Source organism: Pteropus medius, unplaced genomic scaffold, assembly GCF_902729225.1.
Source record: "Pteropus medius unplaced genomic scaffold, Ma_sr-lr_union100, whole genome shotgun sequence".
Taxonomy (NCBI): domain Eukaryota; kingdom Metazoa; phylum Chordata; class Mammalia; order Chiroptera; family Pteropodidae; genus Pteropus; species Pteropus medius.
This window is the reverse complement of record NW_024344378.1, coordinates 28,556,892-28,701,070: the sequence shown is the minus strand read 5'-3', so window position 1 is coordinate 28,701,070 and position 144,179 is coordinate 28,556,892. Positions and strand designations below refer to the sequence as shown.

The window sequence follows — 144,179 nt, the reverse complement described above, 5'->3', positions numbered from 1 at the left end:
GTATTTTTAAATTTATGTGCATGTGTATATTACTGTTTCATCATGAAAAATTGCTCATAATTCAATTTAGTCTGACACCCCGGGGATTTGGTCTTGATGAGGTACATATCTTATAAGTTTTTCCATGTCCCACAAACCACTCATGCTTTGTTACAGAGCCGAGCCAATGTATATGTCGCTCATAGTCTTTCTGGAACATCTGTGCAAAATATCTTACACTGGAGCCAGGTAAGAATGTTGAATTTTTTGTTTTCCTCAAGTAAGGGTCTTTGTTGTCTGGAATAGTCAAAGGATGCCCTTTTGACAGTCCATGGGTTACTTCACATTTATTTCAAGATAAATATGATCCAGAACATTGAAACTTTTCAGGAGATGGGCAGAAATTGTTGGCCCATGGACATCTTTAGTGGACCTTAAAAGTGTGAATTCAGATGGTCCCAGCGAGACCTTTCTGTCTCTAGCCACCTCAAAATGAGGTTGCAGAAGATCATTTTTTGGCTCCTCCAAGAGCATGGTCAAGTAATAACAAACATGCTAAGGCAGAACCTAATTACCCAAAGGTTTCACAGGGGTCCTTCTTGCAGCAGACTACACCTGCAATGCAGGAGGGAAAGTCCTGATTACCAGTCACATGAACTAAGGGCAAGTCTAGGTAAGACATTCAGAACTGATTCAAGGACAATATGAATGCTAATTATTCTTTTACATATGAAGAAGCACTGAACCTAATAATATTGCTCATTATAGATGATAACACAGTGTGACAATGATTGGCTGTGGAGATAAGGATGGATTTAGGGCCAGAGCTAGAGCATAACTAACCTTAGATTCTATTAAAAATACCATTTTGTTTTAAAAAAATAAATAGGGCTCGTACCTCAAAGAGTTTTAAAAATAGTAATGACATCTATAAATCATAAATCCTATCTGTTTTTCTAACCATTTAAAGTCTAGTAAAATTGTTTTTCCAAGGTCAGTGTTATATGTTTGTGTGTGTGTGTGTGTGTGTGTGTGAGAGAGAAGAGGCGAAGCAGCAGAGAGAGAAAGAGAGAGAGAGAGAACCAAAGAATCGGAATTGGACTGAATGTTGGTCCACACTGTACGACTCCAGGGGGAACTTCCTTATTGTAACATACAGTTATGCAGAATCCCCATCTACACAGACTACTATGGGGAGGCACTTCCTGGAGTTGTATAATGATGGTGAAGTATTTCTGTAGTACATGCGTTTTTCTCCCTGCAAGGGCCTTGTTCTTGCCTTTATGCTTTCCTGAAGATTATCCTAATGCTAAATGGAGGAGTAGACTCAGCTTTTGCTCTCTTCTTCCCTCACAATTGCAGACGTGATGGCACATTTGCACCTTCCCTCTCACCCTTATCCAATGATACATTTGAATATCAAGTCAATTTTTGTTTCCTTTTAGGCAATGAATTCTGGGGAACTCCGGGCATTTGACTGGGGGAGCGAGACCAAAAATCTGGAGAAAGGCAATCATGTAAGAAAATCAATATCTACGCTGAAAATGCATCCTTTAGAAGTGCATAAGAGGGAAGTTATAACAGCAGTTTATTGCAGAGATGGGAATAAAATATGAGAATGCAAGTAGAAAATACTAGTTTGGTTTTGACTCCATTTGAAAATGGGGAAGTTCACAGCTTAGCCAAGAGGCCTCTTGCTTTTATGATGGCATAGGAGAACTTTCTTGGTGAGGCTGCTTTCATGAAGAAGGCACTGGGCTTATTTGGAGGAATATGGGGTAGATTTAATGAAGAGAATAGTGTAGTCTGTGGTAGTTACTACTAGAAGGATCCTTTTAGTATCAAAAACAACAACAACAACAACAAAATCCCAAAAACACCAATGAGGATGGCAGGGGTGAAGTTGTTTCATGGTACAGTAAAAAGAGTATTAACTAGAAAGTGAAGATTATGCTTCTACACTATAAATTTACGTGATCACGGATAGGCTGCTTTGATTCTTCAGGCCTTCATTTCTTTATTTTTAAAAAATCTTGGTCTACATAATTCTTAGCAGTTTTCCCTGGTCACACTTATAATGAATCTGTAACTTACAATTGAAAAACATGAAAAAAAAATGTTTTCACTTCACCTAAGAAAATATGTGGTCAATGCTATAGAATAAAATTAAAAATAGATGTTGTGGAGAATCAGAAGTGGATATTATACTGTTCTGAGCATAAAAACCGAAGATTATCAGCTTGTGCACGAATACGAACAAACATCAACCATACAAATTTAAAGCTGAATAGACAGGCAAATCTTTGAGAATTTTATATTATACTTAACTTCCATTTCTGTACATCATCTAGATAGAAAAGACTGGGAAATTGGACAGACCGTGTAGTGCCCTGAATAGCAAGCTCTCCATCACAGTTATCAGCTACTTTTTTTTTTAGATATATTTTCAGTTTCTTAAAATATGTTTTTAGAAAGCATTCCAATTCCAAAGTAGTTTTAATCTATCACCATTTAATGTCTTGAGTGCTAGAGAAAGTGGTTGTGGAAAGGAAGAGAAAACACACATAAAAAAGGTGTCATAGAATCACAGGACCTGAGCGCTAGACCTGAATTCAGTTCAGTCTTCTCACCTGTAAAGTGAGAAGAAAATATTACTGGCTCCACAGAATAGTCCAACTTTTCATCTCTAAGTTAAGTTATAAAAGGGGGTTCAAATCACCAAATTCTGATGTGTGTGTATCAGGAGGTAAGAGTTTTCCCACATCAACAAGCAAATCTCTGAACACCAGCTGAGTGCCCTACGATTTAACTCAATTATGACACTATCTACCCAGAGATAACATTAGATCTCACAGATTAAAATCTCAGTCTCATAAGACTGCTCGCCCCTCACCCTCACTTCAGATGCCAATCTCCAAGTCCAGGTTGTTACCTGTACTTCTGACCAACTGGCTATAAATCAGAGGTTCCTATGACCTCCTCCTCTAGTTCCATTAGTTGGCTAAATTGGCTCACAGAACTAAGAGAAATATTTTACTTAGTAGATTACCAGTTTATGATAAAAGGCCAGATGGATGATATGCATAGGGCAAGGTATATGGCAAGGGGCGCAGAGCTTTCATGCCCTTCCCAGGTGCACAGTTCTCCCCACATTTCCACTTATTCACCAACCTGGCAGCTCTCTCTGAACGTTGTCCTTTTTAGGTTTTTATGGAGACATCTTTCCATAGACATGACTGCTTAAAACATTAGCCATTGGGGTTTGAACCCAATCTCCAGTCCTCTGCCCTCCACGGAGGTTTGGGGGGTGGAAAGGAAAGTTCCAACCCTCTGATCGCATGCTTGACTCCAGCAGCGACTAGCCTTGTCCAGTGCCAAGTCGCCTCATTAACATAAAAAAAGACACCTGTAAGGTTCTCATCACTTAGGAAATTCCAAGGGTTTTTCTGTGCCAGAAATGAAGACCAAACATATATATTTCTTATTATAAATTACAATATCACAGTCTAGAACTCCAAACTCTTAGAAAGTCACAAAGTAGAACAAGGACTGCCTGGATTGGAACCTTGGCTCCAAGGTGGATTTTCTGAGTAAGAATTGGGCTTTAACATTTCTGTTGAAAGTTCTGGGTGCTAATTAACCTCAAGGGCTCAGCCAGGCAGTGTGATCTAGTAGCATCACTTGAATAGACTAGCTCTCAAGAATTAAGAATCCTAGACGCCCATCTTTGGGTGATGGGGGACTAGAGCAAGATCTAGTTAATTTTTACATCTCCTTGGTTCAAACTACCTGAGTTCTAGAGCCATTGACTTCCCCATGTATTCAGAGACACGGTCAAGCTGTGCCTGCTTCGTGGGCTTTCTGTAATCATAGATAGTCCTCGTGAAGACACGGAGACCTTCTCAGCAGGCTCCACTCTCTTGCATTTCTCCGTAGAATATCTCTAACTCTGGTCTCATGAACCATTTGTGAAATGATCTTTTAAAGGTAATTTGTGTGTAAAATATTTATTAATAGGAAGAAAAATAATTGTAGATTAATGCTTGAAGTGCTAGGCAATTCATATGTTTTCTTGTTTAACCTAATAAGCGATTACAGATATCATCCCCATTTCACAAATGAAGAGACAGAAGTTCAGTGAGGATAAGTAGTTTTGCCTTCAAGCAGGGGCTTAGAACAAACTTAATGCAGACCTGTTTGGTTCCAATGCCCATGCACTTTTTGTCACCACACAAAGAATTATTTAGTAAGTTTATTTGAAACAAAATATGAGCTTTGAAGTCCAAGTGCTATCTATAGTTTAAAACTATCTTTTTTTTTTTTTTCTAGCCAACTCCTGTAAGGTACAGAGTTAGAGACATGACAGTCCCGACAGCAATGTGGACTGGAGGTCAGGACTGGCTTTCAAATCCAGAGGACGTGAAAACGCTGCTCTATGAAATGGACAATCTCATCTACCATAAGAACATTCCCGAATGGGCACACGTTGATTTCATCTGGGGTTTGGATGCTCCTCGCCGTGTGTACAATGAAATCATACATCTGATGAAGCAGGAGGAGACCGGCCTCTCCCAGGAAACATGCTGGGTCAGACTGTGAAGCATATGATACAGACAAGTTTTAGGAAAACTCTCATGGAAGATGGGGCTGGAGTTCATGTACCAAGGGTTTTGAAGGTTTCCAGAATTGGAAAACTAGCATAAGTAGAAGGGAGGTGGAGGAGGGAGGGCAGAGATTTAGTACACATTCTTTCGGAATTCCTGCATTTGGCATTAAAACCAACATGAAATTTTTAAGTTAATTAAACTACTCATTGGATAAACATAAGTTTCATGTGATTTATATATATAATATATCATCTTAAAGGGTGGGTTTATCTGAGAGCTAGAAATTACCTAGATATTCACTATCATTCAGGTAAGCCTCCTTAAAACATTAATTTTTTTTCTATAAGCCATATTTTTGAAGCAATAAAGTAAAATGACAAACTTGGATAGAGGTCCTGAATCTCTGGATTGTTGCTGACTTTCACAAAATAAGCTAGACATTTTCACCTTATTACTATAGAGATATAAGACTATACCTTAGGAGGCCAAGCCTCTTTAATCCACCCTCCCCCCACCAAAAAAAATCAATGTATAATATGAATGAAATATATTTTAAATATTTTCAAAAAGGGCCAAGTTTCATAGTCTCAGAGGAGATCATTTTGTAGGATTTTTGAGTTTTCCAATAAATGCATTATGTATTGTGTAAAGTATATATGTGTATTTCAGAACCTAAATTTAAATCAAACTTGTTTGAGAGTTGCTAGGAGACCTACTGGCTAGAAATGTCTGACCCAGCTTTCTGCCTCCAAAAATTAAAAGCTAGGAAGAAAATTTTATGATGTCATGAGTATAATAAAACAAACTTTTTATCTTTTGATCTCACAAATCTGGATTTATTTCTTCTAAAAATTGTTCAATTTTCACAGAGTTTCAAACATGGTGTAAATTACATGAGTAATCATACAAGTTTACAAAACTCTGGAACTAATAGTTCAATTTTGAAAACCTCTGAATTGAAAGTATACTGGTGTGTGTCAGAGGTATATCAATGTGTGTTCACTTTTTTTCTCTCCCAGAGTCACTTAGTCACTCAATTCAGTGTGAATGGATCTTAAATAATTTACTAAAAGACATTTAAGGTCTTCAGAAGCTATATCTACACATTAATACTTACCTCACACGATATGTGCCTTAATGCCCTATATATAGTTCAGTAACTATTTCTGGATTTGATTTTTATTAGAACTTTGTTCTGTTTAAGAATGGTAAATCTTTCATTCTTAGACATCTGTTACCACATATAGTGTGGTTTGTCTATGTCTAAAGATATTGATGGTTCAATATTGCTTTGTAAAATTCAACCATTTAAAAAACATGTTTCTTTTTACTCACAGCACATAGCTCTATTTCTTGAATAGAAATACTTGATCCAAATAAATTATAATATTTTAAATTTTATTAATAAAAATAAACAGAACTAACAAGTTTAGTAGCTGCCTTGCATCCAGAAGAGAATCAAAGGTATTTTTGAACAAACATCTTGATAGTTACATAGTCTTGTTCAAAATCAAGACAGGTTGTATTTGTAAACGGATACCAAAATGTCTAGCAGTGTGCTAGTAAACAGGCTCTCCAGAAAGAAAAGAAAAAAAAAAAAAACCTTCGATTTTAGCATTTGCCAATTTCTATGGTGTAAAACTACCACCATTGATATGTTTTGTTAAAGTTGTTTTGCCAAAGGAACATTTATATGCGAATCTCTAAACCCACACACATATACACACCACTCTATAAAAATGTACACACTTCCATTCTTCCTTTTACTACTTAAAGGGGCCTGAGAGGAACAGTTTGTGTCCTGGGGCATGATACAGACAGGGCAGCCTCTTTAAAAGAAAAACACAGCTGAGAAGGGAGAATCCTCTCTGAGATAATTCTGATCCTCTTCTTCAGGACACACTGAAGTTGAAACATCCCTCTCTTTGGACTGAAGTGGAGAATCCAACAGTTTGAGTGCTTCTCCTAGAAGGCCATGGTGAAGTCCATAGAGCAAAAACATAAATACAAAGCTCTTCCAAAACCTCATCTGTGGCAACCATCATCATCCCCATAAAACCGTGGCATGTAGGCTGAGTGGCCCGCAGACCAATCAATAGTCCAAGGTGGAGACAGAGTCCAGTCCTTTAACTTTTTCCACTTCTCCATATGAGGCCACTAGGATTATGATGCCTTCCTTAGCATTAATTCAATCTGGGAAAATTTTAATCTCCGTGCAATGTCCAGGGAACTCTCACCATGCTGAGGAGAAAAAAGAATTATAGTTCCCTCTCTCCAACAGGGTCAAACGCCAATGCAAAGGGTCCAGTAAACAGTTCTGACTGATTGACTCACAGGCTTGACAAGCGCATGACATGTCATTCAATTCTAACAGTAATAAGATAACTTAATTCTTCCAAGAGATGATTAATTTTGCCATTAACAACATCAGAGGCAATTAATTTACTTCAACACAAGGCTGAAGTTAGAAGATTATGCTGCCATAGGAACCTCAGACCATAGCCCACAGATTCTTATCTTATTTCTTACTCCCCCACACCACCCCATGGCTTATGCCAGCATTGGAGGGTTTAAGATAAAAATAAACTTGTATTATTTTTATCTCAGCTACTCCTTTGCCGGCAATTTCTGTTTGGGAGGCCCAAGTGGGCCTCTCTCCTCCAATCAGTGATATAGGAACACAGGCTTTTTCCTTATTATGGCTTCACTATCTTAAAAGTGATTCCCATTGTCATTCTGTGGGTAAGTCTCCATGCCAGGAACACACAGAGAGGAAACCTAACCATCTGGCTTTAGCTAGGGACGGAGGGGAGGCACCCCCCATCCCCGAACCTCCATCCCCCAGACAGAAGCGCGGGCACAAGCCTCATCTAAGCCCTCCCCTCGGTGCTGCACGCAGGTTCAGACAGCCGTCACAGACGCCACAGACGCCACAGCCGCGTCTCCCCTTACCTTATTTCTTATCGTGGGGTCTGCATGGGCCTCAAGGAGCAGGGGGATGAGCGTCTGGTTTTTCATTTCGCAGGCGTAGTGTAGCGCAGTGCAGCCATACTGAAACGCAAAGGACGGACACTGCAGCTCATCAATGGGCTCCACAGATGGAGCCTGCGGCTTCTTTAACGAGCGCTGTTTGCATTTTGTAGTGTACAGCTAAACAAAGTCTACAAACCATCTGTGTGCAACTATATTTCTTGTACCAAAAAAAGTCTTTTATGACTCAATGAGTATGTTATTAATGTCCTCTAAGCCACTGATACCTTCCTTTCTCATTTTCTGTTCCAAACTAAGAAAAAATGCTACTTCGAAAGCTGATGCTGAATTATCCCAAGGTCTCTTTGTAGAATTCTATATGCCTGGGCAATCACCGCCTTGATCGTGTTACCTGTTTTTCCTTAAAGGGTCTCCACGTGGACCTTTGGTTCTTGTTCAAAACCCCCACAGTCTGAAGTACGTGGCTGGTGTGCACACTGCTGCAGCACACCTCCAAGATCAGTGCCGTTTGACATAGAACTCTCCCATAATTGGATTGTTGTAGTTTATAATATATATTATAAAACAGTGGGTCTAATCTGTTGGTACTAATTTAAAACGCTAACTACAGATCAAAAGAAATTTATAGCTGGGACATTTGTGCTCAAAATTTTGACTTTCAAAAAGCTGCCAAACAACTATGGTTTGGGTAAGTGAAGAAATAATACCCTCGACTATCAAGACTAATAGAATTAATTCTGGATCTTTTTCCCCAGAAACTCTTCTAAAATCATAGGAAATAATGCTACAATCACTTATTTTTATTAAGTGATGGTATGATAAAGGGAAGATCTATCTGAATTTTTCCATGTGAAATAAAGACAGTCTAATCACCTAAAAATATAATACACAGCATTACATAGAGTTGGAAAATGGATCTTAATACACAGATAGTATTTGAAAAATGGTGAGAATAATGTGTCTGTGTGTACATATATGTGCACATATCTGAGCATACACAAGAATGACATTCTCTACCTAGAGATAGAGATAAACATAGATAACGAGAAAAATACTCTAAAGAACTTTCGTTCACAAGCAAAGTTTTAAACTTTTTGAATTACTTTTTACTTTTAATTTTTAATGACATCTTAATACATTTCGAAGCTATCTAAGAAAATAATAATTCACAGTAGTAGTCTATCCAAATTAATCCAAAAATCTTACTTGAAATAAGAGGGAAAACATACATTTCATAAACTTGTTCTCTTGTGTGAGCTCGCTCTCCCTCTCACACTCACACACACAAACACACACACATACACAGAGCTATTTAAACAAAGGATTTAAACAAAGGATACCAATACAACAAAAACTAAAATGATGTAAATAATTAATAGAAAATGGGAACATTTTCTCACAGAACATAGGATGGTAATACACATGCAGATCTATACAACATAAATTAGGGATCACAAACGGAATACTGGTTTTTTGCAAACAAATTTCGACTGGCCTACTTTTTTTAGTAAAACCCGGCAATCCAAAATTTCATTCAATTAATGTAAGCAAATAAAATTCCTTACAAGTAAACTTTTGAACCATTTATGATCATGTAAGGGAAGAAGACGAGTTCAAGGATGCAGTTGTAAAAGGAGGGAAAAAATGTATACTTATGAAGAGGAAGAAATTAGCTGATGCTTCTCCTGCTGTAATCACTGCTTTTAACATCATTTGGATTTCTCTTTGACCTTTGTCCTTATCTTTCTTTAGTTTATGGATGGGGACTCTCTTAGCAGTGAGTTGGGATCTTGGCTACAGCTAATGTCCACTGAGCACTTATTATGTGCCAGGAGCTCTGCTAAGTGCTTTACATCAGGAGTCTCCAATCCCCGGGCCATGGACTGGTAGCAGTCTGTGGCCTCTTAGGAACGAGGCCGGATAGCAGGAGGTGAGCGGCAGGCTGGCCAGTGAAGCCTCATCTGTATTTGCAGCCGCTCCTCAGCGCTGGCGTCACTGCCTCAGCTCCACCTCAGATCATCAGGCATTAGATTCTCATAGGAACACCAGTCCCTGGTGCCAAAAAGGTTGGGGAATGCTGCTTTACATGAATCAGCTCTGTAAGTTGTCGATATCCTCATTTTACAGATTAGGAAACTGAAAGTTGAATAAGTTTATAACTTACCAAACACCACATTGGTAAAAAGTAACAAGCCTTGGTTTATACTTCGGCATTCTGACTCTAGGTTCTTAACTAACAAGGATGAATTTTTTTTTTTATCAGAGCCTCCATTTTCCTTAACTTCTCACCAATAGTAGAGCAGTTTTTTTGAAAAATGTCTGATATTCAAAAAACTTTTATTCCCACAAGTTTAGTGGCAGTATATAAACAAGTTCGCCTGACTGGCAGTGAAATAAAAAAATGCAAAAGTGTCTAGGAAAAAAAAGCAAGTAACTATAGATGACAAGTATACTACCTACAAATACCATTTTGAATGTTATTTCAAAATGACAAAATAAAAACTTACACAGTCTGTAGCATTAACTTCGACGCCAGCATCAAGTAGCATTCGGACAAGAGTCTCATTCTGCTTTGTCTTTGATACCTATTATGAATGACAAGTACAAGAGAGGTTTATTTATATTTTTCTATCTTATGTCTAGACTATTTTAACCAACAGGTTTCATTTTAATTCCAATACCCTTAAGTGTCCATGCACTTTTCTTAAAACTTCTCCCACATCCTCACCCCCTTACAGTGTTGATAAGGTAAAGCCAAGTTTCTTGGAGTGTGGTCCTGGAAGAGCAGCATCAGCACCTGGGAACTTACAAATGCAAATTATGGGGCCCTACCCCAGACCTATCAAATTCTACTGAAGACAGGGTCCAGTGATCTGTCTCCCTTCCGGGCTCAAAACCCTTCAATGATGTCCCATTGCTCTGAGGGAAACTATTCAGCCTGGCCTGCAAGGTCCCATAATTTGGCCTCTACTTATGGCCCTACCTGGCTCACTCAACACCTCCTGGCTCACTTTGCTCTAGTTACACTGGCCTTTAGTTAGTTTTTCATTCTCACCAGGCTCCCTAGTGACATAAAATAGTTACACTGAATATTCCTTCTGCCTAGAAGCCTCCTCCCTCCTCCTTTCTTTACCTAGTAAACTAATATTTAATATCTCAGTCAAGGCCCCTCTTCTTCTAGAAGACTTTCCCTGATCTAGCTGGCCAGGTAAAACTCTCTCCTGGGCTCTCTGTACCACCTACTTCTTGGTAATTTTACATGTGTTTCTGTCATTATTTGATTAATGATTCCGTCTTCACAGCACTCTAACTCTCACGAAGACAAGGATTACACCTGTTGGATTCATCATTGTATGTCTAACACACCCAAGAAAGGGCCTGGCATTTAGTGGGTCCATAATGTTTTTGTTGAATGATTGAAAAAAAGAATGGAATTAAGTAGCTACCTCAGAAATCCACTTTTCCCGCCTAGTGCCCTGAAATTCTGATCACATGACAGGTTGAGCATCCCCCGAACACCCATCCCATCGCTTGTGGGAGTACAGCTCTCCATGGTCGGGTGGCATGTTCTAGAGTTCAGCCCCTTTATCACCTAGGAAGCTCCATCTAATTGTCTTTCCTCTTCGTGCCTCCCTCCTATGTCACCTTCTAAACTGACTTTCTCCTCCTGCCTTTCTCTGAAGTAACACAGTCCTTTCTGGTCCCTTTTAATTTTTTCTCATGTCACTTATCTCTTACGTACCACAAATTAAGCATTTCAGGCCCCATTAATAAATAGGGTACTTGTGCAATCAGATTTGGGCTATTCATTACAATGAGTAATTTTACCCAGGCCTTCAGCTTTTAACATTGGACTATCTTATTAAGCAGGGCTGTATGTCAACAAATTCTAAATGAGCCTTACTAATCGTAATTGTGATGTTTTCTTCATAATTTCTAAAAAGAAATGAATGACAGATTCTTCTAACCCCAAAACTACATATATTCAAATCCTATGTGTTAAATACATGATTAATTTTTCAAGAATCTGTAAATGAATGACAGATTCTTCTAACCCCAAAACTACATATATTCAAATCCTATGTGTTAAATACATGATTAATTTTTCAAGACCTTTTTAAGGTTATATGTTTATCAGCGAATTACAGTTTTTTCTCTCCCATAAATCAAAGCATCAAAATCAATGTTATCATATTTAATTGTAGTTCCTCAAATCCTGTAACATTTAAATACCAAAGGAGGTAATAACATTTCCAACTGGCAGACTTTGTTCTGGAGCTTATGTTAACAGGAATAACTAACATCCATGGTCTATTAGCCACAAAGAGAAAGAAGATCTGTCATTTAACTGGAGTAAATAACACATTTGTTGAGTGATCTCTCAGAGGTGGAACTGGCCACAAGCAAAAGCAGATGGAAAACAGTGAGTCAGTGCAAATCTGTCACTCTATTTGAAAAACAAAAAACCAAACACTCAAGTTTTATTTTCTACTCATAATATGACTGCATTCCTACACAAGAATAATTTTCTTTATTCAAGAAAATTACTGCATGCCAAGAATTCATTCAAGCATGAATAAATTTATCAAAGTGAAAGGTTGGCTTCAAATTCCATATAAAGATCTGTGTTTATCATTTGCTGTCTGCTAATCTCTTGAGATCTGTTTTCTAATTCACAACCAGGGTGGTTCCTTAACAATCAGAAACTCAGAAAAATATGTACAAAAACATAAACTCCTCTTACAAAAAAGAGAGAAATGAAATAGCAGGAGGGAGAATTTATTTTTTAATATTTAGGATGTTTGTGCTTACTTAAGATGATTCTTAAACCAGATTAATTTATTTTTCTAAATAATGATTGCATAGATTATTTTACCATTGATTAATTTATTTGGCTACCTTTCATTCTTGCTTTATCTTAATCTTAACGTCTCATGTATGTTAGAAATGTCATTTATAGAATACAAACCAAGAGCTTGTTTTGTTACTATTTATTTACTTCTCACTGGCCCAGCAAAACTTGAAGAGTCATGCTACTGATCTTCTCCTACTCGCTGATCCTTTGCTCTCACAAATGTACTCACCATAAGGAAATACCCAATAAGCAGGACAGGCATCAACAGGATAATGAGTAGATAATCAAAGAAGGTAAATTTTTTCTTCACAGCATAATGCAAGCAGGTTCTCTCTTTCTAAAAATTAAGAAAAGAACGCTATTAATAAAATATTTCATATCGAATTTCATGTTTTCAGATTACTTTAGCAAAAAAATTAGTTTTATGGTACCCATGCCACATTTTTCTGTCGAGTATGTCTGACTAATAAACCCAGGTTTCCAATGATTAAAATATTGAACACAGTATAGTCTAAAGAAAAAGCTGGGGGGAGGACCACAGAAAGACAAGGGGGTGAAATATACATTTTACAAATCATCAAAAGATAGATTCTCACATTGTGATATAAACTAAAACTAAATTCAGAATGGAAATCTATAGTTATCCCTTAATCACTAATGGTATACAATTATTCATTTTGTACTTCATTCATAGGAAAATCTTAACCATAGAGCAATTTTTCCATGTTTCTACATGCATACAGCAGTGCTAGAAGAATGGAAATAACTCGATTTAATTCTTCAAATATGTGAATGTTTATCAGATGATATACTTAAGTTTCTAGGGATTGTGGGGCATGCTAAGTCTCAGAGCCTCATAATAAACCCAGGGAGACAGAAATATGCACAAATAAGTATAATGCAAAACAGGCTGTCGCAACTAGAATACCAACCAAATCAATGACAAGAAAGGGAAAGCAAGAGAGGAAAGAAAGGTTAACTTCCACTCGGGAAAGCACTGTTCTTAAATAAGACTTTTTGTTTTTCTAATATTAAGGTAGATATGTTCTCTATAAAAGGTTTATAAACTAGACAAGAAGATAATGATAGAATAAATTTAAAATCACCCATTATCAAACAGCCCAGAGTTAATTGTTGACATTTTGCTATGTTTTCTTACAGTCTTTTTTAATGCATATATGTGGAATTTTTAAGTATAGGTGCATACTGCACATGCAAAATCATATCTGCTTTTTAAAAATTAACATTTAGAATATGCACATCTTTCCATGCAATTTAATATTTTTGAATATATGACTCTAATAGCTATATGGCTTTCTATTGAATGGAACTATTTTAATTTATTTAGCTAAACCCTACATGGCAGACATTTGAATTTTTAACTTTTCACTTTTATAAATACTGCTTGAACATCCTCATTCATAAAATTTTGTCAATATTTCTAAATTCGTCTTTAGCATAAGTTTCTAAAAACATAATTCCTGGCATACAAGGTATTAATGCTTTTCGTATCGTGCTGCTAAACTGTGTTCCAAAAAAATGATAATGACTTAAACTCCCTTCCTAGTCAACACTCGATTTTCTCTTTTAATCCTGGGCAATTTGACAGACCAAAATATAACCATCTATCTATCTCTATCTCTATGTTTTCATTTGCTTTCAACATAATTGATGTTCTCTATTAAGTATGTACATCTCGATCGTCAGCAGAGCTTTTTGTTTGTTTTTAAGGCCTTTTGTTTGTTTACTACTTCTGAAAATAATTCATAAACATAGACTTAAGAAATGAGAAAGCACTGGTTCAATTTATAAATGTACAAAGGGAGGCACAGAGAATGTTAGTAAAGATGCTGACATAGAATCTTCAGGTCAAAGAAGAGCAGAACACATAATTGTTGTGGACATCCTTTCAGAACCCCTTTGCCACTTCCAGTGTCTGCATCACAGTAAAGGCAAACTTTAAAGTACACTGAGTAAATATAAAAAGTCACTATTTGTAATAATTATGAATGCCCTATATCCACTCATGTACATTCGATGAGGAACAATAGCCTGTAGTGCCCCACTTGACTCCTCTAAATCAAATTAAAGACCATTTGGAGTAATAAGTTAACCAGAGAAACAGAGCCTCTTGTATTATAAAAATAGTGGAAAGGACTTCAGTGGATACTTGAGATTAATAGAGATATTATTAGACTAAGTGTTTAGTTTACATTTTTTATTTTAAAAATATTTTAATGTTGTTAAATGTTTAATCTTTTTTGTTTTTCCCAAATAGCCTCTGGTTCGTGAGCTTATCTGTCCTTGGCAAATTTCTCCCTGGAATTCTTTTATTCTATAATAAACTACAGGTTCTTTTGAAGATCTGAACACTGACATAGTAGGTAAAAATCTAACTAATGAAATAACACCACCAGGTCAATATTTTTTTTCTGGGAAATCTTTCTCATTACTTCTGTAACAGTGAGGAGGAGGCGCTGGGAAAGAAGAGCGGGAAGGCAAGGAAAAGCATGAGGGAGAGAAAAAAAGAAGAAAAGAAGTGCTATCCAGTCAAACGAGTGCACCATTCTCTTCCTTGTCAGAAGTACAAGGACATAATTAACCACAAAATATGCCTGCTGATTAAACTATGCTTTAGTCTGCTCTCTGCCTAATAAAATATCTTCAGTATGGGTCAGTCTCACTAAAACAAGGTCAAAGAAATTATTGGTATTAGGAGCTACAAGCAACGAGAAAATGACATTCACTGTTTCCATTATCACAGTCGATTACTTTCTCCACTCATGTGTCACGGTCTCACCTTGTTTTTGAGATTCACAGCAGCATTTCTTCTTAAAAGGAAGGAAATGATTCTCAGGTGCCCTCGCCTGCAAGCACAGATCAGAGGAGTGTCTCCGTTAAAGCCATCTTGAACGTTGATACAGTTGCTGTCTTCCTTCACCCACCGCCACACTTGACCTAAGTCATTCTGGTAAGCTGCCTGGCAGATGGGCTGAGACGAGAATAACAAAAGCAGAGTTTGAAATACAGGTACGATTAAACCACGATAAAAAGAAAAAAATCATTACCCGATAACTTAAAATTCAAGTGTTTCCCCGTGGTAGTAGGTTGCTTTATAGATGAGATTTTTGGTCTCAATTATGCCTTAATTTTCCCATTTAAAAAAATAAATTGCAGCTCTCTCAGGAATGCTACGTTTTCTAGGATTTGATGTTTAAAGCGATGAAACTACAAAAACAGAATGCTAGAGATAGAATGATGTCATTTGTTTCCAAAGACTATCGATATACTAGAGCGAAGAGAAAATAATAGTAAAAACAAGATATTTTGTGGCAAACTTTGGGGGTAAGTTTAGGATTGTAGTCCGTGAATCATCTCGAAGCAAACGGGAAAAGGGTTAAGTCTAAAACAAGCGTAAATCCATGAGGAAACTCTTAAGATTTCCTACATTGCTTGGCACACAGAAATGTTTATCAAATGGACAAATGAGTGAATAGGTGGATGTGATATTGCGATTCGACTCAGTAAGGAAATTGTGCGTTGTGTTCAGGGACAGATGATGCCTATAGAACAGGAGGATTTTACTGAACATAACATAGGCATATCAGAAGAGATTAGGGCAGCACTAGGTGATAGGACAAAGACACATGGTTCCCCATACTCGGGAAACTCAACAAAGTGGGAAAAGATCTAATTTAGATTAAAAATATACAAATAGCAAATTATGTAATTAACTGTAATTAGATGCTCTTTATTTTGGAAAACATTAAGGAGCTTTGCAAAGCATAATGCAAGTTTAACAGCAAGACCTAAGCAGACCTCGTCTTGCTCACCTTTCTCCCTCTGCTCTCCTTCTGGACTTCTCTCTTTTTCTTAATACTCCATGTTAAATTAATCCATCTGGGTCTCTGCCCTTACTGCTCTTTCTGCATAAAACACTTTGTCTCCTCTCTCTTAACCTGGCTAACTGCTAATTTATCCTTCACGTCATAACTTAATTTTTATTTTTTCTAAATTTTTCCCGACTCCAGTACTCCTTCACAGCAACTGGCATAACTGTAACTATTTTCTTTACTATTTATAATCGTGTGTTGCAGGCCAGCACGAGTCAGGAGGGATTGAAGCAGCAATGAGTGAGGGAAGGCATTGAAGTTCAAGCTATAAACTCCATGTGGATAGATGCTTTATCATTCAATTCACTACCACATCCCCAGCATATAACACAGCACTGGGCACATGATGGGCAAACACTAAACACTTTAGACTGATTTTAATTAGATAGCATTTAAAAAGACACTTAGAATAATACCTGGCATGTGGATGGCACTCCAATGATGGAAGTTATTATTATGGCTTATTAAGTCACTCTTTAATTTGATAACAAAGTCAAACCTCTAGTGTGTGCCTGCCATAATTGCTAGGGGGAAAAAATATAAACGATATTACTTTTAATCATGTAAAATGTATTTACTGGTTGGATATATAGGGTATACCCACACAGACAGACGAACCAATAACAATTTTAAAGAAGTGCAGACGAGAACATAAGCACCTGCAGCAGCTGGGACAGACGCAGAGAAAGTCAAGTGGTGTATCTGCTGATCGACTCATGTTCTAACATAATCGCATATCATAATTAGTGAACTTTTAAAAGTAAGATACTTTCAAACTGAAAGACCTTCTCAGGAGAGAAACAACCCAAAGGAAAGTCTACTCAATAGCAAATAAGAGGCAAATTTCTGTACCCCAAAATGAAATGAGCGTGGTACAGAGGTTCCAACTTGCAGTAAAAATGCACAATTACACAAATCACCCTTTCTATTATTGCCCTAAAGTATTCCTTTTTTTTACCAGGCTTTATCATCAGCAGTGTCTCAGGGGACCACCTGGCTGGCATGGAAATGACCAGGGCAGTTGAAAGAACATGTATCCGGTGTCAGAAAATGGTTGTAGTTGTGGTTCTGCTACTAACTCCCAGGTGACTAAGGACAATTTTCTTGCCCTCAGTGTGTCTCAGTGTCCTCAGTCATGAAATAAAGGAGTGAAGCAGAAGTTCCTTTGGGTTCTCACACTCATATGACTGTCACACTTCTGGACCTCGAGTCTCTCCCCAACCAACACATCTTCCACATCAATGGCTAGGGTTAAAGGTTAGGGTTAGTGCTATTTTAGCACAAAATCACCCTTGTCTTAGCAGTGATGCCCGGACATTTAGATTTAAATAACAAGTACAGTAAAACTAAACTAAATACAAGACAATGTGAAGTCACCAACTCTTCATTTTGTCGATTAAACACATTAGATGCATGGTTTAATTTATTAGATGCATTATTAGATTTATTATTTCATAAATTAAAAGATATTTTAATATAAATAAAAGTTTAAAACAAGAATATTTTAACAAAATATATAAATATATAATCAACATGAAGAAAAAACAGTCCTTTACATGTGGAAAAACTTATGTCATTGTTCTTTTTAAAAAAATTCACTATAAACGAGCAAAAATTTGCCATTGATCACTAGTAATCATGACTACCATTTGGAAATTGATAGTCTACTATGCAGAACTTTAAAACAGATGGCTATAAAGTTCATTTTTCTTTTCTTAAAATTTTAAATTACAACATTTAAAAAACTGGAATGTTTCCTGTAGTAATTGGCTTACTAGCTTCTCTTTAAAAATTGAAAGATTTGACAACACTAGGTCCACATTCCCACAGCCCCCTCTGCTCCTCAAATACTTCACCAAAACTTAACTAAAACGAGAAAATGAAAATGTGGATAGTTTTCCTGCAAAAATCAATTGATGTCTTTGAGTGTTTTCTCAATCCCACTTGGGCAATGTTACTTAAAATATGAACCTGATTTTACCTTTAAATATTTCCTAGGCTTCTTGTATGCTAGACACAGTTTCTGTTTTTGAAAAGTAAAGTGTATGCCTGGCTCAGTTAGACATAGATTTGTTGCATGAATTGTAAAAATCTCTAAAAAGATTCTATGTCGTTATAAACCCTGTCTCCACTAGGGGGCAGCTAGGAGTCATAAAAGCACTGACAAGAGAAAGAAGGGAAGCCCAATGGAAAAGTGTTGATTTACAAGCTACCAATGAGAAAGAGGAGGGGGCTATCCATTAGGGTTGAGACAAGAGTTATTATGAATTCTGTTAGCCTCTGAAGTTTCTAGAATTTGGAAGAACTCTGGGTGTAGAGGAAACCAGTGGAGAACTTGGGAAACTACCATAATAACTCTGTCTCCTAATAGTCTCAGAACTCTTCCGTACAAACTTACCGCCAAAGTACTAGTTCAGATCTTCATTATTCTTACCAGGACTATCACATTTATAGCCATTAATTGGCCCTATTTTTTCCTGTCTCACCCATTCGGCTCCAACCCATCCTACAAAAACAGCAGCTGAACATCACTTGCTAGTTGAAAATCTTCAGTGGTGACCAATCAGATTAGGTTACTGTCCCCAAACTGACACGTATGTTTCTTCGAATCTCACAAATCCTGTCTTTCCAACTTCATCTCCTACCACTCCCTTATCCGTACCCTTGAGCTAAGTAAATAAAGATGTGAGTGTTATTAACAGCTATCTCCCCACCCAGACTGTAGGCTGCATGAGAGCAGTTATTGTGTCTGTACCTATACGACATTGTATTCCCAACACCCACTATATGTCTGACACAAAGTGAACATTCAATATATATTTGGTGAGTAAGTAAATGTATAAACTATAATTTAACCTTTTATTGAGTACCTCATTACTTCATTAAACCCTCACAACAGCCCTATAGGCTAAGTATTATTATATACCCATTATTTACAGGTGAAAATGAGGGATTTTGTCTTCTTTGCCAAAGTCACACAGCTTATAACTGGCAGTGCCAGCAAGAAAATCAAGGGGAATACTACAGAAGGTATACATTCTGGCTCTAATTACTTCAGGCAATTTGAAAAAGTCTTCAAAATGTCTTCAGGCTATAAGACTGTATTTGAGATTTTTTTAGTTGCATTTGCACCCAAAGTTAAGCTACAGCCTACAGTCTCAGGAGATCGCTCATTCTTCTACCCTGGCCTGCTGATGACCTAGCTTTCTTTGTTATATATCCAGATTCTTTCTCCAGACTGACCTAGAATTAGCAATATCTGCCAAGAGGTAAAGAATTGGTGGTCAGAGAAGTTATGAGTCAGGAGAAATGAGAAAACTATAAAGGCCAAATGCAAACATTTCAAGAAAGAAGACAGAGTAAAGAGAATGAAGTATAAGGAAAGAGTGCTGGATTTGATCATTAATGACCATCCAGAGATCCATTTTCAGAGTTATGGGGCAGAAGGCAGAACACAGGGGCCTGAGTATATGGTCTATGAAGAATTAGAGGATGTGATTGGAGAGGAGTTTGTGGCAGTGTGGCCGTGAAAGCTAAGAAGGAGCTAGCCAAGTCCATGAAGGGGAGTACAGAGTCTGGCCAGCGTTCTGCACATCTATAGGCAAAGTGGTGGTGTCAAGTGGTTATAATAAGTACAGGCTCTGAAAGCAAACTTTCTGAGTTCCAATCTCGATTCCACTATGTAATAGTTGTGTTATTTGGACAACTTATTTAAACTCTCTGGCCTCAATTTCCTTCTCTATTTAATAATCACATCTTCTTTATCAGGTTACAGAAAGTATTAGAGGTGCCTGATGGATGAAGCACTTCATTCAGACCTGACTCATAATAAACCCTTAATTAATGTTAGCTACACTTATAATTATTAAAACATAAGAAGCCAGTGAAGATGGGGAGGGATGTTATGAAAGAGTAGATATTTGCTTAGAGAGAGTGAAGAGGCGGTAGGGTAGAGAACAAAAGTGGAAGCATTTGCCTTTCTAAACAGAATGACAATTCTGGCTTTAAGGCCAAAGCAAAGAAGGAAAGACAGATAATTGGGGTAGAAAGAATTTTACATTGGCTGAAATTTTTGCCAGAAAGTCTGCATTTCACCTGCATGCTTTATGCTACAATGTATTTATCGCAAATAAATAGGCATAGATAACTCAGTAAATAACAATTGTGTTTCAATAAGTGCATGGGTTAATGACATAGGAGACGAGATTGAGACAGGGTAGAAGAGGCTTGTTAGCACATTGGGGAATGTTTGGGACAGCATAATGAAAGTTCGTGACATGAATACAAATATAAAATTGCTTGAAGCCTCAGATTATAGAAACGCATTAAAAATCTGCAATGGGGCTGAACCTGCATTATAGATTTATTACACTCTAGCAAACCCATTGTCAAGGAAGGGTGGATAAAATGAAGGGGGCACAAAGAGCATAGGTTACAAAATGTGTATCAGGCAAGAGATATGACAGGAGAGTAGTAGTTCACCGTGGAATTCAGACTGAATGGTCAACATATGTAAACCAGGTAGAGAATGATGGACTAAAAGAGAGAGAGAGAAAGAGAGAAGCAGAAACAAAGATTTAGAGCAGTCAGTACATTGTGACCAGTTAAGAACTAATGATATGAGGTACAGATACCAAATTTTAAATATTACAGACAGAATTTTGTCCACGAGGAGAAGCCAAGAGTGACCATCTGGTAGGGTTGATCTGGAGTCAAGACAGAGGTCAAGAAAGAAGAATAAAGTCTTGTAGATATTGCAGTCACTGAAGATGACCCCGAGGAATAGAAAGAAAGGGGAAATTGTTCTTCAGCATCAGGTAAGGCGGACGTGGGTCCTGGAGTACAGTGGACAGAGGTGAGAAGGTAGAGAAAGTGGCAAAAGCAAAGACTTAAAGTAAGAACATGAGCCATGGTCATGAAATGATGAAGAAGGACTAAAGCGACTGAAGTAGAGATTACCGTGAGATTTCAGTGAAGACACCGAGGAAAATGGGCTAGATAGGTTGCAGAAGAGACTGAAGAGAAGGAATAAACACGAGTGCCCCCTCACTGTTACTATTCTTCAAAATCCAGCCACCGCCAGAAACTTTCTCCATGTTTTATAAAGGCTAAGTGGGTCTCAGACAACCTTTAAAAACCGTTTTTATTTGTCTGAAAGAAGAAATTCGCTAAGAATTTAAAAAATCACAGTAGCGAAGAAATGAGTCATTAAGAAGAAGGGCTTAGAATTAATCATGCAAATCAAATAAAATCTAATAGGTATTCATTTTCATTCCCTAAGATTTCTTATTTTGAGGGAGAAGAAAAAAATATCTTCTTTCCTTTCCTGGAGTGATACTTCATTAACTCACAGGGCTCTTTATCAGAATCGTTTTGTTTCAAAAACCAACAAATCCTCCTCAGAAATTGTTATGGGATGTTTTAAATGAGATGGTTAATGTGCAAGTTATCAAGTCCTCTGAGCCTCAGGCAGGGCTCTACATGATCCTTTCTTAGACCAGGAATTGGGAAAGACCCATTATACTTTAGGGGAAACAATACTAAAAAGTGGGATGAGGGGCAACTTTGTTTTTGGAGACATCGATAATGATGTCGAGCAGCTCCAATGATTTCTATATTACTAAAATAATGCCGAGTATTTTTCTAGTCGTGATATCTGTTATACTTGGAACAGTACAAAATGTGACTGTTAAATAACACATACCGAATATTTTAGTTAATCATCAACATGATGGATATATCATGTACAACCCAGGGACACTGCTTACATTTTAGGGTCTGGGAAAGTGAGATGGAAAGTGGGACAAGGGTGGGAAGACTACAGTGTGAAAAAGTGGTTCCTAATATTCCAAGTTTCCAGAGTTTCAATTGTTCCTCACCTAGTAGGAGTGTAATTGCTGCAGTGCTTCATTACGGCTTTGTTTTCCTTATGGGGGTTTGTTTCTTTCACCTTTGCAGTGGTTTTCCACTCTCACTGCGCCTCAGAATCACCCAAGGAACTTTGAAATAGCACTAATGCGCCCAAATGCGCCTTGATTTGGTTGGGACCTGAGCCTGTATTTTAAAAGTACCCTAATGCTTAGCCAGGGTTGAGAACCTCTGAACTAAAATACTGACCTGGTTCTCACATGCTGTATTACTTCCTAAACCTCAATCCCTTCCCTAACCTCACCGCCTCAGCCAGGTCACCGGTGCATCAGCGTGTCAGTCAATGAGTGATTTGTATCCATGTTTGCAGGGCTCATCACCACAGAAGTCTGACTTCGGGAAGGCTGCCATGGAGTTAGGGACACTAGACTTAGCCCACTGACAAAAGGCCAATGAGCAGCTTGAGGTACTACATAGGAGACACCAAGGTTTCTTAGACATGAACCATGAGCTGGGCCTTGAAGGATACACAGTATTTGAAAGGCATAAGGATGCCAAGCAGGTAGCTAAAAAGTAGGACTGAGGAGAGTGGCCTGAAAGACAGATGAGAGCATGCGGTTGGCCAGAAAATCAGCGGTTGGCCAAAGAGAGAAACGGGACTTTGAAAACCAGGCAAAAATCACGGATACCTTACTCACCAGGAAATGGAGAACATTAAGTTCAATTTCAGTAATTATAAATGAAATTGAAAAAATAAATAAAATAAATAAAATAGGATGATGTGATAGAGAGCTGGAATGCTGTGAGCAAAGACAAGACTAATAGATGACACTGGAGAAAAAAATTAATCGGCAGGCTCTACTAATCCGGTCTCTATGTTTTCTATACTTTCTCCAAGGTCTGCTTGAGAGATGACGTTGTCTTTCACTTCCCCGAAGCTAAAAAAGCCCCATTGCCACACTTCAGACCTGAGGAGCTCTGAGGTAACAGTGAAGGAGACCAGGGGAGGGCAAGAAAGCCTTTGTCTCCAAAGTTCAGGATAAAGGGCGGAGGAAGAATGGATTCCAGCCGCTAGAATCTAGCAAAATCAAAAGCCCATATCTTTCTACTACCTCTGACCAGATAGGTGAGTGCAGAGCCGAGAGGAAGCAGTGATGTGATCATAAATGGGTAATATCCAATTCTCCAGAGGTGGAGAAAAAGAAGAAAAAAACCTTTGTGGAGTTTGTCAATTTCAAGCTACCAAGGAGAGGTCACTGAACTTGGAGTTGGGAAAATTAGCCTTGAAACAAACCAGTCCAAGTTGGCTCCAGCCAGCTCCAACTGACTGCAGCCAGCATATCCCCGACAGGGAAGAGCTGACATGCACTTCCAAGACTCTTCCGTGCTGTCTTCCGCAATCTGCAAGGGTGGTGAGCTGGGGAAGGCCCAGGCCTTAAACTCTTAGTAGCCAGTGTCTCCAAACATTCAATGGACCAAAAAGGTATTTTTGCACTAAATTTCTAAATGTAAGTCTGTTTTGGCAAGAAATATACCAGCCTAATACAACCAGCATTATCGCCCCCTGGTACGTCAGCTTTGTTCCAGGCTCCTGGCCTCCTGTCCTGCAGCTCTCCACCTTATTCTTCCACAGCTATCAGAACTACCTTTTCAACATTAATTGGGTCATATTACTCCTCTTCTTTAAATCCTTTCATTGTTTTCCATTGTGTTTAGAATAAAGTCGATATTGCTCATCTTGACCAGTAAAACCTGCATGCTCCGAACCCTGGCAAACTTTCTAACTTCGGCTCTGGTCATCCTCACGGACTCCTAGGCACCAGGACTTTCTATCAAACCATGGCTACCAAAGGGTGAGGAGGACCATGTTACACTGACATTATTTAGAATTACTGGAACATGGTGATAATAAAAAGCGAATCAGCTTGCAGTCAGTTTTATTAGTCTCCATGTTCTGTACAGACAATACACTCTTATTAACTACACCTGGATGAACTGTTCTCACCAGAACACGCTTCCCATACCACTCAGTTAATTATTCCAACAGTTCCCCTCCCCCTTTTTTTTCTTATAAATAGCAAACGATTATTTCTCACAGTTCTGGAGGCTGCAAAGTCTAAACTCATGTCACTGGCAGATTCTGTGTTTTGGTGAGGGCTTTCCGGTTCATAGACAGGTGTCTTAATGTTTCCTCACCTGGCTGAGGGTGAGGGACCTCTCTGGAGTCTCTTTTATAAGGGGACTAATCTCACTCTTGAGGGCTCTATCCTTACTGACCTAATCACTGTTCGAAAACCCACTTCCTAATACCATCACCTTTGGTGTTAGGATTTCAACATATGAATTTTTTTTGAGGCGGGGAGCACACATTCAGACCTCAGCAAATTGTTTGAATAGGTGTTACAAGCACTGGTTTGCAAATCTAAAACACTTAATAGGTATGCAATAAAAAATGTCCCTATTAGTATCATCTTACTAATAGGACTTCCTTGATTATTCTTCCAGAATCTCTTCATGCAATAAGGCATATTACAAGCAAATATGAATATATAGTTTTATCTACTACATTCTCATTTTTCTGAAAAGACCACATACTCTAAGCATTTTTTGACACTGCTTTTTTTTTTTTGGTAAAGTGCATCCTAAATATTGTTTTGTAACTATATCACATTGCATTATATGCATGTAACCTAATTTGTTTTAAAAAAAAAATCCTTTTGTCATCTTTTGATAGACATTCAGGGGTTTCCCATATTTGTTATTACAATAAAGTCTGCAAATTTGTTAGTTTTCCTATAGGATAAATTTTCAGAGTTAGAATTGGTGGAACAAAGGGATATGTATTTGTGACCTTGACAGGTGTTGCAAATTGCCCTTCCCAGGGTTTGTACCATTTTATTCTCCCATCAGTGATGTACAAAAAGCCTGTTTCCCCTCACTGCACCAAGAGTATATTCTCAACCTTTTGGATTCTCGCCAGTCAGACAGGTGAAAAATTGTCGCTGTGTCTCTAAGAACCGAGAAATCATTCCCAGGAGCTGCTCCAGCAGACTTATTCCCTGGAACAATAGGCCCAAATTTTCATGCTTCAGATTCTCCACACATACATGTCCTCTTTCTGGGACACGCTTTCCCCAAGCTTACCAAGACTAGATTCGCATTTCTCAGGACTCAGCACAAATGTCCCTACCTAAGATGAGCCTTTCAGATCAAATTCTATTTATATATATATACCCCTCCCAACCTCTCTTACACTCTCTTTTTATCCTGTTGCTTCCTTGATTTTTCTTTTTCACTATTTATAAATTTGTGAAGGTGCTCTCCTTTCCCTCTTCAACAGGAAGGACAAAAGTCACCCTTGTCAGTCTAGAGAAGGCCTCAAAGGAATCTACCTAATAAAATTCACCAACTAGCCCTTATCTTTTATTAGCTCCCCCATATATTTGCCTTCCTGTAATTTGCCACTCTAGAAACTCAAAGTCCATTTCCTTTGCCTTGCCACTTCTCTATAAATGCATTGTTCTTTTGTTAAGACGCTCTGTGAACCCTCGTTCTAACCACTGCTTTGAGTTATTCATTGCTGGGTACTCCCGCGCACACACCTCTGTTTGTCTTTCTCTCATTAATATTCTTGTTGTCGGTCTAATTTTCAGGGCCCTGGTCAATGAATCTAAGATGAGTAGAGCAAAAAATTCTCCTCTCCCCTACAGCTCTTAGGAAAAATGATAAGCCGATGTCCCCAATCTAGAGGGGCTTCTCATACCCCAAATGGGCAGTAGAACTTCATAAAGACCGGCTGGGTTTTGGCCTGTTCTGTATTAGTGGTTCACAATCTTTACACCTAGGAAATGCAGAAAGACTGCTACTGAGACAGGACATCACTTGTAAAATTCTTCATCTTTTAGCAGGAAATGAAATGGTACATCTCTTGCAGAGTTAATCTTTTTAGTAAACCTAGTTAAGTTTTCTTCCCTCCTTTCTTTGGAAAAAAGGCCCTCTCTCTCAAATCCTGATAATTGCCCAAAACTGGTAACGCAGATCCTCTGGCTATTGATAAGGGTCATCAGCCCAATGTTAAATAGAAATGGTGTTAAGCCAGGCAGGGCTCTTAGAGTCTGAGAGGAGAGGGGACTTTAGGCCAAAGGTCTTTTTACTCTTTAAGAAACATATTAACCAAGCCTGTTTCCCTTTACTCACTTAATAGGCAAATCAATAATAGAAATTAATAGATATATGATTTAAATAAGTTCGTATCTTCTTTTCCTTGTCTAGGGACTGAGGCGGCACTTTAGCAGGAAACCCAAGACCCTACTCTGACCGAGGCAGAAAGGGAAAGAGCTCCATGAAACCCCTGTAGTCAGAGACTACGGCCGTTCTCAGCAGGAAACAGATACAGAAGAAGAGACCTCCTGTCCCTCAACATCCATACTAATAACAAAGGGGTTCATGGCTCTTAGAAAAGAGGTAGGCAGGAAAGTTAATTAGGGGGTTTCGGGTCTGCCTGCAAAGACACTGAGGTCATCCTATCCTAGAAAGGGTCTTCCCTAATCTGCCCACAATTAAGCAAACCAGAAGGCATCTTCTAACTCACACAAAGAGACCAGTAGGCAGAGAATTAGGTACCAGTTTAAGTCAGTCACTCGCACCTGTGACCTCCAATGACCTCCAACTCACCTGAGCCTCATTATATCATCATTATAATATGATGCATATGCCCGGGAGTTCATTAATATCGTTATAACAGACTGAATTCTGGGAACAAACGTGCAGAAAGCAAAATGATCAATCACTGAGTCCTGTCAATCTTAGCTGTCAATCAAAGAAGCCCATTCCTCTAAGAAAAGTAACCACCCACAGCAAAAAAGGGGTAAAAACCCTGAAGTCTTTGTTACCAGGCCTTCTAAGCCATGCTTCTCTTGCTCAAGCTTCCACGTCTGGAAGTGTACTTTCCCTTCTAGTAAAACTTTTCTACTGTAGTTCGGTGTCTCGCTCAATTCGTTGTTCGAGACATCAAGAACCTGGACAACGCGCTGTGAGAGGACCCCACTCTCCAGTAACAGTACAGGATAAACAAGATTGGTACGTGACGGATGAGTAAGATATGTTTAAATATCTGAGAATTGGTGACAGAGCTTCTCGACCTCTTTGAAATTACAGCTGAGAGAGTGTCACAGAGGGTTCCAGCCCAGATCTCTGCATCAGGATACCGGAGGGTGAAATTAAGCTTTTTTTTTTTTCTTTTTCTTTCCATTCACATGAAACTCCAAATGCAATCATAGGAAGCAACTTAAGCTTTCTTCCAATCTAAAGGCACCCAATTCTCTTTAGCATTTTTCAAGCTTAGGTGAGATTATTCTAATTCTGGACATTTAACAGCAGGATGTGTTTAGTCCGGGTATCAAAAAGTTGATATCTAGGGAATCAGTATAGCTCCAAAATCCATCACTTTGGGACACCATCAAATCTGTCAACTGAAAATGAGAAATGGCCAAACCCGATAGCCAGACCAGAAAACCTCTGGGAGTTTAGCGAGGGCACCCCTCACTCTAGTGGGTATCTCCTGGGCTGAGAGATGTTGGAGAGTAAAAGAGCAGAATAAACACACCCAAACACATCCACTCCACACGCAGCATTCCTGCCCCAACTGTCACTCTGGAAAATCAAACATTTATTCCTAAAACAAACCTGCTACTCAAATTAGTTTTGCAAGTACCTTTATATATCCTCATTGATGGCTACTTTTACCCAAAAAGAAGAGGAAGAAGAAAAAAATAGCGGGGCGGCGGGGGAGAAGAGGGGCGGGAGTGGAGAGGGTGGAAGTAGTTACTATCAAGGGGAAATACTAAAACTTGAGAAATTACTTGCCAAAAAGGTGGACAGATCTTTTTTCTGGAAATGACTGAGTTTTCAAGTATTCGTGTTTTATATTGCTGATGCAAAAGTAGATGAGTGAGTAAAATTCATGGAAGAGCCTAAAATCTACTTCCCCTTGTGATACTGGGATGCATGGCAACAATATTTATTTCAACACTATCTTAGACTATGCTTGATTCGATATTAATTTTGAGCTTTGAATAATTACCTATGAACTTTTAGGTTAAGTTAAGGGGTGTGTGTGTGTGTGCGTGTGTGTGTGTGTGTGTGTGTTATTTTTTTTCTAATATCATAGTATATTTCAAGTTGCTTTGTCCTCAATACACCTGAAAAGTAAAGCATACACTCCAGTTCTGGGCATATTCTCACTGATATCTGTAAGTAATTCAACAAGTTTTGCCTTGCCTCGCCTCAGTCACTTGTCAGTTCAACACTCAATCAAAAAAGAATTGCACTGCTCTTGCAGACTTTTATGTTTAATTTAATTATCCCCAGGGCCTAGAGTACAAGCTAGTTACCCACTGGCTACTTACTGTGTGGTATGTGGATTGACAGCATAAGCATCAGGAAACTGATATGCGTAATCTTAGGCCCCACCCAGACCTACAGAATAAGAATCTGCATTTGACCAAGATCTTGGGGTGATTTGTGTGCACATTAAAATTTGAAAACCACTATCCTAGAGCAGTGTTTCTCTCCAACAGGTGGTAAACTGATCACCTAACATTAGAATCACCTGGCTGCTCTTCTAAAAATAGGTTTCTGAGAGAAACAGACTCTCTAAGGTGGGGGCACTTGAAACTGCATTTTAAACAACTTTCTCTTGCTGACATTTGGCAATCTAGAGCTTGAGAATTACCAGAGTAGCGTTTTAGAACACTACAGGTATTGTTATTACCATACCAAAGTCACTGGGCAAGACATACCTAGAATTATAAACTGATCAAAAACACATTGACTATATAGAAAGACACACACACACACACACACACACACACACACACACACCCCGGCATTAGAAATAACTGCAAATGGGAGAAACTGCCTTTAGTACTAGAACCAGCCCATGAGGTTCTGTTGAGCATCCAGAATGAAATGCGGACTAACTGGTTAATTGTGACAAAGGAGAGGGAATGAGTTGTGCATACTAACAGCATGACACCACTTGTACTTGTTTAAACGTTGCTCGCTTGTACTGCTTTGAAACATTATTAAAAATCTATTTGATTCTAATTAAGTTACTTTCAAACACAAGAGGAAGCATTTTTTTGTATCCATCAGATTGGAAAAGAAAAAACTCAAAAATACATCAAATATATTGTTTTTACTTCTCTTCTTTACAGGGAAAGTAATTCTTAATAATTGTTAGTGATGAGTTTCCTTTCAAATACCAAGCTAAAAGATGTTACTCTGTATATGTATTTCCATAAAAGAACCAGTCTATCTTTTATATATTTGGGAAATCCAGTTAGGTACGATTTTCACTTTTCCTCTGGATGTTTTACATCAGAAAAACACGACTCAAATTCCATTTTGCGAAGTACAAATTACCCCTGGAAATATCAGGATATTATGAAACGTGTATCATAATTACTCTCTATTTACAAGTAGTTAACATTTTGGAACTGCAAAATAATTTGCCTTAAAATATTAAAAATGTAAAAAAGATTAACATAGAACTTTGTTTTGACTTGATACTCTTGCAGAAAGTTAAACAGAAGAAAAGGAGACAGTAACAGGGATAGGAAATTACGTTTTAAAAACATGAGCAACTTCTAACCCCTTTTTGAAATCTTTCAGAAAGGTTACATACCTCGGAGTATAAGATTCCCATGCTGGTCCTTCACAGATTTACTTCACCTCCGCAGCTTCTAGAATCTTCTAAAGGTATTTCTGATTAATATCAAAATGCTTACTGGCAGAGAGAAAGGTCCCTAGAAGCTCAAGTCGGTGGCAACCCCTTTCTTTCCACACCTGCGAGTGCTTTTCCAGCAACACAGGCAGCGACACCACCTTCTAGAAGGCCCAACCCAATGAAACAAAGGCATTAGTTTACTGTGTAATGACCCACGCTGTGCATCATCTAATATTACAACCCCGAGAAACCAGTTTCTGAGTAATATCTACTCCACCACTTGTAGCAAGTGGAAAGAAGGAAGCAAAGTTGTGAAGGAAAAAAAAATTTCTTATACTGACAGGAAAGATCAAGGACTCAAAATAAGGTAATGTGTTTAGGACATTTCCTAACTGAAATCTGGTTTTCAGCAGCTGTTGAGAAAGGCTAGAGACCAACACTTCTCGCTTGTTAGAACCATGTATGTCTGCCATAGGGCTTGACTTTCATGAAAAAGAACCTTCAAAACTGTTGCTATGGCTTATTTGCTATTTTTAAGTACAGATAAGTTAATTATTCCTTGATGTTTTTGATTAATATAAACTAATAAAAATAATAAATTTCATAAATTAAGGTCAATTTATAAGCTATCATACATGTTATTTACTTTATATACGTAAATTATTTTATTTTTTATAAATATATATATTATTTTATATATATAAATGTGTTCATAATCACTTCCAAGGGCATCTCTGAGTGAAATTTAAGCAGGTAAAATTGGGAAAACTAAACTCTTTGAAGAATCAGTCCTATTTATAACCTCGTTAAATTATCTTAAAAGGTTCAAATTACTTATAGTATTACCATATTTAATTTTCCTTTTTAAGCACATTAATTCTGATCCTAACAAGTAATACTTTCCTAGCTAATTAGTCTTATAAATCTAATAAATTATAGTAATAATAAATATTTTATAATATTCAATTAAAAATCATATGTCTAAAATCAATTACTCTATTACACATTTTAAATGGAATCGCCAGGCTACTCGGTTAAATATGCTAATGTGCCAAATCTCTTAAACATTGTAAACATTTTATACACTGAATATAGTACTAGATATTCACAATTTTCTCTGAACTTAACACAATCAGCAAAGTGTTAAACTTTCCCAGAATTAAAATATCCACACATACCCATGAAAGACACAGTTCAATCCTTCCAAACAAATTGATGTGATTGTTTCAATCAGTTAAGGCTTTTTAGTGGCCAAGACTAGAGGCCAGGATTCAAGTGCTGAGATTATTCAGGGAAGTTCTTTCTACTCTGCTGATGGACATAATTAGTCATTTTTATAATTGTTATAACGAGAATTACATACTTTACCATGGACTTGGACTTGGGCCCAATCTTGCAGGAGTTTAAGAATTTGCTAATTCTGTTGGAGACAGGAAGTCTGCAATACCCTCTAAGATTGCAGCTGACTTCCTCTTTGGCTTGCTTTGATTTTGCATTTCTTTAGTTTCTTAAGAAATTTAAGTGTCCTTCCCATTGACTTAAACATTGTTATTTCCATTGAGTACAGCACCCTCTTATGCAAATCTTTCATAACCTCTTTTGTAACTTCTTTTAACTGACTAGTGTGGACAGAACTTTTCACTCTCATTTACTCTACTAAGGTTGCTGCTAGCCCCCTCGTCCAAATCTTTTCCTCCCTGACTGAATTTGAAGGTTTTTTAAATTTTCCATCAGGACCACAACTCATCTAATTGGATTCTGCATCTCTCTTTTCACTGCATCATGACAGTGTAGCAGAATATTTCGTTCTATAATTTGCCTCTTTGGCATAAAGATGATTTTGAAATGATTATTTTTGAGGACCTACAGACCCACAGGAGAACGTCTGAAAACAGAGCAGAATGTAACCTTTCGTAAGGGATATTTAAATTTATAAAAGAAATCTCCATTTGCAAAAGTGTCTCCCTGTCTGTACAAAGAAGAGAAAGATGACTAAATCTCTGGAAACTTATTGGTGGAGAAGGCACAGACCTTGTATAACAAATCTTACCCTTGTTTGCCATGCTTTTCCTTAACCTCCCATAACTGTCTCCAACATCTTTCTTTCATCTTTAGCTGAAGACAGCATTTAAACTAGTGGTTTGGGCCATTTCAAGGAGTTTTACTCAATTTCGCTGGATATCCCCTAGGTAAACATGAGTTATACATGTTATTAAACTTCTGTTTCTTCCTCTTGTTTACCTGTCTTTAATACAGGGGTGGAGGCTTCTCAGCCAAGAACCTGTAAGGGTAGAGAAAATATTTTTTCTCCCCTACAGTCTGGTGTTAAAGGCACAGTACTCATGATTAGGAAATTTGAACTCTTTCAATGTAGGGCTGACTCTAAAAACATGCCAGTAAAAAAGTAACTGACTCATTGTGATTGGTAAAACACATATTTAACTCTAGGCCAGTAGTCTCTGCCCAGGGATGATTTTGCCTCCAGATAGGATGGCCATATTTAGCAGCTAAAAATATAGGTGTGCAGTTAAATTTGAATGTTAGATACATTTCTGAAATGGTAGATAGGTTATATTTATACTAAAAAATTATGTATTACTTAACCAAAATTGGTATTTAACTGAACATTAAAAACCTTTGGCAATGTGTGGAGAAATTTCTGGTTGCCACAACCAGAAGTGGAGGCATGTTACTACCATCTAGAAGTAGAAGCCAGAGATGCTGCACGACATCCCACAGTGCACAGGACAGCCCCTCACCGCAATGCGTTATTCTGCCCTAAATAGCGCTAAAGTAGAGAAAACTTAGTCTAGGCTAACAATACAACTAAAGGTGAAAGAAGAGAACTTGATAAATTATAGAGTTAGAATGGCATACGGTTGTAGAGGAGGAAAAAAATCTTTTTCCTCCTACCCTTCCAGGTTATTGAATGGGGCTCTATAACAAAAGACATATCAACAAGAGAAAACAGGAGTTTGTTAACATGTATGTCTCGTTTACACATGGGAGAAACTCTGGGATGTGTATCTCAAAAAGATATTTAGAATTTAGGGTTATATATCATCTTAAGCTAAAGGAAAAGAGGTCTGGAGCTTCTGAGGAGGGAGGGAAGGCAAGATATTAAAAGGTGACTAGGAAAAGTACGATAAGAAGAAGAGCAGATTAAAGTCAGTGCCTTCTCAATTAATGAGTTGTTTTGTCCTCCACAAATGAAAATGTCCTTTTTTCCTTCTTCCCTTCTTGGTTCTTTGGCTGGTTTTTAATAATTAAATTGATAAAAGACAGATTAACAGGAAGAAAAAACAAATTTAATTATGTATGTATGAGAGCCCCATAAAGGTAGGAAGACTCAAAAGGCCACCCTGTAATTGAAACTTAAATAACATCCTAAACTAAGAAAAGAATAGGGGTCTGGGGTTACAAAAGTAGAAAGGCCATTCATAGGAAGGCAAGAAAAGAAGTTCAGAAAACAAAGGTCTCTCTGTTATGCAAATGATTTCTTAGGTAAATATCTTTGGTGATAGCTTTCTTTCTCACACAGGTCCCTTTTCCAATGCAAATTTAGGCAGTTGAGGGGGAGATAAAGAGTTTTTCTTGTGTCTGCTGAGTTTTGACTGCCTTGAGCTCAAATTAATCCTCAAGCCAAAGTGACATATTTGGGGATGGTAAACTTTGCTCCCCTTTACCATCACTCAGGCCATTGTATGCAGAGTGGGTTTGAGGCAGGCAAGAGAGAAAACTGCAAGACCAGTTAGGAGGCTACTGCATTAAGTCGTCTGAGCGATGATGGTTCCTAAGGCAGGAGAGCAGCAGTGAAGATGGAGAGAAAGGAGGAACTTTAGAGGAGTTTAGGATGGAAACAACAAAGCTAAGCAGGGTCAGGTCTGGTTAGTACTTGGATGGGAGACCACCTAGGAAGACCACGTGCTGTATGCATAAAAAATAAAAAATTAAGGGATCGTAAACTGACAAGGTCCTTGCAATCTGTGAGATCAACCAAGGGTTGCCTCGCCTAAAGAAAAAAAAGAAAAAGAAACAGCACACTTTATTGAATTCCCATTGTTAGGCTATGTTGAAATAAATTTCTAGGTTCAAGAAAGAGCTTCTCTCTGCCCCAGGTGCCAAGTCAGCAAACTGAAAATTATATAACTTTCATGTCCCTGTAAAAGCTATGCTATTCAGTCAGCCAACCCCTAGATGCCAGATCTGTAATGGTTTCCTTGTTTTAAATAAAGTCAGTAATCCAACCCCAGTCATTCAATTTAAACCAAATACTCTTTTCTAATCCCAGATTGATCTGCTAGCCTTACAAGGAAATTCCAAACCTCTTGGCCAATCAGACTGTTTTGTGCTGGTCTCAGCCTATCGATAACCATTGTCGTGGTTGGACCAGGCCTTGTAGTTCTTATTATAATTTCAAAACACTCTTCGGCAATAACCATCAGGAAACTTTGAAAAAAAATTAAGGTTTGTTACCTAGGAGACCTGGAAATTACACTGCACACCTGGGGCCACGCAGTGTACTGTGTGTGCGGGGGTGGGAGGCGTGGAGTTCATGGACCTGGGTTTCAATATTAATGGGGTTGAGAGTGGGGGACCTAGGGCTTCTCCAGCACACCCTTTATTGGTGAATTTAAAACATAAGAGCAGGAATTTAAAGCATGGGAAGAGAAAAAATACATGGCCCAAATAGACAGTTATTATTAAAATCAATCAAGATCTCTAAAACACAGGAGCCTCAATGGGGAAGGAGGCTTGGCTCTCTATCTAGCTGTGGGGCTGTCAATGTGTTTATTACAGATAGTCATCTTTGAAGTAAATACCTCTTTGAAGTGGTTGCCTCCATAATGAAAGCTTAAGTCAGGTACTTGCATTACAAATAGAAAAACAACTCTCAGGACTTAACACTGCACAGGCCCTGTTTCCTTGTTGCCTCTTCTAACAGCTAACTAGCTTTTGTCCAAATACCCCTTGGGAAGAGCAGGACAATTGCTTGAGAGACATTATACTCCCTCAATCCATGGCTTGTTTTCCCTTGAATAAAGGGCATCAAACTCATTACTAAGTTGTTTTATTTTTGTCATTTGACAGCTATTATCTCCGCTTCGAACACACTTCTTTGTATTTTGTTTGGCGATGCTTGCACCAGCACTCTGTAGATTGCATTGCCGCACCCCCTTCCCACTGGCCTCTTGTTTGTTTCTCCCAGTAGGAAGCACCACAAGGCTAAGGAGGAAGAAAAAGATCTGCTCATTTCTACAGGTTTGCCAATCCTATCAGCATAACACCTAGCAATAGCCCTCCTTCCTAGAAACAACTATTGAGTTTTTTTTCATACTCCTCGACCCAGCCTACATATATCCTTCACAGGCACCATCACCAGCTGTCTCTTTCCCACACACAGCCTAACTTGATACAAGCCCTCTTCTGAGCTCTTGAAGTGGCAGCAACCAGATAATGGTCCCTCCTCCAGGCCTGGTTCCTAAGTAGTTTAGCATTCTTCTTCTAAGCTCCTAAATTCTGATAACCCCAACCTCTGCTGTTTGTTCCCCTAGTCTAAGGGGTGGTAGCTGCTCCTGCAGGTCTCTCTCTGCTACTTCAATGTTTCTTCTTGCCTGTTCAGCGTTCCAATATCCACTTAACCCATTCCTTATATTAAATTATTTCTGTTAAAATAACTAGTATGGTTTTTGTTACTGGACCCTGGCTGATGTAGTACTCTAGAAATATATAAAAGCTAGAAATAGTAGGGATTCTCAATTTGATATAAAATACACGAAAAATGGCAGATTGGGGCTAACACTCATGTTTCTGGCTTAGGAAATCTGGTAGATTTTGATACCCTTGTCAATCAAAATTAATTTTAGATCATAAAAAAATAAAAGTATTTATTTGAGCAATAAGAGCTGCAGCCCAAGAGATGCAGATTCAGGTAGCAACTTAAATCGTGCTCCTGTGAGACAAAGATTTCACTTTTCATGAAGAATTCTCCCACCCTCAGTTCCTACTTGGTCCACATCATGTTAACGATGTTTCCAAACTGTACAATTCTGATTAGCCTAAACAGTGCAGTTCTGATAGGTCTGTGTAGATGCAAATGAGGATATAATTTGCACAGTTCTTATTGCATGGAACAGGTCTCAGTCCATTGATCAGAAGACATAACCAGAGCTTCCCTGCAGCGGTTGACTCAGACAGCATAAACGAGCAGGGAATAGTGCCAGAAGCCGAGAGTTCAGTCTGAGGTTCTTCTCAGTATACAAAGTATATGAGGAGACTCTGTCAGCAAATGGCGACTAGACACTTATTATTTATAAAATTTGGGCCCTTGGTTGATCATGGAGAGTCCCCGTCAGCAGATAAATTTTTTCTTGGGGTCCACATCTTTCACTAAAAGGCAGAACACTGAAAGAGATTAAGGAAGTGTTGGGGAGAGATGATTTGTTCAGGTTTGTTTAAGTTGTGTTTAAGGGACACATCTGTAGCACATCTATGTGGAGATATCCAACAGGAAGTTTCTTATATGGTTCCGGAATTTTTTTAAATTTTTATTATTTTTTTTATTTTTTATGCCTACAGCATCTGGTCTTCCTGGGTGGTCTCCCATCCAAGTACTAACCAGGCCCGACCCTGCTTAGCTTGCGAAATCAGACAGGATCGGGCTTGTTCAAGGTGGCATGGCTGTAGATGGTTCTGGAATTTTGAAGTAAGAGTTCTAGAGATAAAGATTTTGAGAGTTGTTAGCATACAGACTAGTAGTCTTTGATGTAAGAAATGAGAGAATTTAGATACGTTATTAAAGTTTTCTATTTCCTTCTACAACGTATATAAAGTCCTTGATTGCTTACGGTTATTATTTCTTCAAATAACACAAGGACTTTTCTTCCTTTTATAACTTTAATGTTGACAATTGCTATCTAATCGAATAAGTCCTTTTAGTAATCAGAATATTTGTGTTTCTGAGTTTTATGCATTGGGGTCCTGTCATCTCTTTCTTTAACTCTCTTGCACGTTAATTCTTCTTATATTGTTTGTTCATTTAAAATTAAGTCCAGAATTAGGAGGCCAAATTGCAATCATAATTATTGTTTTGTACTAATATAGGGTCTTTATTCTCAAGAGTTAAAATAAGAAATAAGAAACTTATGGTAATGAAGGAGAAAATTGGGCCAGCCAGCCCTTAAAATTATTTATATATATATACACACACACACACATATATATATATGCATATATATAAAATTATTTATATATATATACACACACATATATATATTATTTACACACATATATAATTATTTATATATATACACACACATATTATTTACACATATATATTATTCATATATATACACACACATATACGCATATATATATATATACATATATATATACACATATATACACACATACATAGGCATTGTAAGTTTAAATTTAAAACAGGTCATTTAATTGTTTAGCACTTATGCAATGCTTAATTCCATGATGTGTTCTATTTCGGTGTCATCCTGTACCATATACTCACAGAAATAGTTATTATCACACCACTTTAATAGAAACACAAAGAGTAAATTAAGTATTGCATTCAAGGTCCTATAGTGGTTAGAATGCTGGGATTTATGTTTTCTAATTTTTGAGAAACTTTAACATATCTGAGACAAGGTAGTTTATTTATATTTCTTAGTAAAAAGATAACAAGGAAGTAAGTAACTATATTTACTTACAAATCCTGTTCCAATAGATGACTGTTTCAGAATACAGCCACCTACTTCTGCAAATTGTTCACTATCTCTCCAGTGACTCCGGAATCTGCTGGGTGACTTACATTCTGAGTCTCTTTCGATTTTGCAATAAAACCAGTTTCATAGTATGAGACAAGCTATATCTGTACGGTGTGAGTTTACAACTCTGATCTAGAATAGAGGATGCTGACTACTTTACACTTTGAACTACAATTTTCTCTTACTCCTGGTGCCTTTTAGGTACTAATAAAGAAATGATTTATGTCTACTTCCTTGTGGGGCTTAAACGTTCATTGTATTACTTCAAGCCTGTGAAATAGTCTTAAGTTTTTGTAGGGTTTTGTTTGTTTGTTTTGTTCTATTTTATAATACAAGGTTTTTACATTTTTGTTGTTTATTTTTTAAATTAAGCTGTTAAGTTCAAGGCTGTCAGCATTTGATTGGCCAGATTCTGATCCATCCTCTTTAGAAGTTGATTTACTTCTAAAGTAAATGCAATACTTCTTGGTAATGCCCAGACCTTTTCAGCTAACCATTTATCATAGAATAAGCCAGAGTCTCAAGGCCATAGTGTCATATGCCACTCTATCAAATCAAAACATTCTTTCTTTTTATCTATCAATCACAAATCCACCAAAACAAGTAAACAGAGCTATTCACTGACCTGAAATAAAATATTCCATCATGTTGATGTTTTAAAATTGCTTTGAAAATCTTGAGTGGCAGCATCTAAAAGACTTAAAAACCATAAACCAATATTACATTCATGGCCAATCATTTTAGAAGGCATTTAGCACACTAACTTACAGAAGTTTTTTCCATGTTCTCAGCCTCTCTTCCTCTTCCTTGTTTTACATTTCCTCCTCTCACAATTATGTTATGAGCCAGCCCTGTGATACAGTATTTAAAAAGACTAATGAACCTGTGACAAATGGGGATTCTACAAAACTTTTAGAGTATAAGAAGTATCACACATCTTAATTTTTAAAATAAATTATAACTGGTTTGAGCCTTACTTTCAAAGGTTTAGAAGAAATCCAATATTTATCAAATTCCCTGGGTTTTCCCCTTCCTTGGGATATTCCAGAACTCTTGAGGTCTGGCTCAGAGTAATCTCTTTGCATTTTAGCTATCATTTTTATTAGCATCATCCTTATCCTTATTATTTAAAGTGCCTACTAAAAACTTGGAAGCTTGCTAAAATGTAAATGCCTCACATGTACACCAGAGGTAATGAATCAAAATCTCTAGGTGAAGACCTGAGAACCTGCATTTTATTATTATTTTTTAATTTAAAAAAATTTTTTTAAGAGAAACTGCATTTTAATCAACATCCTGGATGATTCTGAAGCTGGGGTCGGGGTCCACTTTGAGAAATGGTGACTTTTGATGTTCCTGATTCAGAAGCCTAAAGAGAAAGTAGTAGAATGACAAATTTAGCATTCTATTTAGCTTCAAATGCAGTTTTGCCCTTCCATATAAGTGTATTTGAGTTTGAGGTTCTAAAAATTCTTTACATCAAATTAATGATGCTGTGTAGTAAATAATACTCCTTACCTTAATGCCTCTACTCTCTCAAAAGCTACACTCATTTCTCAATTGACATTTTGGGGGAAAGGGAAGATAATAACTGGGAGAGCATTAGAGAGTTCCTGAGGTATTGCAATACTTTATTTCTTGATCTGGGTTACTATTTCACAGGTATATTCACTTTAGGATAATTCATTGAGCTTATGATCTGCATATGTTCCTATATGTATGCTACTCTTAAAAATAAAACACATATTCATATCAAAGCTTCTACAGCATGAAAGGACTTAAACCTATAACAAATACGATTTTCTTTCTCACTCATTGCTTCCTCACTCACATCAACTCACCATACTCAGAAAATCTTCTTATCTTTAGTTTTGTGCTTTTCACTGTTATTCCAGGTGGTGGTTACTGTGTCCTACCTATGGTTATGGCAGGTCTTGGACATACATCTAGCTCATGCCTCAACTCAGCCCTGAATTATCCATGGCCTCATAGGAAACCATCTTACTTGAGAAATATGATTAAAACAACAACAACAAAACTGGAACCTGGAAGAATTCTGGTGTGCCCAAACTTGCCGTTCTATCAACAGGCCATGAAAAACAAAACAAAACAAAACAAAACAAAACAAAACAAAACAAAACAAAACTCATCCAATGCAGGTAGAAGAAAGCAGAAGTATAATACAGAGAAGAATGAGAACAATTCTAGCAGCAAGGTGCAAAAACTGTGAGGGTCTGAGATTTTGTCCTACTTGCAAGCTAACAAGTTTGCCTCCCACAGTTTCATGGATGCTGGTAGAAAACATAAACCCTTGGGTCAAAGACAAAGAATTCTATTATTCATGGCCCATTGAGCTGCATGACATCAGCATATGCACTAGTTCCCCTTGTCCCTGATTCTTATGAGAGCAATGCAAATGGGCCCAGATAGCTACCTGAACATACAGTGGTTGTGTTACAGGAGAGAAACTTTCCATAACCCATTAATTGGAGGGCAAGTCAGGACACATTAGAATTCTTTCAGAAAAAGAAGAAAGATATTCTCAGATTCTAATTTTTCCTATCATATTTGTCTGAATCTTCTATAATGGGCAGTAAGCATATCTACCCTTTGCTCTAGAGAGAAATACTATCTCTACCTTTCAAGGTTTCTACTCTGCAAACGTTCTTGAAAGATAATCTGGAACAAAGTCAATCAGTGCTTCTGCTTAAAAGACTTGCAGAAATGCAAGATGTCAATGGAGAATTGTCTCGTAACATAGTGGTCAATGACCGGTGTTGATAGAATTGGAGGCATTAACTGCAGTGACTCTATAGAACAATGATGCCAGTGATGTCTTCGCCAGCACGGTTCTGCAGCATTATTTCCAGCTTGGCCCTGGCTGCACTGTCTCTAAACCTGATTCTTAGACTCATCTGGAGACTCTGAGCTATGGTCAATATTTTTTGTTTGGTTTCTTTCACTCATACCTACCAATTGTGACTGATACACTAAAAGAAGTGGTGAATCTTTCCTGGAAAATGCCTATACCTACACATTTCTTGTCCTTTACTTTGGTTTGTCTCTTGGATATTGGGTAAATCATCTGCCTTCTCAACCACCAAAGCCAAGTGTAAGATCTCTCCTGAGTTCAGTCTCTTGAAGAAAACAGAAGTGGTATCTGAATCATTCAGAGATCCTGGACATGAGGTAAAATCCCCAGATAATATATTTTCTGAAAATGTTGGATCCCTGGCCTGCAAATTGGCAGTACCCTAGAGATTTTGTCTTAATATAAGATATTAAAAAAAAAAAACCCTCAGCTTCACAAGGACCATAGATGAGTTTAATCGTTTGTCTATCACTCACTCCACAACAATGCTTCCTAGGATAGTATTTCACAGTTCTTGCAAGATAGAATTTTGTTCATTGATTGTTAAATAATGCCCTAAATTTTATATTTCTTGCTTCCATACACTTTCATTGCTGAGAATCATTTAGAAAACGTTATGCTGGAAGGATTGCCTCTTAAACAGTTCACAATTTAATATTGGTTTTCTTAACTAAAATCTTATTCATAGTTTTTGCATTGCCCCGATAGTAAAACTGTTTTCCAAGGTAGATTTTATGTATTTTGCATCATCTCTCTAAAACCAACTGCTTTGATTATATTCCATCTCTACATTTCAAGTTAATTAAATACCATGTCCTACTCCCTCTTAATTTAAAGAATCATAAACGGCTAGAATGGAAGGAGACTTAGAGGTCATCTTCTGGTTTACTGCTCAATTTTAAAAGAAAGAGAGAATCACACCTTATAAATTTCAATATTCTTTCTGTTTCTTTTAAAAACATTCTATTTGTTAGATTTTATTTGAAGCAATCAAGTGATACTTGCTTATTTTTTAAAATATTGGAATATAAGGGAAACTATTTTTAAAAAATCATCCAAAGAGAATTACTATTGAGGAGGAGGAAGAAACTTTCCTCTATCCTCAAGGCTCTTTCTAATAATCAAATAGACATGAGAAAGATTAGCAAGAGAAAATGACCAAGTTTAATTACATATGCATGGGAACCCCACATATATGAGAGTCAGAGACTCCACATAAAGGAGGGGTTGAGAGACAGAAGGGGAAATTGAGATGTATATGACGTTATGAGGTGGGGATGAGGTAAGATTCCTTAAGGCTTCAGAAGGTAATTGTAGGGAGACCACATGTTCAATAATTATTAGTTTCTGCTGGCATGTAAATATGTAAAAAGTCATTTCTGGTGATAACCCTTATCATGGGCCAGATCTCTAATTTAAATTCCTCTAGATAGTTAAAGGGAAAGGCAAAAGTTTCTCTTGAGCTTGCCATGTCTCTGTTGCTTTTAGCTCAAAATAATCCACATACCGCTGAGGCACATCTTGCGGGGAGGGGGCTCATTCTGAACCTCTATGCTATCAATGTCTATATACATTTTCCTCCAAACACTTTATTTCTTGCTTTGTGTGTATTTGCACATGCTTTTGATTAAAATGTATATTTCATTTACATCTTGGTTATTTTTCCACTTAGCTACATATCATTTTTTTCTTTTTTCTTAAAGTGCTAGTGCTTCTAAAGATGTCCTTCCTTCTTCTCAAAATGGTGAAGAAAGTTAATAGTTTTATGAAGCAGTTTTTAGATATTAAGTTCCTTCCAAATTTATCCCTCATTAATGTGTACATAGTCTGTTGTTAAAATAATCTCTTCCTAAAAGTAATTTTGAATTGAAAGGCTTTCTTAGGTTTGGATGGGATGTTAGGGAGTACAGTGTATATGACTATGATGCAATATAAAGTTAGATTTATGTGTCCTAACTGATGTAAGTGAAGGACTAGGCTGGTTCTTCTAGACCAGCATGGTCACTATTGTGCCCTGGAATTGTATGACTCCTGAGAAGAGAAAAGAATATGGCAATTCCTGCCGGGAAATGGAACAGTCATGCAGAATTAGGATGACAGATATTACTGAAAATTGTAGTCAAGACAAGCTTAATTACACTATTTATAATGATCGCAATGCTATTTAATATCAGTGGACTGTTTATGAAATGCCAGGAACTATATCTTAAATGCATTGTCTTATTTAATCATCACACCAACATTAAAGTAGATATTATTTTCATTACTATTAAGAGATCTGGAAATTGAGGCTTAGCGAGGCTCAGAAACTTATCTAAGGGCCAAGAGCTTATAAGTGACAGAACCAGGACTCTTGTAGTATTTACCTCAGTGTTAGGTATTTAGATGTCACCCAGTGACAATCTGTTGAGCTGTCATAGTTGGATATAAATATTATATTGTAGAAATTTATATTAAAAATGCAGGAAAATGTTCACCACACATTAAAAGGAAAAAAAGATTTATTTAAGAGCATGTAGACTCCACTACTAACTTGGTAAAATAAACATATAGAGTGATGTACAGAGAGTGTGTGTGTGTGTATGTGTGTGTATGTGTATAAGTGAATTTAAAAGCAAATACACCAAGGCATTGGTTCTTTCTGGGTATAAGAGCACAGATGATGTTTATATTCCCTTTTAAGATCTCTATTTTAGAAATATTCTAGTTTTATAATAATAAGCAAATAATTGGTGGTTTGCTGCAAAAGCTTGTTTGGGTAATTGGTTAAATGGTGTATTAGGGCTCTCCAGAGAAACAGAACCAATAGTGTAAATATAGATATACATATATAAAGAGATTTATTATGAAGGATTGGCTCACACAAATATGGAGGCTAAGAAGCCCCACGATCCGCCGTCTGCAAGCTGGAGACCCAGGAGAGCCAATGGTGTAGTTCCTATCTAAGTCCAAAGGCCTGAGAATACAAGAGTGCCTGAGTTTGGGGTCAGGACAAGAAGGATATCCCAGCTCAAACAGGGAGAGCAAATTATCTTTCTTCCACCATCTTTGTGTTCTACTCAAGCCCTCAACATATTGGATGTTGCCCACTTGCATTGATGAGAGTGATCTTTACTCAGTCCATTGATTCAAATGCTAATCTCTTCCAGAAACATCTTCACAGACACATCCAGACATAATGTTTTACCAGGTAACTGGGTATCACTTAGCTCAGTCGATCTGACAAATAAAATTATCCATAACAAATGGTATTCTACCAAACCTGGGGTGAGAGAGGAAGGAGGTTTGCATCATCTTAAAGAGGGTGGTGTGTGAAGCAGTTGTGGATACCAACTGTTTTTAAGCCAAGCCTCAGGGTCTCTATTCAGATTTATTCTGCAAAACACTCACTGGGGGTTCTTAGTTTAAGGCAGGGCCTCAGGGGCACATCCTGGATCCCCTCACTGGAGAGCCTTAGCTTTTATAAAACCCTCAGAACAATCAGGTCTCAAAGCTAAGGCTTTAACCCAGCAACCCACTCCACTCTCCCACCCCACCCCACCCCACAGCATCAGATATCCCTATCCTTTAATGACAGATTTTTTTTTTTTTTGCAGTGAGCAAAGACCAGGAGAGAGAGAGAGAGAGAGAGAGAGAGAGAGAGAGAGAGAGAGAGAGAGATCATATTGGTAATAAACCCAAAGTTTTACCATCTTATGCCCAGATGCCTGACTCCAGGACCTCTCTTCTCTAAATCATCTCAAGCACAGTGGCCAGACTTCCCTTTCAAATTGGCTTTTCACACCAGTGTGTTAGTAAGAAAGATATAGTTCTTTTATAAATTTGAATTTTTTTTTAATTATTATACAAATAATAGATGTTCTTTTCAGAAAGATTGGAAAAATAAAAAAATAATAATAATACAATTAGAAAAATCACCAAAAAAGAAACTAAAGTCACACATAAATCTATCTCCCATTACCAAAAGCTTCCAGAATTCAAATCATTCTCTAGGCACTGATATAAGGCTAGAGTAAGTTATTTCTATTGCGACAGCATCCTTAGGCCAAGTCAATATAGATTTTAATCAAGCTAAATCAGATCTTCACGAAATATTTGCTGACAGATGCAGTTTGTCTCCTTAGTCTAGACTGTAGCAAATATATCTTTTTGGCTCTCTTGTCATGGCTGAAAGAGGAACCATATATTTACAAGTGAAGCGCACCATTTTCCAGGAAAGTAAGCTTGGATATTCGCATGCTAAATGGTCTGTAAGTATATAGACAGACCCTGTCTGCTCTTTCCCTGACCCCACCTCACACATAGCTTCTTTTTTTTTGAAAATGGATTTCCTGTATATTTATTTATACATACTTATCACTTCATGCAAAAACTTATTGACCTCATTCTCCAACCAGCAGGGGAGAAACAATATAAAATGTGAACAGCACACAAATGAGCATTGTGCAGTGTGAAACATGAAAGATCCTTTGATCTGTGAAGGAGTAGACATTGCAGGTGTAAACATGGGATCTTTTACCTCCTGAACCAAGCATTTTCTCCCAAAGTGTCCACCAGGAAGATCTACAAGGAGACGCCCTTGTGAAGACACAAAGGGAATTGTGGGAGAAGCAGGCTGCATCTGTCCAGCTTCAGGTGCAGGGAGAAAGTTCGGTCCAGCAGGCAGGACTGGGTGACTGGCATGTGCACAGTATAACAACAGACCAAAACCACATGAGCATCGGCGCTGGGGTCCAGCCAGCCATGCTCTAAGAGGGGCAGAACCCAGAATTCAACCAAGAGGATCCTGAGAGCAGTGAGCCTCACAAATCCGGCAAGAAGGCGGCAGGTAGAAGGGCACCTGGGACAACAGTAAGTTATAGAGCTGTAGCCGCTGGAGTGAAATTTTGGAAGAGGAAAGGACTCCAGTTCTGAGCAGGAACTGAGGGTGACAGGAATTATAAGAGCGGGTTCTAGAGGGACCGAGCCCCTGTCAGGTAAAGATTGGGCACAAAGAGTGAGAGGAAATCCCAGTTATCAGAAACAGCATTCAGGTGAGGCACACTGGCCAGCCCTGAAGCTTAGGCCTGGAGTGTTGAGCCAAATTTCATTAAATATCCTTTCTTAAGGTCAGGGTTCATCTCAGAAATAGAAGGAGTCTTTTAATCAGGAGGCATTTAGCTCCAAGTAACCAGAAACTGAACTGAACATGGTTTAAAAAATAAAGAGATCATTGACTCACAAATTAGGATGGTCAGCAGAGCAGGCTATGGCTGACCTGGTCCAATGGCTCCTACTCCATTTTCTGGTGACTTTCTTGACTCTGCTTTATTTGGTGGCTTCATTTGCAAGCTGGTGGAAAAAATGGTTCCTGCCATGTTAGCCTTGTGTGTGGACAGAACAATACTGCAGGGTCAGCACCCTTTGGGGCACATAAACCATGTGGACAGAGCAGGCACCTGGACAAAATCATTCTGGTAGGAAAAGGGAAGGGGAATGATGCCAGCAAGGCAAATGCCAGAGTTCACGGATTGGTGCAGGTGGGCGGCAGACTGGGGTCCTCAGTGCTGCTGCATCTCTGACCAGCTGTGTTAGCTGGGGCAAGACAGTTTGGCTCTTGAGGCCTCCAATTTTTTCATCTTATAATAAAGTGATTAAACTAGAGAATCTTTAAGATTCTATCCAGCTGTAAGTAGTCTTGGATTTTGTGAAATGAGATGTTCATGGTTAGTTTGTTATTGTCGCATGGTTAATAATCTTGCAGGATGGCTCAAGAATCTCTCTCCATCTTACATGGTCCATTTGACTGACCTGCTGATGAGGAATCTCTCTCACCACTAACAGTAATGATGACAATTATCAAGCACTCACCGGGTGCTGATCATTGTGCTAGGCACTTTAGCATGCCAGCTTAGTAAATATTTACAAACTCCTTTTGAAGTAATATTATTCCCGTTTATAGATGAGGAAACTAAAATTCAGAGAAATTAGTTTACTGGCTCAAAGGTCACATAGCTGCAAAGTGAACCAAGATTCCAACCCAGATCTGTCTGACTCCGAAGCCCCTTCTCTTAACTGTTGTGATAAACAGCCTTCCTTTCCGCAGATGTGGCCCATGTTTATGGTTCTAATGATCCAAGTACAGAGGAAAATGTTGGACCAAGACAGTGTAAAGGGTCACCCATGCAAATCCTAACTCCCTAAACATCCCACCTTGAAATCTAATATTCAATTCTCTGGGGTTAATGACTGCTGTTTGGTTGAGTGCAGATGTCTCTGTGTTTCCCAGAAGCTCCTCTACCTGATAGTATTTCAAATAAAAGAATTTCATTTTGGGATGAATACCATATATCTTTGACTCTTTTCACCCTGTCTTTTTGCTTCAGGTGATTGGTTGTGAGAAGGATACATGTTCATATATGTTCTCAGTCTTTCACTTTTTTCTTGGACTTGGGGAAGTTGAGGAGGCAGTGAGAAGCTTCTTGCTTGCTGAGTTAATTCCTGATCTTTTTCCTTGTAGGCAATCTGATCATGTGAGAATAGGTCATTAGAAAGAGTCTAGGAAACTATATAGATTTATATAACATGGAGAATGGGCTTGAAGTAGAAGAGGAACACAGCAAAAATCTTGGGGTGACTTCCACTTAAGATACTAGAAATGAGGGGAAAAAACACAACATTGGGAAAACAATTCCTTTGGCATCTTTGTGACACACAGCAAAGTTTCAAATCGCTCTCTAAAGCTTGGATACGGAATAGATATTTCTTTGAAAACAAAAGTGTGCTAAGAAAGAGTTGTTGTAAGATAGCAGAACATTACTCAAGTTTGGTTCTCTTCCCTCTGGAAATGAATCCTCACATCTACATCATTTCCATCCTGACCTGCCTCTTTCAGAATCTTACTCTTTTCATTATCTCTTTCCATATTCCAGTCTTCCATCTCCTCCTTCTACCAGGTCCTTCCTTCTGCTTCCCTACCTGGAGGAGGAAGCTCGTAGGCCCTGATGGCACTCCGATTACCAATCTAGTTCTTGCTTTCTTGTGGGATAACTTGCTCACAGTTGGTGTTCCATTTCTTTTTCAACACTCATTCAATTTCCTATAACTTGGTTATGTGCCCACTCCATGGCCAGTAATTTGTAAATGGTAAAATCAATTCTACCTGTTTTTTTTTAGACTTTGTCTTTCTCTCCATCTCGGAAGCATGTGACCCTGTTCATCATCCTTTCCTTTTTGAGATCCTCTTCTCCCCATGATTCAGAGAGTCAGCTCTTATCATGGCTGCATTGCTCCATTTTCTCATCTGTAAAATAAAGAAGATGATGATATGACCTACCTCGCTGTGTTGTATGGATTAAGTGAGATGATGCCAGCAAATAACTCAGCAAAGTGCATGGCACCGATATGGGTCAATAAAGCTTAGCAGTTGTATAATAATATTACCCACATTCTATCACATCTGGCTTACTTCTAAGATCATCCTTTCCTGGCCCCTCTTCCTTCTGTGGCCCCAGTACATGTGGACGTTTGTTGAGGTTCAGTCTTGGTTCTTAGGCCTTCCTCAGTCACTGTCCGTGAGACTGTCTTCTGTTCTCTGGGTTTTACCTCACACAACTCAGCAGGTGACCCCCAAATCTATGCTTCAAGGTTAATTTTTTGGAATTACTGGGCATTTCCATTTGGTTATCTTGCATTCACATTAAATACATCGTCATTTTACTATAGCTTATCTATTGCTTTTTTTTTTTTTCATTTCTAGCCATGATTACACCACTCAGGCTCAAAACCCTCCTTGTGCCCCTTCCTGTCCTAGACATAGTGCTAGATGCTTTACAGATTCGATTTCATTTCATCTTTGTAAGAGTTCAATTGCATTTACTCATTAAGAAACTGAGACTTAGAGAAACTAATCAATTTACTTTTGAAGTCCAATCTATCCAACTAAAAGTACTCACCTTTTGTGTTTAACTACCTTGCCGCTTAATATCCAGCTTTCACAAATTTACTTATCCCCTCATAATATGTAACAGAGGCCCATTTGTTTCTTTGTGGCTTTTGAGTTCCACTTTAACTGTAACCCTTGTCATGTGTTTTGCAGATTTGCAGTCTTCACCTATCCATTCCTTTCTGTGCACCACTTCTAGAAACACTATCTTTCATCTTTTGATGTGAAATATGGCCTTCCTACTTCAGAGGATTATTAAGAGAGCCAAACGACATCACGCCCTGTAACTAACATACACTCGGTAAAGGTAAAAATCTAATAACAGCGGCTGGTGGCCATCTAATCATGTTTCCTGACTGTCATAGAACAGACATGAGACTGAACTGTGCTGCGATCTTCAGTGACCTTGGCAAGTCATCACCACTTTCAAGATCTCAGTTTCCTCCTCTGTGAAGTAAGGAAGTTGGATTAGATGATATCTGTGTTACCTTCTGATTCTAAAACTTAAAGATTCCGCTTGTTAAGAACGCACCTTATTTTTTACCTCAACTAATGAAAAAGATTTCTCTGATTAAAAAAAAAAAACAATTAAGTCAACTTCTTAGAATTTCTCTCTGTTCTTTTTGGAACTGGGTCAGGGTGAGGTGTGTGTGTGTGTGTGTGTGGTGGGGGAGGGGTGTATTTCTTTGTGTTTATTTGAGTCTCTGAAACATAAGTAATGTATTATGATAAAGTGATCTATGATGGCAAAGTTTGTTATTTAATCAGAAAAACTGAATAAATCAATGTGTGCAATAACAGATTCATAATTATGTTGTCCCTTGGAGTACTTGTATGAAACTATGTGTTTTCATTCAAGGTCTATTTTGTACTTACTTTCAAATGACAAATAAGTTGTTATTGGTTCCCCCCCACCTCCCACACACACAAATTTCTATGTCGACTTCTAACCTGCAATGTGACTGCATGTGGAGACAATATTTTTAAGGATAACCGAGGTTAAATGAGATAATAAGTGGGGTCCTAATGCTATGGGATTAATGACTTTATGAGAAGAGGAACAAAGACATACCTCTCTCTCTTTCCTTCCACCACATATGAGGACACAGCCAGAAGGTATGTGGGCTTCTGCAAGCCAGGAAGAGAGCTCTCGCAAGGAAACGAATCAACTAGCACCTCATCGTGAACTTCCAGTCTCCAAAACTGCGGAAAAAAAAAAAAATCTGTTGTTTAACCCACCAGACTGTGCTATTTTGTTATGTCAGCCTGAGCAAACTAAGACATAAGTATTTATCTACATTATGAGCATCCAGCAGCACATGCCTAAATGTATGTTTAGAGATCTGCTATTTTTACTATTTGGCCTTGGAAAAGATTGTGTTTTCAATAATATAGCCATAGATATATTTAAGAGTTGTATTTTAAGACAGTACTGTTCACTCCAGTAAAAACTTCAGTGGGCACATTTCTTTTTTCTATAAACAGAAAATAGATTCTTTTTCTGCTGACCAAAGAAATTTTAAATTTAAATAACTGATGTGATGCCATCTTGCATGTTTTGTACTTTTTCTTTTAAGAGAAAACTGCTCAAGCCTACAGAGTGGCTGTTAAATACTAGCCAAAGCGAACCGCGGAAGGATTTCTATTGCACTGAAGCACCCTCAGGGGAGATGCGACTGTCACAGGATCTATTTTGACAGTGAGGGTCGGAGGCTGTTCTTTCACCTCTCATCACTCTCCCTCCACCTTTCTGTCCTTCCACACACATCTTTTGTATCTGTAAATAAGCCTGCAAAAAAAGTCTTTAGAAAAATTCTAACACCCCAAACACTACAGGCATACTTTGGCGAGAGATTGTGCGTTCAGTTCCAGACCACTGCAATAAATCGAACATCCCAATAAAGTGAGTCATGTATATTTTTTTATTTTCCAGTCCATATAAAGGTTATTTTTATTACTATACTGTAGTCTATTAAATGTGCACTAGCATTATATCTAAAAAATAATGTACGTACCTTAATTTTTTTAAAAAAAAACACTTTATTACTAAAAAGTGCTAACTTTCACCTGAGCCCTCGGTGAGTCATAATCTTTTTTCTGGTGGAGGGTCTTGCCTCGAGGTTGATGAAAATGCGGTATCTGTGAAATGCAATAAAGCCAAGTATAATAAAACGAGGAATGCCTGTGTTAATATTTGTTCCACACTTACCAACGTTTTATGTACCTAAATCCAAGGGATCAAATAATATCAGCCGAAGAGAGAATTTACATTTTCGTCAAATGTCTGCCTGGATATTGAAATGTTCAATAGTAGTAAGCTTTATATCTTCAGAGCACATTATAGTTTTCAAAATTCTTTTATATTCATTAGCTTCGTAACTACCTTAAGAATGATCTGGAGCCATCATTCACCTGTTTCCAGTGGAAAAACTAGTTCAGGGGGATGCAGCCCAGGCCTGTTCGTAAGTGGTAGGAAAGACAAGGTTCCAGGAATTCTGAAATCTCATCGGGTATACTGGCTACAAGAACATAATGGACATAAAATTCTCCAAGCCTGAAGTAACTAACAGGAAGAGAGCACCAAAACAAATCATCCGAGTGGAAAAAGTCAAATGTTCCTGCAGTCAGTTTCCATTTTTGAAGCAGTTGCTTCCTACACTTAGTGACACAGGCTAGTTGCCATAGTTATGATTTAATTCCTCAAATAAAAGAGGTTTTTCAGAATGTAATAGCTCCTTACTAGCATAGACCGTGGTTTTCAAATTTTTAGTTTCATGATTTCTTTACACTCTTAAAAATGATTGTAGACACAACTGAGGACTCTAGAGAGCTTTTGTTTATGTGGAGTATACCTATTCATTTTTACTATATTAGAAAATAAAATAGACTTAAAAAATAACCGATTACATGCTAAACTAAGTATCACATTTTAATTAATAAAGTTATATTTTCCAAAACAAAACAAATTAATAAAGCTATATTTTCCAAAACAAAACAAAAATTAGTGAGAAAATTGTCATCGTTTTATATTTTTACCAATCTCTATTACATCTGCCTTAATAGAAGATACATGAATTTTCATATTTGTGTTGGCATTCTAGCTGCGACAATATCATTCACATAGCTCTGTAAAACTCCACTGCAAATCCATGAGAGAATGAGAGTCAAAAAGTCAAATAATTAATTTGTTTTTATGAAAACAGTTTTGACTTTGCAGACATGCTTGGCAAGATTTCAAGAGTCACTGAGCCATACTCTGAGAAACTTCGTTATAAATAATAGCAAACCCTGGAATTTTAAGAATATATATTTTTCAAAATATAATTCCTGAGGTACATGCTTTTAAGTACACAGTAATCTCTGAAATGAGCATTCCTTTACATAGAATCAGTTGAGTATTTTAGTTCTTGTCTTTCCTTTGAACTTAAAGATAATCCAGAGCCAGGAAATTCTACATCTGTGAAACAAAGAACAAGGACTCCAGCCCATCTTGTCTGACAAGGGACCCTCCCCATCCCAGGGTGGTTATTACCCCAGGTACCACCACTTTATGGGCAAACACCAAATAATTATAGGAGTGCATGAATGTAATTTTGGTTTCCTGATTAATGTAAATTCAACCCTGCAAACTTGCTCTTTGTACTTCAATTCCAACAAATAAGACTCAACTAGGGTGTGGACAGATTGGGAGATTAGAGACTATTTCAAACTCTTGACTTTTGGGTGAATCAAAGAGAGTGACAGACTTCTATCTGATGGCCAATCAGAGGCAAGAAGGGGCCTCTTTGTCTTGAACACCAACACCCTCAGGCTCTTCCAGCTTCTTAGAAGGAACCTATCTCTGATATTGTGAGACAGGGAAAAGTCTGAGTACTGGTTCCATGTTACTCATCCAGTGAGACAAGTATTAATGTTTTGCCACTTGTCACAGTTGGGAAATACTCAAATACAGTATTACTTAATGAAGCAATTTAGAATGTAATGTCCTGTTTCTATATATGCCATCAACTAAGCAAATGACAGAGGAGTCATAATCCCTTAACTCATCACTCTTCTTTGTGAAATAGTATGATCTCCCTTCTTCTCTTTCTCCTTTATTTATTTTTATCTTTATTCTTTCCTCAAATATTCATTATGTACCTATTATAAATGAGTCACTGGGATAGATATAACCTCAATTTTTTTTATTACTAATTCTGTTTGTTTTTAATTATTAAATACTATTTTTCCTAAATAAGAGGAAAAGATGCCCATTAAGGAAAATCAAAATTATAGTAAAGCATAAAGAATGCAATCATAATTCCCCATAACTAATCATAGGGAATAATTTAAATAAATACTCTTAGATTTTTTTTTCCCTGTTTTTACCTTGAGGTGATATGTATATGTAATTTTGTATCCTTATTTGTTTAATATCGTGTCATAAACAGCTTCAATGTTATTTAAAATTCATCATAAACATAACTTTAATGTACAAAGTTGGTGATAAATATCTCAATGGAGAAATCTTATTTCTCATTTCAGATTTCCATAGGATAAATTGCTTCCTGGAAGTGGAATTACTTGGGAGAAAGAAATGCATCCATTTTACAGCTTCTGTGAGCATACTGACAAATTCCTTTCCTAAAGTATATCAAAATTACACCCCAAGATGAAAGGACTCATTTTACTGTGAGGGGAAGTAGAGTTTGCTATCCCAAAATATGCTTTTTGGGATATTGCTTGTTTTAAGCTGGTTATTTTTGAGGAAAAAAAGACACGGAAAGAATCGATCTTCACCCCACCCCGCCCCCCTCACCTGTCTAAAAAATTCAGATAGAAAAAACTGATCCAGGAAGAGAACCTCAGCATACTCACCTTGGCATATATGAATCGGGTGTGGAAGATAGGGAGGATCCTAGGAATGTCTCTTTTTTAGATTCCCCTCTGTGTCTCATTGGTTCTGGGAAAACTGGCACAAATTTGTTTACCACGTGTTCGCTCTTTCTTGTCTACCTGTGAATCGCCTACTTTCCCTGTGAAGGCCCAAACCCCTGCCTCCTTCTCCTTAGTCCAGAAAGGCTTATAAGCATCAACTGCTCAATGTGTCCTCAGGTGTCATATTCTTAGGGAACTCCCATATGAACATCTGTAATAAATTTGGTCATTTTCTCCTGTTAATCTATTTTATGTTAACTTTATTAGTCCAGCCAGAAGAACTTACAAGGGTAGAAGGAAAATTATTTTTCCTCCCCCATAGTTTCATCTTCATCAATATTGAGGATGAGATATTTATTTATATGCAATCTTTGCTAATATGATTGGTAAGGATAAAAAAAAAATATTTAAAAAATTTGTGTTTGGGGTAAATATTAACTTAAAATCTCTAAAAGTGCAAGTAAAATTATAGAACACTTTAAAATCTTTAAGATAAAAGTTGTATAATACACTTGTGCCTACTTTTCATTAATTCATTTAATGAAAGGGAAGCCCGAGCTTGGGTCACCCCAAAAGTCGCTGTATCAGGGTTCTTGGTGGCAAACGCTGACACTTATTCTGGTTAACTTAATCAGAAGGAAATGCTTTGGTAGGCCATCACAGGAAGGCCAAGACACAGGAAGGCTGGAGAATCAGGTTCATCAAACAGCAAGATAGCTTGGTAGCTAGAATCAGTACAGGTCACAGACCACCTGTGTTAGCTGGAAAATTACTGCTTGGGAACATAGTCATGGGAACATAGGCTACTGCCCATGGGAATATAGGCTATCATCCATGGGAGCATAACATACTAACAATAAGCTTTCTACTTCTGTACCCCTGCTTGCACAACCGACCTGTGGGTTGACAGGTAGTGAATAAGAGAAAAAAAGACCTTTGTGTTTAAGACAGAATGAGGAATGGGATTTAGGGCTTAAAAACCCTGTACCTCTACATTTCGGGGCTGCTTAATTTGGGGTCTGCGTACCCCTGGCAGACCCAGCTGGCTGAATAAAGAGCATGTTTCCTATAACTCACTGGTTTATGGTGGTCCGTGTGTCTATCGGGGGCTGGCGGCTACAACATTTGGAGGCCCCAGCGAGATCTCAGGGAGTGACCCTGGGACCTAAGACCGGACCAGCCTCCGAAACGGTTGCTGTCCCTGTTACAGATTCAAAGGGGTGGCCAACCTGAGACGTTCCAGGGCCCTTGAATGCTGTGACGGGTCAGTACAATCGTCAAGGACGCAACCTTTAGGACATGCTCTTTGTTCCTGGTCCCGACGGGAATCTGGAATCTCCGAGGCCTCGGTGTCTGGATAAAAGGTACCTTCCTGTTTCTGTTGACTGGTCAGTGGGGGTCCGTGGAGAGACTGGACACAGTCATATCTCCCGGACCATGGCCAGGCCGCGGGACGCCGCCTCCTGTGCCCTGTTGTCAGGTTCTGTTTATAGTCTTTGGTCTTGTCTAGGTTGTAGGTGGCGGACTTCTCTGGGTCCACCTACACCCCAGTAATTGTTCTTGTCTGAGTGTCTGATTGTTCTTGTCTGAGTGTCTGTTTTCTGTTTTCTGTGCAAGCGATGAGGGGAAGCCCAAGTTCACAGAAGACAACTTTGGGTTGTCTCCTGCGACATTTCAAAGAAGGGTTTGTAGAGGGAGCTGACCATGGTATAAAATTTTCTCCGGGCAGACTAAAAACACTGTGTAAAGTTGAGTGGCTGTCTTTTGATGTAAACTAGTCTCCGGAGGGTTCTTTTGACAGGAGTTTAGTGAGGAATGTTTGGAAGATTGTCACAGGAGACCCGAGATATCCCGATCAATTTCCCCACATCAATTAATGGTTAAACCTTGTTCAGACACCCCCTCCTTGGCTCCGCCGGTGTGCCCTTTCTCTAGGGGCGTGAGTCTTAGTTGTGGGCCCCCAAAGCATGCAGCAACTGAATCTCCAAGACAGCCCAGTCCCTCAGTCCTCCAATCTCCACCAGAGGACAGTGACTTTCCCCTGCCCTATAATCCAGGACAACAGAGGCCAAATAGCACCGCCTCACCTCCTCAGATTCAGGTAGGTAACCCCTATGGGCCTCCTGCTCCCGCTCCGGGAGGGGCACCAGTCAATACCACCACCCTGGCCATCCTCCCCTTGCGAGAAGCACCACCCCAGGGGCATCACACAGACAGGCCCTTTATGGTTTACATGTCTTTCTCGACCTGTACAACTGGAAGGCACAGAATCTGCCTTTCTCTGAGAAACCCCAGGCATTAATAGGACTCTTAGAAAATGTCTTTCGGACTCACTGCCTCACCTGGGACGATTGCCAACAGCTTTTAATTACCCCCTTCACGCAGGAAGAACGGGGACGCATTCGGAGTGAAACACAAAAGATAGCTGCGGGAGGGAGGAGAGCTGAGGAAGCAGGGGAACAGACTGAGGAGGAATTTCCCTCCACCCGCCCAGACTGGGGACACAATTCTCAGGCAGGGAGAACGGCATTAGATCAGTACCACCAGATGCTAATTGGGGGAATTAAGATGGCTGCTCATCAGCCAACTAACCTTTCTAAGGTAACTGAAGTTATACAGGGACCTCAGGAATCCCCTGGAGCATTTCTTGAAAGAGGCGTACCGGGTATACACCCCCATTGATCCTGAGGCCCAGCAGGCAATTAATATAGCCTTTGCTACTCAGGCAGCCCCTGATATCCAGTGTAAATTGCAAAAAATTAGAAGGTTTTGCAGGGATGAACCTGTCCCAACTTGTTGAGATAGCCCAGAAGGTGTTCAACAACAGGGAGGCACCGGATGACCCCAAACGTATGGCTAAAATCCAAAGCTACTGTCATCGACCCAGCCAATCTGTTGCCAGACCCAGACCCCGAGACCCCCGGGTCATGACTGCATAGATTTCACTGATGCCATGTGTTCCTCGCGGCCAGACCTCAAAGACTCCCCTCTTCCTGAGGCCGATGAAGTTCTGTTCACGGACGGGAGCAGCTTCATGCAGGAAGGAAGGAGGTATGCTGGGGCAGTGGTTGTAACTCTAACTGGCACCAACTGGTCACAGGCTCTTCTCCATAGGACTTCTGCTCAAAAGGCAGAACTCATCACCCTCACTGAGGCACTAAGATGGGAAAGGATAAGGCAGTCACAATATACACTGACAGCCGATATGCCTTTGCCACTGCACATGTACATGGAGCCATCTACAAGGAAAGAGGGCTTCTGACTTCAGCTGGGAAGGACATCAAGAACAAGGGGAAGATCTTAGGCTTACTTGAAGCCATATGGATGCCTAAGACTCTTGCTATTGTTCTTTGTAAAGGGCATCAAAAAGGGAATAGTCCTGAGGCTGAGGGAAACCAACGAGCCAATGCAGAGACAAGAACAGAGGCCACAAGGCCAGTGGGGCCCCCACCACATCTACTGACTGTTGTCCCTTACCTAGAACTGCCTCCGTCTCTGACCTATACGGTGGAAGAGAACATATATTTTCAAGATAAGGGAGCCACTAGGAACCAACAGGGGTGGTGGACAACCCCAGATGGAAAAATCAGGCTCTCACAGCCCTTGGAAGGACTCTCCTCCACCAACTACACCAGACCACACACCTAGGGCGAACTAAGATGCTCCAAGCTTTAGACCCCTACTTTCACTTGTTAAAAGGGAGAAGAACTGCAGAGGAAATTGCCTCACGATGCCCAGCTTGTGCCCAAATTAATCCAAAGAAGGGGAAGATAGAAGAACCTAGGCATAGGGAAAGAGAAACTTATCTGGGGGACCACTGGGAAGTAGATTTCACTGAGATAACCCCAACTATGGGGGACTACAAATATTTACTTGTTTTTATAGACACATTTTCAGGATGGGTAGAGGCCTTCCCTACCAGGAAAGAGACTGCCTTAGTAGTTACTAAGAAACTACTACAAGAAATTCTCTCTCGATTTGGTCTCCCTAGAACTTTAGGGTCGGATGACGGGACAGCCTTCGTAGCAAAGGTATCACAACAATTGGCTAGCTACCTAAATTTGCGATGGAAACTCCACTGCGCCTACTGGCCCCAAAAGTTCAGGCCAAGTAGAGCCAATGAATCAGACCCTTAAAAAGATATTAGTCAAGTTAGGATTAGTAACTGGTGGGACCTTGGTAAAACTTCTCCCCTTTGCTCTTCTCCAAGCCAGGTGTACGCCATATATTAATGGATTCACCCCATTTAATATTTTCTTTGGAAAACCCCCACCTTTAGTACCTAGAATAGAAGACGAGAAAAAGGCAGAACTGCGTAACCTTGTCTTACTTAAGTCTTTACAGGCCCTTCAAAGTGTACAGAAGGAGATTTGGTCTGGGGTTCGTGCTGCCCACTCAGCCCCAGGGGACAGACTTCCCCATCAGTTTGAGCCTGGGGACTCTGTGTGGATCCGTAAGTTAACTTCCAAGGGACTAGAACCCAAACGGAAAGGACCCTTCACTGTCTACCTGATGACACCCACCGCAGTTAAAGTAGATGGCATCCCATCATGGATTCATCACTCCCATGTGAAGGCAGCACGAGAGTGGACAGCTCAGGAAGATGGGCCCTTAAGCATACATAAGTCTAACCCTTTGTTTCTTCCTTTTTATCTCTTTAGCCCAGGCATTCGACCAGCCACAATCAAAATCAGAAGGAGCGTTAATGACTTTGCTACCTACAATACATGAGGTCTTAAATAAGACCACCCCAGACATAGGACAAGATTGCTGGTTGTGCCTAAACCCAAAAACCCCCTTACTATGTCGGGGTAGGAACTCCCTTAAACTTAACTGAACTCAGCAGGCTAGAACTTCAAGTCAATTCACTAGCAGAAGTAGTCCTCCAAATTAGAAGAGGTTTAGATTTATTATTCTTAGAACAAGATGGATTGTGTATGGCTCTAGGTGAAACCTGTTGCTTCTATGCTAATAACTCTGGAGTAATTAGAGAGAGCTTACAACTAGCAGAGAGAAATTTAAATGCCAGGGAAAAACAAAGACTAGAATCAAATAACTGGTTTCATAGGATGTTCAATTGGTCACCATGGCTAACAACCCTCCTATCTGCTATAGCTGGACCTTTAATCCTCCTCCTCTTCTTGTTAACTTTTGGCCCATGTTTCCTCGATTTCTTGTTTGTATATATAAGGAAGAGAATTAATTCTATTAAACTTTTAGTATTACAAAATAGAGGCTATGAGCAAATTCCACATGAAAAATCAAGGATTTGATTTTCTGCTAAGGTAAGTGGGGAATGTGCTGGCTGGAAAATTACTACTTGGCTATCGCCCATGGGAACATAGGCTATCACCCATGGGAACATAACATTCTAACAATAAGCTTTCTGCTTTTGTACCCCCGCTTGCACAACCGACCTGTGGGTTGACAGGTAGTGAATAAGAGAAAAATAGAACTTTGTATTTAAGACAGAATGAGGAATGGGATTTAGGGCTTAAAAACCCTGTACCTCTACATTTCAGGGCTGCTTAATTTGGAGTCTGCATACCCCTGGCAGACCCAGCTGGCTGAATAAAGAGCATGTTTCCTATAACTCACTGATTTCTGGTGGTCCATGTGTCTTTCGGGGGCTGGCGGCTACAACACACCCAAACAGCTACTTAGGACACCAATGGCACTGCCATTGATACTTCCACTTCTCACCTCTGGCACTGCTGTCTATGGATGCAAAAGTCACTTCACAGACAATGGAATTAATTATAAAAATGTCTCTTCTTTGAATCACATACTCCAGATGCAAAGACCTAGATAGGAGCCACCTCTGATTAGCTGAACTTAGGTCACGTGACAATTCCCTGGGGGTGGGTGGAGTATTGGGCCATTTGTGCTTTTATGAGAGTTTGGATTTATCAACAAGGCATGGATGAATCCTTAAATAAACGAATCAGAGCGTAAATGAGGTTTTGGCTAGAAATAAATGATAAAGATTTATTCCACAGTCTTAGGGTTTGCAACCAGGAATACAACTAGACAATACCCAGAGTGTTTCAAAGAAAAAAAAAAAAAGCTGAGGGTTCTTAAAGTAAAAAATACATTTCTGAGAAGAATCAGTCCTGCATTCTTAGTCTGTGGATTGGTCTGAGATGGTAATCCTCTAGATGGCCAGTGGTTTGGGTAATGAATGCCAAATAGTCTGGATACATGAATATTCTTCCCTTAGTCCTTCAGGGGTTAATCGGAGGGTTATCTGGAGTTTAATGTATATCTAGGCATTGACGCAGGACTGGAAAGTTTAAGTTCCCAGGCTAGTTAGGACAAGAATAAAATCATTTTCTCATACTTTGACCTACTTGATTTTAATAATTTATCAGCTTGTCTATAGTGACTTCATTTTATTTCTTCACTCTATTACTCAGATTCTAGGTAGCAAGACTATGATCAGTGACCACTAAATATTTATGTGAAATTCTTAGTTTCATAATACTTTTTAGGAATCGAGGTAATCTTCTTAATTATCACTGAATTTTAGATTGCTAGTAGGTCATGAGATTACCTAGTCCAGAACTACAAACACAAATGTCTACCATATCCTCAAATGTCAGTGTGGTGGGGCATATAGGAGTGGTAGGGACTGTGGAAAACTGAAAAAACATCTTCCCAGTCTGAAGGTAACACTTACTACTTGGCTCTGGCTGATGATTGCTAGAACCTACCAAAGACCAAAGGTTGCCAGTTCTTCCAGCTTTTTAGAACATGCCAAAAGTCTAAATTTTTGTGAAATTTTCTGACTTTAACATTTGGAACCAAATTCAAAATTAGAAAAACAATGATACCATTGCTTTTTTAAAAAAAAATCAAAGCTGAAGGCTGCCTCCAATAGTCAAACCTCTTCATTTTAAAAATAAACGCAGGGAGATAGGCCTAAGAAGTTGAAATGCCTGAGGCTAAACAGCTCAGATCCAGATCCAGGGCTGGAAGTTTGATTTCCAAAGGAAAATTAGATTAGGAAAAACTGATGTTCCACTGCCCTTCTCTGCAGTCACTTTTCTCATTTGTAAGTTACCTCCTAACCAAACTCAGAAAAGATGGAAAAGTGTCTGTTTCATCCAGCAGTAGCAGTGTTTGTAAAATGTTTATAAATTAATAGAATCTGCTTAGCCAATAGAAATAGCGTTTGGTGTCAGATTAGGTTTTAAATCTTAACTTCTGTTGTGTCTCAGTCATGGGAAAAATAAGATTATCGTTTATAAGGCTATTGAGAGGATGAAAAAAGATTACATGTTTGTAGTGTCTGGCACAGTACCAGAAACATACTAAACACATTGCACATGATAATTATAATATCCAGAAGAAATTATAATCGTTTGCACTATCCGTGGGGATGAAATGCGGATGGGGGGAAAGAGGACTAAAGTGTTTCGTGATGGGGCTACATTATGATAAATCTCAAGGTGCAACTCTTCATAAGAGACTTAAGTGAGATTTTCGCCAAAACCCTATCCTGGTCCTGACTCCACTGCGAGTTCATGGTTAAATCTAGCTACATCATGGCGTATGTTAGCCGTAGCCCTAAAAGGCACCCCACTCATGTCCACTTCGGCGAAATTGATGGTGAAGCAAAATGAGAGTCCAGTTCCGGGCTGAGCAGAGGACGTGCAGGGTTTTCAGGTGAGAGTCGCACCCAAACGTTTTACTCTCGCTCTAGGCCAACCGCAGGGACTCGCTTTCACCTGCGAGCTCTTTCTGCAGAATGCGGGAGGCCGCCGCCGCGGAAGAAGGGGCGGAGGCACAGGAGGAGGCGGCACCCAGGGGCCGGGGAAGGGGAGGCCAGGACCATCGCAGTGACAATTTCTTTTTCTGCGGCGGCGGCTGCAGCAGCGACTGCTGCTGCATGCTCGGGATTGACCGGCCTGCGCGTGGGTTTGCGAGGGCGGTGTTCGTCCCAGGCGCTGGGGAGCCACTGCAAAGAAGGGAAGGAGAAGGAGGAGAACAACGCACGCAGCCGGAACGAGTGGAACTAGCAAAGCTGCGTTGGTCCACAGAGGAGAGAGGGAGGAGGCACTGCCGAGGCAAGCGAGCGGGCGCCTCCACGCTGGGTGCCATGGCACCCGGCTACAGTGCCTTCTAGCAAGAGCCAGCGCGGCCCGGGCTGCAGCGGCCAGACGGATGCCCAGGCCACACGGCAGGCGCGGGGACAGCCGCTGTAGTCGCCGTCCCACGCGGGCTCCGGATATCAGAGGTTGTTGGTGAGTAGGCGCGCGCGCGCGCGTGTATGCGTGAGTGTGAGCGCGCACCGGCACAGTCAAGTGTGCATGCCGGGTGCGTGTGCCCGGTGGCCTGGCGCGCTGCCTGGCCCTCTTCCGCTGGCGGTTTTGGGTCTCTGGCTTGTTCCGCGGAAAGAAAATGCTTTTTGCTGGCTGTTCACTTCCTTCCAGCAAGTCTTTGGACCCGTCGCCTCCGTGTGCGCTGCCTCTGTGTGCCCCCCAGCCAGCCCCTAGGAATTCGTGTCACCTTGATGGGGAAGGCAGGAAGCTGTGGCTCCTGGTGTCAGGGCGGGACCTTGGCAGTGATCTATACGCGTGGGTTTATGGTTCCGACTTGGAGATAGTGTTGGCATTCAGAGAGACCACCCCTTATCTTTGGGAGTGCGTGGTGTAGAGAAGGGAAGGGTGAGGGTTGGAAAAACAGACCTTTACACCTGCAGGATGTGTGGCACACCTCTGTAGGTAATGTTTACTTTTATGCCTTTTATGAATGCCCATAAGTCAGTCATTCTCCTCACCTGAGGAAGTTAAGCCTTAACCTAAAGGCTTTCATAAAATTCACAAAGTGGAAATGCCACTAAAACATAATTTTCCAGAATTCTCTACAACAATCCACACTGCTGATATCCAAGATCTTAAGGTGTTATAATTACTGAAATTAAAAAATTAATTACGTACGTAATTGGTAATTCAGGAAACAGAACCTGATCTAGAGAATTGGGAAAAAAAATTTTTAAGTGTTTGGGTGGTGTGAGGGTGAGGGTGGTTTCTGGAAATCAGTGTTTTGGTGGCAAGGAAAACCGACAAGTAAGCTCCAATGAGCACACCGCTTTCCAAACAACCTGCTAATCACTGAGAAGAAAATGGGAGTCCTAGGTTTTATGGAATTTCCAGAATTATAATGAGTATCAGTAGGATGCTGGTTTATGATTTCATGATTCAAGGCCTGTCAAGGTCAATATGACAGATTTGTTCCAGCAGATAAATTACATCTGAATGTTTGATTTCCTGTGTAAAGTTTTTGGTGGTAGTTTTCTGTGGTGGTTTTATAGAGATTAAGCCACTGGGTTCTGTTTTTTTCTAGACATTGTTTTAATGGGCAATCTTGTGTTTGTGGGATGGATGCTCAGTCGAACTTCAAAAAATGTACTGCATTATAGTAGGCATTTTTGTAGCTATAAATATCTGTTTCTTTTTAATTTAAGTTAATGACTTTGAGAAATAGGCTCCTTCTGTTTACCATTGCTCCATTACAGGGTCTTCATTCGAAAGCATGAAATGTTATTGGGATCTACCTGAAAAATGGACTGGCTGCTTGGTTTCTGTTCAAGCATATATCTAGAAAATTGTTAGCTACTTGAAGATCTAAGCTGGAATTTATGAATCAGTTGGTTCTTGGGAATTTTAAGAGGAAAGTTGTTTTTTTTATACTCTTTTGTAAAAGAAGCACCATTTAAATGATCAGGCAGAGATACCTAGTCCTCTACCCATATTACAGTTTTCAGGGACAGTTTCTTGCCTACTTTTGCCCTGTATCATAGGACCCATTGCTAGTGAGAGGCTTGGAGAGAGAAATGAGAGGAGCTGTGTCCTGAGGGTGTCCTCAGCAGAGAGACTGTCTCTGCGTTTGGCTCCTGAGAAGGACTGATAAAAATAGTTAAAGAATTGTTAGTAATAGTTACTTCTTTTTACTTTCAGCATCTAGGACTTAACCAGTTTGATCATATTCCTCCTTCAAGGTATCTTCCCAAGCCTACTTAACAAGTCAGGAAGTGAGGTTGCTGTTTACAGAGAAGAGTCTGGTAATTCTTGTTCAAATACTAGGGGTAGAAGAAATATGTAGATGCTGCTCAGGAAATATCAGGTACCTTCATGGAAGGTGTGTTTAGCAATAAACACCAATTTTAATCCATTGGATTTGTGATTCTCTCTAAAGCTAGCATTTTTTCCCCTCAACCCTGTGAAAGATTTATAAGTAACTTCAAATGATACTACAAAAAATGAGTCATAGTTACCCCTGAAAATGTTAGAGTCAGCTTTCCATCCCTCAGGGCTAATGGATCACAGTTGCTCAATAAATATTTGTTAAACGAAAAACAATTCTAGGATGTCTTTACTTCCCAACCTAACTACATCAGGTCTTCCACTATTGATTATTTTTTGCCATCACGTTATATGAATCACCAACCCTTTCAACACATTGAAGTTTGTCTGATGTATTCAACTAAGAAGACCACCTTCCTTCACTGAAAGAAAAATAACAATCTCTCTAAAATAAAACAAAAACAAATAAACACTGTATTGGTACCTGTGGACTTGCTTATTCCAGCTCTGTGAACATGTGAATTGTCCAGTTGGATGTGTGAATGTACATTCAGAAATCCTGAGTTGACATCAGAATGTTCAACTCAGGAATAATCTCGATGTAGCTACATGTGGATGTGCCTTTTGTCAGAAATTATTTGCATTTCTAAGCAAATCAGATGAACTTCTAGTGCAGTCCTGCATCTCCTCATGCTAAGCGGACAAGCCAATTAAACCTTTGGCAATGCTAAGTCATCAAAGCACATGATGTTTGATTTTCTTTATAAATTTTAAATTAAATCTGTAATATGTTTATCCATTGATGTGGCTGGCTTTGAGACTAATTCAGATTGGTGGTTACTTAGTACTTGTGTTTATTAAAAACAGCTCCTTTATATGAGTACCAGTAATTCATATGTTTTAATTTGCTCTAGTTAGCCTTTCAGGGTCCTCTTGGAAGTGGTTGCATTGTATGATCTTAAATATTAAGAGTGTTATGCCTTCTTTTGTTTTTTTTTTTTAATAGTTCTAACTTTACATTTCCAGTCATTAGATATTTACCATATGATTCATGGTCTAATTTCAAGACCAAAGATTAAGAAACTGTCTAAGGTTTTCCTGGATATTAATATTATACATAAAAATAATGCAAATTTTCTGTCTGATATTTTTCCCTTTATATCCTCCAGTCAAGCTTGTTTTTATTCTGAATAAGAATCAAATGAGATTCTTAAACATTAAAAATTTTTTTCTGATGGACTTGGTCCAAAACAAGTAAAATAAAAAGTTGCTTATCACTGTTTTGAAGTAATACAAACACTGCTATTCTCTGCATAATGAAACATGACCATTCTTATCAAGTATTTATTTAATAAGTAGGTACTTGAGCACTTGAACTAGAGTTAAAGGCATGCTCCTTCCATGTCTTGTTCAGGCCCTTGAAAGCCATGGGTGAAATATTGATTCAATGAGGTAGGTTCCTTGAAAGGAGTTAAGTGAGGAAAGCATCTTTTTGGAAGAGCACTTTGGCAATTGGATGGAGAGTGGATTAGTAGAAGGAGTGGAAGATGTAATCTGGTGTTAAATAATGACATAAAATCCAAGTGACACTGAAATGGAGAAGGGGAAACCCAGGCAGACATCAAGCAGGATTCTTTGTTTTATGTGGAAAAGAAACAGTAAACAAGTGTGATCATTCACATGTTCCACATCTATGGAAAACATTACCAGTTGATCACAGCAATCTTGCCTTCTGAGCCCTTGTGTTACCTTAGAATCTTGCAAACATTTGACAAATGTTTAGTAATAAATATTAGTTATTGAACATGTGCTGTATGCCAGGCACTGTTCAGAGCCTTATCTCAAGGGCGATGGAGTGATTAGGAACATGAATTCTTTTTGCCATTCACTAGTTGTGTGTCCTTGGGCAAGATACTAACTTCCCTGAGACTCAGTTTCCTCATCTTTCAAGGGGGATGTTAGTTTCTATCTCATAAGGTGTGCGGGAGGATTAAATGAATAAGTATAGGTATAAATGAGAAGTCATTAGTAGTGTCTGGCAAAAAGTTTAGTGCTATATGTGTTTGTTTTGCTATTGTTATTATTCAGAAAACAGCTTTACGCAGTAGGTACCATTGTGCAGATTAAAAAGTTAAAGTACAAAGGCCTTAACTGCTAGGCAGATTGCTCAGGAACATAGGCTGTAGGTGATAGAGCTGGGAGTCAAACCTAGACAGTCTGACTCCGACGCCTGCTTTCCTAACTGTCTCCTTTCCCAATTGTCTCCTACACTGCATGCTGGGTGCTGGGGATACTGATTGGAGCAAGAAAAGTAGGGGCTGTCCTTATGGAGATTAAGGGTTCCAATCATCTATATTGTAGAATGTGCCATTTCCAATATAGAATTCATGCTCAGATTGTTATACAATTTTTTGGGCCATTATTCCTTGATGTTTTGGTATTTTGTAAATAGCATTTCTCATTAACTTTTTTAATAAGAAGTATTACAAGTTGTGTTTTCATATATGCTTTAAAAATAGGTTATGTTTTGTTTTTGCCTGTTGACATATGCAATACATATTCATTTTTAATATCTCCACTTATACTCAATAATTCTTTGCTGGAGGCAGGAAGATATGTCTCCCTAATATACATATGTGTAACATATATCCCATATATAAATAATGCGTAATGTATTATACATCTAATATATACATTTTATACAATAGGTGTTAGTTACATGCATTATATTAGATGTGCATTACATACACCTGTATGCATTATATTACCTGTCTATACATATAATGTTTACACTGTACAATATATATATAATATACATTACATAGAACATTAAATTAGGGATATTTTTATATATAAAGAATCACTGTGTACAAGGAGAGATGTCACAGGTGGGTATGTGTACATTAAATTATCGAGCAGGTATCAGTATGCTGAAAAACTTCTATGCCACCAACCTCTTTTCACATGCCCAGGTCTCATATATCTCCCATCCAAGACTGATGGTGGAGATATGATGACCTTTTATAACTATTTTTATTCAGAATATTTTTCAGCAGTCCCCAACCTTTTTGGCATCAGGAACCAGTGCTCCTATGAGAATCTAATGCCTGATGATCTGAGGTGGAGCTGAGGCGGTGATGCTATAGCTGGAGCATGGCTGCAAATACAGATGAAGCTTTGCTTGCGCACAGGGCTGCTCACCTCATGCTGTGTGGCTGGGCTCCATGGCTGTGGGGGTTGGGGACCCCTGTTTTACAGACTAACTGCAGAGTACATTTTAGCTGACCTTTGACTTGTTGAAGTAATTACATCTAATTATAAGAGGCCAAATTTTGATTATAGATGGGAAGACTGCTATAGCAACAAAGCATAAAAAAATTCTTAATGCCCCTAGAGCTTCCTCAGTGCTTATATAATTCCCTGTTCTCATAAATAACTTTCAGAAATCTGTAACTAGTATTGTTTTTCTAAGAAGACAAAAACTTTTCTTGGTCTTGTGTAAATAAAGTTCATGGGTAAAAAAATTTTTCAGGAACAAAATTAAAATTTTAGCTTTAAAAATATAGTCTGCATCCTTTGCTTTACTCTTTCATGTAAATTGCACATTATTATTTAACTAAGGTCAGTTCCTTTGAAAGGAAATGTTTTTGAATTTTGCAAGTTTAAACTTGATTAAGGATGACAGAATTTAGGTTTTGGTGAATTTGGTGTTTTGTTTTGTTTTTTGAACTTTTGCTATACTATCTATGTTCAGTGGCATCACAGTAATTGAACTATAGATTTAGTAAGGGCACATCCAAGAGACAGTTAGTTGTCTAGGGACCCATTAGGAATTATTCATTTTGATTGTTTGATTTGAGGATTCTGTGGGTAAATTTGGAAACAGGAGGCCAGCAATGACTCATTTATAACCCTCCCTGGCTCCGGATGAATACTGCCTGACTGTTGTGCCCTTGCCTATACTCAGAGAGAAACTCAGTGTGGGTCCCTTTTGACATATCAAACTTGAATGGCTGGGGCAATATCAGCACTTTTTAAATAAAGATTGAAGGAAAACTACAATCAGTAATGGCGATTATGGTTAAATTCAGCTCAGCTAAGGACACCGTAATTGTATTCATCCCATTGCTGGAGTGTATCTTTTAACACTGGAAATAAGCATTTCCACCACTGAGAAGTAATAGAGGGAGGGCTTTATGCCTGTGGGTTTATGTGTCAATCTCCTGGTGGATTGACTCTAGTTCTTTTTCCAATCCGTTTTGTCCTTGACAGGTTGGTTTATGAACTGTTCCACAAGATAAGTTTTCTTTGACAGGAGGAACAAAGGGATGTAGTGGATGGAATGAGACTAGAAAAGAGAGGCCTGGGATAAGTTCTTCATATGTTTGTGTTTTTGTTGAGCAGGACAGAGAAACTGCTTACTGAAGCAATACAGTATTTTAAGAAAAATAAGTAAAAAGATGAACATCACTTGGAATCATTAGTGGGTATAGAACTTTGTTTTTCCAATTAATGAAAATTTCAAGAAGTTAAAATATAGATTTTGAAAGAAATGTAAATGACTGCATTCTTATGACATGAAGGTTATTTTTCTTTGGCAAGTATAGTATCATTGAAAAACTTAGAAAGGTAACTAGGGCAGTACTTCTCAAACTAGTATCAAAAAACCAAACTGTCTTTCATCCCACCCCCACAGATTATTATTCAGTAAGTTTGGATGGGGCTTGGGAGCCTTCTTTTTGACACCCTCAAGGGATTTTGATGCAGGTGGTCAATTAAACCACACTAAGAAAAACCTACTTAAGTGCTAAATCTAATTTTATATTCAGATTTGTGATTTTACTTTTAAATGTTATGTATTTTTCTTCCTGATTTCTATAGGCATTTTCACGTAATAACATAGACATCAAAGCTGCTTTTGGATTTTCATAGTGGCACCTATACTTGTTTAATTTTCTTATTAATATCTTTTGATGGACAGAATCAGAAAAACACAGGGTTGGCAGGAATTTTTTAGAGAGACTGTTGCACATTGTTATGAATGACAGATATTAGACCAGGGCAGAAAGGGTTTTATCAAAAAGGAAAATAGGAGAAGACATGTACTGGGGAGCAGTGGAAAACCAAGTCTAATAATGCATAAGGAGAGAAAAGGGATCAGATCTCCGGCTGGGAAGGGCTGGTGAGGGTGTTTAGACCTCTCCTGGCAGGTACTAGTTTATCAGTGTGCATTTTTGAGCAGAGGACTAACCTGATGCAAACAAGTGTTACACCTAAGCTAGGGACACACCACACAGTGTCTAGTCCAGATTAGAGACTTAAGAAAAAGGTGGGCAAAGTCGACTCTGTTTGTCATCATAAAGACAGGAAAGAGCAAGGCTAAGCACTTGGGTCTTGAACTGGGCAGGACTGACATTAAAAGGTTTATGCAGCAGAGGTCTCTGGCTCTGTGTTTACAAGGTCTGCAGACAGTAAAGTTCTCTGTCCAGCCAACTGCATATATGGTGTGTGACAGTAATGCCACCCAGCTCAGCCATCAGTCCATACCAGCACCTCTGGATTTAGTAAGCCCTTGAATAACTACTGCAGCTACCACAACTTTAATAATATTGCAAGCCAAGGAGGGCACAGTTTTTCTCACTTTAGACCAAAGAAATAGACTCAGAGTAATTTACCAAAATTCACACATCTGTAAACATAGATGTGTCAGGGCTAGGATTCAAATCCGAAGCTACCTACTCAAAACATAGGATTAAAAAAAGTATAATTTGTCTGATGATGAAGTGAGACATACTTGTAACAAATCGTACTGAAATGAATGAATTGAATGTGAAATCCTTTCTGGTCCCATCCTTGAGAGAACAGCTGAGAAAAAAATCAGTGTCTGTTAAGGCTTTTTTCTTACAAATGCCAGTATACGTTAAATACATAGGTATTAATACTAGAAAGATTAAATCATACTTAATATATTATTCTACAACTTGTATTCTTCACTTAATGCTGTAACTTTTACAACTTCTTGGTTTGGCGCATATAGATGTAAGTTCTTTCTAACGGCTTCATCCACTATATATTTCTTTATTTTAAATAACCTCCATTTATTTCCAAAATTTAAAAACCATGCTGCAGTGGGATTGTGTGTGTGTGTGTGTGTGTGTGTGCGTGTGTATTATATGGGCAATACAGTCTATGAGGAAATTTTAGAATTGGAAGTACTTGGTCAAAAGGAATGCATATTATTTTTAAAAATTGCCATTTTTTTCCAATCCTAATCAATATTGAGTATGATAAGTCATGTAAATTTTATTAATCAAATAAATGAAAATGCATTATTCAAATTCATAATTTCTTAATTACTAATGAGTGCAATTAAACATTTTTTCATATTACCTAGTCATTCATACTCCTCTTATGACTTGTTCATTCTACTTGCCTGTTTTTATTTATCTCTTTTTCTTTATTTCTTTTCCGCTAATGCTCCCTATAGTTTAGAGATAATAAATATTATAGCTGTCACAAGTGTTGCAATTCTTTTTTCCTTTCGTTGCCCTTTTACTTGTTGATTGTATTTTAAGGTACTAACTAAACATTAAACAATACTTTTTATTTACTGATCAATGGAACAGAATAGAGAGCCCAGAAATAAATCCACGCCTATACGCTCACTTATGATAAAGGAGGTAAGAATATACACTGGGGTAAAGACAGTCTCTTCAATAAATGGTGTTGGGAAAATTGGACAGATACATGCCAAAAAAAGAAGCTGGACCATCTTCTTATACCGTATACAAGAATAGACTCAAAATGGATTAAAGATTTAAATGTAAGACCCAAAACCATAAAACTTCTGGAAGAAAACAGGCAATAATCTCTCTGACATTACTAACAGTAATTTTTTTGGATATATATCCCCAGGCAAGGGAAACAAAAGAAAAAATAAACAAATGGGACTACATCAAACTAAAAAGTTTTGTACGGCAAAGGAAACCATCAACAAAACAAAAAGACAACCTACTGGTTGGGAGAAGATAGTAGCTAATGATACATCTGATAAGAGGTTAATATCCAAAATATATAAAAAACTCATACAACTCAACAACAAAAAAACAAACAATCCAATTAATAAAAGGGCAGAAGACCTTAGGAAATACAGATGGCTAATAGACATGAAAAAATGGTCAAGGTCACTAATCAGAGAAATACAAATTAAAACCACAATGAGATATCACCTCACACCTGTCAGAATGTCTATCAATAAATCAAAGAACGACAAATGTTGGCGAGGATGCGGAGAAAAGGGAACCCTCATACGTTGGTGGTGGGATTGCAAATTGGTACAGCCGCTATGGAAAACAGCCTGGAGGTTTTTCAAAAAATTAAAAACGGATATACCTTTTGACCCAGCAATTGCACTTCTGGGTATTTATCCAAAGAAAACCAAAACAATAATTCGTAAAGATCTATGCACTCCAATATTCATGGCAGCACAGTTTGCAATAGCCAAGATATGGAAGCAATCTAAATGCCCATCAACAGACGATTGGATAAAGAAATTATTGTTCATATACACAATGGAATATTACTCAGTGTTACTCAATATTACTCAATTACTCAATATTACACAATGAAATCCTACTATTTGCAATGACATGGATGGACCTAGAAGTTATTATACTGAGTGAAATAAGTCAGACAGAGAAAGATAAATACCATATAATTTCACTTATATATGGAATCTAAGGAACAAAAAGAACAAACTAATCAAAAACAGACTCAAATATAGTGGACAATTTGGTGATGGACAGAGGGGAGGAGGGTTGGGGGGCTGGGAGAATGGGATGAGGGGTTAAAGAAGTACAAATTAGTAGTTGGTCACAGCGATGGCATAGGAAATGCAGTCAGCAGTGATATATTGGCGAGGTGGAAAACCAGAGGAGAGAAGGAGCAACTAGGGGGATCGTTTTATAAACGATATAAATGTCTAACCAATGTACCGTATACTTGAAACTAATTAAAATAAATTTTAAAAATAAAAAAATACTTTTTAAAAAACAATTTCAGACTTCCAAAAAAATTGCAAAAATAGTACCCAGAGTTTCTGTATATCCCTTACCTATTTTATCCAAATATTAAAACTTTGCATAATCGCAGTAGTTATCAAAATCAGGAAAGTAGCAGTGTTACAGTACTGTTGTTTAATTTACCGATCTTATTCACATTTCATCAGTGTCCTTCTGTTGCTCCAGGATCACGCATTGCATTTAGTTGTCATGTCTCTTTAGTATCCTTCAGTCTGAAATGGTTCTTTGGCCTTTCTCTGTCTTTCATCATTTTGACATGTTTTAATAGCACTGGCCAATTGTTTAGTAGAAAATCTCTAAATTTGGGTGTGTCCGATGTTTCCTTATGAGCATATAATTAAGAGTGTAACCTAAGCTGGAGGCAGTCAAACATATCTTGCCTGAGGAAGAGATGCTGAAATGAACACGGGAAGTTTGCAGAGATCTATTAAGGATATATGATATTAACAGTGATTAAAAGCTATTACAGGTTTTTAAATGAAAGAAAGAAAATGTCTAAATGACATACCTGTTATATGTAGAAATAATCAAAGGGGAGCATGATAGGAAAAAATAGACCAATTAGAAGACTTTTCTAGCAATGCAGAAAGGGAAATGAGTAGCGTAGAGTAAGTAGGATGCTGTGAGGAAAGATGGTGAGCAAATGCAGACTTCAGAGAGATTTCGGAGTGTGAATTTGCAAATGTAAGTGGTAGATTGCATGTGGAGTTTGGGGGAGCAGAGTCAAGATGAGTATTTCCAGATTTTGCCAGATTTTGTGTCATTGATTAGATGTCAGGCAAAATTTTCTCTGTCAAAGTCAGAAATTTCATTACCTCTAGTTCCCTTAGATGACAGCATTTACAATATATTTGCCTATTTATGCTCCTGTATCTCAATATGTCCACTTAACTTCCGTGTTCTATGTTGTTTTTTCTTTAAACTCTCCCCCTCTAACTATTTATCTCTTTCCATTCCTTTTACCATTTTCAGTCCAGACCTGGGCTACCTCATCCACAACTGCATACTTGCCTCTTTTCTGGGCTGCCAATTCCTCGTCTCTCTCTACATTTATCCGTTGCTGCCAGACTATTTTTTTCAGTGCTATTGAAGAATACTTGATAGAGACTATTTCAATTTAATAACTATATATTAAGTTCTTGTTTGGGCACATTAGCTTATTGTGTAGAGCTGATAAATAAGTGAGGCATAATTAGCATAATTCAGGAGACTTGGGGCCATTTTGCCTGGTGGTAAAAAGAAACTGTATCTTTGTTCTACTCCTTATATACACATAAATTTCACACAGATCAAAGATATTTATCCAAAAATGTCTAACCATAACATTACTGGAAGAAAAGATTGGTGAACATATTTAAAAATTTTTTTATCAGTGAGTTTGAAGACCTTTTAAAGAATGATGAAAAATCCAGATACTAAAAAAGAAAAGATAGATCTATTGGACAACCTAAACATTTTCAATTTTGTACAAAAATTAAGAAACCTTCAAACAAAAACTTCAACTAAACTAATAAATGTGAAAGAAAAATGGGAATAGAAAATTCACCGTTTTTAAACACCACAGTAATAATTATTTCAGGCAAGAATCATCTTTATATGCTAAAATTCGTTGGTAAAAGGATATTTGCATATGCTCAAGGTAACTCCCTAGAAGATACTTTGTAGTTACAAAGGACAAAATAGTAGCTTTATAGGTGAGAAATCTGGCAGACATAATTTAAACAAGTGACCAAAGTTAACATCATTGATAATGGGGCCAACCAGTGTCTCCCAATGCACACCATCTCTTCTGGGGTATTTTTGCCAAAAAAATACACAATTCTGTCTGTTTCCTGTGTTTCATCTTTGTAGTATTTACCACAGTTTCAATCATATAATCGTGCAGATAATCACTTAATATCTTTACACATCTATGTCCCGTGCCCTGCCCTAGCAGAATGTAAGTTTCATAAGATCATATGATCTTTGTTCGCTATTGTATCACTAGCTTCTAACACAAAGTAGGATCTTAATAAATAATTTTGGATAAATACATAAATGAATTAATTTACTTGGCACTAGCAGTATCCATGTGAAAGATGTATTTAGCCTTGGAACATATTGGGTGAGAAATCACAGTTAGATGTCCTAGTGGAAACGGTGGAGGTCATTTGAAGACACAGTGCTAAAGCTTAGATTAAGCTTTAGTTGAAGCCATGAAAAAAAAGTGTTTTAGGTAATAAAGGTAAGTTTATAGAAAAGATAAAAAATTAGTGGTTTAGGTGCAAGGCAAGTTTTAATGTGCATAAAGATCTCCTGGGCTGTTTGATAAAACTAGAAATCCATGGGGCACCCAAACCAGAAATTCTGACTCTATGGAGCCTAGAAATCCGTTTCTTGTAATAACCACGCCCCTCCTCCACCAAGTAATTATGAAGCAAGTGGCCTAGGAACCACACTCAGAGGAAACTTCACATCCAAGGAGAAGGATGACAGCCTCAGGGAGGGGATGCAGAAAGAGGGATGAGTGGTGAGCAAGGAGGAGGAGCAGATGGCCACTCACAAACAACTTGGGCAGTATGAGGGGTTCTCTAAGCATTTTAAAATAAACTCCTGGGGATAGTTACATAGGGACACAGACTCTTTTGCTTTTGTCTATTGCACTGAAGAGATCGTCTAGGGCAAAACTGAAAATGTGGACACAGCTGTCACTGGAACATGTTGAACAGTTAGGATTCCTGTGGTTGGGGAACATTGGAATAGTAGTAAACGGAAAGTATTCTAGGATAGCATTTGCTGTTCAGTAGTGGTGCTGGACTAAATTCATCTTATTGAAGTACTATCCTTAGAAAATTCATGAAAATTAAAATCGATTAATCATGTCCAAGGACTGACCTCATTCATCTCTGAGCTTCAGGCTGCTGGCAGACAAGACAATGATGTTATTTTTAAAATTTATTTCTGACTCACTGTGCTTTATTAAATTTGATAACTTCTGGATTGTATTTTCTTAAAAGCAAATTGCAATAAAAAGGGAAGTATATACATTAGAGTTTAGTGGCTTATGAGTGACTTATCTTTAGAATGCATAATTTCCAGGAAATGTTAGTATTTCAACAGCAGGATAATAAAATTAACATGCTCCTAAGGATTTTTGATGACAAAATAATTATGTACAAATATGAATTTCTCTCTTACACCTCAAATTTATTTTCCAAACATTTTATGATGCATATTAATTAAATGACCTCATTAAAAAATAGAGCAGGATTCTAAATTAGCACATTTATGAGCATAGGAAATAAATGCCTTTTGAATACCATAACTTAGAATTTATATTGAAACCAGCAAATATTATGAATTGAACTGTGTCTTGGTAAAATAATTATGCATTTGAATTTTTTGACTGCATATTCCAGGTAGTCCATCCACAGACATTGAATCATTCTGCCTTGGAAACAAGTGAAGAAAATGAATGCCCTTTTATTTTTTCGGCAGGGAAAAGATGATGAATCAGATATATGTAATGCTGAACTAGAATTTCATTTCTACAGTAAATCGTATCATTCTTGTCCATGGCCCAAGAATTTGACCTTCTCCTGATTCCACCTTTACTTCTAAATGTTAGTTGCCAGTGCTGCTGTGTGACGAAGAGAATGAACTTTGGAATCCTATACACATTGTTTTGAGTCCTTGCTCCACCATTTATTCAAGTAACTTACTTATTTGAGGCTGTAGTTTCCTTACCTGTACAATGGAGATAACTGTAGCTGTCGTTTGTTGAGTGACCAAGCATTGTGCTGTAGGCTTTACAGGCATTATCTCACTTCACCTTCACCACAGCTCTTTCCTTAGATACTGTTATCAACCCTATTCTGCAGTTTGGGAAGCTGTGATTCTGCAGTTGTGGTTAGAGGCTGACCGGGTGGTTAGACTCTGGAGTTCACATGTCTAATCTCAAGGGTGTCCAATCTCTAGGTTCAACTGCCTCCTCTTTGATGAGACTATCATGAAGGCCGAGACCACATACGTTAATGCATTATTTCAGTTAACCAGGGAAGGAAACCTTTCTGTTAGTAGTACCTACTATTATTATGTTGGTTCTTTTGCTGCCTTAAAAGTTTAGATAGTCCTACAATAATACCTCACCTGCACAGATCTCAGCTTGCTCTTAGTGGAGGAAAAAAAGGTATGAAAAAATGCTTTTTGAGCACACAAATTAGAAATCATGTAGCACATTCACTGTAATCAGCATATAGTTTACTCTCAGGAGCTCTCTTCAGATCTTTGTCCAGTCTACACTTTAATTCTATGAATAAATTTAAATTATTTTACCAGTGATGTAAGATTGACTAAATGGGGTGAGGGGAGACTGAAGTCAGAGAAGTTTTGTAAAGAAGTTGCTTTTTAATAGATTTTCTAAATGAGAAAATTAGAAATGGAGGGAAGCATTGCTATTAACAGGTGCATTAAAATAAGATTGTGAATCACCAACAAAGGGTTAAATAATATTTATATTTTAGTCAAAGAAGAATGTAATATTATCTTAGAAGTATTTTCTTTGAATATTGTTAAATCTCACAAAATTCGATTTTGGCTATTCAGAATCGCCACTTTTGTCATCAAATTTACATAACTAGTGATTTTCTTATATTGCCAGAGGAACCTCATATCAATTAGGCAGCACATAATAGAATCCCAAGGGTACTTTAAACAATGACGTTTGTCTTATACACAAACAGTTCAGAGGAGAATGGTTGCAGGATAAGTGCAGCTGCTTGGCACTGTCGGCGAGGAGCCAGGCTCATTCACCATCCTCTGTACCTCAGCTGCTTCTTAGGTTTGATCCCTCTGGGTTGCAAGATGGACCCTGCATTTCAAGTCTTATATGAAGACACATGTCCAACTGGTGAAAAGGCCCATATTCTCCAGAATATCTCTGTTAGAGATGAAAATCTCTCACAGAATCCTCCCCAGATTTCCCCTTTCTGGTCTCGTAGTCCCAAATTGGGTCCCTTGCCAGCTAGTCAGGTCCTAAGTGCAAGGGAGCCCAAAAAATTGAGTCTGTCTAGTGAGATTTGGCCTCGCTGGCAAAGCAGAAGTGGTGGTGGGGGGAGTGGGCTGTTGTTCGATAGACAACTGATAGTGTCTGTCAAAAACTAATTGCAGTAAAGCAAATAAACATCATCTTCACTATCTATAATAAAATTCAACGTTTTATTTTAGGATAGAGGTAAATTAACCTTACTTCTCTAAGCATTTGATGTGAGAAGGGACTGATTGTCTTTGAGTTTCTTATTGCATGCCAGGTACTGTAATAGAACTTTTATATATTATCATTATATATTTATATGTTTTATAATTTATATTATATAATTATATATATTACCTTTACATATTAATATATATTATTCATAATGCACATTATTATAAACTATATAATTTATAATTTCTATATAAGTATAATTTATATATTACAAATATATATAATGTGTATATATAATATATAAATGTAATATATAAATTATACTTATATATTAATATATAATGTATTATATATCATATAATATATGTAATATATAAATCGTATAATATATATTATGTTATATATATAACATGTGTATATATATTATATATGTGTGTATATATGTGTGTATGTGTATGTATGTGTATATATACATATACACATATATAAGCTTTAGTTGATCCAGAAAGGTGTTATTTCCTCCTATTTAATAGATGAAGATAAAGGACACAAAAAAGTTAAGATGCCATAGCATTCCCAGTGCATATGGTGGAACCTGGACTCTCCTACAGGTGTATATGTCCTCAAAAGCTGAGCTGTTGGTGCTGAGGGTGCCCGACCTTCATTCTCGTGTCAGGATGAAAATTGTATTGCACTAAGAGAAATAACTGTTTTATTTCTTAAAGTGCAACTTCAAGGTAGCCTAGACTTACCTCAGAGTAATTTAAAACATACATTGAGAGTGCTGAGTTATTCAATAATCTTTCCTGTAGCAACTGCATCCTTGCTGATTGATCTCTTCTAAACCACATTGTTATGGTATATTTAATCTGGAATATTCCTCTAGGGATGAGACAGGCACCTGACACCTAGTGGATATTCATGTATGGTACTTACAAGTATAGAAAAAAAGGCAATAAAAGCTATTTCTAATATTCCGATTACTTTTCATATTTCTCTTATTAATATTTTAGTACATATGTTCTGGGTTACAGCATATTTCTGATTTGCAGTTTTACAGAGGAGTGTAAAGTAACCATTGGTTTTAACATCCGAATTTTTATTTTTGTTTATTTTCTTTCTTTTATCTTCAGATTTTATTTTGTTGCTCAATTTTTCTGATTTAGTATTTTTACTGTCTTCTCCATTTTTTTACTTTTATTTTTCAATTACAGTTAACATTCAATGTTATTTTAAATTAGTTTCAGTTGTACTTATGTCTAAATTTTTATCTTTCAAAATGAACAGCAAGGATAGGCCTAGGTCATTTTTCTTTTCCTTAAAGCAGGTCCCAGTCTCCAAGGGTGTGACTCAGATCCTTCTTTCTGCCTTTGTCATTTAAGGAGGGGTAATGACCCTTTACTTCTCTATCTAAATCAGATTAGGTCACTGCAGGCCACAGTCTAAGGTTATAACTTCCTTTATTTATCTCCAGCTAAGTATACTGTACCATGTTCTTGCCGGAAAATATGAACACTGACTCAGTGGGGGAAAGAAAGGCTGTTGGTTGACTAATTAGAAATGAGACTCCAGGAGGTGGCGTGAGGTGTTAGGCCTCTCTCATTTGCTTATCCAGTTCATGACAGCATTCGGGTTGAAAGGAGCGCCAGAGAGAAAGATGACGCATTTGGATGATGGCTCACTGGCTTTTTCCCTGGGCTTAACCATAAGGAGACTGACTGTTCACTGCCCAGAAGTATCCTCTCTGTATTCAGGGAATATGGCTTTGTGTATGAAAGTGGGTCAGAAATCTGAGCTTAGCCACCAAAAATGTATTTAAAGAAAGAAAGAGGAGGAAAGTTAAGGGAATTAAGACTAAAAAGATCACAAAGTAAACACTGTGCTAGGTCAGATATTATTCTCTCTATTCACTCTTGGCATTATTTGCTGCCGGATTTAAAAGACAGAATTGTAGAGCTGCTTCCACATTTGTGTAGGAGAAGTTGAGACATCAAATTGGGACCCAAAAACTCAAAGGATTCTGTCGTTGGGCTGTAAAACTGGGCGGGCATAGGAAGAGTCAACTTTGATAAACTCAAAGCTGTAAAATGTCAGTTTGGGGAGAGTTCCTACCCCTCCCAGGCCACACATGGAGGACATTCCATTTTTGCCACATGCACTCTGGGCACAGTTGGAAACTGCTCCGTTGGTTCCAGGAGCTATTAGCTGAACCCATGGGACAGGGGTTGTCCTCTGTGTGCTCATTGTCAGTACATGGTTTTGAATACTTTTTCTGTGCCTAGTTCTCCAAGCCCTTCCAGTGAGGATTAACTGGAAGTAGACACTCCACTCCCCTACTCCTCTTTAAAAGGTAATTACAGAAGAAAATAGTAGTGTCTTTGGAGGCTACAGTGAGGAAAAGAGGCTAGAGATAAAGGCAAGAAGACAGGAGCTCTAAAGCAAAAACCTCTCAAGAGGTATATGATAGGTTAAATGTGTCACCAGGCTGGGTTCAGATGTTATCACATCACAGGAATGTGGGCTCTACTGGGAGTGGAGAGTAGGGAGCAGGTCGAGATTAAATCAGGCATTTCCGATGAATGTTTTCAATCAGCTGTAAGACTCTGTAGTGATGAAATGGGGCCTTTGAGGAAAGTGAGCCTGGGAGGGTCTAGTAAGGATGACCGGCAAATAGATAATAGACCCACAACTCACTTACATCCAAGTTTACTCCAGGGGCCGCCTTTGCACTGTGTGCTCCAGAGCACATCAAGCCTCCACTGTGAAAAGGGAATTTATATTTTATTTGTGCCTGATATTAGGTATTGTCCATCTGTCTTGGGCATTCTCTGACTATCTCGTTTTGGTATATTTCTGATCCTCCAAATTGCAATGTTTATCTTATCTTTAGCACTTGAAGTCATTTTCAACTTATCTTCCCACCATAGCTGCTGAAGTGTGAGGGACTAGAGAAGATGGCCCTGCCAGCATCATGCCGGCTCTCTCGTGCTGTTAAAGTTCCATGGACGACTTCCTTCCCTGAAGTACCACTTGTTTATAATCATGGCACTTAGGTCATTTTTATTTCCTCCTGTTGGAAATGGAGAACCTACATAAAAATGGCTTATTTTCCTCAGCAGACTAAACATTCAACTTTCCTAATCCACGGCTGTCACCACCGCCCCTGTACCACCCAAGAAACCATTACCTCTGCTCACCGATATCTCGCCTCCTCCCTTGCCCCACATAGCCTGTTCTCAGTAGCATAACCAAAGGTCTCTTTTTAAGTTATGCCATTTACGTCACACCTTTGCTCAATACCCTAAATAGCTCCCCATTTCACTCCCAGTGCAAGCGAATGTCCATATGGCGATTCGTAAGGTCTCCTTACCTTCCTTGCCTCATACCCTCTGGCCACTGAGATCTTTTCCCATCATTCCTCTTCACTCTCCCGCTCTAGCCACACTGCCCTCGTTGCTTTTTCTCAAACACACCATGCACTTCCACCTCAGGGCTGCTGCGTTCTTTCCCGTTCCTCACCGCCTTCAAGCCCTTGCTTCTAATTATTATGCAATTTATTTATTTAAAAACTTTATCGTTAATCTGTCTCTCCTGACTAGAAGGTAAACTCCAAAACGGCAGGAATCGTTACCAATTTTATGCCTAGAACATGCCTAGAACAATGCCTAGAACAATGCCTGGCACATCTCAGGTGTTCAGTTGATGATAGAATTAATTAATAGACCTGTCTTAAGAGAATTAAATGAGCTACCTGTAAGTTCTTGAAGGCCGGTACATTTGGGGGTCATATTTTAGCACAGATCTAGAGTTAAATATTTGCTAAGTTTCTCTTACATGCCTGCAAATGTGATGCAGAGAATTCTGTAGACTTTAAGGGAATCGCTTCATTCATTCATTCATTCATTCATTCATACATTCAATAAATATATATTGAGCCCTTATTAAGTAGCAGACACTGTTTTAAACTCAGGATAAAAGATAAATAATAACAAATAAATGCTTCAGGTACTGGGCCTGGAGGTGCTAGGTCTTTTGATTTTTTTTTTTTAAGAGAAGCTGAAATCTGAATTTTTGTTTGACTCTCCCAATTTCTAAATGTTGATAACTAACTTTAAAAAAAATTTTACCGTAAGTGAAATTAAACTTTTATGACAACCAAATGTTGCCTGTGGGGCTATATCTTATAATATCTTCTGTGTTTATGCGATTATGTGGTACTGAGTCTGAAGAAGTCTGAAACTTCTAGATGGATAAGTGGTATGTCACAGGCTGGGCAGGATTAGGTGAGAGGAAAGGAGGATATTTTTGCTTTTCTCTGTACCTGGGCCAAAGATGTGGAGGCAGGACAGGCAGAGTGAGGCAGGTGGGGTGATGGAGGATGTGTATTTCATTATCAGTACTGGCAATAGTCTCTCCCCTGGGCCACCATGAATCATTCTTTCTAGGTTAAACTTATTGTATTTGTCAGCATACTGCTCCAGCAGCTTAAACAAAGCCAAAGTATTAGACAAGATAGAAATTTGTCTCTGTCAATGGTTTAAGTGTAAGCAAATTAGACCACTCCTCCTCTCTTCTTACTTTGCCATGGATCTTCCTTTTGACCAAAGATGGCTCACCTGTGTGCAGGGTTCCAGCTGGCAGGAAGGGCAGAGGTGGATGGAGAAGGGCCTGTCTCTTCTTTTAAAGGGCAGGATCCAGACTTTGATCACAGTACTTCCATTGACATCCCATTGGCTAGAGCTTAGTAACAGGGCTACACCTAACTCCAGGAAAGGCTGGAAAATGTAGGTTTTACCTGGGTGGCTTTGTATCAGCTAAAAATTATATTTTTATATTAGAAAAAGAGAATGGATATTGCAGAGTATATAACAAGAAATCTGCTGCATTTGCTCTCGTGGGTCTCAGGTTGTATGAGGTAGGGTACTTCTTACTGTACCCTTAGTTTTCTAATTATTTTAGCAGACCCTAGTAGCTCAAATGGAAGATGATACTTGACATTTATTTCTTCCTCTTATAGATTCTTCTGGACCATTGTATTGCTGGTTAGATCAAAGTAGCATGAGTTTTTGTTTTGCTTTGTGTGTTTGTATAGTTGATCTGGAGCGGCAGTTTTCAAATATTTTGGTCTTGGGACTCCTTTGCATTCTTAAAAATTACTAAGGATACTAAAAAGCTTTGTTTCTGTGGGTTATATCTATTTATATTCACCATTTAAAAAATAAAAACAGACATTCATAAGAATATCCAAGTAAGATTTCATGAACTTGGACTCTCTGGAAATCTCCCTTATACAATTATGAGAGATGATGGTAAAAAGTAAATAATGTTGTAGTAATATTATGAAAATAATATTGACTTCACACACCCCTTAAAAGGATCTTTGGGACCCTGTACCACATGTTGACAGCCACTGATACAGAGACCATAATCTGTTTATGTTAACTTTGGTAATTGTTTATATTGTAACTGATAAGTGCTAGGAATTAAAAAATAAAGAAATATAAGACAGGACCATTGGCATAGAGTAGTTAATGGTCAAAAAATATAAGTTGACCAAACAATCTATACACTTCTTTCATCTTAGTTTTGAGGGAATTTGGTTTTTATTTCTGAATTGTAAATTTATATGTGGGAGTTAATAGTGATTGGCAATCTATAGCAATTTAATAAATTCCGATGTTTAAGATATATTTAATTAAATATTTCATACATTTAGAAGCATATTACAGAGAAGATTGTTTGATTTTTGTGCACACTTACTCTTATTTTGGCCACCCAGCCCTGAATCCACCTGTTCTCACTTGACACATCCCCCCACCTTCTATGGAAGTCTAAAGTGCTCACTATTTGCATTTTCAGCCACTATTGCTGCCAGGCTGCAGGCACGAGACCTAGGCTCTGCCAATCAGACACCTCCATCTCATAACTCCGAAATAGAAACTAGTGACATGAAGAAATGTGAGGCAGCTCTACACGGTTTTCAGTGCAGCAGCAGGTGTTGGTGGTGGAAGCTGGAGGCTCCCCTCCCCTTCAGACCAGTGTTGCTGTGTGGTTTGGGGTGATGTTCCTTGATATATAGTCTCCGAGTCCCATTTCTCTGGCTGCCCTGAAAATTCGTGATCTTTATCCTATGAATTCAGGAGTCAGTGCCTTTGCTTGCAACTAAGAATCCTTCTTGATACAGTCACAAATGCAGTGTTTCTCAAAGCAGTGTTTGGAGACCTCACGTATCAAAATCACCTGAGCCACTTCCTAACACTAGGTGCCTGTTGGTGGGTTTAAAACTCATGGTTTCTGAATCCTTGTAGAGGAGAGTTTCAGGAATCTGCATTTTAAACAAGTCCTAGGCTTATATAATATTTAGGTAAGATAAAATTTAAGAACTGCTGTTCTAATGTTTCCAACTTTTTAAATGATTTGTTCTGTGTTTAAAGAACTGAGTATCTCCAAACATTTTTGCAAGACCCTAATCAATGACTGGTATATCCTTGTTCCTTTCTCTTCCCACCCAGCTCCAAATTCCCCATAAGCCTCTTTATTCTATCTCTTTTAACTCTTGTAATGAATTCCCTAAATGGAATTACCTACATTCAATGGTGCCAGAATTAATTTAAGTTTAAAACTACACTGTGACTGTAGCTCTCTCCAGGTCATTTTTTTTCTTGTGCATTTCTGTAACCTACAAGCTGAGATCTCCAGGGATCACTGGAGAGGAAGACAGAGGAAGACTGGAACATACCAAGTGACTTTCCTTGAAGGGTTTTCCAGCCATGGATTCGGGCCAGAAAATAACACGGAAAGATTGAATGATCTACTGCTGAGATTTCTAGAGTCACAGAAGTTTATAATTTGGAAGAATGTAACTTAACCTCCTCATTTTGTAAATGAGGAACTGAAGAGAAGATGTGTGTCCATCAAGACATAAGTGATTAGTGGAGTATAAAAGCCCACATAATTTTAGAAGAAGTGGGAAATGGTGATGCAAAGCTTGACCTAAACTAGCAAAAAGAAGGAGATGAGCATTTATTGAATGATTATTTGAACTTGGATACATTCACTTAGTATCTCTGAGCCTCAATTGCAAAATAAAGATTCTAATAGTAGGTAACATTGATATAATATTGACTATGTGCTAAAAACTATTCTAAGCACTTTATATGCTAACTCATTTAATCCTTATCACAACTGTATGACAAGGGTACTATTATTTCCTGCATTTTCCACACAGCTGATGTATTTGTTTTCTATTGCTGTTTTACATATCACCACCAGCTTCATGGCTTAAGACGACATATGTTTATTATCTCAGAGTTTTGTGGGTCAGGAAGTCTGGGCACAGCATAACTAGGTCCTCTGCTTAGGGTATATTACAAGATAACAATAGAGGTGTCGACCAGATTAAGGGTCTCATATGAGGCTTAGAGTCTTCTTCTAGACTCACGTGGCAGAATTTATTTCCCTACAGCTGTAGAACTCATGGTGATTGAGTCTTTAGAGCTAGCAGGAGAGTATCTCCCTCTTTGAAAGGTCTCACCTGATTATGTCAGGCTCATCCAGCACAATCTCCCTTTTATTAACTTAACATCATAAAATTCAGGGCTTTAATGTATCTGTGATATCTGTTCATCTTCGCCATATGATGTAATATATACATGAGAGTAATATTCTATCAGCTTTGCTATGTTCTATTGATTAGAAGCCAGTTACAGGTTTCATCTACACTCAAAGAGAGGGAAGTACACAAACTCGTGGATACCAAGGGACAGGAATCATAGAGCCATCTTAGAATTCTACCTTCCATAGCGAGTAGGGTTTAGTTTAAGCCCAGACTGACTCTAGGTCTAAGAGTCCATAGCCTCAGAGTCCATGCCCTTAACCACTATGATCTTTCTTCCAATGAAGAACGTAAACCCTCTCTATAATCTTGCATAGAGTTCTAGGTAAGGTAACATCTAACAGACTTGTTCTGGGTGGTAGGCAATAATGAATTCTCTTCAAATCTGCACGTTTAAGGGTCAGCTTCAAGAACCCATAACCATCTGCAGTTTTGTATTTTCAGGAAGTGACTTCCAACGGTCTCTCTAAAAACTGAGATTATTGAAGTTGTTTTAATTTGTTCATATTCTTCTGAGGCAGAAATAACTCTAGGGATTTTAGATTTGAGAATGGAGTTCTTAAAAAATGACCCTAGCTCTGCTTTTTGTCTTTGAAACAGATGAAGCGATTGAGAAGAAACAGTGAACACCTTCATTTGGCGGACAGGACAACATGGATCAGCCATTTACTGTGAATTCTCTGGTAGGTAGTGCTGACTGATATTTTACATATGGTCAGAAAACCCAAAAAAGAAGAACAGAAACATACCAAATGTGAAATGAATCACAGTTACTTCAAGAAGTTTTGCACTTGTCGTTTTTCATCCATCTGTGTGGCCCTCTCCTTTGAGGAAGTGACTAATAAAGCCATCTTTGCTGGAATTAAAAATAATTTCTCCCCCAAAGTGTGAAATGTTAATTTATCTGGTTAGATTCCAGGAGCGTAGTCCTTTAGGAGAGCACCAGAGAGAAGAATTTCAGAGTTGACTTTGTCGCAGGTACCGTATGTATCTCATGTGCCTCTGCTTCTTTACAGATAAAAATTGGAGGCTTACCTTGTGTGGTAATGACCAAAGAAAACATTTTATATTTAACACCTAAACATTGCTTTGGGATGTTGTGTAAATGTCTGCATACCTGAAACTCTTATTCTTCTCATTTTTCCCCTTTCAGCCCAGCATGGGCCATGGAGAGTGTCTCCCTCTTTGAAAGGTCTCACCTGATTATGTCAGGCCCATCCAGGATAATCTCCCTTTTATTAACTTAACATCAAACGATTAGGGGCCTTAATACATCTGCAAAATCTCTTCATCTTAGCCATATGACATGTGTACATGTTTTCTAGCTACATCTTAGAAGTAATGTCCTGGAGAGGAAATAACAGGAGCTGTGGGATCACATGGGCTTATTCCGTGTCCCAGATCAGTCTCCGAGTGTGAATTATAATTATTATATAATCTCCATAGCCCTGTTTTTTTTGTGCTTTATGCCTTATGACAATTGGAAATAATATTTCTAATGTTCCCAACCTATCATGGGGGCTTTATAAATGGAAGCTGTTAGTAGCACTACCTTCATGCTGACGACCTTCCCCAGCCCACTCGCCACAACCCTGGCTTGCCGGGAGAGCAGCAGTATACTGAATACCCTCTGCACACAAAGCCGAGCACCAGAACATAAACGAATAGAAGGTCTGGTTCTTGCTCTGAAGTGGATTATGACCTAATGTTTTCACTCTGCTAAGAAAGTCCTCAAAGAAGCTCAGTTTGCTTTGACAGTATGTTTGAAGGGTGGAGAATTGTGGGAACTCTTTCACTTTCTGACTCCATGTTGTGGGATAATAAAGCCTGTTCCATGTCCACCTCTGCAGAGGAAAGAATCATCCTTATGGAGTGTCTTCTGTGGTTTTCTAGAAAATTATGTAGGAATAATTTAAAAAGTGGACATGTCAATGTAAAAATGGACAGAAAGGCTTTTTCATCTCTAAATTTTGTATTTTCATCCAAGAACTTCACATGCAAATGGAATATTATAGATTGTTGAAGACTTTAGGCTATTTTCATGTTTATCTCTGACATCAATTTTTAATTTGGGGAAGATGGGGCCATTCAGTAAAGGAGAAATAAATCTTATTTTTATCTTCAGGTAAAAGGATAATCTAATTACAGACATAAGGTAGACATAGTTTTAGTCTGGCCGTTTTCTCTTTTTCTCCTTTATTTGGTACATTTATTGGTTATCATATGTGTTGTAGGAGATATGCTACATCTTAGAGAACAGGAATGAATGGAAAATTATTTCTTTCCCTCAAGAAGTTTATAAGGAATCAAAAACACTTACACACAAATAGTTAAAATTCAATGAGTACTGTATAGTAATAAAAAGTGGAAGAATTACTTTTGTTCATACAGGAGACGGAAACACTCTTTAGAAAAAGCCCAATTTCAATAGATATTTTTTCCCCTAGTCATTTTGTGATGTCAGTGAAGCATTTATCTGTGGTCGAATAACAATATTTCATGTAGTACTGATGAGCTCCATAGGTGAGTGTGATTGGAGAAATGTGGCTATGTTGCTTTGGTGTCTTAGACTTCTCAGTTGGAAAAGATGGTGCATACCCAGGCCTGAGGCTCAGGGTTCACAAGCTGAGATTCCTGCATTCGAAGTGGGGTCACCTCCCACAGCTTCTCTGAAATTAACAAGTCTTTCAGAGAATTAGAAGAGCAGCACAACAGAGTTGGATAGAAGGAAGCGTGTGTGTTAATTTAAAATGAAGTCCCTTAGGAAGGGTCTGAGTGTTAATATTGCTGCCAGACACACCTCGCTGATCTAGACCAAGTAAAACTAGAATTAAGATGCAAGGCGAGGAACAAAATCAAGTGCATTCTTTATTCTTCATAACTTGGACCCGGTGAACATGGGAAAATCATCAGTCTTCTTAGCCCTTCTGCTCTAAATTAAACCGGCTTTTCCACGCAATCACAGAAGGGATATCTAGGGACATTAAGGATGAGGAAGCCAAGGCCGTGAGAGCTTCTTGGAGAGAAAGAAACAGGAGGAAAGGCTTCTCACAATGCTGCAGGCCAGGTCAAAAGAATAATGGAAGTTATGAGAGGTGTGACCTGCTTTTCACTTCATGGGGCCTTGAGAAGCACATTTATGGCTCTCTGGTTTTATATTAAACTTTTAGAAGCAAGAATCATTCCAGGTCTCTAGGGTTCTATCTGCTATAAATTACCACTAAAGTAGATCAGATGGCATTGGAGAAGCTGCCACATTTTGTCCCTGAAGATTGATTCAGTAATTCGCGGCCAGACTAAAACTATGTCTACCTCGGTTTCTTTTTAAATTTTCTGTGGACCTTAATCAAATGCTCTGCCCACACTATAGTCAGACTTGCAACCTACCCCAACTGATTGGAGGGAATTTGGGAAGCTAAATTTGCTCTGGGCTAACTCCATTCTTGGAACATCAAAGGATGGTAGAGTTGTCTAAAGCAGTGCTTCTCAAACTATAATATGCATAAGTATCTCTGGGAAGAGTTAAAATTCCAAGCCCACCTCCAGAGATTCTGAGTCTATCTGAGGTGGGACCTCTTAAGTATTTGCATTTTTGAGACAGCCAGACGATGCCGATGCTGCTGGTTTCGGGACCACGCTTTGAGAAGCACTGGTCTAAAGCGTGGGTCAGTAAACCGTGGGTTGAGGGCCAAATTCACCTGCTTGTTTTTCTGAATAAAAATTTGGAATACAACCAGGATCATTTGTTTATACATTATCCGTGGCTGCTTTCACACCAGTAGAGCTCAATGGCTGCCACAGAGAATATATGACCTGGCAAAGCCTAAAATACTTGCTATGTGGTCTTTAAACAGAAAAAATATATGTTGACTTTTTTGCCTTTCTGAAGCACTTTTTATTTAATAATTATCTTGAATGTATATGTTCTGTGTATTTCCAAATGCGTACAGATTTGTTTTTTATTTAAAATACGAGTGTATTAATATCACTATTTCTTAGTAATTTACCATTTTTTTTCAGTCAAGGATGAATTAGTGTAGTTATGATCATGTGGAGGCCTAGGCATCTTTTTATATTAAAAAAAAGCGAGGTGCCCATATTCTTCTCCAAAACTTCTCCAGGACTTATTGCTAGAGTTTTACTCACTTGGTGAAGATGTAGGTGGGCCTCTGAAACTTCTTATTAAACGAGATATATTCTAGAGTAACCTTAAATCCAAGCTACCTCTTGAAGAGCCTTCAGAGTAGAATACCACGAGCCCTGCCTGGCAGGAATCCCTCTCTTGGCCTGTTTCATGTGGCCCTGGATAGAAACATTCATGAGGAAATAAGGGTCAATGATATTTTACTTAAAATGACCTAAAACAACTGCATACACAGAAACTGCCATACAATTTTACCTTGACACCTGAAAGAGCTCTTACCCCAATTAAAAAAATATATATATATATATGTTTATCCTGGAGATGTGCGTCTTTTTGTTGTGTAGATCACGTGTTGAAGCAAAACGACTTTGCTTTTATCATATCATTAACTCTTAAGCTTTCCTTAGGTATTGGTGTCAGGTAGTTAGCACAGAAAATACAGCTATAATTTCAGTTGTAGTCATTTCTTGTAATCAGAGATTCAAATTTTGCTTTGCAGAAAAAGTTAGCTGCTATGCCTGACCATACAGATGTTTCCCTCAGCCCGGAGGAGCGAGTCCGTGCCCTAAGCAAGCTTGGTTGTAATATCACCATCAATGAAGACATCACTCCACGCCGCTACTTCAGATCCGGAGTAGAAATGGAGAGGATGGCATCTGTGTATCTGGAAGAAGGAAACTTGGAAAATGCCTTTGTCCTTTATAATAAATTTATAACGTAAGTCTTTAGTTTTGGAGGCCTTTGATATGAGAGAATTGGAAAAATATTTACATGCTATTTTGGTGAGACAGTTTGGATGACAGGAATGTTTTCATGTTCAGACCACTTTTATCATCTTCAAAAATATTAACATCTGTAGATTTTCAAATTACCAAGTAAATGTACTCAAAGACATCGCCACACCGCCCCTGAGGTTTAGGGATGAGAAGAAGGTCAAGGATGTGATGAGCACAGGGATACCCTCTCATAGGCCAGCACGGTAACCTTTTTTAAATACTCTTTGCGTGTCCCTTTTTAAAATACTCTTTGCAAATTATATTTCTTGTTTCATGCCGTTTCCCCCGACAAAAGATTGTAAACTTTATGAGGGCAGGAACAATATTGCAGCTCCATCTACAGCACCTGGAACATACCAGTAATATTTTAAAAATTTAATTTGATGGGTTGAGACTGGAGGATAAGTTGGCAGTTATAGGAGGGGTCTGATTCAGGAATAGAATATAGCAGCCGGTTTCACATAGTAGTTAGCTTTTTTTTTAAAGCAATTTATTTAGCTGTGCGATAATGCTACATATTTAAAAGCTTCCAAAATGTTGAGTGAAAGTGGCTACCTCAAAATAGCCATATGCAAATATACAGCCCCTTAGATAGATATTGTTAGTAACATTTCCTAGTTTAAGAGCTAGCATAAATGGGATTTGGATTTTCTAACCAGCTTTCCAGCTTACTGGTTGAAGATCTGTTACAAATAATTATTTAATTTAAGCCAAAACTCTTATTTTTATTTTAATCGAAAGTCACATCTTGATTAATTTCTCTAGTTCAGTTGGGGACTTAACCTGAGAACATTCGAGAAATTGATGGTTGGCCACATTCAGGCTACCTAGGAAAATCGATTATTTCTAGAAAGTTAAGCAATAAATATGAAATTGGAGATTATTAATTGTCATTGATAGCAATGTTTCCCCAAAATTTTAATTGTAATTTAAGTGTGGTAAAGGGGAAAGGCCACTATGCAGAGTTACTCGGTAATCAGAATATTTGAATTCTCTTCAGTAATTAACTATGTGATAATTCGTAATTCAGTTTTCTTCCTTGGGCCTTAATTCCATATTTACAAATGAAAGACTTATGGGCAAATATCTCTGAAGTTTCTTCAACTCCTAATGTTTGTAACTTTATTCTATTTAAAAATCCTTAGGCAACTAACAATTCATTGTAGCCTCTTTAAGTCTTAATTTTCTCATCTGAGAAATGAGTTATGATAGGTGAGGTGATGAACGATGTGCAATTTGTAAACATCGGAATACCAGGAATTTAGGGTAGTATATATTAACTGATCAAAAATAGTATTTAAAGCCCTTCATGATCTATCAAAGAAGGGCTGTTCATTCATTTAACAAATATTGAGCGTGTATTATGAGCTGGACACTATTCTGCAGGCTGGGGATATACATCAGTAAGAAAAACCTACGGAACCAATTTCTTGTGGAAGCTGTATCTTCACTTTACCTGGAGGTAATGCACCTGGCTTACTCTAGGGATTTTCTTTTACTTCTGCTATCCTTTGTTTCTCAAAAAGGTGATGAAAAATCATTAACTCCTGACTAGCACTACCCATTCATTCTACTAGGGATTCTGGCTGTCACTTCTCTTAGTCACGAATTTTCAGTTAAGGGTTTTGGATATATACACTATGGCATTATAGATTCATCAGTGGTCTTTTGAGTCTTTTCCAATGGTGAGAAGGTATTACATTGATTTTCCAAAGTCGTACATTTTTACGTGATCTGTGTTGCCACTTGCACAAAGAAGGAAGATGGTGCTCTGGTGGGATTAAGTACCCAGGACCCGAAGAGAACCAAAGTTATATAGTCTATTTAGGGAGCAGCCTGACCCTCTTAACCTCAGTGCTTAGTTTGCTGAGCTTAACTACCCTATAACACCAAAATCATATTCAATGCCAACATTTGATGGAAAGGCGGGTGAAATGAATAAAGGTTAAATAATTTATGAAACATGTCCTTTTTGAAAAAGAGGCTCATTCTCATATTGCAAACCATAATTGAGCTTTTGCTATCATATAATGCTAAGGACATGCTTTCTCCTTCTCTAGCTTATTTGTAGAAAAGCTTCCCGGCCATCGAGATTACCAACAATGCGCAGTACCCGAAAAGCAGGACATTATGAAGGTATTGCGGGGTCGATTCTCCCCGGTGGGATCAAATGCTTCACAAGTATCCATTATTATCGATTCACCACCCCCTCTTCCTTCATTCCTCTGTCATCCTCTTGAGAGTTTTAAGAACATTAAATCATTCCATTAGCCATGATATTTCGATTGCTTCTTAGACCATTAAATATCATTACTGAGCCAGTGTGGGATGTCTAATTGAAATTGAGGTGTGGTGTGGGGGGTGGGGAGGTGAGGGAGAAGAAAAAGATCCAGAATGTGCTCAAGCACTTTGTGGTGTGAAGAAGGAATTATTTCACCATTCATCCTGGAGATTAAGAAAATGGTTGTCTTTCCTTATACTTGTTGGTTTTGACTATTCCGTGCAGTCCTGAACTCCGAAACTAAATCACTATTGATTATTAAGAGAACCACAGAGTTCTAGTTATTTTTTTCTTATAGTACTAGCCTAATAGAAAACAAATTGTTTAGGGGGTGGCCTGAAATAATCTTGAATAGGCTACATATATAGTTCCAAATATCTTTAGCTGAGAATATGTCCTTTTAAATAATGTTTTTAATATATTTTTTCATATATTTTTCTTAAATAGTTTGGATTGATCTTATATGAAGGAAGATAAACAATATATACAAAACCAGTCACAGTATGAAATTTTAAATAACTCTCAAAAGATATCTTACCGTAATCTGATGGAATAAAGGCGCTCTTACCAGTTATGTCAGGGCTGAGGCGACCTGTGTGCAGAACTCAAATTTTGTCAAATGGTCATTTATGGTTTTTTTTATTTCGATACACACTGATCTAAAAGGTCATTCATTTTCATGTCTTTGTGTAGTATTTCCCCTCAAGACTCTAGTTCATTCAACTTCAGAGAGTTCTGTTGGGAAACCAGAGGTCCCAGGCTACCAATGTGACTCTTTTACTCTAATTTAGAGTTATTGCTATTTGTACTCACAGGAAAAAAATTCTCCAAAGACATGTAGAATTTTTTGTTTAGAACTTGTTGGATAATGGATGGGTGGATGGATAGGTGACAAAGGAGTGAGAGAACAGAATTTTAGTGGAAGAACCTGGCTAGAGGCAGGAGTTTTTGATTCTAATCATAACGGCCACTGGCTAGCTGTGATACTGGATAAGCGTTTTACTCTGTCTACGACTTTGCTTCTCATTTCTAAAAAGGTTAGGGGAAGGAGTTGGTGCTTCGACTAAGATTAGATTTTCTAGCCATTAAGCATCACTAAGATGGTGTTTGAGATCAGATTCCCCAACCACTTCCCTTTCAATAAACATGTTGATTCAGTAGATCTGAGATTAGGCCTGGAAATCTATATTTTGTATGAAAAGTACCTCAGTGATTTCTACAGTCTGTCAAGCCTAGGGATCCCTATCTATCATGTTCTTCAATGTCCCTTCTAACGATGATGACATACATAAACGTACTATGGAATGTGCAAATCTACTACCTAAAAATGGGGTACCTATCTAAACAAAATACTTATCTAACCAGTGGAGTCAATAAAGGTCTTACAAAGGAGATATTTTCCCCCTTCCCTACTGAGAAGTTATATTTTGGAGCCCTAAAAAGAGAGAATTATTTTTTCACCATCATCTTTGGCTACTTGGGTCTTGATTTCTAATACACATACCAGCTGTTTTTCTTTCTCAGCTGATGATCTGAAAGACTTTACTGAAAATCCCACTAATCAATATGTATATATATATTTTTAAAAGAAACTGAAGGAGATTGCATTCCCAAGGACAGATGAATTGAAAAAGGACCTTTTAAAGAAATATAACGTAGAATACCAAGAATATTTGCAAAGCAAAGTAAGTTCAGTTGGTACATTTATTTCATGACTGTTTTCTGTGCAAATATTTTTTTGAATTTCATTTTCATATGAGTTTTTCAAATGTCATATACATTTAAATTAAAAATTAAAGATGCAGTGATGTAACACCAATAAAAAATTCATGCTGATGTCTAGATTAAGCACTTGCACCAAAGATGTGGTATTTTTATTTCCTTACAACATCTACTAAGGCATTGCCTTAGAAAATAGATTTCCTAGAGTGTTTTAAACAGAGCTTTTTGACCAACTCTCGCCAGTGCAACCTTTGAGCCAGGTGACTGCTCTTTACCGATGAATGGAGGCAATAGGAGATAGAGAGAGCAGTATATGGTTTCTGGTGCATCTAATTAAGTAGGTCTTGGAAATGTGAATTAAATTCTTGAATATTACAGTCAATATTACATCAACGTGGAATAATAGCTAACCATATGAGTGAAGTATAAGCGTATCACCCAAGAGTGGTGGCCTCTGGATTCTTTAAAATAAAGAGCAAAAATGATAATGATGTCTAAGACTGAAAGATATTGAAAGAAGAAAATGACCAGTCAGTCTGTAGGATACTCCAGTTCAAAACATGAAATCTTAATGTTTATAGAATTATTATTGGAGTCATTTTTGCTTGTTTGTTTGTTTATGTTTTATGCACTCTGGAAGTTGTCACCTTTATCGACTCTCACTTCCGTTCACTCTCATTAACTCTGAACATGGTCACAGAACTCAACTTTTTTGGGGCATAGCCAGAAGTCAGGTTCGAGTGAGGTGTTTTGACAGAAGGAAATCAGAAGATTCCCTCAAGTGTGGATACTGATGATTTGATTTGAACTATGGAAAATAAAAATGATTTTGGAGGCTCAGAGAAAGCAAGGGAGAGAAAAGCCCAGTTAAGTCTCCCTTCTACACTCAGCAGTGTGTCCGGTCACCCCCTCGGGAGCTCCCTGTGGGGAATGGCCTCAGCAGCTGTTGCACAGTCTGCCTTTGGTGATACCTGTGACTTCACAGTCCACAATAGTATGGCATGTAGAATCTCTGGGGAAGTAGCATGGCAGCCTTTATGCCTAGGCGAGATGAACAGACACACCTTTAAGCCCTTGCTACAGATAGCAACCGTATTATCCAGGAGCTTGTTAGAAACGTAGATTCTCAGCCACCACCCCAGACCTGCTGAATCAGAAGGTGCCAGTAACAAGACCCAGGGTGGCTCATGTGCATATCAAAGTGCTGCTGTAAGCAGTGTCCCTCCCCCCACTGCCTTACAGTAGCTCCCAAAGTCTAGTTTTCATCAAAATCATTTGGGGAGCTTATTAAACATTTCTATTTTCTCACCTAATATTGCCCGGATATTTTTGTGAAGGCTAGGGAACTCAGGAATCTTTCATTTTAAAATTCCTGGTTTGTTCTGCTAGAGATGATGGGACCACATTTTGAGAACCGTTTCTTAGTGATCCCCCTTCTCCGTAAAGTTCCAGCTGTAAGGGTTCTAGAGTTGAATGCTAAGGGTTCTAGGGCAGCACTGTCCAATAGAACTTCCTGTGATGATGGAAATGTTCTATGTGGTACTTTGATATGGGAGCCACTAGTCACATGGGACTTACAACGTAGTTAGCAGGGCTGAGGAACTGGATTTCTAATTTCATTTAATTTTAATAAATTTAAATCGCCACATGTGGCTAGTGGCTACTGTATTAGACAGTGCAGTCTAGGGTGCTGTAACCATTTCTGAGATACTGCCCCACATGATTTGGTTGGTCAGGCTGAGCAGACCATCCTGACCTTGATTTTCTAATATTTAAAAGCACGGGGGAATGGAGGGAACATGATTGTCATGCTTGTCTCTGGTAAAATATGAGTGGATTTAGAACTGCTGCCTGAATCATATTAAGGGGCTTTTGCCATGATGTTATATATTTTCCTCACTGTCACACAAGTGTCCCTGGGGGCAGATTATAGTATCTAGCTGTGTGTCTCTCTGTTTTCTAGAGATTGAATGTCTAATCCCAGTTTGATGTCTTTGCCTTGGGAACTAACCTTTTATTTTGGCAACCACATTTTTTTTAGAACAAATATAAAGCCGAAATTCTCAAAAAACTGGAGCATCAGAGATTGATAGAGGCAGAAAGAAAGCGAATCGCTCAGATGCGCCAGCAGCAGCTAGAAACGGAGCAATTCCTGTTTTTTGAAGATCAGCTCAAGAAGCAAGAATTAGCCCGAGGTCAGATGCGAAGCCAGGAAACCCCAGCGCTGTCTGAGCAGATTGATGGGAGTGCTTTGTCCTGCTTTTCCCCACACCAGAACAATTCCTTGCTGAATGTGTTTGCTGATCAACCTAATAAAAGTGAAGCAACCAATTACGCTAGCCACTCTCCTCCTGTCAACAGGGCCTTAAAGCCAGCTGCCACTCTAAGCGCTGTTCAAAGTAAGTGAATAAATGTGTCCTTGTGAGATATTAAATCTCTTCTAGTGAAACCATATTTCTGGAACATCTGGGAAGGCTCTCATTTCATTATCAATTGTGGTAGGACCTCTCCACGTGTGTACATGTACACAGAACTAGTCTTTCAGTACCATGTGGCTTTTACTATATGTACCTTAAAATTCAGAAAACATTTCGCTTTGTCCTCTGATCAAGCAGACTCTATAATAAATGGGACTGTATTTAGTCTTGGTATAGAGATTTTAAAAGAATTCCAAGCATTTTTTTCTTTCATGTATTTTAACCAAGAAACGTATGAATCTTAAAGGTAAACACATGAGAAAGATGTTGAAAAACTTGTTTGTCAAGAATTTTGCTCAGCAATTTGAATTTAAATGGTTAGCATTTCCCTGGGCCAAGAGGATCTTGTACACATGGATAGTTAACCTCCAAATGGATTATGTGTTTCTGCCAACAATTAGTGCAGCTTGATTACTGCTATGTCAGTGTTGGCAAGTTTTCAAAATCAAATGCGGAATTTTTCCCAGCAGACACTGTCTGTCAGCTGAGTTTGTTTTTTTCATTTATTTTAAAAGAATTATGAGAGGCAACCATTTTATAAATTCCTCTACTGCTAATTATTTCTGAAAACATCCTTTTACTTGATTATCACCAACTTTCATAAAGATATAAGTAACATATGGGAAACACAATAAAGAATATTCATCCTATGTCTTATAGGATATATGAGATGTGTTCTATGCAGCCAATGCACTTAATAGTATATCTGCTTTGTGCCAAAGGGAAACTCACACATACTTGTAAATAATTGAGCTGGAGCACAAAGATATAAAGGTGTTTGCACTTTGCCACTTGTTCATAAAATAATTTATATGCAAAGGGTAATTTTACCTTCTTTCTAGTCAACATTTTCTTTTAAGAGTTTTAAACTAACACATGGAAAGTGAAGTATATGATCATTTCAATTTTGATATTTATATTTACTTGCAGTCACTTGCCAAAAACACATTTGAAAAATGAGATGTAATACTTGTTTTTTTAGCTTCTTCTCCCTTTTCTGTTTCTTAGATCTAGTGGTTGAAGAACTGAGATGTGTAGTTTTATCAAGAGATCTTTGCCACAAATTTCTGCTGCTGGCAGAATCTAATACAGTGAGAGGAATAGAAACCTGTGGAATACTCTGTGGAAAACTGGTATGGTCTTTGTTTCATAACTCTCTGTACAGGATACTGTGAAAAGTACTGACGTCCTCATGTTAAGCAGAACAGAATAAAAGCATCATTAAAAGTTGTAAACATTATGGAATTAACATGTGTTAATTTTATTGAACTATTGTCATGATTCTTGGAATTATCCTAGAAAATGGATTATAAAATTTCAGGGATGTTATAATAGCTTGTTGTAAAGAATTAAAGTATAGATTAAATCTTTGTTTAAAAAAATGATGGATTACAGGTCTTCAGATTTCTAAGTCAAGTTTTTTGGAAATTGTTAGTTTTTCATACATTCATATAACTACCTCTCCTTGTTTTTATCTGTGGCAGATATCATCTTGCTACCCTTTTGCAGACACATATGGAATAAACCTAGCATTTTGTTGTTTTCTTTAAGGCAGTAGTTTCAACAAACTGAAATGTTATAGCACAGGCCATATATAAGCATGGGAGATTTTATCAGGAATGTCCGATGACAGACAGTGCCAAAGTAGAAGGAAATAAAAGAGAGACGATGCATTTAATTTCCCACTTGTGAGAAAAACGAGTAATGTTTCTTTAGAAGTGCCGTTTCATAGTCTCTTTTGGGTATCAGTCTATATTTCTAGGTCCAGGCACATTTTCAGTCCTAACCATTTAGCTTGGGAACTGCTGTTTTATTGAAAACATAATATGTTTTATTACACGCACGTTCTCCTCCTGTATTCCAGTGTTGCGTCATCACTTTTCCTCCAGGAGAGAGGAAGCGTAGATGACGAGCACAGGAAAACGACCTGTTATTTCCTCCCCACAGCCACCTTATTTATCAAGGGGGCAATGTGCTATGAATGCTTCCTTCCAAGGACCATGTGTTGACCTTAGTTTAATTCCTTCTTCCCTCCATCCCTTCCTCCCTTCCTTCCTGCTTTCCTTCCTTCATCAGACAAACATTTACTGAGCCCCTATATGTGCCAGACACTGTGCTAGGTGTTGGCTTTCAGTAGCCTACAACAGCCACAGTCTTTGCCACATGGCCTATACACAATGTTTGTAATGAACAAGACGGATGATTAATTAGAAATGGGGCTGGGTGCTCTCAATGGAAGTGCAGGGTATCGTGGGAATGTGTAACTAGGAAACTTACTTTGTCTGGGAGGGTCAAGAAGGGCTTCTCTGAGAAGTGATGTTTACACTAGGCCTGAAGAATGCATCAAGTTAGCCTGGAGGAGGGGATGGGATGGAGGGAAGAGTTGTAATGAAGGCCGAAGGAAGAGTGCCCAGTTTGCAGGAAAGCCCTGAGGCTAGAGAGGAGTCTTAGGGCTTCTAAGCCCTAAGAGGATGTGCTGTGGAGGGATGGACAGCTTCTCACAGCACAAATATCTCTTACCTAAGGACCCTTCCATCACTTCACTACTTTATCTTTTCAGCTCTTTTACCTGAGGGGGGTAATTTATTTTTCCTTTCTCTTGATCTAATTGCAAATTACCTTAATTATGGAAAACTCCAGTGAGTCCCCTATGGTAGAAGAAAGTCTCAAGTCTTGAAGCGAAAATACATATAATTAATAAAATAAAAACAAGATCATTAACCTCTACAAACTTTAGAAATATCTTTCAGTAACACCACAGAATTATTTAACTAGGAACTCCCACTTCAAATAAACCTGCTATTATTTTATTCTGATTTTTCCATTACAGAGGTAATATATCAAACATTATTTGTTAACTAAACTTCCATGGGCTAGTCTGGGATGCTAATTTCTATTTATTGTACTTTTTTTTTTTCATTGTGAAAATGGGTTTCAAGTTCCAAACAACTGACTGAGATTTTTGACAAATAATCTATCTTCCGGTTTGAGACTTCGTTTCTGCATTGTGATGCGGGGTGAGAGGGTGATAATGCAAGTAATGGGACTCTGTAGTCTTGGAGCAAAATATTGCCCTTCCTATTTAGGACTTTTTTTTCCCTTTTCTGTCAGATGTTTTTCTCCTCTGTCAGATTATTCTCTTTGCTAATTGTTTTTTAGACACATAATGAATTTACTATTACCCACGTAATTGTGCCAAAGCAGTCTGCAGGACCAGACTATTGTGACGTGGAGAATGTAGAAGAATTATTCAGTGTTCAAGATCAACATGATCTCCTCACTCTGGGTTGGATCCATGTACGTTTGACCTTTTGGGTCTCAGGTTTTGTTTTCGTTTTTGTTTTTTGGTATGTGGTGTGCCGTTTTCCTCCCTGAGGAAATTCAGTTTAATTTAAATAGTTTAGTTTCCGTTTTTTCAAGTATAATGTCATCATATTAAAGCATTTTCTTCAGTGGTAGGTCATGTCTAAATCTGTCAAATCTGAATTTGTAGAGAGCTCTATTATACTTTTTTCTACTATGCAAAGTTAGAAGAGGGAGAGACGTGGAAATTAGTGACTTGTTTTAATGATTTTACATAGTGTAATGATGGCCTAGTCACATTTTTAACTAATTTGACTATACAGTTATTAATGTTCTCTCTTTTTTTTTTTATGAGATTCTTTTATGAAAACTTTGGAAAATGTTTCTTTTAAACCAGGGTTTGTACATATCAGATAGGGACCATACACTCCACTGTACCTTCTCTGTAGGCTGAGGATGAACAGCCACGGTGTAGGACTAAATGGATGAAGTCAAAAATATTGGGTTCCAACATTTACCAGGAGCAAGAAAGGGCTTAGGAATTAAAATACATGAGTTGAAATCTCAGCTCTGCTAAGAATTCATTACAGGAATATTGGCAAGTTATTTAAGCAATCTGAGCATCAGCTTTATATTCGTAAAACAGGGATCATAATAATTGACTTCAGGTGATGGCGAATGTTAAAATTTCTTAGCACATTTTTCTAGGGACTCAGAATATTGTGGCTGTTGATTTTGGTAGATAATGTTCAACTTTTCCTATCCTTGGTTTAAGCTATCCGGGGGACATTTTTTCATGCAGTCTCACACATCTGGGCTGGGGGGTAGGGACAAATCGTCCCACTGTCATGAGATGCTGGCCAAGGTTTCCAGGACACATCCTGGGGACCTTCAAAAACCCCTGAAGAATGATAAGTGATCATTTTTTATTTTACTTGTTTTATAGAGAAGTACCGAGTAAGGGCAGGACACACATCCACACCCACCCTACACACACACCCGACACACACACACACACACACCATCACCAAGTGCAAGTGTTTGGTGTTCTGTGATTTAGGAGGGTAAAGGAAACTTCGCTCCCAGCTTTACCTGTAAATTGCCATGTGCCCTTGGTCAGGACTGCTAACCTCCTTGTTTCTAGGTTCCCTCATTGACCAAGTGAGGCTAATGCAAACCTTCTCTCCCTCACCAGATTTGTGTGAGCTGTAAACAAGATACCAGGTTTGAAAGCCTTTTGAAAAGTATAAACTGCCTCTCAAATACAAGAAATTGTTTATAATGAAGAGTTTGCAAAACTTTCCATATGTCTATTTGTTTTACTTAACAGTAAGTAATGTGCCTTACTGTTTGCTTAGAAGTTGCTGACTTTTAAAAGCCTTATTTAGTTTAACCTGATTTTTTGTAACAAGAATGCATTTTAAAGCAAATTAAAAAAAAATGTAGCAAGGAAATTGTAACATAAACTTAGAAAGGATTGACAATTTGTTAAATTCACTTATATTGAAAAGTCAGTTAGTTTATCTTACAGGACATTTCCCAAATTAGAAATAAAAGTTTTCCCTTATGAACTGTGTATAAAATATATGCAATAATGAAGTTAAATCATTTAAATAATGAATTTGGTATAATTCTAGACGTCTGGGATTTTGCTTTTTGTTTATTTCATCATAGCAAATTGTGGTTCAACGAAAGCACTAGAATGTTGTATGCTTAAACTTCAGTGGTTGTAATGACTTTTCGTGATGATTTTTATTGGCATAATAATAGCAACAAATTCCAGAGCTAACTTTTTTCAGATATAAATTAGTCATAGGAAAGAAGGGCCGAATCAGAATCAGACAGATCTGGATTTGAGTTTAGACTTCTCAGCTTAACTCGCTCTATGACTCTTCTAGTTAGCTCAGTTTCCTCATCTGCAAAAGGAGGATAATAATAGCACTTATCTTGTTATAAGAATTAATGAGATCATTCATGGGAAGTGATTAGTTCAGTGCCTGACACCTGATTCAATTTCAGTAAGTGACATCTGCTATCATCATCCTCCTCCTCATCATCATTTTTATTTCCACAGAGGAGGTGGGTGGGGAAAGCACCATTCTCCCATGGGAGACTTGTCCTCATGGAGTAGAACTGATTCCCCTTGGCAGAAATGAAGGGCTCAGAATGTCTTCTGATGTGCATTTAGCCTGGAAAGAAATTGATGGGCAGGCTGATTTATTATTTGACAATCTGCTGCCACGTCCACAACACTAAACTTCCTTTGGACACTTCTGACATTCTCAGCAAGACATAGAGGGCTCTATGTACTAAGAGGAGGTTTTCATTGACTCAGATAACAGTCAGAACCTCCCACTCATGCTTTCACTAAAGATTTGGGTTTTAGAAATTAGGATAATTTCCATTCCTCAGTTGATCTACATCTCTGCAGATCAAGAGTCATTTTTTCCTTTCAGAACCTTTATCTTTCTGTAAATAGATATTAACAAATTTTATCTTCATTCTAGTAAATAAGATAGAAAGGAGTTTTAAAATCTTAACATTTCTTCAACAGACCATAGTTATGTGTGAAGGCATGAAGCTATTTCTATGGGCATGTGCCCTTCAGTTAATAATGACAACATTAAAATAACAACAGAAATAACACAGCAGTACTAACAGCTAACGGTTTTAATTCCTTTTTATGTGCTAGGCACTGTGCTAAGAATTTTACATGGATTGTCTAATTTAATTTTCATAACAATCCCATGAAGAAAATAATTATCCGTATTTTACAGTTGTTGAAATTGGCATGAGGAGGTTAGAAAATCTTCAGTGTCATAAAGCTAGTGAGTGACAGAGCCAGGGCCCAGACAGTGCATGAAAAAGACCTTGATTTCATGATTTAAATAGTCACATTCCTTTTTCAAGGGTAATCGGAGTTGACTGTGAATTTTAAAATCATTAGGGGTGCATGTATTTTTTGTATTTAACTATGAACCTCTGATTTGTCCCTCATAAATACAAGTTTGTATAGAGCCAAGAACCGGGAAGTAATTTTTTTTTAATTTATAGTTTCTTCCTTTTCATCACAAGGGTATTTATTTGCTTTTCATGGTATGTCCCAAACACCTTCAGTAACTTGGAGAGTTTGATTCTCTCATTTGTAGGGAATGGAGATCCACAAAAGGATACACAGCAGCAGTGGTAAATTTGGTTAAAACTTTCCTTTGCATCCACGGTTTTGTATAAAATATCTCAGGATTTCCAGTCACAGCTCTGCTCCTGACCAGCTGTGTGCCCACGGGCAAGTTACTTAAAGGAGCCTCAGGATCCTAGTATGTAAAATGAAGATAATGATATAAGTATCTCCTAGATGAGTTGTGACGATTAAATGAGAATCAGTTTAAAACCTCTGGCAAATTAATTTCCAGTTCTGTCTTTCCCAATACACAGAAAGGACATAAACACTCCCAAGAACCTCTTCCCAAAGTCGTAGTTATTCCAAAGATGCAAAAAGGGAAAGAGTATGTCATCAGCAAGACATTTAAAAATTTTTGTATTAATGATGGTAAAAAAAGAAAAGAAAAAGCAAATAACTAGAGTTTTCTCTTAGAATGGGCTGTGTCCTTGGTTAAGACTCATCTACTCCAATAAGATCATCTGTCCTCTTTTCTTTTCATAGACACATCCAACCCAAACTGCGTTCTTGTCCAGTGTTGATCTTCACACTCACTGTTCCTATCAGCTCATGTTGCCGGAGGCGATTGCCATTGTGTGTTCACCAAAGCATAAAGAGTAAGTGTAAATATTGAAGGAAGGCAAGTAAGGGTGCGAATGGGGCTGCTGCATTCCAGTGTGTCCACGCACCAGGTTGTGGCACTTAGGTACTAGGCAGACATACCGTGCTCTTGGGAAAAAGAGGGTGGTGACAGCCGGCTCCCGTGTACCTGTAGCTTTGCAGTATTGCTTTTTAAGACCTGTTCAGTGGTCGAATTTCGGGTTCTCTTTCTTCAGTTAAAATGACCTTGAAGGATGAACTGGATGTTATTCCAGTTTGCCATTTGAGATCTTAGTTCTACTGCATTATTTCCTACTATAGGCTAATTTCCAGCCTTAGCTCGATTACCTCCAGTACCTTTCTAGGTTTGGAACACAATGATTATTGCAGAGTGATTGTAAGCAGAGGAGTCTAAACCTATATTGGAATCCTGTCTTCACCCTCAAGTGGTGTGTTTAGCAGGATACCTGACTACTGTGAGGCTCAGCCTCTTCATCCCTGATACCTGCCCATCACCAATTGATGTGAGGATGAAACTAGAAGATAGTCTTTGTAAAGGGCTTCGCATAGTACCTGGCACTACAGCCAGCTCTCCATAAATATTTGCTGTTGCTGTCACCACTATTAGCATTACTAGAAAAATTAGAAATATCTTCAACCTGTGATTTCCTCCATGGGGCCTCTGCTTTGCCTGTGTGGTCTCTTCCCTTCAGGTGCTTGGAACAGCACTGGTCTCTCTATCATCTCACTCCGCTAGGCCAGTCATTGCAAGACTGGTTCAAAAAACCACTGCAGAATTCCTAGTTATTATGGCTTCTTCATCCATCCCATTTGAGGAATATGTGGAGTGCTTGTGTCATTCAAATAAAGCATCTGGAAAGCCAAAATGATTCTTAATTGTGTACCTTTATTTCCCCCTGAAACTTAGCACTGGCATCTTCAGGCTTACCAATGCCGGCATGCTTGAGGTCTCCGCTTGTAAAAAGAAGGGCTTTCATCCACACACCAAGGACCCCAAGCTGTTCAGCGTGAGTAGACGGTGTTGGTTGTTCTTTGCAGATCTTTATTTTTTTACCTCCTCTTCCCCACCCCACCCCCGCCCCCGGCAGTATAATAAGGGATAAAACATTGTACTGTTTAGTTTGGAGTTTTATTACCCAGAAAATTAATCAATCTTTGTAATTCTGATTTCTTCTCACTATTATTTTATTTACAAGGGAATGCCAGTATTTCTCTAGGAGAGTCAACTATACCTTAAGTTATTTTTCTATTTATGTTATCTGTGTGATACTTAAATATAATTTTCTTCAGATTCCAAGTAAGCAAACAGTTATTAAAGAAAATGTCTTTACATGTCTCATGAATGATTCCCACTTGATGTGGCCACATTCATTTTTTAACAGTGATTCAATGAAAACTGTAATCATACTTCTGAATTAGCTTTGTATAGCCCAAAAGAAACAGTATTTGACTACATCTTTTCTTTCTAACTACTTCCTTGGTAGTTTTCTGGCTGTAACATCTGAGAGACATTATTTTGAAGTTAATATGTGTTTAAAATGAAAATTACTTGGCAATCTCTGTAAATACTTTCTTGTTGAAAATGAATGAACATGATTTTATTTGTTCTGATTGGAAGTATTTTTAAAATTAGATGTATTTTAAAATTAGAAAATTTATGTTCTCCCCCTAAAGAGAATCGAGTAAAACATTATGATGTAAAGCTAATTTTTTCTTTCCTAGATATGCAAACATGTATTGGTAAAAGACATAAAAATAATCGTGCTGGATCTGAGGTGATGTGTTCTGAAGATTAACACTGACTGTCAACACCAGACACCTACTCATGGATGTGTGGTTGCTGGATTTTCTTAAAATGTTTCCAGAAACGACTGATATTTTATATTTATACACTTTAGATCTGAAAGTTTGATATTTATTGCTCTTGCACATTTTGAAGTTTTCCTTTTGCGTTGCTCTGTCTCAAGAGTGGTCACAATGGTGTTAAATCAATACCTATAAGTGTACCCAAATATTATGACCAGATAATAAATTGTGCTGCAAACAACATGACTGGTATTTATAGAGGCCTCTGTGTATGTTTCCAGGGCTTTAGATGTTTTGCTGTATTTTTTCCTCATCCTATAAAACATAATTCTAAGCAAGAAATTCTGAGCACCAGGTGGTCTCCAAGACAGGCCATCTGTTTCTGCAGCCTCTCCATGTGGTAAAAGATGAGCAGTTTCCACATGTAAGAAGAAACGTGGCTGTAGATAGAAAACCCCATCCTGTGTTTTCAATGTCATCAAGTCTCAAGCTCAGAGATGCATCTGCAGTGAATCTTAGTGTAGGATACAAGAACAGTGAGCATCTACTCGGGGGTCAGGTGTCAGAGGGTTTGGAGGAGCAGGCAATTCATTAATTTAATTTAGAGGATTAAAAGTAGAGATGCTTGAGAGAGGAATTAAAAAGACTCAGATAAAAGTGTAAAGACTGTTACTATGAAAGTCAACAGGGGTGACAAGGAGAAGAAATGAGGTATAGGAAATAACTGGTAGTTCTCAGCCCAAAAGAATAATTAAGAAAATAATTTGGGAAGTGCACTTATAATTTTAAGTGTCTGTATATAAATCAATGTGCAAGGCATAGGAAGAAAATTACATTTAAACTGGGGCAGCAAACATACAATGTTATGGTATTACAAATGGCTTGGAGTGGGATTCGTGACTGGTACCCAGATAATAAAAGCATTTACCTGGATCAAAATATATAGATTAAATAACAGGTGTGGAAGACTTATGTACTATGTTGGCAAGTTGAATTGGTGGAAATATTGTGAAGAAAATTTAGCCGCAAATGTCAGGAGGGAAAGGATGAAATGATATTGTTGAAGGGACAAAGTCCAGCCATTGCAGCTGGAAGGAGATGGATGCTTCCTTCCGACAATCTACACAAGACTGACAGCAAGGCACATGAAACAATGATGGGGCTTCAAACCATCACATGAACAAGTGAACGTCATGTTTAGCTAAAAGCAAATCATGATAAACCCTGGACTTGCCTAACTGATTGCTGAATTTCTCTGTAGGGGATTTAAATGTTAACCAATAAAGAAAGACGGATGTTGAATTGACAGAAACTTTGGAGAAAAATGAATACATTGAGAGGGATCTGTAAGGGAATTGTTTTGGGAATATGACATTTCCAATGACCCTATCGGGGGTACTTTAAAAGAGACTAATGACTGAAATGTGTAGGGAAGTCCCTAAGAAATCAAATGCATGGTATGTCACCCTAGATGTTCCCAGTGAGGTGAGCACGGGATGGCAATAGAGAAACCAGCCTGGAAACTCAAACAAACTCATAGCTCTGCCTAGATTTCAAAGGAGCCTGTGGGAAAGATGGAACGCGGGCACTGAGCCCAAGAACAATTCTGAAAAGACAGATAAAAATTGGCAACCAAGAAAACAACACAGGATTGACTAGGAATGGCCAAATAACAAAACTAGAACAAGTTAGTAATGAATTTGATGTCCATGGACTCGGGGAGTAGAGGGCTTCCCAAGGGGTGTTTGGGCAAGCATGTGTTTGTAGAGTATTAGGAGAAGTAACGTGGAAACAGGATGTGATTGGCTAGGGGTGTTTCCTGTCATACTTCAGGGTCTTACCTTACTCTAGCCCACCTTTCTTCTCTCCTGCCAACGTTTGAATTTCCTTCTCCAGCCATTTTTTTTTTCCCCCTGGATCTGCAGTTTTTTCCCTGATGGGGTCAAACTAACCTCATCTAAGCTTCTCTATTCCCAATGTCTTGTATGCCAACCACAACCTTCCCAGACTGTGCTTTTCTCCTGGCATTATATCTGAATTTCCTAAACAACCTAGCATCTAATTTTTAGCTCATATTATATCATGATATCTGTAGTCCAAGGAGGAGTGTTCCCTATAATCTATGTGTGGATGAGATAACATTCCTCCCCCATTAGTCTGTTCTCTAATACTGGCATCCTGTCACGCCGATTCTGCTTTAGTTCTTAGTTATGAATAACCTGTGGGCAGCTCAGTGGCTTGTTTCTGCCTTATGACAGCTCGTAAGTTTGGAAAGTTTAGATCTCAGACTCTGGTCGTAGAGCTTGGCTTGCCCTATGCATGAGGACTTGTGTCTACAGCCACCACCAGCTAAGGGCAAATTAATTCAGCAAGGCTGCCTCCACAGACAACGGACTCTTTCCTGAGTGATGCTGTCCCCAACTTCTTGGCATCTTAGGGCACCATGATATTCTGACATACTTGACCAAAAGAAAGGATTATATAATTTATTCAAGTAAAAATGACTATTGGGACTAGGGATTGTTGAGAAATGAGATCATCAGTATAGAAATCGAAGTTACAGCAGGAGACCATGAAAATGTAAAATGAGAGGAATCTGATGAAAAAACTGTAGCTATTAAATGGTCCCTAGATTTAGAAAGAGCTCAATTGAAAGCCAAGAACATTTACTTTCTTAGATTTCTGGAAAGAATAGAAAGAGCAACTATGAGTATCCAAACCAGTTATATCCCTTCTGAATAGCAAATTAGAAAAGAACCCATTTTTTTGTCTCTAAAAAGATACATTGTATTCACTAAAGGAGTGGGGCATTCTTGGCACTTTTATTTCCCTGGAGGGAGAAGCAAAACCTCAAGTCTGAGGTGAAGATTGAAAAATTGTTCATGAAGTGGATGTGGTTTTCTTATTGATAATTACAAACCCAATTTCAGACTTCCCAGAAGGACCATGTCACAGAGCTGAAGAACTCTGGGAAGCAGCAAACAGTGCCATGCCTTTGCCTAGCAGAATGAGTCCCTGAGGCTCTGTGTCCGAAAGAAGAACCATCAGAAATAAAGTCACACCAATGAGAGATGGGCTGGCCAGGAGATAGAGCCCGTGTGAGCCTCCCTGGAGGTCCGTGGGTGTGCCTCCATGGGTGAACGTGTGCATGTGTGTTCGTGGGTGAGTGCATGAGCGCCTGTGTTCCTCGGGTGAGCTTTCATAGTAGGCTATGCAGCTCCCTCTTTTGAATATGAATCAATTCCAGAGCCCCATTTGCCACCGTTTTACCTCCCAAGGCAAAATGGTTCATTTCTTTTCAGATTTGTGTTTCGGTAGTTATGGGCCGAATTGTGTCCTCCCACAAATTCAGCAATAAAATCTTTTATGTATCAAAAACTTTTTTCCAGGGAAATACATTATTTTTAATTGTTTTATTTAAAAAAAAAAACTTACTGAGGTGAAGTTCACATAACATAAAATTAACTATTTTAAAGTGAAAAATTTAGTGACATTTAGTACATTCACAATGTTGTATAGACACCACCACAGTCTAGTTCCGAAGCATGTCCATCACTCCGGCGTGAAACCCCTTACCCATTAAGCCATTTCTCCCTATTCCCCGCCTTCAGCGCCTGGCAACCAGTTCGCATTGTTGTATCATGTATCAATATTTCATTCCTTTTCATAGCTCACTAATGTTCCATTGTATGTAGATACACAATTTATTCATCAAATAATTGAGTTTTGGCCTGTTTTCACGTTTTGGCTATTGTGAATAGTTCTGCTATGAACATGTGTGTACATATATTTCTTTGAGTATCTGTTTTCAATTATTTTGGGTATATATCTAGGAGTAGAATTGCAGGGTCACATGGTAATTCTGTGTTAACATTTGGGGAACCACCAAACTTTTCCACAGCAGCTGAACCATTTCATATTCCCATCAGCAAAGTAGCAAAGTACAAGGGTTCCAATTTCTCTATATCCTTGTGAAAACATTTTTAAAAAAATATAGCCATCCTGGGAGGTATGAAGTGGTATCTCATTTTGGTTTAGACAGAGCAATACATTATGAAGTGAATTCTCTTAAAGTCAAATTTTAATAATAAAATCAGAGTTGATGGAGATGCCCAGGGCTTCTAGAACCCACTCTCAACACCTTTTTATTGTTGAGGGACACCAGTCCCAGGCCTTTATCAAGTTCACCAGAACCAGGTTTAGAAGCAAAATTTTATTTTATCGAAGATGGTCAACTCTTTTGACTGGGTAAGATTATAAATACAAAAGAGAGGACGACAAACAAGAGCCACTGGTAACAGCCCTCTAAAACACTGTTTTTGCTTTCAATTTGACTCAATACTTCACATATTCATAAGGGAGAAGACTGACTAAAATAGAACATATATCTGAAATCACAAAACTTTTTTTAAAGAACGGGACTAGTCTTAAATTTGTAGGATAGGATTCACTTGCTTAATATATTTTTGCCTGAGTAGATGATGCCATTTTGTATAGGAAGACTGCGTGATGTGGATCAATGTTATTAGAAACCCATGTCATCTTCCTGGGTTGCATATGTCTGTCGTGGGAAAGTGGATAGTCATAGAAGGAAGATGTTAGAATCTGGTTTGCTACTGTTAAGGGCTAGAAAAGGATTCAGGAGGCAGCCAAACCGATTATGTGGCTGGTTGTATCTCCTGGAGACTGACAGGAGGCTCGTCAATGAGACTCTGCCACTCCTCCAGCTCTTCACGGCACTGGACATCTTTTGGAATCAAGGGGAGGAGTTATTGATCTATTACTGGGATGAGGTGCCTAGGAACTGCAGCTGGGTGCTCACAAGGTAGGAACAGTTCACTAAGGCACATTCAATGAGTGTTTTGGATTTTCTGATTTTTTTTTTCCTTTGGCCACGCCTGTTTCGGATTCTTTGAAACTATGCCAAGCACTCATTCTTTTACCAGGGAACTTACGCCCTCTAGTGGTAAATGCGAAATATAACAGTACACATACTTGAATGACTTTATGTAAACCTAGTAGTGATGACAAGAATAATTGTTGCTTTTTTGCCTAAATTATGAAAGTGATGTGTTGCAACTGTATATACACACTAATCCTTAAGTTTAAGTCTAGTGGGTATGAAGCTCAATTGCCTGAGTAAGCATAAATTTGCAACCGGAAAATTTCCCTCAATCATAGCATGTTGTAGTGGTTGTTACAGTAGTTCCCAAATTTTGATGTGAAAAAGATTCGCCAGAGAAATCTGATTAAAATTTAAGTTCCCAGCCTCAGCTCCAGAAGTTCTAGCTCAGCAGGCTTTGGATGTGGCCCAGGAACCTGCCTATTTAAAATGAGCCTCTGATGAAGTTGACATGTTTTTCGAGAAAACGCTAGCCTAATGGCCAAGAGTGTGGGTTGAGAAGCAAGAACGAGTCCCACCTCAGCAACAGTGTGACAGGGGTCATATTTCATAACCACTCATAGACTCAGTTGCTCCATCTGTAGAAAGACACTAAGGATACCAAACTCCATAGGGCTGTTGTAGGATAAAATGAAATCCTGATATAAAGGGCTTCGTACAGGGTCTGGTAGCCAGCACATGCCAGCTCTTATTATTTATAGTACTAATCCGAATTTGCTCAAGCCGCAAGGCCAGAGAAAGCTTGGATTTTCTGGACTGAATAGGCATTAAATCTTAAGCTTCAAGATCTCTGCATGAGATGCTGCCAAGGACAACCAGTGGCTGCTGACCCCACATGGGAGGACCAGCAGCTCCGAGCTGGGATGCTGCCAACAATGCTAAACAGCCTGGATTGAAAAGCACGTTGAGTAAGACCTTTAAGGACAGGGAGGGTGTTTTTATACCTCTGCACCTCTCAGGCCAGACGGGTAAGGGAAAAATTGAAGTTGGCAGCTCCTCTGTATAATGGTATTAAGGGAACAACTTCTGTTTCCTTATCTGTAAAAATGGGCACAATAATACTATTTTCCTCACATAGTTCTGAAGAACAAATAAGGAAGGTTATGTATAAAATCCTTAGCATGATGATTGACACCAGTTGTCCTTGGAAAGTATTATCTGTATCATCCCTTCTGATGTGAATATATCTGTAGCATCCTGCTCAGAGACAGATATTGATCAGGAGGAGGGAAGGAAATGTCCCAGATGTGTAATGAGATTTTAGAGCAGTGTTTCTTAATGTTTTTTAAAAATTTTGTTTCCCCTGATAAACTTAAAAGTCATACGTTCTCTTAATATATATTTAAGTATGATATGTTAGACATATTAAAAGTCATGTATATGTATAGATATATGTATATATATGTATGTACGCATGCACGCACACACTCACACACACACACATCTACCCGTTAGGCTACCAGTACTGAGATTATAAGAGAGCAAAGTAACATAATGACTCAGCAAGTTGTGAAATCGGTGTGGATTATTTTATCGATATACTTTAATTCATGTTTATATTTATCTTCTGTGTGTTTTCAAATTATTCCCACTGACAGCATTTAGTTGGAACTTCCCATATGAATATGATTCTACCCTTTCCTGGGACTCATACACGTCTTAGGTGTGTCATGTCCTTGGCTGCATCACTAGAGGGAGCCACTCTGTAACTGGTAAAGTCAACCTAACAGAAATGCGTGACAGCTGGGTGCTGATCGGAGGCCGAGGCTACAGGTTACAGGTCATATATTTCAGATTTATTAAAAAACACATAGGCAACGAGTCAGAGCGTTGGCCAGGAATGATTTGGAAAATAATTGAAAGCATTATTCCACAAAACATTCACAGTTGTGTGCTAGAGACCGAGAGCAGGGAAGTGTTTTAGAAGCACTTGCGGTGGACAATGGATGGCCCGGCTTCATCGTACTCCTGTTTGCTGATCCACATCTGCTGGAAGGTGGACAGAGAGGCCAGGATGGAGCCGCCGATCCAGACAGAGTATTTGCGCTCTGGAGGGGCAATAATCTGTTGGTCAGGATGAGAAAGAAGGGCCGTTAATGCACTAGGGCAGGGCCTGGATGTCCTACCGTGGTCCAGATTTCATGAACCTGGCTGAAGTTTCCTAAACATCAGGGACAGTCTGGGCTGTCAGGTGTCTAACTGTAACTCTAACCTCAATCATAACCCAAAGATGTGTGAATAGCTTCTGGATTTAGAGATTCTTCAGTGAGCACATTTGTTTTACTGGCTTCCTTTGCACAGTCTACCCAAAGCATCCTTAACACCTCTATCGCATTCAGCCTACTATTGGACAGACTGAAAGTTGGCCCCAAATCCTATGTGGCCTCCGCTTAAGAGCCCTGACAATGTCTCTGATTTCCATAGGCTGTGCCTCAGAACTCTACACTTTCCATAGAAACAACCACCAGCATCTTCAATGAGAAATTTTGATTGTGCTAGAACTTACTCTACAAGTTTCTTCCACCCGATTAAGTCTAATGAGTTGCACCGTTTAACACTGAGGGGCTCAGGGTCCCTTGTTGGGGGGCCCGTTCCCTGGGCTGGGTCCTGGTTCAGCTGCCCTGGTTGGCCTTACCTACTGCACAGGCCTGACCTGCAAGGGCATGCTAATATTTCTTAGATAAATGGATAATTTAGGCCCACAGAGGAATGAATCAGGCCAGGGGTCTCATCTAGCTGCAGCAGCCCCCAAATCACCACAGTTGAGCAATTTCAAATTCCCCTCCAGACTTGGATATTTGTGTAGAAGTGAATATGGACATTTCAGCCAAAAGACAAGGTGTTTTTAAAACGTCTTGGTGAAAGGGTTTAATTTTTGTTTATACCCTAAGCTCTGGTTGGACATTTATTTTTAATGCAAGAAGTTTACATTTACTGAGCACTTACTATGTTCCAGGCAATATGCTAAGCATTTGTACTAACATGTATTATCTCATAGCCACTTCTAAGAGTAAGTATTAAATTACTCTCATATTATTAGGGAGATGAGTGAAGAAGGGGAAGGGCTTAAAAAAGTACAAATTGGTAGCTACAAAATAGTCAAGGGCATGTAGAGTACGGCATAGGGAATATAATCAATAATATTGTAATCACTATGTACGGTGCCAGGTAGGTACTGGGTGGAGGTGGCGCACGGGGATCACTTCGTAAATTATATAAATGTTATATATGTCTAACCACTCTGCTGTACACCTGAAGCTGATATAAAATAATACTGAATGTCAATTGTAACTGAAAATAAATAAATAAATGCTCCCATACCGCATATGAGGAAACAGAGAAGGTCTAAGTACCTGGCCTACCTCGCACGGGTTCTGTACACGTCAGACCCAATATTCAAACCCAGACCTTCCCCAGGTGTTCGTTTTAGTTTTCTGTTTCGTTTTCTTATGTTTTAGCAGTAACTTTTCTATCTGGGGATAATTTTAGATTTACAGAACAGTTGTAGAGATAGTACAGACAGTTCTCGTAGACCCCTCATCCAGCGTTGGTTTCCTCTAACGTCATCATCTTACGGTCCCAGGTTTTTAAAGGTTTTCTCTCACCACACTGGAGCCCAAAGTTCCCCATTCATTTCTATTCAGGAAACCAAGTTTGAAGAACTAGGAACTACCCAGCTTGCTACAGCCTCTCCCTGTAATACACCCCCGACTTAGACTGGCTTTGTCAGTGAGCCCAGCAGCTGGTTTCATCTTCCTTCAGTGTGGGAGGAAGAGGGGGTAAAAGCAGATCACAGGGGCATCCAAGAAGTGAGAGTCCTCAGAAAACTCTCTCCTCTCATCCTGCAGCGTTTTAGAGCCTGTACTACAGAGAGACAGCATGCTTCAGTCTAGCAGTCATTTAGGTGACCTGCATACCCTTTCCAAAAAAAAGAGAAGGGAGTACAGATAACAGAGACCTTGTTTCAATATTTGTGAACTGCACCTAGACTGCCTTTTCTCCTGCTTCCTGTGACAGGGGTCAGAGGGCCCCAGCGTGGCCTTCTGATTTCACAGAGCGATAATAACTTTTGAGAAGTCACCAGTCACATGTAACGTTGCCTCCAAAGAACCTCCTCCATTTAATCTCAGAGTTCTTTGACTGGGACTCAAAACTCACACTATACAGGGGTCCTGGGTGGCTCAGGGACTGAGCTTGGTCCTCCTGGAATCATTCTGTGCTTTTGAGCACCTACATCAAAAGGTGTGCCAGACAGAGATGAAGATAAATTCTCATTCCTGGCCACTGAGCTATGATCACGTATACTAGTGGAAGAAGAGTATGCACTATTATATCTACAGGGTTTAAACCTCATCAGAAATATGTTTGGCTCATCTGTAATTTCTTTACATTCTACACGTTCAAAGCACTATTTTTGTGATAAAGAAGAAGAGGAACAGAATGTGTATTTTAAAAAGAGATGGGCACCTGGGCCGCTCTGTTGACCTCTATCGAAGCTGCTGAAAATAGCTGATAGACAAGGATAATTATAAATTAAATATTGTACAAACTAATTCAGCTTCTCTTATGACGTAGATTAATTTATATCCTGTAAAGTATGGAATTTGTGGACTTGTACACACTGCCTATCCTTAGAACCTGTGAGCACATGTGACCCAGACGTGGCCTCTGAAGAGTCCTTCAAGCCTGGTGATAGGTTTGGCACACCAGCAGCTAGTCATAGGGTGTGTCATGAAACTGTACCTTGATCTTCATGGTGCTGGGTGCTAGGGCCGTGATCTCCTTCTGCATGCGGTCGGCAATGCCGGGGTACATGGTGGTACCTCCGGAGAGGACGTTGTTAGCATAGAGGTCCTTCCTGATGTCAATATCACACTTCATGATGCTGTTGTAGGTGGTTTCATGGATGCCAGCAGACTCCATCCCTGGAAAAGAGATCCAGGCCATGGTCCTCGAGTGTGATTAAAATCCAGGTCAGACACAAACAACCCATGTGAGAGACTGGGAGATCTCACACTGAACTGAGGATAGGTAAGCAAAATGCCCTAGAAACCACCCACTTCAGAGACCGTAATGTCCTTGTAATGCCTTATGTCCTCCCACCTCTAGTCTAATAAGGAAGGCCTGCTGTAGCATCTCCAGGGGGTTGGGGAGCAACAACATCACAGCTCTGATTTTTAATGGATTCACTACAACTTATGGTCCAAATAAGAGGCAAAGCCTTCAAACTCCCTGTGGAAGGTTCCACACTGAGCCAACGCTACAGCTGTTGCTCAGAACTCCCCAAGTCTCTCTCTGGTTGCTACCATTTTCTCACTCCTGAAAGCTAAATGGTGCTGAATCATCAGAAAAGTGCTTCATCTTATTTGGACAGACTCATTTTCTGTCAATCTCGATGATACTTTTTTGTCTGAACTTTTTGTTAATTTCTAATGTGGGTCTTTTGAGAAGAACCTCTAGATGGCCTTTTATCTTTTGCAGAGTTGTGATGTAATAATAATAATAATAATAATAATAATAATAAAAAAATACCTAATAATTATTGAGTGCTCATTTTGGCCAGGCACTGGGCTAAGTGCTCCATACTTATCTCATGTAATTCTCACAGCCACTCTATGAGAGAGGTACTATTATGATCTTCATTTTATAGATGAAGACACTGAGGCTTAGGAGGTTGAGTGACTTTCCCAAGATCACGAAAATAGAACTAAGACTCAAACCCAGGCTCACCTGTCCCGGAGCCTACACTCTGTAAACAACTACGCTAACCGTTCTCCAAAGATCAGTGCTAATACAGAAACAGGCTCTTCCATTTTTCTCTTCCCCTACTATTCCCAAAATCAGCATTCAGCACACCCTTCCTGTCCATCCAGTGGCTCCACTGTGTCCTAAGCACAGAGAATACTTGATTATTCCACCATTCACCAAACACCAAGAATGCTTCTGGCTGTAACCTAAACATTTGGACGATACAAAACCGGTGAGCAGAGAGCATGCAGCTAGGGCCAAGGGCACTGAAGAAATCCCAACAAAATAGTGTTTTCTTAGAACAAAAACTTCTTTCCTGGCACCTTAAGTCTTCTCATTTTTAAGATGTGACATCTTTTCTCTTGCCCTGGTTTAGAAATGTGTTTGGCCTTGTGGCCTCTTCGCATGTCCCCACATGCAGAAGGGTGCTGGTGGCCAAGGGTTGGCTAGAGAGGGGAGGATAGGGAGCTCTCCCCTTCCCAGGGTGGAACTCTGTTGCTTACCAATGAAGGACGGCTGGAACAGGGTCTCTGGGCAGCGGAAGCGCTCATTCCCAATGGTGATCACCTGCCCATCCGGCAGCTCATAGCTCTTCTCAAGGGAAGAGGAGGATGCGGCAGTGGCCATCTCATTTTCAAAGTCCAGAGCTACATAGCACAGTTTCTCCTTGATGTCCCGGACAATTTCACGCTCAGCTGTCGAGATACAAACATTAGGGTTCTCACAGGTGCTAAAAATCTACCTGCCCTAATTCAGTTTCTCTCATAATTCAGTTTCTCCCTCCAAAAAGTGTGTAATGTAAATCCATGATGGTAAGTAAATGTTTGGTCCATGAAAGAACCACTTCTGGTCCTAGCGGAATGCCTCCCATGTAGTAGACTTTTAGTAATTATCATCTGGATAATGCATGACAGGGATAAAATGAGCTAGTAGAGAAAGACACAGAGCAGGAAATCTTGTTATACGTTTTTTTAGGGGACTAACTAATCAGTCTCTATTATAATTGTTTCATAACAGTTTTTATATTGGATTTTCAATTGACATGAAACTCTTATGCTGAAGTAGCCCCTTTGGGGCTTCACAGTTCTCAAAAAGCTCCAGAGATCCATGTTGCCTGGCCCAGGTAAATTCCAGTAAGCCCTTGGCATACTCATTGCCTTCCAAAGAGCGGCAGGCTCGGGCACATGAGCGTTCCTAGTCTAGGAGGCTCCAGTGGGGCATACTGAAGAAGGCATGGAAGAGTGGGCAGGTAGATACCTTTCAGACTCCTGCACTCTGAAGTTCTAAGCTATCAGTTCTATCTGGGAACCTTTTGGAGGTGTCTTGGGGTTCTTTGTGGAAAGCAGAGGCAAGAACAGAATTAATTCAACTCCCTACTCTAAAAAGAGACTTTAATGTCTTTAGGGCTCAAACTTGGAGTCTAGAATAAGCCTCAGGCATGTCCAGAAGCCTAAACATTTGGACAGTACTAAACTGGTGAGGGAAGAGCAGGCAGCTATGGCCAACGGCACTGCGGACATCCCAACATCTCTAGTAATATTTGACTGGCTCTTGTCGGGGGAGACCAAGTGGCACCAGCACAGGGTTCAAAGACACATATGTCACTGCCTGCTGGATTGGTATTAATACTAGCTAATAATTATTGAATGCTTATTCTTTGCTGAGTATTCTATGTGCATCATCTCGTTTAATACAACAATCATGTGGTGATGGCCCACATTCACCCCCAACTTACAGATGAAGAGACTATGGCTTAGCGAGCCTGGGAACTTGTCCAAGGTCACGCAGCTAGGGAGTGGCAGAATTGGGACCCAAGCCCTGTCTAGACACCTTCAAAGATTGTTAATCACCACACCATACTATCTTTAGTCTCAGCACTCTTTTTTCCATTTGTTAATGGAGGAGATGAAAACATGTTCAAATAATACAACTCTGACTAGCTCATCATACTAGATGGTTATAACTGTTCTTCTCCAGGAAATGGTATAATAATTTTTGCAATTTCACATAACAAAAATGTCCATGCTTAGTTTGCTCTGGAAGTTGGAGTCGGCAAGGCTGCCTTCCTTTGCCATCTGCAAAGCTCCCTGCCACCATTCCCTTGGATAGTCACTGTGGTCCTGTATGTGTCTGTGAAGAACACACCGCCCCTACATCCTCTTCCCTCCATCTCCTGCGGCCCTCACCGGTAGTCACGAAGGAGTAGCCCCGCTCCGTCAGGATCTTCATGAGGTAGTCAGTGAGATCTCGGCCAGCCAGGTCCAGACGCATGATGGCATGGGGCAGGGCATAGCCCTCATAGATGGGCACATTGTGGGTGACACCATCTCCAGAGTCTAGCACAATGCCTGGGGACAGTTGAGTACCATATTGTCAAGTGGTTACTTGTTGGTCTAGTAGAAGGGGAATTTCTAAGCCGCTTATTTGAGAGGGAGGAAAGAAGGCATTTGACAGGATAGGAGAGGAGAGACAGGGCTTGGGGGGAAAGAAAGAGAAGAAGAAAGGAATAACAGATGAAGCCTGCCAGAAATATAAGCTCAAGGGCTCATTTTTAAAGGTGAGAAGACCTTTTGGGGCTGGGATTAGCCCTGTCAGTTCTAACTAACTCCCACAACCCACATGTTTATAGCCGTTAAACCCATACTGATGGTGTATCCAGGGGAGGCTCCCATTCCTTGCAGGCACCTACCAGTTGTACGTCCAGAGGCATAGAGGGACAGCACTGCCTGAATAGCCACATACATGGCTGGGACATTGAAAGTCTCAAACATAATCTGCAAAGCAATCCAAAGAGCTCAGTTAGTGATGCTGTCTGTCTTACCAAGTGCGTTCAAGAAAGCACACCTGTTGATAAATGCAGATTTTGACTTCTCTGGTATAAACAAAGAGACCTTTTAAACCTGAAGCTCAGAGTGGTTGTAATTAGCCAAGTTCTGTGGTTTGTCTGAAGTTCCACTTAATCGGTTCCGCTTTTTTATGTAGTTGCTAGGTCAAGGCCAGCTCTGGAATCTGAGGCCACTCTTGCTGCAATGGAAGGAGCCCTGATTCCTGACAGATGAGAACTGTCTGCTGGTAACAGAGGACCATGTATGAATGCCAATGCCCCGGCTTATGCAGACCAGGGACAATGTTAGAATCACGGCCCCTCCAGGCCACCTGTGAGAAGGTTGCGCACACTGATATACCCATGGGCTTCTATTTCTCCATTTGCAAAATCCTCCTGGGTCTGTTTATTCACCAGAATGTCTGACATCATTTGTTAGAGAGCCATAATTCCCAACTATATCTATCTATCTATATCTATCTATATCTATATATCTATAAGCTTCATATTCATATATTCATATTCATATTCATATCTATATCTATATCTATATCTATATCTATATCTATATCTATATCTTTATCTATATCTATATCTATCTATATCTATATCTATATCTATCTATAATTTTTTAAATTAAATTTATTGGGGTGACATTGGTTAATAAAATTATATAGGTTTCAAGTGTACAATTCTACAATATATCATCTGTATATTGCACTGTGCTCACCACCCAAAGTCAAATCTCCTTCCATCACATATATTTGACCCCCTTTACCCTTATTTATCTCTCTCCCTGCCCCCTTTCCTTCTGGTAACCACTAAACTCTTGTCTGTGTCTATGATTTTTTGTTTGTTTGTGTTGCTTGTTTGTTGCTTTTAGTTTTATATCCCACATATGAATGAAATCACATGGTTCTCAACTTTTTCTGCCTTATTTCACTTAGCGTGATCATCTTGAGATCCATCCATGTTGTTGCAAATGGCAGCTACTATATTTTTTGCCTCCATATCATTCACAGGAGCAATAATACCCATCAAAAACAACATTTTGTGCTACACGGAGCAATTCCTAGGTGCACAGAAGTTTCCTGTAGAGAATAAAATGCTAGCGTGTTGGCATCAGCACCAAAAGCTCCTCTGAGGAAAAGGCCCTGATGTCTTTACGTTTGTTATTCTCCAAGGCCAAAAGACCATGGGTCAGTTACAGGCTCTGCCGCTTCTAGCTGTGGGAGTTTAGGGCAATCACTTAAAATATTTGAGCCTTGATTTCTTCATTTACATTATCAGGATACTAATAAGTCCTGCTTCACCTTATTAAGATTTAAAGAGTTAATGCATGTAAAGTGCTTAGCCCAGCACATACCTATAGCACGTATGAAACTGACAATATATGCTTTCATTGGAGAGCTCATCCAGATTGGAAACCTTGTCTGGCTGGCAGAATGGATGGGTTCCTGCTATAAGGTCTTGGAGCTTCAGACAAGTCACAACAATGACAATAATAACAATTATTTGTTGAATGTTTATTGTACCAGGCATGATGATACTTATGTAATATTTTGCCTCATTAAACTTCATGTCAATCCTTTGAATGATAATCACACTATTATTATTCCCAGGATATAGACAAAGAAACTGAGGCTCTAAGAAGTTAAGTGAAGTATGTAAGGTCACATAGCTAATAAGTGACAGATCCAGTTTTCAAACCTAGATCTGTCTGACTCCAGAGCTAAAATTCCCCACTGTACATTATCTTGCACTTAGAAATGACTTCTTAGAATTTTTAGCCTAAACACATTGCTTTTTCAATTAAATCTTTTAAATGCCCTATTGCTCTTAGAGGTCAGAGGTCAGAGGGAGTAGTTCCTGCAGTAAGAATATAAGTACCATCGAGATGTTCCCATCCTTTGGAATCCCAAGTTCCTGGGAAGTAGTCAGTCTATGAGTGGACTGCTGTAATGGGCCATCTCTCTGCTGTCCTGCACTGTCCCTTTCAAACAGGACTTTCCCAAGCCCAAAGTGCTAGATTCCGGAGTGAGTATTTACCTGGGTCATTTTCTCCCGGTTGGCCTTGGGGTTCAGGGGTGCCTCGGTGAGCAGAGTTGGATGCTCTTCTGGGGCAACACGAAGCTCATTGTAGAAAGAGTGGTGCCAGATCTAGTGGGGGGGACACAGGAAACACGCAATGATACAATGTTAAGGGAGCACTGCAGACCCCAGGAAGAACCAGAACGAGCTCAACGAAACCAGGACCAAATAAAATCTGACAAGCACTCATGAAGTGCCCACATTTCACCGACACTGAGACTGAAGCTCCAAGACTGTGCGTAACTTACCCCAGGATTCACATCTAATAAATGAATGAACAAAAACCCAAATGCAGGCCTGTGAGGTGGGATGTGCAGTGATTAAGGGCACAAGCTCTGAAGCCAAATCTGAGTTCAAATTCCAGCTCGACCAGTTCTTGGGTGTGTGAGCTTAGGCGATATTTTAACCCTCCTCAGCTCCAGTCTCTTCATGAGTAATGTGAAAATAATTAGTATGTCTTTGTGAGCATTAAGTAAGGTAACCCTGGAGTTACTCTTTAGCCCAGTGCCTGGCCCAGAGTAAATGTTATTATTATTTAACTGTTTTCTTTATCCCCTACTTTCACTTTAGTTAATATTCATGGGAAAATGATTTAATTTAGTTAAGTAAAAGGACAAATGAAAACATGAATGTACAAATAAAGCCAACCTTAAAACCTAGTTGCTATTTGTAAGGAAATTTTTAAGGAAACTTTTCTCTGCAGTGTATGTTAAGAAGAGGACAGGTCGCCCTATCTCCTGCCTCCATCCTCTCCATCTCCGTCTTTGCTCTCCTGGCCGTGAGAAGCCTGCTTCCATTGGCACACTCTGGACCGTCCATTCATGGGCACGTGTTTGACCTTCAAGTGAGCCAATTATTTTCCCCAGCAGTCGTACAATGTTTTGAATCAGGGGCCAAGGGAATTACGCAACCTGAGGGCTCAACCTATGGCGAAACTCCCGGTACCTTTTCCATGTCATCCCAGTTGGTGATGATGCCGTGTTCTATCGGGTACTTCAAGGTCAGGATGCCTCTTTTGCTTTGTGCTTCATCACCCACATAGCTGTCTTTTTGTCCCATTCCCACCATTACTCCCTAAAAAGATTCAACACATAATGAATCAGCCTCTCCCAGAACTTATGAATTGATCACAGTCCAATCACAAAAGGTTAAATTATCATAAGACAAAAGTTCCTTTTTTGGTACCAACAGCAATATGCTGCGTCCTAATGGTCATTATGTTCTTAAGAAACATCCCTCAGTTGATTGGAAACAGACTAAATCGGCCTCCAGATGGCAGAGGACCCTGTGGTAACACAACTTGACATGTGTGTTGTATCTTCTATGTTCCTTGATGAGCTCTGTTAAGGCAGAGACTGTGTTTGTCTGGTTTGCCGCTATAACAAATTGCCTATCACATATTTGTCACTCAATAAGTATTTGTTTAATGAATGTATGAAAATTTTACATATAAGTTAAATATCATTTTACCTCTAATAAATCCCTTAAACTGTACCTTTAAAGCTGTTGCCTACTTAAGAGTATATGAATATTATTTTCTAACCATTATAAGCAAAAGCATAACATCAACAAAAAAAACACTCAGTTTGATTTCTGATAGGTAAATCAATACCAATCAACATCAAAATACATCAGATATATTTTTTTAATCGTTAAGATGAAACTTAAAAAAAAAAGAAAGAGAATTCTCACTACTGGAATTTTAAAATGCATTAGAGTGACTGTTTCAGAATTGCAAAACAGTCATGGCTACTGTAGATCTGTAAATAGTGGTTTGTGCAAAATAACCCCACTGCATACACTGCATACGGTTCAACAAAGAGCGAGTTCATGCATTGGGCGAGACTTCTATTATTTGTTCTTGTGAATATCTGCCATACTGAGAGCCATAAATATCACTCAGATAGGTTCAATGAGCAAAATACATTTCTGATGAATTGTATTTTCTGAGATGAAATTTTCAGTTTTTACCATGTGGCTGCCACCAACATTTTGTTTATACATTCTGATATATAAAATTATCATGTGGCTGTCCGGATATAATGTCATTGACTACTAGCAGTATGCAAAATTACATTTGTTAACAATGCTTACTTTTATCTTAGCATCAAACTTTTTGAGAATGAATGACCTGGGTTTTTAGTTTAGTTTCTCTCCAAAGAGTAAGTATAATATACATCAGGTAACTCATAAGTGTTTCTGATGATGTTGATGATAATGATGATGATGATGATGATGATGATAAAGATTATATTTAGACCAAAGGAACTTATGAAAAAGGGACAGACATATCTGATAGACACCCACTAGATAATCTATGATGTGTATGAAACCGACACTTATTCCTTGACATTAATCATCAGAGGTACATTTTTAGCAAGGTTACATAATTTCTGGGCAGAGAGCTATAGACAATCTGTGGATACCCATGGATACAGACATAGAGGGATCCAATCTATAGCCTCATTTCTCACTTTTCTAAACAATTTTCCAAAATTATTTTCCTGAATTTTGCTCACCTGATGTCTGGGACGTCCCACAATGGATGGGAAAACAGCCCTGGGAGCATCATCCCCAGCAAAGCCGGCCTTACAAAGCCCAGAGCCATTGTCACACACCAGGGCGGTGCTGTCCTCCTCTTCACACATCGTGGCTGGAGCTACTTCACACAGTCCTGCAGGAACAGGGAGGAAGCCACCCCAGCTGTGATCCAGCACCGTGACACTTACCTGACCACTCCCACCTTCCAGGATGGGTTTGGAGCCCTTCCTCTGTACTCCTGGAGCACTCTCAGCTGACCCTTATCTAAAATGGCATTTATCTCAAAATACTTTAATTAGACTGCAAGCTTTTTATAAGCCAAACTCTGACTTCCATGTTCATACAACCGGCCTCTAGCACAGTGGCTGGCACGTCTCATGTGCCCATAAGCATTTTAAAGATTGACTATGTAAGCAAATGAATGAATAACTGTAGAGCACAGATAGGAATATCAGACTATGAAACCAGATCTTCAGAGGGGCAAGTAACTTATCATATGATAAAGCAGTATCTGGAATTTGCTGTTGGTATTCACCCAACCTCACGTTTTTCTATATATGTTATAACTTTAAAAAAACTTTTTCAAAAAGGGAGATTTTGAGAGATAGACAAGCATGTAAAAATTGGAAATGTTAAAAGGCTGAAACATTTAATGTAAAATATCTAAAAGAAAAATCTCTTTTGGATCCTGAGAGCTTTTATTTCACTCTTGGAAAAAACATTGGAATCAATCAAAATTTTCTAAGAAGGTGCTTTAAAATTTAGTGGCCATAGTTATTCTCCATTAACAAAAATCACTGCCGGCCTGTAAATCCAACAAGCCAGAATAAGTTTAATAAATTACACATCATGCAGTAGAATACATTGTTGTCATTAACAAAGATAAATAAAAGGATAAGCCACAAGTATATTCTTATTTAAAAGTAACAGGTTAGAGAATGTAACGTTGTATTATCCCATTAAAATGTATTTTTATACATTGCAAAAAGATTGATCATATTTACCAAGGTGCTGATGGGGGTTATTTTAAAGTGCTGGGTTTTGTAGGTGTTTTTTAACTATCTTCCCTAAGATTTAAATTTTTTTTTTTAATCGAGCATGTATTCTTTTAGTAATAAAACGATATTTTAAATATCCCACTCTTAAGCTTGGATCCTGACAAAATTTGAAAGGCTGGAGCAAAAGTAATAACTTACAGATTTGGGAAATTGAAGGCCTATTACAGAACATTTTTGTCCAATGACCTTTTTACAAATGAGAAAACACAAGGGAAGTGATGTGCTCAAGTGTGTGCACACAGGGCATTAGAGGCAGCGTTGAACCAGGAATCAGGACTTCTTGGCTACCCCCTGGCTTTCAATCCAGCTTCCCTTCCATTTTTCCAAGAGCAGTTAGATAGAAATATTTTGTAAAGAGAGGGACACCCAGAGTTCTCTGCCTGACTTAGAGATCTTAGAATTTCAAGTTAAGTAAGATTCTTCTAAGCTGGGGAACTCATTGCACGCACAGACCTAGATATAAAAGGCAACTCTTTTAAGAAAATTTCTGGGAAGCAAGAAAAGAAAACAAAGCTATTACAACTGGAGTTCTGCCAGACCATTCCCATGAAACCAATGCTGCATCTTTCGAAATGCCTACAACTTCCACAGCAGGGCCTCATGTCACACGATCCTTTGCAAAAAAACATGACTCTCCATTGAGAATATATTTTAAAATCCAGAGCTTGTACTATTATCTTCGACTGGCAAACAAGGAAATCGAGACTCAAGGAGCTGAAGTGACTTGTTCACGTTTCCAAAACTGATAAAGTTAGGACAACTGAGATTACAGAGCTCAATGATTGGAGTTTGGCTCTGGAGTCATGCTGCCTGCGTTGGGGTCCAGGTTGCACCACCTAGAAGCTGTGTGGCTAATTGAATTATTTGGCATCGCTAAATCACAGTTTCTTTATCTATAAAACAGCAACGATATCCGTACATACCCCATAGCATTCTCATGGGGATTAGATTTTTTTTAAAGCATTTAAAATAATTTACGGTGGAGTCTACATTATGAGTTCTTGATAAATATTCATTTCAAATGATTATCATTAACATCATTAAATGACTGTTATCATTATTCAGATCTTTTTATTGCTAGTCTTTGATTTCTTTCCTCACTGCCTGGAGGCTTAGGATGGAAATCCTCAACTCATGAATTCTACTTGTAAGAATGGGACTCAGGCCTTGACAATGTCTTCCCTTTTTCCCTTTCTCACCCTTGCCTTCCTTTTTCAGACACTAAATGTGATTCGACTTCCTTCCTAACAATTAATAAGCTAGAAGAGAAATGAGAAATGGATGTAAGGGAGAGAAGTGTTAAGAGCCTGAGACACTTGTCAGAGGCAGTTGGCAACAGGATCACAGGCTCTCTGTGGATGTGCGACGCAGACTTTCCACACCCAAAGTAAGAGCTGGAAATGGAATACAATATTGGGGATAGGACACTATGAAAATGTGATGGGATGTTCACCACGAATGCACATTCTTAACAGTGCTTTTGTTGGGGTGGGGGTGGGGGGCGGTGTTTGAATACACTAAAGAAAAAGTAAGTGGGCAATAACTAGCATGCAGAAAAAAAATCTCAAAATTCAGTAAATGTACTTTTATTTGGCAAAAAACAAACAAACAAACAAAAAACACGTCCAATTATTAGAGGAAGTCTATGTGTCCCCGGAAAAGAATTGGCTCAATGGTTTACAGCTCTTTTCTAACCTGCACGAGCAGCTCGGTTTGGAGCAAAGCATTTCCTAATTAGGTAAAATAGAGTCGCAAGTCTGCTTTTGGAACTGCACCCTGGTCAGCGGCTTTGCTCCAACTGACTGGAGCGCAACTGGTGCCAAAAAAGAGTAGTTAGTGGGAGGGAAGGGGGGAAAGAATGTTGCAGTTCCCAGCTCGTCGGTCTTGAAACGCAAACCATATTTAGTCATGAGTCACAAAATGGAAGGAAAAAATCTCAGCGCGAAAACTCCCATTTCAGGCTGACGCTGCCAAGCCTTGATTTATAGCGGAGCTCAGCCGGGCATGACAGGGCTGGCTCCACAGTCTCGCCCGCCTCCGCAGGCTGAGAGAAACGCAAAGCAGACATCCAGCAGGCTGAGACATGAGCAGCTGTCAGATGCCCGCCCTGCTCCTTCCCTCTTTATTCACTGAGATTCAGTTGGTTTCCTGCTGCGCTCTGCTGCAAATAATCCAGCAACCGCGATGTACATCCTAAAGCGTAAGCTCACAGTTGCTCTCAAGAGACGTACATCCCCCACAGAAGACACTACCAATTAGAGCCAAGGGAGCCCGGAAGCAAATACACAAGTAGCCAATACCAAAGACTAAGCAACTAGCTCGGTTCTCTTCTAAAGGCCGCTTCCAGACACCTTTGCTGAACCAGAAATATAGTCTAATAAAGAATCCTCACACCAGATCTGAACCCCAAATACTGGAGTTTCCAGTACCTAAATATGAATAAATGCATAACTTATGCAAATGATAACAATGCAAACAATTAGACTGCATCCCTGAAGTGCTACGAGCTCTGGGCTGTTGGTTTAGTATAAATAGATTTTACAGGTGATACAGAGATGTCATTCCATCTTCCTCTCTCCCTCCTCCCCCACACCAAGCTGCTTATTAAGTCTTCTTTTTTAATGTTAGATCATCCGAGCTAAATTGTACAATCATTTTAATAGTAAAATATTCATTCAGAATTTCAGAGTACATGGCCCCAGCCAATTCCCTTTAGATGACGTCTGATGGATGATACTGGGTAACATCAGAGTCACTGGAATCTGTCAGTCACATCCCCGGGTAGTGCCACTTACCCTGACAGTGCTGGCTGGGCTTCTCTGCTCTGGGTGGTGTTCAGGGGAGCTGAACGCTGAAGGGTTATATAGCCCCTTGGCCTGCTCCCCTCCCACTTGCTTCCCAAACAAGGAACAAAGACAGACTTGAGCCTGTCCTTCGGTCTCACACAACCATATAGGGACCTTAGCACAAAACTCTCTAATCTGGGTGGCCAGAGGCCTGGGTCTCTTCCACTGCATTCCACTGCTCTTCTCATGAAATGGGAGGCAGTTCAGCTGCCTGCGAGAGATAAACACCCCAAGCTTTCAGAACAACTGCTGAAACGCCCGGAGATACTGAGCTAATGTAAGGGGCAGATGCAGGCATGGATTGCACATTCCTCAGAAGATGCCAGCCTGCTGTCCTGTTGGCATTTCAAGGCATTTTCTAATGAGCTGAGAACAGAAAGGAGACGCCTTTTAAGAACTCTCCAACAAAGGTGGCTTGCAATAAAGAAAGATATTGCTTTAATTGCCCATAAATAGATTGAGGGAGTGATGATTTTATGGTAGTTAATACCGTTTTCATAAATTGAGTCCATGAGCAGCGTTATGGGATAGGAATTGAAATTGGAGTGGCTGTGTTTCACAGAGGAACTTGGAAGTCAGCATTACCATAACCACTTTAATCTTTCGGTACATTAAATATGTCTATTAATTTGAGCAATTTAGCAGCATGATGAGAGTCCATCCTTGAAGCAGAGAGTTCATGCACCTCCCTCTCATGGAAGCAGTTTGAGAGAGAAAAGAGCAAGTCAAGGGAAGTCTCTCTGATCCTCCCCTCTCCCCACTGACCCATTTGACAGGTGACAGAGGGACCAGGCAACCCAGACATTTCTCAAAGATAGGTAGTAAACACAAGTCTGGCCTTAAGCACCCACTCCCAAGTGTCAATGGATAGCTTCAACGGTTTTACATTTGTCTGTTCCCTTTCCCCAAGCCAAGACTCTAACTAAATTCATGATAGAAATATTTTTGATGGATACCATGGGTATTTCTAGACTGCTGACATATGAGAAAAATCTCAGAATGAATGACTTTATTTTACAGCTGTGGCCAGCTATTCACTCATGTTACTATGTCTGATCTGTTTGATTTATGATCTATGCACACATACACATATATTTCTCTTTGAGAAAGTGCACTGTTGATTATTTATAAATTTTAAATAAAACTAAATGATAACAGATTTTTCTGTGTTTTTCAGGAATTTGTCAACAGTGTCTAGTTTTTATCAACCAGAAAACACAATTGTCTGAATATTCAAATATAAAGACAATGTAATACAACATAAAATAGAGCATTTGAGATTAATCCAATGTGGTTTTTCACAGAGATCATGTGAAGTAAAAATTCCACATTTTCCTGATGAGGAGGGCAATTCAAGTAGAGGTAGGATCTCCCTCTACTCAGCTTTTGTCTCAAGCAGTGTCTGTGGAGTCCTTGGTAATTTTATGAAATGAATGTTCCTTTAAACATCAAATGAAAGAGTTTGGGTATTTATCTTTAATACTTTATGTCATTTTCTTTCTTGATTATAGTAATATACATTCATAGCCCTGATGGTGATCAGACTATGGTGACACAAACAGATATGAGAAGACAATTTAAGGTTTAGTTTTTCTTGTAAGTTTTTTTCCTCTCTCTCTCTCTCTCTCTCTCTCTCTCCTCTTTCTTTCACATATGACAGTAACCAGGGAGGACCTGTAGCTGAAAATAAATTTCTGAGCAAGTGATTAAATGGTCTCATTGTCTGGGTTTGAGATTTATACTCCCATACCCGATCCAAGTCTCTTCAGTGAGAGAAAGCAGCACTAGATGAATATGTGTATGTACAAAGAAATCTCCAGTTGAGCAGCCAGATATATTTTGGGGCTCTCAGCCATGTATCCAAGGAGTTACAGAGTGATTAGAAAAACAGTAGTGGCTGCTGACTTGGTTGCAGTTCAGGAAAACTATAAAATTAATTCTTAACTATAAGCACATAGTCAAGAATCATCTCTAGACACGTTGTTCCACAAACATCATGTGCCATTTTGGTAACATTATTTAGTGATGATTTATTGTAAATTCCTTGAGATCTGGGACAATTTTAAACCTCTTTGGGGCCCAGTCCAGAGCTGAGTAAGCAGTGAGTGCTCAATAATTGCCTAACCACTTCTTGATTATTGTTTATCTCCAGTACCTTGTAGATTTCAATTAGGCCATGTCAATACTGGCAAACATGCCTATAATGTGGATATCTGATAAGGAAAATGATTTCCTGCTGCTGTTGGAAATTTGGGCTGTAGAATTAGTTTTCTCTAGGCTGGTCAAAGTCGTTATTTATTTTGTTTACTAAAATTTTTTTTGTCAGAGGAGACACAGTGAGAGCAAGGCATCCTTTTCATCCCCTATTCTTGGAATTCTCCAGGTTCTGGAATTCTCAGGACCAAAGGCTGAGTTCTCCTAAGACAGTCCAAGCAGAGAAACTCATCAAGTCCACATTGGCACAGTGATCACTCTAACCATATCGGCAGGGACTTGCCAGGCTCTGTTCTGTTCTTCAGTTGAGTATAACCAAGATTCTTTATGGCAAGTTTGATTTGATGCCTCCTAAGGGGATGTAAGGCCTGGTATTTGGGGAATATGCTAATGCTCAGTAGAAGATATTTATTTTCATAGTGTTCTGATTTATTTCAAAATCTGATAAGCTCGAAGAAACTTCTCATACTAAATGTGAGAGACAAAAACATAAACACAAGGAAGAAAAGCAGTGGTAATTAGCCCTCAGACCTTGTCTTTGTATTAACGTAAAAACTTTGGATCAATAAGCAAAGGATTTTGATTCAGAGTTCAAATTCAAGATCTATCACTTATTAACTCTGTATCATCTCTCTGCCTTAGCTTTCTAACAGAAAAAATAGGATTAATAATCATACCTTATCACAATGTGGTAATGAGATGTAAAGAGTTAATAAATGAAAAGTGCCTAGACCACTGCCTACCCTGTGGAGAGCACTATGGAATTATTACCTATTATTATTATTATTATTACCAAGTGTTCATTAAGAGGAAATTAGATCTAGATGTGAGAGAGACACTTTCTCAGTGTGTAAACTCAGAGAAGTCAACTCTTTCTCAGAGAGGTCAACTCTTAACCAGAAGAATGTGACACCTGTTAGTGTCCTGTTGCTGCTTTAACAAATTACAGCAAACTTACTGGCTTCAAACAACAAAATTTTTTATATTATAGTTCTTGAGGTCAGAAGTCCAAAATAGGTTTCACTGGGCTAAAATCAAGGCAGTTGCCTTTCTTCTGGAAGTTCTGGAGAGAGAATCTCTTTCCTTGCCTTTTCTAGTTTCTAGAGGCCACCTTTATTCCTTGGCTCAAGGTCCCTTCCTCCATGTTTAAAGCCAGCGGCATAGCATCTTCCTATCTCTCTTTCTGACTCTGACCATCCTGCCTCCCTTTTAGGAGAAACTTTATGATTGCATTTGGCCTTGCTGGATAATCCAGGATAATCTTCCTATTTTAAGATAATTAACTTAATTATGTCTACAAGTTTGTGTATGTGTGTGTGTGTGTGTGTAGGGGGGTAACATATTCACAGACTTCAGGGATTAGGAAGTGAACATGTTGAGGGAGTCATTGTTCTGCACGCCACATGTGCCCAACCCATCACACGCAAATGTATTTTCTGTTGTACGTCAAGGCATTTATAACAATTTCTCAGGTTAAGAAAAGTATTTTCACCAGTGGACCTCACATTAGATATATTACTAACATTTAATAGACATTTAAGAAATAGTGCGCAAGTCCTATCTTAGGAATCAGAAAGCTATAAAGCTGTCTGTTTATGATCTCATAAAGGACAATTAGAAAAGTGGAGCAAGCTCGTTCACTCCTTTAAGCTTTTCAGAGTATCTAGACTGTGTAATGTATTTCAAGATTAAGAGGGCACCTTTGAGTGCTTCATTTAATTTAATTTAGTGTTTTATTTGTATAGGAACAAAATACATGTTAGATTACAAAATAGCACCCTGTTAGATTTTGGAGCCAGAACAACTTTTAACACTTTCTTTGTCACTAACAGATAACTTGAGAAATTAGGTTTAGCCATGAAGAACAGAGAGCCCGAAAAGCTGAGTTAAATTCCTGGAAGGCAAGGACACTATCCATTGTCCCTTTGTTTTTTGTTGTTGTTGTTTGTTTGTTTGTTTTAACATTTTATTTTTTTATTTTACCCCTCCCCCCTCCCCGCTCCCTTCAGGTATCCATTGTCCTTTTGTTAACAGCACTTACCTTTGTCTGCTTCTTCCAATTTATGTATCCTCACTCAGAGGTGTTATGCTCCAACATTGCCCAGCTAATACTGAACAGTGCACTTTTCCACTAACGAATCAGACTAATTCACAGCTTAGGACCTTTGCTCGTGCTGTTCCGCTGCCTGGAGCAGTCTTCTCCCACTCACCCCTCTGCTCAGCCCCCAGTCCAGTCCATCTGGCATGTTCCACTGGTCCTTCTCAACTCATTAGGTGTCGCCGACCCCAGTAAGCCTTCTCTGCCCACCTCCACCTTTCATTTGGACCAAGTGGCCCTCCTCTGTTTGCCTGTACCACACTGTACCCACGTCCCTCACAGGGCTCGCTACACTGTTCTATGTTAATACTTCTAACCTCCAGACTCGAATACAATGTGTTTGCAGGCAAAGACTAAATTGTTTTCATCTTTGCATTCCGAGGGCCTGGAACATTTAGTAAATGTTCCTTGAACTGAACTGAATGAAACACAAGAAATGCTTAACGAATGGTTTTTGAATAAAAGTGAAGAGTATTCCGAAGAGAGGATAAATAATAATATTAATATCTATTAATATTTGTCAGTGAGCACTATGAGCTATTTTCTCTACATACATGAGCTCATTTGATCTTCACAGCAGCCATAAAGAATAATATTATTCCATTTCATAATTGAGAAAATGTAGGCTCAGATAAGCGAATATCTTGCAAAAGCCTTCATAGCTAGTAAGTGGTAGAGCAGAGATTTAGACCTAGACATGTCTGAGTTGGACCAAAGACAGTGTTTGAGCACACACACAGAGGTGTGAATAGTGGCCTGGGTGTCAGCATCCACTAAGCTAGCAGGGAGCAAGAGGTTAAAGCATCATGCAAAGGCAGGTGACTTCACTATTCAGCATCCCTGCCTCATGAAATCCTGGACACACAGGACAATACTGGCACCAGCTGGCTTCAGTGAGAGAAAATGTTCCCATCACTAGCTCCTTCCTCCTATCCTAACTAGATTCAAACTTCCCAGCTACCTACTCTCCTTTGTGAAGCTCTCCTTCATAAAGGCCCTGGATCTCTATGGTGATTGTCATAGTTTGCCCATGACTGACGGTTTTCCTCAGACATGGGACTCTCAGTGCTTGAGGAAGTTTTGGGCAAATCGAGACAAATTGGTTACTCTAATCTTCACCAGTAATAAGGGTGTCCTGTCCTATGTATTATTCATAGAGAATCTTTAGGGTCTCTTTCTCTCAAAGGCTCTTGGAGAAGACCACAAATATCCCCTCTACACTAATGATATAGACCAGCCCTGTCCAACAGAACATTCTGCAATGTTCTGTTCACTATCTGTACCTTTCAATACAGTAGCCACTAACTACATGTGAGCACTGATCACTGAAATGTGGGAAAATTGTAGGTTAAAAAAATAATTTTTTAATTTTATTTTAATTCAATTTAAGTAGCCACTTGTGGCCAGTGGCTACCATATTGGACAGCATAGGTATAGAAAGTGATTTTTAAACTTGACTGCAACTAAAATCACCTAAGGGGCTTTAAAAAATTCCAATGCCCAGCCCACACTACAGATCAATTAAATTGGAGCATCTAGGATGGGGCACAGGCATGGGAAGTGCAGCCATGAATGAGACCCTTCAAAATAGACAAGAGTTCTCAAGCCATAGTCTGTGAATTAACTGCATTGGAATCAGCAAGAGAGTGTGTTAATAATATAGAAACCTGAACCCCTTCCCACCCTAACACAACTCCTAAATAAACATCCCTGGGGAAAATCTCTGAATAAATTTTTAAATAAACTTCTCATTTTAGAATAGATTTAGGTTAACGGAAAATTTGTGAAGATAGTACAGTTTCCACATACCCCACACCCAGTTTCTCCTATTACTAACATCTTACGTTAGTATGGAGCATTTGTCATAATTAATGAACCAAGTGATACCTTTTATTAACTAAAGTTTTTATTTCATTCAGATTTTCTTAGTTTTTATCTAGTGTATTTTGTTGTTGTTGTTGCAGGATCCCACCCAACACACCACATTACATTTAGTTGTCATGTCTTCTTAGGTTCCTCTTGGCTGTGACAGTTTCTTAGACTTTCCTCATTTTTAATGACTGAGATAGTTTTGAGGAGTACTGTCAGATATTTTACACGATGACCCTCATTTGGAAATTGTCTGATGTTTTCCTCATGATTAGACTAAAGTTATGCATTCTGGGGATGAAGACCCCAGAGGTTAGGCGCCATTCGCATCACTTCCTATCAAGAATACTTGCTATCAGGATGCATTATCACTGCTGATGTGAACCTTAAATCATCTGGCTGGGTTTCTCAGTCTTCTCTCAGCCCCTTCCATACCACACTGTTTGGAAGGCAGTCACTATGTACAACCCACATGTAAAGAATGGGGAGTTACACTCCACCTTCTTGAGGGCAGAGTTTTTATGTAAATTATCTAGAATGGAATCTATTTTTGATAGAATCCGCAATGACTCATCCATACTGAAAATAGTGAATCACTGGGCCGAAGGAGCAGAATTACATGATATCCTGGGGTTCTTTCCAACTTGATGACTCTGATTTCGAGTGTGGATGACATGGTGAATGGGTGGATTTGCTGGGTTTCGGTGGAGACTAACTGATAGTCACTTATTTAGTCTAGAAACCAAGCCATGGATCTTCTAGACACAAATCAGTGAATAAATATAAAATTGTTGATATTACCACCATGGAGTGTTTTGGAATTGGAACCTAGCATGTCAGAGAAGAGAAAGCCATACCAAGGAGGATATCTATAATGCTTTGGGCCAGTCATGGACACCATTGAGGAGTCAGCTAAAGAAGACAAAGTATCAGCCATATCAACCAGAGAAATAGTGCTGTGGAGCAAAGGATTCTGGGACATATAAGGCTACGTGAAGAGAATTACATGGCACAGAAGCAGCATAGGGCACTTCAGAACTATCATAGCATTATCAACAAAAACAACAAATATTTATTAAGCCATTAGCATGTATCAGGCATCAATTGTACTGTCAATATATTCATTCGTTAAATTAAGAAACTGAAACTGAGTTTAAGAAACGTACCCAAGGTCGCACCATTACAGAGTGGTAGGTTTAGGATTCAAACTCTGTCTGTGTGACTTTGGACCTGAGGTTAAGGCAAAAGATTAAGCCAGCTGTATTTTTAGAGGGATAGGATATTTCCAAAGATATCTGAATGATGTACTACACATAAAATATTACCAAAAAGAAATATGCTTATTAAAGTCACTGCCTTCAAAGAAACAATATAGGAATATGTCTATATGAAAGGATATAGAAAAAGCAAGCTGAAGATGAAACCATCAGCAAGAGTTTCGGTCCATGAACTGTGAAGAGAGTTTATGGTATACAAAGTAATTCAGAAACCCATTTGTCACTATGGAAGCCTTGAACTAGTAACAAAGCCATTGCACCAAGAAGAAAATGTCTTATTATTGTCAATTACAAGCCACAGAACATCTCTGCAACCCAGATACCTGTTTAGCCTTAATAAAGTTGCAGTTGGAGACTGGATGTCTTGGTTTCTCGAGACGTTGATTGGCAAAGTGTTACATTTTCATAATCAAGGAAGTGGCTGGTGAAATGTAGAAAGGATCATGAGAGGCCCAGAAGCCTGGCCTCACACAAAAACATCTCTGAGTAACTGAGAAGGTTTAGTCAGAAGTAAGGACCTGAGGGAGAGACATTAAGGCTGCCTAAAGCACTGAAGTGATTTGAGGGAGGAGAGCGGGTGACTTTCAAGTTCCCTGTAAAAGTACAACTCGGAGCATGGGATACATCTTCAAGGAAACAGATTTCATTTACCTTCACCTAAAAACTTTGGTTAAATTTAAGTTTTTAACAGCCCAATAACACAGAGGACAAATTACCTTGTGGGGTAGAGAGTGCCTTGTCCATTATATTTATTAATTGGAAATAAGATGGTTTCAGGGCTATTATAGAATGAATTCCCATACTATGTGGGAAATTTGAAGAGATCTTTAAGTACTCTTTAACTCTTTGGCTCTCCAACCTTTTGATATGGTATGAGTGACACCATACTAAGTATCTTGGATGAGTGTTACTACCTATCTCTGTTCCTTAAAAAAATGAGAAATCAATTTTTGCTGTTACAATTATGTAATATACAGCTATAACAGTGCGATGCTTTTCCCAATCTGGCTGATTTACACACAGCAGAGGAGAATTTAGTACAAGCAAGCAGAGAACAGCACAGTGTAAAAGAAAGACACCTGGTATGGGAACTCCACAGTCCCAACTCGGTCTCCAGGAAGCTATTGTGACTTGGGACAAGGTGTTTATGTCTTTGGATCTCCAACTTATTTCTAAAATGAAGGTTTGAGTTATTTTACCTCTCAGCTTTCCACTAGTTCTGGCATTCTGTGCCATCTTCCCTTTGTCCTTATTTTCAGTTTGCTAAATCTCAATGAGAAAGTACTAAGCATTAGCATTCAGTGAAAAGTACAAGCCTTGAGGCTAAGGTTTGCTGGCAGTATTTCAGAAAATACAAATGACAGGATTACTACCACTGGACTGCTTGACCATTCTACTTCTTAATTTCTTTAAATGTGCAGAGCCTACATATAACATTTTTGCCGTGTGTTAGTCATCTACGTCCAAAATCTAGGGCAAGTTTTGCAAATCCACATGCCTATAGAGGCAGAAATGACTGAAAGGGCTAAGTGATACCTCTGATGAACAGGGACTCAGGTCAGCCACCCTTTAATGTCCATTGTTGATATGCCAGTTTGAAGTTGCTAGATTTTCCACTTTTTTAGAGAAGGCAGAAATTGCAATTTTTATGTGTAATTCTCTTATTTTTAAATGATGGCAATTAACACATTAAAAAGAAAAAAACCAAGAGACTAAAGCAATCCTTTCTGTGGGGCTTCAGTTTCTAAACTCTGATGTACAATGATAAATACCAATTCAATGGCAACTCCGCCCTGCAGCATTTCAACAGATCATTCATTTTAGAACAAGGGGAAAAGAATTATCAAGTGCTACCAAGAGTTAGTTTTAAAAAAATGCTTAACATGATGTAATAGAATAGGGGCTAAAAGGTCAACAAATTCAGTGAAAAGGCAGTCACAATTAGGAATATTTCAGATAGGCATCTTCCTGCTTGCTTGGTTCTCAGCTTTTGAGATGTGATTCTGTAACTTTCATTTAAGAAGGAAGTAGTAACAAAAACTCTTATGTCAGTGACTTTGATGATAATATCACAGATGGTGGATATCTTGAATACGGGAACATAAAAGTGTCACAATTTTAGTATCTAAAATGAGAAAAAATGACCATCTAACCAGCAAATGGAATCAATTTCATAAGGGAATCTGGGGAAACATCAGGTGGCCAATTCTCTAGGCTATTTTCGAGAATGGAATTTAAAGCAAGTACTCCATAATGACTTAGGTGATCTGAATTTAATTCCAAAGAGTCATGGGGAACAGAACTTATGTTTAGTGCCTGGCATGTCCCCAGGCATCGTACTTATCATGTAGGTAATGAGATGCATGAAATAGTTTCTTATGCTCCCTCTTACAAGGAGAGGTATGATTGGAATCTAACGAGAATTTTTAACACTCACTTGAGTTTATACAGGTAAGCAATTTTTGCACCTTTCCTAGATGTCTCCTAGAAGTTAAACTACTTTAACAATGCCTTTCATTGCTCAGAACTTCCGGACCTATAAACGAAACAGATAGCAAATTCTTTTAAATCACTATAGTGTTGCCAAATCTCTGTTCTTTGAAGGTGAATTTCACTTTTGTCTGCAGCCAAGTGTCATTCTCATCAAAGACTGATAAAGAAAGTAAGTGGGTAAGATTAGGTAGTACCATTTGGGGTCAAAACAAAGGTAGGCTCTGGAGTAATCTGGATGTACAATATACATTTAGCTATACATTTTTACAGGTTTTCTTAAAGATCTCTCTTTTCTGTATGTCCATACCTTATTACAATGCAACAGTCTCTAATTACCTCTAGCTAGACTAAAAGGTTCTTTCTTACTCTGCCATTTCATTTCTAATTTCTGAGTTTTTAAACAGGCCCTCTGTAAGTCTAGACTATGCATCTATGTATTTTGCATATAGTATCTACATAGTTTGTACCAACTGGCCTCTTTCCTACTGTGTTGCTCCATGAATTCAACTATGAGGAGAGCAAGAACATTCAAAGGAGGCTCCTTTCCACCCCTCCCATTTGCTGCCCCCTTGCAATTTTCACTCCAAGCTTCGCATACATTCTTAATGTCTTAACTTTCCCTTTTCCCAAAGCACACAAATTCATACAGCCCAGCTTCTAAGCCTTCATGCATTCCTTTTCCAGAGTCTGAGACACCTTCCCACTTATTCTGCTAAGTCATGTTCCTGTCTTATTTCAAAAGCTTGCTCAAATAAACCTTCTTAGGTTAATTTCTCTATGCAGAGAATGCCTTATCACTCCAGTGATTCCCTTATCACATTTCCATGTTGTAAGCTCTTGTATTTTTTCCCATGTGCCCTACAATTAGGTGGCAAAGTTTGGGAGGCAGCTGGTGTGTTGGTATTTCCTTAGGGCACACTGCCTCTCCACATAGAGCGGGAACTCGGGAATGCAGTTAAGCAACTTCTTCTTTCCCCTAACCCTTAAAAGAGCTGCAGTGACCATCTCAGACATTGCTATTTTCAGAAAGTTTTCATAACTTATTTTAAGAAAAGAACAGATAAGATGCACAAGATAAAGAAGTTCTCTGGCTCTAGGCATTCTTTAGAACATTTCAGGATTATTACGACATGACAAATTTGCTTTCTTTTCCTTAAACAGAGTGTGGATGTCTAGTATCTTAACCATAGGAGGTCAAACGCTCTAGGTCTATCAATAGATATCAGCTGCAAAAAGCCAATGCACAGAACAGAGCCCTTGGACAAGCAAGCTGGACCAGTTTGGGAGATCAGGTCATTAGGCAAAGTTGCCAAGGATGGCCATCAGGCTTCTCTTTACACTTCCCTAGGGGGCAGATTTCCCCAGAGATGGCTATGCTAAGGAGTCCCTTACTAAAGGAAGAGCAGGCTCATTGGGGAGTCTCTGTTTTATGATTCACTGTTCAGGGTGATTTACTGCTAAGCAATTATTGATAACCATTATAGCTTGTCTCTGGGACAGCCTTACAAAAAGTAAATTGTTCCTTAAATGTAGTTAACTAATGTTTTTCCTTACCCTAGTCCTCAAAAATAGTGAGTTAGAGCAGTTTCTTAAATCATAGTCTAAACTTACAGAACCATAGTCATTGGAATCACTTGAACATTTTGTCAAAATGTACATACATCCCTGGGGCTCACCTGAGCTAGATTCTCTGGTGTGGGGCCTGGAGATGTGCATTTAAACAAGAGCCACCCAGAGCACTGGAACAGAGGGTGGGGGCGATAATCTGACATAGAACTCTCAAAAGTGTAGAAAAAGAATGAGGGCTGGTTCATCACTATTATCATTACCTTCTCTCATTAGATTATGGGTCCTAAGCATATGTCCCCAGAGAGCCTAGTGGGTAGCAGATTGGACAAGACCACAGGGCTTTGTTCTAGTTTAGGCTCTACCGCTAATTGTCTGTGTGGTTTTGAATAGCTCACTAACCTCTGTGGCCTTGGTTTTTGTCACTCATAACCATAAAGTGTGTGGGCCTATATATTTTAATGCCCTTTTTATTTCTACTTATCTCTGATTCAAGTATTAAATTTAAAAATATAAAGTATAAACTCTCCTGCTGGCATCTATGAGGTACTTGGCTAAAGAGGTCAATAGTTTTCACAAAAGGAAAGTGTGAGTCAGATACAGTGGCTGAAATTCTGTCCCAGGAATTAGTACCTTATCATGGACTGGTTGTGTCTGTGACTTGTACCTCAGTTTTCTCAATTACAAAATGACAATGACACCTGCTCAACCACTTCACAGTAGTCCTGAGCTTATGGAATTTATAGAAAGACATAAACTGCTCAAGTGTTTTGAAAACTGTAAGGTGCCAATCAAGGGGGTATATTATGAGTTGTCACCTGAATTATGTTGAATTTAGGTGCGTATCAGGCATCTGGGTGATGCTTAAATGCTTCTTGTCCAGAGTGATGTGGGAAGCGCGGGAAACTTAGGTTTCCATTAGAAGATCCTGAGACTTGAGAGAGAAGATGCCATAAAGAGCAAAGTGGCCTGAACGGCACTGAGGGAGGGCAGGCTGTGTGCCAAGTTCAGCCTGGGAGTTTACACAATACTCTTTTTAGCATCAGACATACTTTAGTCCCCAGTAAAACAAGTGAATAGAAAGGGCCCTGTGAGATATCTTTGGATGCTTCAAGAATTCTAAAAGCTGCAACTTGGAATTTTAAGCATTCACTTCCTTTTTCAACAAAATCGAAACCCTATAGGGTAATTTCATACCGAGGAGTTCCCACTTCTTTAAAACCTGATTGGAATATGAGATGGTTGGGACAGGCCAAGACTCTTATTCTCTTTGATAGAAGGCAATATGCAGCAGGAGAAAGCGTGTTGGCTTTGGAGTCAGGTTGGATTCAACTGCCAGTTTTCCAACAACTTATTTTGAGTCATTGGGCAAATCATCCAGAATCTCAACTCCTCAGTTTTCTCATCTGTAAAAGAGAACAGGGTCACATGTATGTTATCAAGTTGTTGTGAGGACTGACAAGAGAACGCAGTGGAATACTGAGTTCTGGTGACTTTCAGTATTATGTTCCTCAGCATTGCTCCATTCTTACATGTATTTTATCATAATATGTATTGCCTAAACCCAAGCTGCTGAATGAAGCACACTCTGGCAACCTTCAAACAGACAAAAATAAGCATAAGAACCCTCGTTTCTTAAACTTTCAAAGAAAGATAAACATATAAAGTAAAACATAATGTTTTATAATTTTCTTGCTATAAGCCATGTCTTATCAAGGCCAATTAAAAACAAAAAACAAAAACAAAAAACAAAAAACGGGCTGAATCTCTGTGAATTACTTCAGCCAGTCCAGAAGCAATGAAGTTTCACATACTTAAACCCATTTTAATCACCATTAAGTTAAAAATAGAAAGATGGTTGACAAAGGTTTTCTTCTTCTACCTTCCACTTTAGGACTCTACTTGGAAGAAATAGAAATTTGAGTTTTTTAAATGAATAGTACCTCAAGATTTTGTTGGTATGATCATTATACTGCAAGCTGATATTTATCAAGAATTCAACTGTAGTGTTCTGATAATAATTGTTTTTTTGCTGCAACATATCATAGTAATTGAGATTTTCCAGTTGTGACCTTAAGGTCTGTTGTGGTCCTGACATTTCTTCAGATGTAAAATATTCACTTCATAATGTTTTACATATATAATTATTTGTGTTTAACTTGGATGCTGTATAGTAAATTTGTATTTAACTTTTTGAAAACTTATAACTCAGATGTTAGATTTAGCAACTCTCATTTTTCTAGAATATCTGAGAAACCACAATATTTAATTATGTTTTCCTGTGTCACATCTATGCATTTAATGAATTTTCTTATTTCGCAACAATTTTCTTATATGTAATATAGGTGATTCCTTACACAGTTTCTTTGGTCAGCTTGAGTTTAAAATTCACAACAGAACAATTGAAAACATGTTTGTTTTCTTGAATCCATGACAACGAGAACTTTATCTAAAAACCAGCTGTGGATACTGGTAACCTGGGCGCACCACTGACCTCAGTGCAGGCAAGGTCTGTACTTTGCACACATATTTGTCGATGGAGTACTTTTTTTGATACAGAGGAACAGAAAATTCTGGCTTCTTCAGAGAACTGGATGCAGGCAATCCCTCCTCCAAAAGTAGTCAAAATACCACTCCAGAGAACCTTGACTTTATAAGGGAAGGCAGCTTCTGAGTCACAGAAAGTCTCTTCCTGCCTAATTCTCACTGGCTACCCTGGAATGAGGCTCTGCTAAAAATGTTTCAGGCAACTTTTGATTTAGGAATTTCTGTCTTCTTTTCTAGTGACAGAATGTGTATGTGTAATGGAGATTTTGCAGGTCCCTATACCTCATTGACTCCTTTCAAAGCCTTCTTCTTGGAAAGTGCATATGGGTGGAAGGATTCCCAGACTTTGAGAAGAAAAAGTTTCTGTTTGTCAGAACTTTGTTTGGGTTTGGTATTTTTGGGTAAAACATTACATTATTTCGTCTGGATAGAAGATCCTTCTCAACAAGGAGAAACACAAGAAACATAAAGTGTTAAGTGTTTGGAGAGCTATTATCTCTATCGTATTAGGACTTTTTTTTTCTCCTACATTGAATAGCTTCTCTTGACTTCCATCACTGCTTTTAAACCCCACGTTTTCCTTGGAGCTCAGGCCCCTGCTCTTCAGAGAGTGTATTCAGTTAGCAATGCTGGGACCATATAAATAGATCTAGTTCCAGCTAAGCAGAACTCAGACCAGCAGTGAGTGCTAGGATGTGGGAAGAAGATCATTATACCAGAAAATTAAAATCGCATTTGGATACTCCAGAAATCAGACCCTCTGCACAGGTTTCCCCATTTGATATTGATGAATCTAAAATCTGACAAAGAGATATGTCCGAGTTTGCATCTGACATAAAGATTCCAACACCAGAAGATAACAAAATGTAAAGACAAACTTTATCTTCCCTTGCCCTTACCCTTCAAAGGCACAAATATCCTAAAAAAGACATCTTCCTGAGTAATAGTCTAATTTTCAGACACTTCTCAGACAGTTATAGATTTGGACAAGAAAGGATTTTCCAGAACACCTAAGCTGGAGAAGGCGGGTGTTTTTCTTACACTCACTTTTCCTAAAGTTTAAAACTTCAGCTGCTTAAATGGGTATCTCACCTCCAAGTGTGTAAAATAATAGATTATATATTTGTTTTTCATCCTCAAATTGTTCACTTGATGAAATAAGTACAGCTAAGGACAAATAGAAACACAAAATACACAAACCTTATGCATGATATTTTGTAGGGGTGTCAGTAGGGTGGAGTCACATCATTCTGTTTCAATCTTTGTCAACATGGCCTATTTAAATTCAAGTTAGGATCTGAATGTTTGAGTAAATAGACATATTTCCTTAAATCCCATCTGCTAAAAGTTTAGGTCCAAATCTCATTACTTGACTAATTTCTTCTTCTCTAGGCCATTTGGATTTGATTTTTTTCTGATGGGTTTGCCAGAAGCAGAAACAACAATGCTAACCACTTGGAGAGTTGTTTGTTTGTTATTTTTACTAACAGTACATTTGTAAAAGCAGGGCTGTCATACAGACAAGAGCCATATAGTGTCTTCAGCAGTGTGTGCAATCTCTCTCTTCTTACTCTTGATTCATCATTTTCCCCTAGAAAACAGCTAAAGATGGACATTCAGAGAGTGGCACTCATGTGGTGAGCTGACATACAGATCTGTAGTTCTCCCAACAGTTTAAGCTGACTCATAGTTAATGGAAAACTAGAAAGCTCCTGCCTGATAGAATCACTTACCAATGATCCATTTCTAAGGAAATAAAGCAAAGTTGTGTGTTGCTGAAAATTAGGAAGAAAGGAGTTTAAATTCAGCTGTTGGCTGGTCTTCAAGCAGCTGGAAAATAAGGGATTGGCTACTGTTATTTTTAAGAGTGACTGATGTCACTATTATTGCTCTACGGATTACAATACACACCTTTAAATATTCACAGTCAACTTAGACTTCATATTGTACCATTTCATGGAAAATGTTGAAAATTGACAAGTGTATAAATATATTTACCCCCTCCTTTTCCTTACAACGACCATTACAAATCTCATACAATGGTATAATTTTAGCTTTAATATTCTCTGCATTATTTCTATTTTAGTATATGTGCTGTCAAATGAGTCCCCCTATTATCTTTCGATTTATATCTGTTTCCTTAATATCTATTTGAATTGAAAATCTTAAAGGTAGTTTTGCAATATTCTAGATGTTTTAGATAGCAGATATGAAGAGAGAGAGAGAGAGAGAGAGAGTGTTGAGCTATTGAAAAGAGCCATTGTAGAATACTAAAGCAGATTGAACCCATACGTAGTTTGTAGATTTTTATTTTAAAAGCTAACTTTGTAAGTCTTCAGTGTTTCTAAAAATAAGTTTTTAACTTCTAAGTTCCTTTTTTCTGTTTTCATTTTGCCTGGACTTTTCCTTCCATTCCTCTCCCCCTTTATATAGAGACAGAAATTATTTAGTATTGGGCTAATTTTTGGAGATAGAGCCCATGATGATTGACCTTGGAGATCTCTGCCTGGACCTAATGGAGTTCCACCCCCCAAGACCTCCAGGTCGTCATCACCATCTGAACAGCTTTAAGAAATACAGGAAGGAGAATGTCTTAATAGCGAGAGTTACAGGGCAGTCCTGGAGACGGACGAGGGAAAATTAAGAAATCCTTTCACAGAGTTCACAATAAAGAGAACACTTCCTTATTAGAAGTTGTGTCTTCCTCTCCCTTTCTAAAGAAAAATATATCGTCCCTTCCCGACTCATCAATTTACCAAGTACAGGTAATGAGCTCTGTAGCCCCTGTTGAGGCTGCAATGCTTTGCTTATCTCTCATTCCCTGTGCCCCAAAGCCTCTTTAAAATTTTTTCCTTCAGGTACAAAGTGCTTAACTAAATGAACTCCAAATAATCCTCATTTATTCACATACATTTGAATAAAATCTATATCATTTTTGCAATGGAAACAAAGTTACCTGGCAAACTAGTTTTTCTTAGGCCAAATATAAACACGTATATATAAATATACACGTGTACTTACCTGAGTTTTATTTTGCATGTTTACATAAACATATACCTTCAGACCTATACATTTTCATTAAATTTAAAAACTAGGACTAAAGCAGGCATTGAGATGAACTGTAAATATAGCCTGACTAAAGTGATATTTCATTTGGCTTCAATCTTTGGTAAAGAAATCAGGTTCACAAGACCCCTATTTAAGAAACCAACAGCAGATAGGAAAAGGTTCTTGGCATTTCTCCCAAAACAGATGTCTGAAGAGTTTGTGCTTTAAATAGAATGCTTTATGTATTAAAAGTGAGTTTGAAGCTAAAGCCTACCCAATTAATTTGAAAATAACAAAAAAGCGATTGCCATAGAATATAATTTATTAAATGTTGGTGGTTTTTTTCAAAATGAATTCTTCTGGTAGTCAGATAGATCATTT

At 38.6% G+C, this 144,179-nt stretch overlaps 4 protein-coding genes and 1 pseudogene across 8 annotated transcripts in view; 2 read left to right on the top strand and 3 right to left on the bottom strand.

Annotated features, from left to right (window-relative positions):
* Positions 1-4,625, top strand: part of LIPM (lipase family member M) — a 20,129-nt gene extending 15,504 nt beyond the window's left edge. Inside the window, exons 7-9 of the mRNA XM_039872437.1 lie at positions 157-228; positions 1,425-1,496; positions 4,309-4,625. Coding sequence (XP_039728371.1) covers positions 157-228; positions 1,425-1,496; positions 4,309-4,578 — 414 coding nt within the window. The 3' untranslated portion in view covers positions 4,579-4,625. The remainder of the gene's footprint in view (positions 1-156; positions 229-1,424; positions 1,497-4,308) is intronic.
* A 1,498-nt stretch (positions 4,626-6,123) lies between these two features.
* On the bottom strand, positions 6,124-31,359 carry ANKRD22 (ankyrin repeat domain 22). Of its 2 annotated transcripts, XM_039871782.1 has the most exons (7): positions 31,286-31,359; positions 29,881-30,080; positions 15,233-15,424; positions 12,662-12,769; positions 10,085-10,162; positions 7,539-7,637; positions 6,124-6,827 (listed from the first exon to the last, which is right to left on the bottom strand). In XM_039871782.1, the coding sequence occupies exons 2-7, from the start codon at positions 29,899-29,901 to the stop codon at positions 6,750-6,752; spliced, it is 576 nt and encodes a 191-aa protein (XP_039727716.1). In that variant the 5' UTR covers positions 29,902-30,080; positions 31,286-31,359; the 3' UTR covers positions 6,124-6,749. The 2 variants fall into 2 exon arrangements, with proteins under 2 accessions (XP_039727716.1, XP_039727715.1); XM_039871781.1 differs by lacking the exon at positions 31,286-31,359 and having other exon boundaries at positions 29,881-30,259.
* Positions 31,360-36,492: 5,133 nt separating this feature from the next.
* LOC120610032 (uncharacterized) lies at positions 36,493-36,611 on the bottom strand (annotated as a pseudogene).
* Positions 36,612-61,242: 24,631 nt separating this feature from the next.
* On the top strand, positions 61,243-104,921 carry STAMBPL1 (STAM binding protein like 1). 4 transcript variants are annotated; one of them, XM_039871777.1, is made up of 12 exons: positions 61,243-61,662; positions 84,986-85,068; positions 89,029-89,246; positions 91,366-91,441; positions 93,176-93,271; positions 95,350-95,707; positions 96,794-96,918; positions 98,945-99,082; positions 100,284-100,312; positions 102,753-102,865; positions 103,777-103,876; positions 104,592-104,921. In XM_039871777.1, the coding sequence occupies exons 2-12, from the start codon at positions 85,039-85,041 to the stop codon at positions 104,611-104,613; spliced, it is 1,305 nt and encodes a 434-aa protein (XP_039727711.1). In that variant the 5' UTR covers positions 61,243-61,662; positions 84,986-85,038; the 3' UTR covers positions 104,614-104,921. The 4 variants fall into 4 exon arrangements, with proteins under 4 accessions (XP_039727711.1, XP_039727710.1, XP_039727712.1 ...); XM_039871776.1 differs by lacking the exon at positions 100,284-100,312; XM_039871778.1 differs by lacking the exons at positions 93,176-93,271; positions 100,284-100,312.
* Positions 104,922-111,099: 6,178 nt separating this feature from the next.
* ACTA2 (actin alpha 2, smooth muscle) lies at positions 111,100-126,803 on the bottom strand. The gene is made up of 9 exons (XM_039871780.1): positions 126,636-126,803; positions 122,761-122,915; positions 121,187-121,315; positions 120,200-120,310; positions 118,016-118,100; positions 117,513-117,674; positions 115,830-116,021; positions 114,322-114,503; positions 111,100-111,642 (listed from the first exon to the last, which is right to left on the bottom strand). Exons 2-9 carry the CDS (start codon positions 122,887-122,889, stop codon positions 111,499-111,501), a joined length of 1,134 nt encoding a protein of 377 aa, XP_039727714.1. The 5' UTR covers positions 122,890-122,915; positions 126,636-126,803; the 3' UTR covers positions 111,100-111,498.
* Between the last annotated feature and the right edge of the window lie 17,376 nt (positions 126,804-144,179).

Coding starts and splice junctions, on each gene's coding strand:
- ANKRD22 (XM_039871782.1), bottom strand. CDS start 29,901: ATGGGAATCTTATACTCCGAG. Junction 7,638..10,084: donor AAGTTAATGCTACAGACTGT/GTAAGTTTTTAT, acceptor TTTGCGTTTCAG/TATGGCTGCACTGCGCTACA. Junction 6,828..7,538: donor ACCCCACGATAAGAAATAAG/GTAAGGGGAGAC, acceptor TTTTCTCCTCAG/CATGGTGAGAGTTCCCTGGA.
- STAMBPL1 (XM_039871776.1), top strand. CDS start 85,039: ATGGATCAGCCATTTACTGTGAATTCTCTG. Junction 89,247..91,365: donor CTTTATAATAAATTTATAAC/GTAAGTCTTTAG, acceptor CTCCTTCTCTAG/CTTATTTGTAGAAAAGCTTC. Junction 91,442..93,175: donor AAAAGCAGGACATTATGAAG/GTATTGCGGGGT, acceptor TATTTTTAAAAG/AAACTGAAGGAGATTGCATT.
- ACTA2 (XM_039871780.1), bottom strand. CDS start 122,889: ATGTGTGAAGAGGAGGACAGCACCGCCCTGGTGTGTGACAATGGCTCT. Junction 117,675..118,015: donor TGCCTCTGGACGTACAACTG/GTAGGTGCCTGC, acceptor AACTGTCCCCAG/GCATTGTGCTAGACTCTGGA. Junction 116,022..117,512: donor CTACTCCTTCGTGACTACCG/GTGAGGGCCGCA, acceptor GTATCTCGACAG/CTGAGCGTGAAATTGTCCGG.